This window comes from Vipera ursinii, assembly GCF_947247035.1.
Source record: "Vipera ursinii genome assembly, chromosome: 8".
In the NCBI taxonomy this organism is placed as follows: Eukaryota; Metazoa; Chordata; class Lepidosauria; order Squamata; family Viperidae; genus Vipera; species Vipera ursinii.
The window spans coordinates 1,203,839-1,308,577 of record NC_139519.1 but is presented as its reverse complement, the minus strand read 5'-3'; the positions used below and the strand labels follow the sequence as shown (position 1 = coordinate 1,308,577).

General features: G+C 44.5%; 3 protein-coding genes across 6 annotated transcripts; 1 reads left to right on the top strand and 2 right to left on the bottom strand.

The window, feature by feature from the left end:
• The first annotated feature begins 2,604 nt into the window (after positions 1 to 2,604).
• Positions 2,605 to 39,411, top strand: VAMP8 (vesicle associated membrane protein 8). The gene is made up of 3 exons (XM_083368137.1): positions 2,605 to 3,090; positions 36,951 to 37,118; positions 38,389 to 39,411. The coding sequence occupies exons 1-3, from the start codon at positions 3,088 to 3,090 to the stop codon at positions 38,530 to 38,532; spliced, it is 315 nt and encodes a 104-aa protein (XP_083224263.1). The 5' UTR covers positions 2,605 to 3,087; the 3' UTR covers positions 38,533 to 39,411.
• A 4,852-nt stretch (positions 39,412 to 44,263) lies between these two features.
• On the bottom strand, positions 44,264 to 73,364 carry LOC310643944 (PH and SEC7 domain-containing protein 4-like). 3 transcript variants are annotated; one of them, XM_083368646.1, is made up of 16 exons: positions 73,008 to 73,364; positions 67,982 to 69,087; positions 65,822 to 65,879; positions 65,258 to 65,687; positions 64,788 to 64,985; positions 64,096 to 64,176; positions 63,081 to 63,193; positions 56,169 to 56,227; positions 55,865 to 55,954; positions 52,501 to 52,544; positions 51,373 to 51,533; positions 51,027 to 51,097; positions 49,021 to 49,166; positions 46,793 to 46,937; positions 46,413 to 46,556; positions 44,264 to 45,935 (listed from the first exon to the last, which is right to left on the bottom strand). In XM_083368646.1, exons 2-16 carry the CDS (start codon positions 68,987 to 68,989, stop codon positions 45,687 to 45,689), a joined length of 2,997 nt encoding a protein of 998 aa, XP_083224772.1. In that variant the 5' UTR covers positions 68,990 to 69,087; positions 73,008 to 73,364; the 3' UTR covers positions 44,264 to 45,686. The 3 variants fall into 3 exon arrangements, with proteins under 3 accessions (XP_083224772.1, XP_083224770.1, XP_083224771.1); XM_083368644.1 differs by having other exon boundaries at positions 44,268 to 45,935; positions 65,258 to 65,693; positions 73,008 to 73,361; XM_083368645.1 differs by lacking the exon at positions 73,008 to 73,364 and adding an exon at positions 72,185 to 72,380 and having other exon boundaries at positions 44,268 to 45,935; positions 65,258 to 65,693.
• A 3,133-nt stretch (positions 73,365 to 76,497) lies between these two features.
• On the bottom strand, positions 76,498 to 85,110 carry LOC310643947 (interleukin-1 receptor antagonist protein-like). 2 transcript variants are annotated; one of them, XM_083368649.1, is made up of 5 exons: positions 84,906 to 85,110; positions 84,247 to 84,289; positions 83,168 to 83,256; positions 81,366 to 81,490; positions 76,498 to 78,990 (listed from the first exon to the last, which is right to left on the bottom strand). In XM_083368649.1, the coding sequence occupies exons 1-5, from the start codon at positions 84,943 to 84,945 to the stop codon at positions 78,778 to 78,780; spliced, it is 510 nt and encodes a 169-aa protein (XP_083224775.1). In that variant the 5' UTR covers positions 84,946 to 85,110; the 3' UTR covers positions 76,498 to 78,777. The 2 variants fall into 2 exon arrangements, with proteins under 2 accessions (XP_083224775.1, XP_083224774.1); XM_083368648.1 differs by lacking the exon at positions 84,906 to 85,110 and having other exon boundaries at positions 84,247 to 84,449.
• Positions 85,111 to 104,739: the final 19,629 nt, after the last annotated feature.

The window sequence follows — 104,739 nt, the reverse complement described above, 5'->3', positions numbered from 1 at the left end:
GCTTAAACTGAAGAAAGTAGGGAAAAGCACTAGGCCACTCAGGTATGAATTAAATCATATCCCTGTTGAATATACAGTAGAGGTGACAAATAGATTTAAGGAATTAGATCTCATAGACAGAGTGCCTGAAGAACTATGGACAGAGGTTGGCAACATTGTACAACAGGTAGCAACCAAAACCATCCCAAAGAAAAAGAAATGCAAGAAAGCAAAATGGCTGTCTGAGGAAGCTTTGCAAATAGCTGAGGGAAGGAGGGAAGCGAAAGGCAAGGGAGAAAAAGAAAGATACGTCCAATTGAATGCAGAATTCCAGAGAATAGTTAGAAGAGATAAGAATGCCTTCTTAAATGAACAGTGCAAAGAAATAGAAGAAAACAATAGAATAGGGAGGACCAGAGATCTTTTCAAGAAAATTGGAGAGATGAAGGGAAAGTTTAATGCAAAAATGGGCATGATAAAGGACCAAAATGGCAGGGACCTAACAGAGGCAGAAGAGATTAAGAAGAGGTGGCAAAATTACACAGAAGAATTATACAAGAATGAGCTTAACATCCCTGACAATCACAATCCTCGAGCCAGACAAATGTGAAGTGGGCCTTAGAAAAGCTGAGCAACAACAAAACTAGTGGAGGTGACAGTATTCCAGCTGAGCTATTCAAAATCTTAAAAGATGATGCAGTAAAAGTGCTACACTCAATTTGCCAGAAAATTTGGAAAACTCAACATTGGCCACAGGATTGGAAAAGATCAGTTTACATTCCAATTCCAAAGAAAGGCAGTGCCAAAGAATGTTCAAACTATCGCACCATTGCACTCATTTCTCATGCTAGTAAAGTTATGCTTAAAATCCTACAAGCTAGACTCCAGCAGTATGTGGATCGAGAACTACCAGAAGTACAGGCAGGATTTCGAAGAGGCAGAGGAACTAGAGATCAAACTGCCAACATACACTGGATCTTGGAAAAAGCTAGGGAGTTCCAGAAAAACATCTACTTCTGCTTCTTTGACTATGCTAAAGCCTTTGATTGTGTGGATCATAACAAACTGTGGCAAGTTCTTAAAGAGATGGGCATACAAGACCATCTTATTTGTCTCTTGAGAAACCTATATGTGGGCCAAGAAGCAACAGTGAGAACTGCACACGGAACCACTGATTGGTTCAAAATCGGGAAAGGAGTCCGGCAAGGCTGTATAGTGTCACTCTGCCTATTTAACTTATATGCAGAGCACATCATGAGAAAGGCAGGGCTAGATGAATCAAAAGTTGGAATTAAGATTGCCGGAAGAAATATCAACAACCTAAGATACGCAGATGATACCACTCTAATGGCAGAAAGTGAAGAACTAAAGAGCCTCTTGTTGCGGGTGAAGAAGGAGAGTGCAAAACCTGGGTTGAAACTTAACATTAAGAAAACCAAGATCATGGCATCCGGCCCTCTCAATTCCTGGCCAATAGATGGGGAAGAAATGGAGGTAGTGACAGATTTTATTTTCCTGGGCTCCAAGATCACTGCAGATGGGGACTGTAACCAAGAAATTAAAAGACGCTTGCTCCTTGGAAGAAAAGCCATGGCAAATCTAGACAGTATACTAAAAAGCAGAGACATCACCCTGTCAACAAAAGTGCGTATAGTCAAGGCTATGGTCTTCCCAGTTGCAATGTATGGCAGTGAAAGTTGGACCATAAAAAAGGCTGAGCACCAAAGAATTGAGGCCTTTGAACTATGGTGCTGGAGAAGACTCCTGCGAGTCCCTTGGACTGCCAGGCGATCAGACCGGTCAGTCCTAGAGGAGATCAACCCTGACTGCTCTTTAGAAGGCCAGATCCTGAAGCTAAAACTCAAATCCTTTGGCCACCTAATGAGAAGGAAGGACTCACTGGAGAAGAGCCTAATGCTGGGAAAGATAGAGGGCAAGAGAAGAAGGGGACGACAGAGAATGAGGTGACTGGATGGAGTCCCTGAAGCGGTAGGCGTGAGCTTAATTTGTTACAAATTTTTCTGGATGTGGTTGGAAAGAGGCTGTTTGGCGCAGGAAACCACTGCCACGAGGAACACAGTTCTAGGTCGGGTTTCGGAGCAGCTCCGGGTGGGGGCTCAGCACGGGGCATGGCAACTGCAAGGAGGGGAATCCCCACGGCATGTGGCTCCAAGCCGCAGGGACGGGGTGTGTGTGTGCAAAGGATGGACGGCGACGCCCTAGCAAGACACCGGCATCGCTCCCAGAGACAGCACCTTTGAGTTCTGGCACCTTTTTTTTTTTTTTTTAGAAAAAAAGCACTGATAACATGCTTAAACACTATTCAGATATCCAACACATGGAGGAAGGCTGGTGTGATAGCCATACTTAAACCAGGCAAGCACCATCAGAACTGAAAAGCCACCGTCCCCCATCCTTTTCCAGTCACTTTTTTCAAGCTATTTGAACCTTAAGACCATCTGCCTTAGGCAGAACCTTCGGGTACCGCACTGCTTGCTTCCCTCCATGTAGATGTAAGTCCATTTCAGATATCACACTTCAAAGTGGGCTGTCATCACTATGGCAACCACACTCAGCACTCTATGCCAAGTCAAATCAGGATGAACTACAGCATTAAACATTAATTTTTAAAAATCTGCAATTGTCCTGAGGTGAGGGCCCTGGCGCTGTGGCACAGACTTTGCTTGCTCCACCTTTCCTTCCCGGGAAGCCTGAGTGCGGGGACCCCCTCGCTGTCCAGGCGGCTTGGATCCCGCGGGATCCTTCCCGGGAGTCAGATAAGAATAGAACAGAGCTGGAAGGGACCTCGGGGGTCTTCTAGTCCAGCCCGCGAAGGGAGGCGTTTGCCGGAAGCCGGGGCGGAGGAGCGCAGCCGCTCCCGTTCGCTTCTGCTCGGCCCATTTGCGGCCTGGACTCGTCTCGGTCCATGGGACCCGGGCAGACGGGCCCTCTCTCGCCCGGGGAGGGCGGAACCGCGGTTGGATCCGCCCAAGGCTACCTGCAAGGAGGTGACGGGGCGGCCGGAGGAGGAAGTAGGACGTCCGGGGGCACCGCCGAGTATCGGGAAGTGGCCTACGACTCTCGAGGCTTGAACGGGACGCCACGACCATGGTAAGCCCCGTTCTCGGAGGGGCGGGGGGGAAGGGCGCTGCCCGGTCGGGCTGCCGGCGATCGCACCTGCCCCCGGGGTGAGGGTGGGGGGGCCGCGTCGCCATTAGGCCCGACGCGATGGGGGGGTCGCCGCCGGCTTGGGGGTGTCGGGGCCCGCTGACCGGGAGCGCGGAAGCCGGGCGCTTTCCAGCCGGGCGCTCCGGGGCGCACGGAAGGCCGCCTCGAGCCGGCCAGGGGCAGGGACGAGAAGGGCGGGGCGGGCCAGGTGGAGGCCTAGGTGGAGGAATCGGAGGGCTGCGTGCTTCGCGTCAGGATGGCTTCCGGAAAGAAGCTCCACCTAGGTTTGTGGGTGGGCCATCCCTGGAGTTTTTCAAAAATGGATTGGACGACCATTTGACTGGGGTGGTGTAAGAGATTCCTGCCTTGAGCACCTTAATTCACAAGTTGGACTAAAGGTCCAGGTCTCTTCCAGCCCAATGATTCTACGATCGTATGAATTGACCTCTTGGTCTGGTTTATAGTGGCATTGACCCCAGGATCTGTTTTATATAGAAGCAGTCATTCCATTAAATTTGGGAGAAATGCAGAACTGCTTTATCTTCCAGAGGATTTTTCTCCCCTCACTTGCTTAGCTCATATTCCATTCAGTAAGGGCTCCAGTGTAGACCCATTGTGATGGGGTTGTTCTGGTTCTGCCTGTATTGCTTGTCCTGCTGCTGGCTGCAGGGAGTTATTCTGTTGCTCCTGGGAGATTCCTGCCATACTTTTCATACCAGAAGACTGGTATCATTGCAGCTGCAACCTGGAGAAAACCTCTTTGTCTTCCATGTTCTGACCTTAGACACGGCATGACTGGTTCTGAAAAAGCTATCAGAGATACTCCATTTAATAACCACCTCAGTTTCAAGATGGGCTTCAGAACCTCTCCCCCCTCACAATTCTGGGCTACATTCAAAACAGGAATTTGAAATTAACTCTAGGCTAGAAGTCTGGATACAGAATTTATTGAGTATCTTGCATGACTTGGTTAAGAAAATAGAAGCAGCGCTCACTGTCTTAACTAGATCTTCATATTTCCAATAGATATTCCAGAATATGCCATTCAACCCCATATAAACTTGATGACCGTCAAGAGTTACAATACAGTTTAAAAGCTGAACCCCAAATTAGATCCTTCAGTCGATTTCTGGTTCCCCTCTCCCCCCCCAACAGGGTTACCAAGCTGCAATGTTGGGGACCACTGTGTTAAAGCACACTCGGTTTACAAATCTCACTTTCTAATCCCTTTCAGAAATCGCTCATTAACTACTGTTAATCTATTAGAGAACTTCAGAAAGACAGGTTTGAAAATCCTGAGTGAGTCTGCCTTCAATCCTGAATGAAAGAAAAGTTTAACAATAAGCTTAAACATTTAAAGAATCTAAAATAAACATCAAAAAGCTAAATAAAATGTTGATCCTAGAAAGCTCTAAACAGACTAAAAATCCAGATAAAGTTGGAATATTGAAACCTTTATAAAACTATTTTGAAATAAATTAAAAAGAAAAAACAACTTCGCATGGGAAATAGATTCTGGTTTTATATGTGTGTATGTATGCATGCATCTGTATGCATACATTAAGAAAACCAAGATCATGGCATCTGGCCCTCTCAATTCCTGGCAAATAGATGGGGAAGAAATGGAGGTAGTGACAGATTTTGTTTTCCTGGGCTCCAAGATCACTGCAGATGGGGACTGTAGCCAAGAAATTAAAAGACGCTTGCTCCTGGGAAGGAAAGCCATGGCAAATCTAGACAGCACACTAAAAAGCAGAGACATCACCCTGTCGACAAAAGTGCGTATAGTCAAGGCTATGGTCTTCCCAGTTGCAATGTATGGCAGTGAAAGTTGGACCATAAGAAAGGCTGAGCGCCAAAGAATTGAGGCCTTTGAACTGTGGTGCTGGAGAAGACTCCTGCGAGTCCCTTGGACTGCAAGGCGATCAAACCGGTCAGTCCTAGAGGAGATCAATCCTGACTGCTCTTTAGAAGGCCAGATCTTGAAGCTAAAACTCAAATACTTTGGCCACCTAATGAGAAAGAAGGATTCACTGGAGAAGAGCCTAATGCTGGGAAAGATCGAGGGCAATAGAAGAAGGGGACGACAGAGAATGAGGTGGCTGGATGGAGTCACTGAAGCAGTAGGCGTGAGCTTAAATGGACTCCAGAAGATAGTGGAAGACAGGAAGGCCTGGAGGAACGTTGCCCATAGGGTCGCGATGAGTCGGACACGACTTCGCAGCTAACAACAACATGCATGCATCTAATTATTTATATTAAATTTATATGCATTATTTACAAGCCATAAAAATACGGAATTTCATAATTTGAAAAACTGGACATCACAGGGAACTAAAGTTTTTAGATAGAGGAAAGATTTACAAGCCTATAAAAATGCAAAATGTTTTAACAGTGAAAATACAGAAGGAGAGTTTTGAAGAATGGAATCAGAAAACAGTAGCTACAATATCAATAACAATGTCTGCTTCTATGGCTAGGCTATGTCCATGAGATATTATTGAAGAAATTCCAGATATAGAACAAAGTTTAGTTAACAAATATCAAAAGTGGGTTTACAATTGATAGGCTAAGAGAATGGCTTAGAAAAGAAATCCAGTGATTCACTGAATCTGCAAAAGAAATTGCCTGGGGTTTTAAATTTTAAAAGGAAAATTCAAGAACCTTGAAGAACTTTATGTGATGGGACACAGAAGAAATGGAGAGAAATCAAATCCTGCAACAATATTTCAATGAACTAAAGATTACGATTGTTAGAGGTAAAAGAAAGGAATATAAAATTGGTTTATCTGATCAAGCTTAAAACAAGATATGTTACTTCTGAGTACCCTTTATGGATTTCTGCTGATACCAGGATTGAAAAGATGATGTTTTATGGATTTGTTTATAGATAAGAAATGGGATATGGGAATGAAGAGATAATTGTTGTAATGAAGATTGGAAGTCACTTCTTTGTTTATTTCTTCTCTCTTTATTATATTCTTACTTTTTTCTTTTTCTACCCTTTTCTTCTTTAAGTTTACTTTGTGTTATATTTTTCTATTTTAAGTAAAATTCTAATAAAAATTATGTATTAAAAAGAAACACAAAATGTTATTGTTTCTAACATGCTGAGCCTCTTCAGTTTAACACTGTCATCTATTGTGACCCAGGAAGCCACCCTTATCTGTCGCAGTGCCTTCCCTTTGGAATGAGACCCTCCTGGAATCCATCTCTCCCCCAGCCTGGAAGACCTGGCTTTGTCCCTCACTTTGCAAAAGTTTGGGAACCTGAAAGGAACTAAGGCAAAGACAGGAGAGCCAGATTGGGGCCTGGTCTGTGCAATGCAGGGGCATGACTGTCTATTGCAGCTGCGGCCACACCAGAGAGTAGGGCCCCTTCCCTACCCCACCTTCTCTGCCTACTTGATTTTAGGAAACTATGGGTCTCTGCATGAGATATTGTTCTGCTATGGTCTCTTTCTGGACAGGAGGCTGAACATGAAAGATTTTATGAAAAAAGATGAGAATTGTTGCATAAAGAAAGCTGTTTGTGGCGGTAGAGTAAGAACTGCTTCCAGTTATAATACAGGAAATAAGTCTAGTGTATCTATTTGAAATTGGGACAAAGGAAAGAGTAAGTTTGACAGTTGATTTCAGGTTTTTTTCATCTTGTTTTAAGGACCTGATTTTGAGAATTAGCTTGAAAACATCTGTGTGGAAATTTTGAACAGGTTCAGAAGCTGTATCATTACACTATGTTTAGGAATTGTAATATTTATTCAGCTCTTCCACAGTATTTTTCTGCCTCTTTGACAATGTCCATAATTCTCCATAGAATGATGTATGATAATACAAATTATTGTTGTGCTTTATTAAATATCTCTTATACTTTATTTATTTATTTATTTATTTTATTACATTTATATACCGCCCTTTCCCTGAGGACTCAGGGCGGTTGGTACACTGTACTTGGCACAGTGTGAACAGTGAATATTACTGCAGCACCAGTGGGATCTCATTAAACTGGTGAATGGTAAGCCAAGTGGTAGATACCATTTAAGAAAAGGTAGAGTGGTGCATATTGAAATAAAAAACCTGCACAGCTCTGAGAAAGGTAGATTCCACGCTAGGGATGATTGGGAACTGGAATGAAAATGAAAATAAACATGCTAATGTTACAATGCCACCTTTAGAACTGGAGGTAAGGAACAGGACAGAATAGAACAGAACAGAGCTGGAAGAGACCTTGGAGGTCTTCTAGTCCAGCCCCCTGGAAAGGCAAGCAAAATGATCAGGTCTCAAATATCTAAAGAAGCATCCTGTAGAAGATAGTTCAGAACTGTTGTAAGAGACAGGATGAGAAACACTAACTTTAATTCATGAAGTAAATGTTGGGCATCAGGAGAAAATCCTAATGATGAGAGCGTTCAAATAGAATAATCTGCCTTGAGATGGGATGGACTGTCCTCTGCTGGAGGTATTCAAATAGAGATGGGATGCCGTGTCAGGGATGCTGCGGTAGAAGATGCTTGCACTGAGCAAGGGACTTCCAAGCCCTCTTCCAATCCTTACCTTTTATGGTTCTTTGGTCTAGCGCTGCTGGCTGAGTTTTGGTCATGGATGCCTGAGGATGTGGCTGAGGTGTTCATTGCTTTGGGCTCTATTTGTATCGGTCTGGCTTATTACACCAAATAAAAGGGGAGATTCTAGCATTATTTCAAAGAGGCAGAAAGCAAGCCATTAAGATCAAGAGACTCAAATTGTACACCATTTGTCATTGTTTTTATTGTGGAAAAGATGTTTAGTAAATGCTTTCTGATCAGTATTCAAAGCAGGCAAAGGTATATTGGATCTAATGTGGACGCTGACCTTGTTCTTGTTGACTGCCTCTATTCACTACAATGTAATCCTTTATTTTGTTTATTGGGTCTGTATCCTGACCTGCTGGCTGAAATGTAACAACTTGTTTCCTGCTTTATTTCTCTCTCTGAACTCTATCTTTTAAACTGTCAGTTAAGAACAAAGGAGGAAATAAGGAATGTAAACTCAGTGCCTGGTTTATGTCTATGCTCTTGGAGGAAGGTGTGAAGAAGCCGCCGACCTCGCTGCGTGAGCTGGAGATGGGCTGATGTTATCTCCCCGGTTCCCACAACGGACTTAACACTTGGGGATTGGCCATCCCACATCAGGCAGTCAATCTATGGGGTGGGGTCTTGCTTGGGGATACTATAATCTACTGCACTGTGCGGGAAATTCAGCCTGTCTATTATGCCTGCTATCACCTACTTTTAATAAAAGTTCCTGTTTGGAAGAAATTGTTTCCAAGAGTTCTGCTTTCTTAAGATGTGGGTTTGAAGTGGGACCTGACAGCAGCAATGCTCAGTCACAATTGGCAGCCACGCACATGGGCCAGTGATGGTCGGTAACACATGTGGAATAATGATGGTCAATCTTAGGTAGTAAGAGGTTACAGGGGACGATAGTAGTCAGTCCCTGATGACAGCAACTTGTATATGATGATGGTAGCCAGTCCCTGGTAACAGCAGCTTGCATGGAACGATGCTGATCAGTCCCTGGTCACAGCAACTTACATGGATGATGGTAGTCAATCTCTTTCTGGAACTCGCAGGGATCTCCCTTCTCCCCTCTCCTCTCTCTGCCCTCACTCCATGTAATCTGTCCCCCTTTTACCTCCTTTTTACACTCCATGTAATCTGTCCCCTTTTTACCTCCTCCAGCTAATCCTACAGGAGCCTCTCTCTAACCTTTCCCTACTAAAAAGAAATACATTCAACCCAGTCAAACTCTTCCCTCGCCCTCCCTCTGGTTAACTTACTCCAACAAAGGAAAAGAAATACCCCCCCTCTCTCTCTCTCTCTCTCTCTCTGCCCCGTTTGCTCACAATGAAGCAAACAGAAAAAAGGACACAGAAAACTCCACTTTCTAACTCACCCTCTCTCTTCATGCGGCTTACTCTGAACAGGCAAACTCCTATCAAGTGCTCTCTATCTCTCTCTGCCCAGCTTGCTCACAATGAAGCAAAAGGAAAAAAGGAACACAGAAAACTCCACTTTCTCACTCACCCTCTCTCTTTACCCAACTTGCTCTGAACCAACAAACTCCAATCAGCCGCTCTTCCCTATTTTGAATGGTTTAGGTGCCATTCATTTCTTATCTGCCTGAATTTTATAAGCTTTCCTCACTTCATCTAAAGCTTTTCTAACCACAGACCAGGTGTTTTTCAGTTGTTTAATTCACTCTTTCAAAGAGGGGATGATAACTCAGGCATCAGGTTGAAACTTTGTCCTATTGCCCCTTGGAATGGTGGTGTAGCCGATACTGAATGCACTGCATTGTTGTAAGTGACTTCTGCGAAAGGCAACAGCTCAGTCCAGTTGTCTTGTTGGTAATTTATGAAGCATCTCAGGTATTATTCTAATACTGAGTTTGAACGTTCTGTTCCACCATTCGTTTGCAAATGATGACTAGATGACAGTTCTTGATTGGTATCAAGTACCAGAAAAGCTGTCCAGAACTCTGAGGTGAACCGGACCCCCTGTCTGATATAATGCGTTGTGGGGCCCCATGCAGCCAATATATATGTAATACAAATAATCTGGCTAAGGCTTTAGCAGTGGGAATCTTCTGGCATGGTATGAAGTGGACCTGTTTGGAGAATAGGTCTGTCTATCACAACCCAAATGATGGTGTTTCCTGCACTTTCTTGCAATTCTACTATAAAATCCATAGAGATCTCTCTCCAGGGTGCTGAAGGGCTGGCCACCACTTGTAATAATCCTGGCATTTTCCCTTGTCTCCACTTTGCTGCTGCGCAGATGGAGCGGCTTGCCACATAGCTTTCTTTTTTTTTAATTGAAAAGTTTTACAATACATTTTTTAAATAAAAAACCCTCCCTCCTCCCCCTCCCCTCTCCCCAACCCTCCCCTCCCCTCCCCCCTCCCCGACTTCCCAGAGCTGAATACAGGGTATAGACTTACAAATATAAGCTAAAATATGCTAACAACAAAAATAAAACATTAAATTCTATCACACTTTAACTCTCCATAGTCATAATTATATTACTAACAAATAACAAATAACTAATAATACATCATATAAAACCACTACTTATTCAAATGCTAAATGAAACTTTTTAGTCCCATATTTATTCTGAATATATTCAATCCATCTTCTCCATTCCACACTATATCTCTGTTGCGATTGTTCTTTCAAATATGCTGAAATCTTTGCCATTTCCGCCAAGTTAGAAACTTTCAAAGTCCACTCTTCTATAGTCGGCAGTTCCTCCTTCTTCCAATATTGCGCTACTAAGAGTCTTGCTACCGTGATTAGATTCAACATCAATTTAGTGTCTATAACAGTAAAGTCTGTAATAATACCCAACAAAAACAACTGCGGAGAAAACCTTATCTTTTTCTTAAATATCTTTTGCATATTCCAAGAAAATTTTAATCCAAAAAGCTTTGACTTTTTTACAAGTCCACCATATATGAAAATACGTTGCATCCTCACAACCACACCTCCAACATTTGGGCTGACAGTTTGGATACATACTTGCTAGTTTTTTAGGATCTAAATGCCACCTATAAAACATTTTATAAAAATTCTCTCTTAAATTTTGGGCCTGTGTAAATTTTACATTTCTAACCCAAATCTTTTCCCAAGTATCCATTGTTATAACCTCCTGAAAGTTCTGAGCCCACTTTATCATACAATCTTTAACAAGTTCCGTTTCTGAGTCAATTTCTATCAATGCATTATATATCCTTCTTATATGTGCTTGACCTTTTCTGATCCTCTTTCCATCTTGCCTGTAACTGCCCATACTGGAACCAAGTTTGTACAATCTTTTCTTCTTTTAAAATATTATATGGCTTTAATTGCCATACATTCCTTTCTATCCTTAAAATTTCCTTATATGTAGTCTCATCATGTTTAAATCCAACGTTTATATTTTCTATTGCATGTTTAGGTATTGTCCAAATTGATATCTTATAATTTAACTTATGTCTATATTTTTTCCATACTTGCAACAGAGCATACCTTAATATATGTATCTTAAACACATTATCCACCTTCTTATCATTCAATAAATATCCATGCCAACCAAATAACAAATCATAACCCTCAAGATTTAATAATCTCCCTTGTGTTAAATTAAACCAGTCACTTATCGATGATAAAGCAGCAGCCTCATAATATAATTTAAGATTAGGCATTTTAAGACCCCTTCTTTCACGCGTGTCTTGCATTATCTTAAATTTAACTAGTGGCTTTTTTCCTGCCCAAACAAATTTATTAATACCTTTTTGCCATTCCTCCAAATTTAAATCCTTTTTAAGTACAGGCATCATTTGAAACAAAAATAAAAATTTTGGCAAAACATTCATTTTCACTGCTGCAATTCTTCCCAATAAACATAATTGTAGTTTTTTCCAACTATCTAGCTCTTTTTCTGTTTTTACCCATAACAGTTCATAATTATTCTTGTATAACTTCACATTTGAAGCTGACAGATAAACCCCCCAATATTTAGTCTTTTTAACTATTTCAAATCCCGTTAACTCTTCTAAAACAACCTTTTGTTCTATAGTCATATTTTTAGATAATATTTTAGTTTTTTGTGTATTTATCTTAAATCCAGAAACTTTCCCATATAACATTATTATCTCTATCAACTCTACAACTGAGTAAGTCCGTTGACCTACTGTAATAACCAGGTCATCCGCAAACGCTCTCAGTCTATAATCCTGATCTCTTAATTTTATTTGAATCATGACTCGCATTTGCTATACTAGCACGGACTTGTTCGCCCTCAGGGGTGCCCCCCCTCCTGGGTGCGACCCACCTCTCTCTCCACTTCTCATCTTGATGAAAGGCCCGATTGTTGGGACCCCGAGAGATGGTTGGGCAGGGACAGGGGCTCCGGTACAAATTTAATAAGAGGCCCCTGGTCACTTTTTTAGTTAAATTTTTTGTGGGGCTAGGGAGGGGCGAGGGATCTTGTGGTTGGTTGGAAACGGGGGGGAATCTACCAACTGTTGTTCAGGCCAGATCAATCGATCACGTGGGGGGGAAGCTGGGGTTGGTTGCCTCCGGAGCTCTGGAGCGGGTCGTGGGATTACCTATTCCCACGCCGTTAGGGAATGGCAGCAGGTGCATGAACAGAGGGCCGTATCGACTTCTGGGAGTGCGTCTCTGCTATTTACAAGCGGTGAGGCGCTCCGACCCGCCGCTTTCGCCCTGAGGTTCCGGGAGCGAGGATGTGCAGCCACCTGAGCTCCGGCTGCTGTACTTGAATGCCAGGTCCATTGTTAATAAGGCTCCTCTCATCTGGGATCTGGTTGAGGGTGAGCATGCAGACCTGGCTTGCATCACGGAGACCTGGTTGGGCCCAGAGGGTGGTATCCCTCTGGTTGGTCTTTGCCCACCAGGTTTCCGGGTGCTGCACCGGGCCCGGGCTCAGGGTAGGGGTGGGGGAGTGGTGGTAGTTAGGGAGACCTTGTGTCCGCGGGAGGCCACCGTTCCCCAGATAGTTGGGTGTGAGTCCCTCCTCCTGAGATGTGGTCCTAGGGCACAGTTGGGCTTGCTGCTGGTGTACCTTTCACCTAGTCATGCAGCAGCAGCCCTGCCTGAGCTTCTCGATATCCTCTCGGGCCTGGTGATTGAGTTCCCCAAACTTATGGTTTTGGGTGACTTTAATCTACCATCCCTGGGAGGATCATCTGAGTTAGGTCGGGAGTTCATGGCTTCCATGACGCCATGGACCGACTCATGTGGCGGGCCACACCCTTGATTTGGTTTTTCTATCTGGACGGTGGTTAGATGATCTTGGTGGGGGTTCTCCAATTGTTTTGCCCCTGTCATGGACCGATCATCATCTCCTGCGACTGGTCTTCCGTTTTGCCACTCTCCACCGTGGGTGTGCTGGATGGTTCCGCCCCAGGCGCTTAATGTCCAGGTTTCAGGCAGTGCTGGGGTCCCCACCTGCCTCCTTTGCTCACAGCTCGGCTGATGCCTTAGTGGAAGCCTGGGAAAGGGCAGCCACGGAGGCAATTGACCGAGTTGTACCCTTGCGGCCCCTGACCCGGTGCAGATCCCAGCAGGCTCCATGGTTTTCAGCGGAGCTCCGGGAGATGAAGCGTTGGAGATGGGGCCTAGAGAGCTGTTGGAGATCCAGCCGGTCTGAATCCGACCGATTGCGACTAAGAACCTATATTAGTTCTTATCTCGCTGCGATGAGGGTGGCGAGGTCTAATCACTTCGCTACCCTCATCGCATCTGCAGATAACCGCCCGGCCGCCCTGTTTAGGGTGACCCGCTCCCTCCTTAATCAGGAGGTGAGGGAGGAACCCTTGCAGGGTTGTGCCGAGGAGTTTAGCCAACATATGTCAGACAAAATCGCTTGGATTCGGACCGGTTTGGACTCCGACTGGGCAGAGTCTGACGATAAGGACATGGGTGATCTTGTCAACATTATCTGGGAGGAGTTAGATCCTGTGACTCCGGAGGAAGTGGACAGGATTATGGGGAGGCTGAGCTCCACCACGTGTTTATTGGACCCGTGACCTTCCTGGCTGGTTTATGCAGCTCGGGAGGGGACACGAGGCTGGTTCCAGGCGGTTATATCTGCATCTTTGAGTGAGGGTAGTTTCCCCGCCATCTTGAAGGAGGCGGTGGTGAGACCTCTCCTCAAGAAGCCTGCCTTGGACCCAGCTGTGATAAACAACTTTCGTCCTGTGTCCAACCTTCGCTTTCTTGCGAAGGTTGTTGAGAGTGTGGTGGTGCATCAACTCCCTCTGGTTCTGGATGAAGTGGATTATCTAGACCCGTACCAATCGGGTTTCAGGCCCGGGTACAGCACAGAGGACGGCATTGGTCGCACTGGTGAATGATCTCTGGAGGGCTCGGGACAGGGGATATTCCTCTGTCCTAGTCCTATTAGACCTCTCAGCAGCTTTCGATACCATCGACCATGGTATCCTGCTGCGGCGTCTCAGGGGACTGGGAGTGGGAGGCACGGTTCTTCAGTGGTTCTCCTCTTATCTCCTGGGACCCTCACAGTTGGTGTTGGCAGGGGGGCAGAGGTCGACCTCGAGGTCTCTCGTTTGTGGAGTTCCTCAGGGGTAGGTCCTCTTGCCTCTCCTGTTCAACATCTATATGAAGCTGCTGGGTGAGATCATTCGTGGTTTTGGAGTTGGGTATCATCAGTATGCTGATGATACCCAGCTTTTTATTTCGACCCCAAACCACCCCAGTGATGCCCTCGACGTGATGTCCCATTGCCTGGAAGCGGTTCAGGTCTGGATGGGGAGGAACAGGCTTTGACTCAACCCTGACAAGACTGAGTGGCTGTGCGTTCCGGCATCCTGGGAAATTCAGAATATTCAATCTCTTTCTATGGGGGGTGAGTTATTACCCCCCATAGATAGTGCTCGCAACTTGGGAGTCCTCCTAGATTCACAGCTTTCTTTAGAAGATCATATATTAACTGTGACTAGGGGGGCCTTTGCCCAGGTTCTCCTGGTGCACCAGTTGCGGCCCTATCTAGACTGGGATGCCTTGTGTACGGTCACTCATGCACTCGTGACCTCTCAATTGGACTACTGCAACGCTCTCTACATGGGGCTGCCCTTGAGGACCACTCGGAGGCTCCAACTGGTGCAGAATGCAGCCACGAGAGTCGTGTTGGGAGTCTCCCGATATTCCCATATTACACCTTTGCTCCGTGAGCTGCATTGGCTTCCAGTTGTCTTCCGTGTGAGATTCAAGGTACTGGTAATGACCTTTAAAGCCCTACATGGCATGGGTCTGGAGTACCTTAGGGAGCACCTGCGGCCGGCATCAACTTCCCTCCGCCCAGTGCGCTCCTTCAGAGAGGGCCTCCTCAGGGTGCTACCGGTCAGAGAATGCCGTCTGGTGGCCCCCAGGGGGAGGTCCTTCTCTGTGGGTGCGCCGGATTTGTGGAACTGTTTACCGGTTGAGCTCCGGACAGCGCCCGACCTTCGCTCCTTCCGACGGGACCTTAAGACTTACTTGTTTGAACAAGCCGGCCTGGCCTGATGGGTTTTGGGGTTTTATTACTGTTTTTAATGTATTTTAATTTATTGTTTTAAGGTATTGGGCACTTTGTTTAATTTTTTCTTAATTTTTGTATTCTTGTATTAGTATTTATTGCCCTGTTCACTGCCCTGAGTCCTTTGGGAGAAGGGCGGTATACAAATAAAATTATTATTATTATTATTATTATTATTATTATCATTATTATTATTATTATTATTATTATTATTATTATTATCTCGTATTTTAATCAATAATATTTCCAATGTTAAAACAAACAGTAAGGGTGACAACGGACACCCCTGTCTTGTACCCTTTTCAATATTACATGTTTCTGTCAGACTACTATTGACTATTATACGAGCTGTTTGCTTCTGATATATTGCTCTAATAGGTTGTAAAAAAATTTCCCCAAACTCCATTTTGTCCAATACTTTCACCAAAAATTGCCAATCCAGTTGATCAAAAACTTTTTCAGCATCCAAAAAGATCAGCGCTGCAGAGACCTGATTATTTCTTTCCAAAAATTCCAATAAATCTACAATATGTCTCACATTATTCTTCATTTGTCTACCACTTATGAATCACTTGCTGTGATCACTATGAATCACTTCATTAATCTATTTGCTAAAATTTTTGCAAATATCTTACAATCAGTATTTAAAAGCGATATTGGTCTATAGTTTTTGGCTTGGGTAGCATCTTGATCTTCCTTCGGAATCAGCTAAATAAAAGCTGTTTTCCACGATGGAGGCACTTCTCCTCCCAATTGAATTGTCCTAAACAATTCTCTTAAAGGTTCCACCATTTCTGACTGTAAATTTTTATAGTAGACGGCAGTCAAACCGTCAGTTCCCGGTGCTTTATCCACCTTTAATTGCTTAATTGCTAAAAGAATTTCTTCATCATTTATCAATTGATTCATCTCTTCCCTTTGTTCTTCTGTAAGAACAGGAATGTTAGCTTCCTGCAAGTATCTATCTATATCTGTATCTTGAATCTTATCTCTAACATACAACTTAGAATAAAAATCAACAAAAGCCTTTTTAATAAGATTCTGCTGATACACCACTTTACCCTTGTACTCTATTCTATCTATATTACATGCCCTTTGTTTCTTCCTTAACAAGTAAGCTAACCACCTACCCTGTTTATTAGCGTTACAAAAAGTGTTATGTCTAGCATACCGTAAGTTAGTTGCCACTTGATCTGCCATCAACATATCAAACTGACCTCTTAGTAAAGTAATTACCTCTTTGATCTTCCCATCAGATGGATTCAAAATTAAAGCCTTTTCTTTTCTCTTAATTTCCTCCTCTAATTCTTTCCGCCTAAATTCCAATTTACGTCTATGTTTATTATTCAAATATATTAACACTCCTCTCATATAAGCTTTACTTGCATCCCAAACCATCTCAATAGGAGTACCTTTATGCATATTAATTTTAAAAAATTCTTTCATCCGTTTTTTATACTCTTCCACATTTTCCTGATATCTAAACAAATTTTCATTTAGTCTCCATTATCTTTTTCTATCTCCAACCATACTGGACTGTGATCAAATATAGTTCTTGGACATATCTTGATTTTCTTAATCCTAGAAAAAAAGTTATTAGTAATTAATACAAAATCAATCCTGGATAGAGATTGATGCCTATCAGAGAAAAAAGTAAAGTCTTTTTCTTGCAAGTTCCTTTCTCTCCAAACATCTCTCAATTCCAAGTCATCCTTCATCTCAAAAAATGATTTAGGCAGTCTAGCATGACTTGGCGTACTTCTAAAAAGGCCTCTTTTGTCCATTTGTACATCCAAAACGCCATTCCAGTCTCCCATAAGAATACAAGATTTGTAATCCCACTGAATAATCTTGCTGTGTAATAATTTATAAAATTCTCCTTGCTGTTAGTTAGGAGCATATAATCCAACCAGAAGTATTTTCTTGCCTTCTATTAATAGTTCAATTATAACATATCTTCCTTGTTTATCTGTTTCAATTAAACTAGCTGTTAAAGTATTCTTGACATAAATAACAACTCCATTTTTCTTGTCAGGAGCAGAAGCAATAAACTGTGTACCCAGCCTAAAGTTTATAAAATACTTTTGATCAGCTGCTCGAATATGCGTTTCCTGTAAGCAAATAACATCATTTTTAAATTGTTTTAGATATTGAAATACTTTCTTTCTTTTATGCGGAGAATTTAATCCATTAACATTCCAAGTTAGAAGATTTGTCGCCATCTTTTGCGACCTGAAGCTTTTGGAGCGCCTCTTCCAGAATCACCTGCGCTCTCTTCGGTTTCGCTCCTCCCACTGCTTCACTATAAGTAAGTTTTTGAGATGTAGTCATGGCTTTCTGTTGTTCTTGCTCTTGTCTCATTCATCTGGTTGCAGCCCGTGTCATTCTTTGATCTCTAACCTCTTCCATTGGTACTGGAATCTGATCCACTCCTGTAGTTTGCTGGGATTCTCCATCTTTCAGCTGAACAACTCCTTCAGCTCCTTGTGTACTCTCCCTTCGTGGCTGACGCTCTCCTTCGCCATTCCTCCTTTTAAATTCTGTGGATGGTGGGGAGCCTGCCTTCAAAATATTAGCATAAAAATCTCGTGCCTGTAAAACTGTGTTAAGATGATATCTTGTGCCTGCGTGCATCACCACCATGCCTACTGGGATCTCCCATCTAAACTGGATATCCCATTTCCTTAATTCTTCTGCCAAAAAAGCAAATTCTTTCCTTTTCCTTAAAATTCTTGGAGGAATCTCTTTCAGAATTAAAACTTCTTGCTCTGCAACTGTAAATTTTTTGTTGTAGAAGGCTTGAATAACCTCATTTCTAATTGCTCTCTTCGTAAAATAAACCACCACATCTCTAGGTAGCTTTCTTTGTCTTGCAATCCAAGAATTAACACAAAATATTTTATCTATATTCACCATAATATCTTCTGCAGAAAGCTCCAAAACCTGCTCAAGAGCCTGTGCCAATATTTCTTTCAAATTATCTAAGAATATATCTATGAGTGAAAGGGAAATGTTAATTAAACTAACAGGTTTTGAAATAGTAAAAAAGGTTAAGTATTTGGGAGTGTATATTGCAGCTTCAAATGCAAAATTATATAAGAATAATTATGAAACATTATGGTTGAAGATACAAAGGGATTTAAATAATTGGAAAAAATTACAATTATCTTTATTGGGAAGAATCGCAGTTGTTAAAATGAATGTTCTGCCGAAGTTTCTCTTTTTGTTTCAAATGATACCTATATTGAAAAAGGATGCCAACCTTGATGAATGGCAGAAGGGTATTAATAAATTTATTTGGGCGGGGAAAAAACTAAGAGTTAAATTTAAGATTTTACAAGATGCTAGGGAAAGAGGCGCCGAATTTGAAACTGTATTATGATGCTGTGGTCTTGACATGGGTTAGCGATTGGCTTAATTTAACTAATAAGAGAATACTTCACCTTGAGGGTTGGGATTTGGTATATGGATGGCATGCATATTTGCTTTATGATAAAAAGGTGGATATGGCTTTCAAATCTCATATTCTTAGAAGTGCCTTGTTGCGTGTCTGGAAAAAGTATTATTATAAGTTAAATTATAAAATACCGATTTGGAGAATTCCTGGACATGCGATAGAAGGTGTATCTATGGGAGTGAGTTTGGATATGTTTTCCTATAAGCAATTACTTAGATTGGAAGGGAATGATTGGCAACTTAAATCATTAGATGAGTTAAGACAAGAAAACATAAGTTACTCTTGGTTTCAATATACCCAATTGAAAGCTAGGTGGAAGTTGGATCAGAAGGTTGGCATCACAATTACAGATGAAAATTTAGTAAAACAAATTAGAGATTTAAATTGTGCACATATAAAGAGGATATATAACTTTTTTAATTGAATTGGACTCGGAAACGGAATTAGTTAAAGATTGTATGATAAAGTGGGCACAAAATATCCAGGAACCAATTCCGTTGGATACTTGGGAGGTAATTTGGGTTAGAAATGTTAAATTTACTCAGGCTCAAAATTTAAGAGAAAATTTTTATAAAATGTTTTATAGATGGCATCTGGATCCCAAAAAGTTGTCTAACATGTAATAGGGAAAGGTTTTTATGGTTAAGGAACCATTCGTCAGTTTCTAATGCTTGTCTAAACTCGATCCCTAATTCCCTGTTCAAAGGTGGGTTTTTCCTAAGGTTTTGCTTTGTGGTGGTCAGAGCTTCTACATGACTGCTTCCCAGCCTCAGTTTCTTTGCCTGAGCTCTTGTGGTTATAGGAGCCACTAATTGTTTTGGGAACATCAGGGATTTGATTATGTCGGACTTTATGCTATTGTATTGCGGCATCCACAACAAGGCATTGGCTAAAAAATTCTTGGCTCCAGGGATGTACTTAATTGTGATCAGTCCACATTTCCACATTCCCTTAAGGAAATGTCTCCACGTGAGCAGAGCCCACTGCATACACCTCCTTTTCCCACACTGCCCACCTCTGTTCCATTTCAGTGAGCTTTTTGGATGTGTTCATCACAACATCACCACTGTCTGCCTGAATGACAAATGGCTTCTCCGGGCCTGGGTATTTCAACACCTGCTCAGCTGAAAAAACTCTTTTTGATTTCTCAAACAGTGCTTGGCACTCAGTCCATTTCAATGGCTGACTGGGTTTCGGTTTTTCCACCCTTTTTGTTTTTAGTAGGTTTGTGATGGGGAGGGCAATTTGGGTGAAAGATGGAATAAACTGTCTAGAAATTTGTGAACCCAAAGAAGCTTTACAATTGCTTCCGTGTGCAAGGCGGCACCCACTCTAACACTGCCCGTACCTTCTCTGGGTCCATTTTTATCCCCTGGTGGGAAATCCAGTAACCCAATTAATCATTTTTTTTCCTTGTGGAACTCGCACTTTGATAGCTTGGCACAGAGGCATGCTGCACGTAGCTTGTTTAAAATTGCTCTGACCAAGAAGATGGATACAATCAATCCATCTTCTCCACTCCACAATATATCTCTGTTGCGACTGGTCTTTCAAATACGCTGAAATCTTTGCCATTTCCGCCAGGTTGGAAACTTTTAAAGTCCATTCTTCTATTGTCAGCAGTTCTTCCTTCTTCCAATATTGCCCTATTAAAAGTCTCGCTGCCGTAATTAAATTCAAGATCAACTTAGTGTCCACAACAGTAGTGTCCGTAATAATGCCCAGTAAAAACAGTTGCAGACAAAACTTTATCCTTTTCTTAAATATCTTTTGCATATTCCACCAAATTTTAATCCAAAAAGCTTTAACCTTTTTACAGGTCCACCATACATGAAAATACGTTGCATCTTCACCACCACACCTCCAACATTTGAGCTGGCAGTTCGGATACATACTTGCTAATTTTTTAGGATCTAAATGCCACCTATAAAACATCTTATAAAAATTCTCTCTTAAGTTTTGAGCTTGCGTAAATTTTACATTTCTCACCCAAATCTTTTCCCAGGTATCCATTGTAATGACCTTGAAAATTCTGAGCCCACTTTATCATACAGTCTTTAACAAGTTCAGTCTCTGAGTCAATTTCTATCAATGCAAGATATATCCTTTTAATATGTGCTTGGCCTTGATCTCTAATTTGCTTTACCAGATTTTCATCAGTCATTGAAAAACCAATTTTCTGGTCTTCTTTCCACCTGGCCTGTAATTGCCCATACTGAAACCAAGTTTGTACAATCTTTTCTTCTCTTAAAATATTATACGGCTTTAAATGCCATACATTCCTTTCCAAACTTAAAATTTCCTTGTATGTAGTCACATCATGTTTAAACCCAACACTTATATTTTCTATTGCGTGTTTCGGTATTGCCCATATAGGTATCTTATAATTTAACTTATGTCTATACTTTTTCCAAACTCGCAACAGAGCATGTCTTAAAATATGTACCTTGAACACATTATCCACCTTCTTATCATACAATAAATATGCATGCCAACCAAATAACAAATCATGACCTTCAAGATTTAATAATCTCACTTGTGTTAAATTAATCCAATCACTTATCGCTGACAAAGCAGCAGCTTCATAGTATAGTTTAAGATTAGGCATTTTAAGACCACCTCTCTCACGTGTATCCTGCATAATCTTAAATTTAACTCGTGGCCTTTTCCCTGCCCAGACAAATTTATTAATACCCTTTTGCCATTCCTCCAAATTTGAATCCTTTTTAAGAATAGGTATCACTTGAAATAAAAATAAAAATTTTGGCAAAACATTCATTTTCACTGCTGCAATTCTTCCCAATAAGGATAATTGTAGTTTTTTCCAACTATCCAATTCTTTTTGAACTTTTCCCCATAACTTTTCATAATTAATTTTATATAACTTTACATTTGAGGGTGACAAATATATCCCCAAATATTTAACCCTTTTAACAATTTCAAATCCTGTTAACTCTTCTAAAACAGCCTTTTGTGATACTGTCATATTCTTAGACAACATTTTAGTTTTTTGTATGTTAACCTTGAATCCAGAAACTTTCCCATATTGCATTATTATCTCCATCAGTTCTACAACTGAATCGTCAGGCTGAGTTACCGTAACAACCAGATTGTCTGCAAACGCCCTCAGTCTATAATCCTGATCTCTTATTTGAATTCCCCTAATTTTTTCTGAATCCCGTATTTTAATCAAAAATATCTCCAATGTTAATTGATCAAAGGCTTTTTCAGCATCCAAAAAGATCAACGCTGTAGGGATCTGATTGTTTCTTTCCAAAAATTCCAACAAATCAACTACATGCCTCACATTATTCTTCATTTGTCTGCCACTTATAAACCCAGTTTGGTCACCATGAATTACTTGTTGTAATACCCTCATTAATCTGTTAGCTAAAACCTTAGCCCTCAGTCTATAATCCTGATCTCTTATTTGAATTCCCCTAATTTTTTCCGAATCCCGTATTTTAATCAATAATATCTCCAATGTTAAAACAAATAATAAAGGTGAGAACGGGCACCCCTGCCTTGTACCCTTTTCAATGTTACATACTTCCGTCAAACTATTATTAACTATTATGCGGGCTGTTTGCTTTTGATATAATGCCCTAATTGGTTGTAAAAATTTATCCCCAAAGTTCATTTTATCTAATACTTTTAACAAAAATTGCCAATCCAATTGATCAAAGGCTTTTTCAGCATCCAAAAAGATCAACGCTGCAGGGATCTGATTGTTTCTTTCCAAAAATTCCAACAAATCAACTACATGCCTCACATTATTCTTCATTTGTCTACCACTTATAAACCCAGTTTGGTCACCATGAATTACTTGTTGTAATACCCTCATTAATCTGTTAGCTAAAACCTTAGCAAATATCTTGTAGTCCGTATTCAAAAGTGATATTGGCCTATATTTTTTTGCTTGGGTGACATCCTGGTCTTCCTTCGGAATCAAAGAAATAAAAGCAGTTTTCCAAGACGGGGGCACCCCTCCTCCCATTTGAATTGTCTGAAACAATTCCCTTAATGGCTTTACCATCTCTAACTGTAAATTTTTGTAATACACAGCAGTCAATCCATCCGTACCTGGCGCCTTACCCACTTTCAATTGTTTAATTGCTGAAAAAATTTCTTCCTCAGTTATCAATTGATTCATCTCTTCCTTTTGTTCTTGTGTAAGAACAGGAATATTAGCGTTCATCAAATATTCATCAATATCTGCCTCACTAATCTTATCTCTAGCATATAACTTAGAATAAAAATCAACAAAAGTTTTCTTAATAAGACTCTGCTGATACACTATCTTATCCTTATGTTCTATTCTATCTATATTAGAAGCCCTTTGCTTCTTCCTTAACAAATAAGCTAACCATCTACCTGGTTTATTAGCATTGCAAAAAGTATTATGTCTATGTCTAAGTTAGTTGCCACTTGATCAGCCATCAACTTGTCGAACTGTCCCCTTAATAAATTAATTACCTCTTTAATCTTCGCATCCGATGGGTTCAAAATTAAAGCCTTTTCTTTTTCCCTAATTTCATTCTCTAATTCCTTCCTCCTGAATTCCAGATTGCGTCTATATTTGTTATTCAGATATATTAATACACCTCTCATATAAGCTTTACTAGCATCCCAGACCATTTCAGTAGAAGTGCCTTTATACATATTAATTTAAAAAAAATCCTTCATCTGTTTTTTACATTCTTCCACATTTTCCTGATTTCTAAACAAATTCTCATTTAGACGCCAGGAACGCCTATCTCTATTATCATTTTCTATCTCTAACCAGACTGGACTATGATCAGACATAGTTCTTGGACAAATCTTAATCTTCTTAATCCTAGAAAAGAAATCATTAGTAATTAGGATAAAGTCAATCCTAGAAAAAGATTGATGTCTATCAGAAAAAAAAGTATAGTCCTTCTCTTGCAAATTTCTTTCTCTCCAAATATCTCGCAAATCCAAATCGTCCTTCATTTCAAAAAAAGATTTAGCCAGTTTAGCATGACTTGGAATACTTTAAAAAAAAAACCACTTGTCCATTTGTACATCCAAAACACTGTTCCAGTCCCCCATAAAAATAAAAGATTTATAATCCCACTGAGTAATCTTGCTGTGTAGTAAACTATAAGAGTCTGCTTGTTGTTGATTAGGAGCATATAATCCAACCAGAAGTGTTTTCTTGCCTTCTATTAACAGTTCAATTATAACATATCTTCCTTGTTTATCTGCTTCAATTAACTCCGCTGTCAAGGTATTCTTAACATAAACAACCACTCCATTTTTCTTATCCGTTGCAGAGGCAATAAATTGTGTACCCAGTCTTGAATTTAATAAGTACTTTTGATCCGTAACTCTAATATGTGTTTCTTGTAAACAAATAACATCATTCTTAAATTGTTTTAAATATTGAAAAACTTTCTTTCTCTTCTGTGGTGAGTTTAAGCCATTAACATTCCAGGTTAGAAACTTTGTCTCCATCCTTCGCAACCCGAAGCTTTTGGAGAACTTCTTCCAAAATCACCTGCACTCTCTTAGGTCGCGCTCCTCCCACAGCTTCACTATAAGTAAGTTTTGGAGGTGCCATCATGACTTTCTGCTGTTCTTGTACTTGCTCTCGTCTCATTCGTCTCGAAGCAGCACGCGTCATCCTCTGGTTTCTGGCCTCCTCCGATGATACTGAAATTTGATCCACTCCTGTAACTTTCTCATCTATCTGTGTTGTTCCTTCAGCACCTTGTAAATTCTCACTGCGTAGTTGAGGCTCTCCCTCTTCTTTGTAGATTCCAAAAGTGGTATGGGGACTGCTTTTTAAAACATTACTATAAAAATCACATGCCTGCAATACTGTAGTAAGACGATGTCTCATGCCTTCATGCATCACCACCATACCTCCCATCTGAACTTAATATCACGTTGTCTTAATTCTTATGCCAAAAAGGCAAATTCCTTCCTTCTCCTTAGGATTCTTGGAGGGATCTCTTTTAAAGTCAAAACTTCTTGCTCAGCAATTGCAAATTTAGTATTGTAAAAGGCTTGAATAACCTCATTTCTAATTGCTCTCTTTGTAAAATAAACCACCACATCTCTGGGTAATTTCCTTTGTCTTGCAATCCACGAATTAACACGGGAAATTTTGTCTATATCTTCCATAATTGCATCTGCTGGTCACCCCAACACACCTTCCAAAGCCTCGGAAACTATTTTCTTCAAATTTTCTTTAGAATCCTCTTTTAAGCCTCTAATTCTCACAGCAAACTCCATCTCATGGTACTGTACAAAGGTCAAGTCACTATCAATTTTATCCACCACATTTTCGGTCTCTGTCATTTTTGCATCTAATCTGATATTATTTTGGCTGAGATCTTCCACTCTCTCGTCCAAGCGCTCTATGCATATAGCCATGCCTTGAAATGCAAGTAAGATGTCTGCCCTTATTTCTGTTAAGTTCTCATCCATAAGCTCAACTAATTGTTGCGATTGCTTTTTCATAGCCTCTTGCAACACATCCTGCAAGTCTTTAACTGTAAAAGTTGGTACAGGTGCAGGTGCAGGTGCAGAGGGAGGGGGCATTAAAGCTTGTAACAAAGATTGCTGCACCAGAGAAGCCCCCGCGCTTCTGGGAACTTTAGAAGATTTGGCAGCCATTTTCACCCACTGTTGCCTGCTACGCACTTTCACTTTCAAACTCCACAAAGTCCATTGAGTTAAACATCATAAATTCACTTTCACCTGAATCTCCTGTATCGCTCTCCCTGCATCCAGGTTCTCTAGAGTTCTCTCTTGCTGGCAGGGACGGTTGCTGATGCCCTGCTCTGCTCCAAAAAGCCCGGAGCAGAGGCGCCCCGCAGTCCAGAGCAAACTCAGGCTTCGGGGGGGCTCAATCCTTCAGCCACCAGAACTTTAGCTCTGGCGGCCCCAGAGAGCTCTACCCCTACCTGAGCGCTCACCCCCTCCTCTTCTCCCGAGGAGCGGGCTTCCGAGCCATCAAAATGGCTGATCGGCACTGTTTTCGGCGGCTCTACAGAGCCGGCGGGGCTGACAGCCAGAATGGCTGCCTGCGGCAACGCCTTACCACCCAGAAGTCAAGAGCCCGTCTTTCTTCTCCCAGAATAGCACAGGGCTGGTTGTCTTCAGCCCTGCCAGCTGAATGAACCCCCGCACTAGATTTTTTTAAATGAATTTCTGCAGCTCCTTGAGCTCTCTAGGATTCATCGAATAGAGCTTGGGTTTGGGTAGTTTAGCTCCTGGCAGGATTTTGATGGCACAGTCAGTGGGCCAGTCGGGGGGACAGTTTGTCGGACCTTTCCTCACTGAATACTTTGGCCAGATCCCGGTATTCATTAAGTATGCTTTCTGATGGCCTGTTGCTTGCGACTGCCACCACCTCAGCCATTTCCCCCCTTCTTCTTTTTGGTACGCTGTCCTGTGTCACAGCTTTCCTTCCTCAGTTCTCCCGTTCTCCAATTTACTCTCAGATTCCAAGTTTTCAACATGTCATCCCCCAAATCAAGGGCCATTCCATGCCAGGGGCCACAATGAATGTTATAGTCTATGTGGTCCCCCATCATGAGTTCAATCAGCCAGGTGGCAAGGGTGGCTAAAATTCTTCCTGAGATGGAACTCATCTAATTGCCCAAAGGAAATGGGTTTTGTTAGCAAAGTGCTTCTTGCATTGTCCTCATCTTCTGGATCCCAAGCAGTCACATCTGGAGGGTCATCAACTACAGCCCATAGTCCTTCATTGCACAGCAGCAAGCAACACTTTGTCAACCATGTAACGTAGTTGGTCCCATCCAACCAACTTATCCAGGAGATGCCTGACAACTGTTCTTGTGCCATTTTTACACAAACTCAGCTATGATACTGTGTGTATCATATGATACTGTGTGTATACGTATCTGGGCCCATAACCAATGTTTGCAAAATGCTTCTTGAGTTATCAGGAACCTACACAGGCAAAAGCGTACTGAGAATAGTAAGAGTCACACAGTAACCACACAGATACACTGAGTTGTGATAAACAGAAAAATACTTTACTATTAGTTGTAAAAAACAAAAACACAATCCAAATAAACAGTCCAGGTCATACACAAATAACAACAGATAAGCAACAGCAACAGTCCAGGGAGTAACCAAAATACAATGTCTTCTTACTGGTCTGAAGGTCAAGTACACAGTTCCTATGGTTTAACACAGTAGTAAGCCAAAAAGGAAAAACAATGAGAGCAAAGAGAGAGAGAGAGAAGCCACGTTTCTAGCTCCCTCTTATGGCCGTTGGAAAAACTTACACACCCATTGGCCAATTAGCACCTTAAGGTTATATCATCATGGTTTATATATTTCCAACCCAACCAGGTAGGCTATAACCATATGCCTAGCATTCTCCCCTTGGGGTAGGATAATATATAACTTCTTATAATCATAGGCCAATCTTTTCACAACTAGCCTTGTGTTTAACAGCACTTTGGACCTTAGTGAAATGGTCTGCGATATTCATATCAGTTGAAAAATATTCTAGTTGTATTAGTTTGTCCTTGACACATTGTCTGACATTTAAGTAACGAAGATCTGTATGTTTGGATCTTGTTCTAATGGCAGCGTTAATTGCCATCTTTATTGCAGCTTGGTTGTCCTCATATACAATAAATGGATCCTTTACAGTTAATCTCATGTCCAACAATAACTGTTTGTACAGCAGCAATTCCGTACATAAAACCGATAAAGATGAAAATTTGGCTTCCATTGTAGACAGGCTTATGTGCTTCTGTCTGATGGATTTCCATCCAATTATAGAATCACCCAACATTATAGCCAACCCTGAAGTTGATTTTATCAGAGGCAAAACTTGCGTCTGCATAGGCTGTGAGAATTAACTCACGATTTGGCTCTAAATATAACGAGTAGTGAATAGACTGCTTCAAATATCTTAATACCCGTTTAGCTGCTTGCCAGTGTCTGACAGTCGGTTCATTATTGTATCTTGCTAATTGGTTGACATTGTAAGAAATGTCTGGTCTTGTCCAATTACTCAGATACATAAGACTACCTATTAAAGATTGGTATATAGTTTTATCAAAAACAGGACTTTCAATATTAATGTCCTTAAAATCCAGAGCCATCGGAGTCTTCGTTGGTTTAGAAAGCCCCGTGTTATATCTTTTTAACAACCGAGTTATTTTACTGGCTTGTGAAACCTTGAAACCTCTATTTGTCTTTACAATATCTAGCCCCAAATTGTGGCTTATTTCCCCTAGGTTTCTAATTGTAAATTTCTTTTGCAAACTTGAAATGATGTTTTCTGCTTCTTGCTCAGTTTTTGTTATTATTGCAATATCATCAGTAAACAGCAGAAGTAAAGACAATACTCCGTTATATTTTCTCCTAAACAAACATGGATCAGCATTACTGGCTACGAAACCTATCACATCCAACTCATTGACTATACACTTATTCCACTCAAAACCCAATTGTTTTAAGCCATAGAGGCTTTTCTTTAACTTCCAACAATCGTTTTCTATATCCTTGGTCACTCCTGGTGGTGTTCTTAAATAAATGGTGTGTTGTAATGGAGCATGTAGATATGCAGTTTCCACGTCTACATGATTTACTGTATATCGGTTTTTAGCCGCCCACACTAAAGCTGCTCTTAAAGTAGTTGCTCTCAGACTAGGTGCAAATACCTCATCATAGTCCTCGGTAGTTTGAGCAAAGCCTTGTGCTACTAATCGTGCCTTATGGGTAACAGTCCCATCTACACCCTTCTTTACCTTGTATGCAACCTATTGCATGCTCACCAGGTGGCAGTTTTGCTTTTTCATAGACCTTTAGATCCTGCAAAGACTTTAACTCCCTATCCATTGCAGCCTTCCATGCATTCTGTTCCTTTTCAGGATACATCCTAATTTCATCATAATTAGAAGGCTCTAAGTCAATTTGGCATATCACACTGGCCTCATAGTGATCAGGTGGACGTCTGTTGCGTATTGAACACCTAAGTTGTACAGGGCTTTGTATTGATGTCTCCTCTTCTTCCTCCTTTATCTCCCCTATCTTCATCTTTTACAGGTTCAGAAGATGTATTATCATTTCTAGTTATGTTATCAGAGGAGTTTTTAAATACAAGAGGATCAGTATTAACATTTGCTTGCTCTGGTCCAGGGGTAGGCAACCACGGCTCTTTTATGACTCATGGACTTCAACTCCCAGAATTCCTGAGCCAGCTGGCTCAGGAATTCTGGGAGTTGAAGTCCATGAGTCATAAAAGAGCCGAGGTTGCCTACCCCTGCTCTAGTCTATCCCAACCAATGTGCTCAAGGAATTTGGCACTTGTACTACAATGTATATTAGTGGTGCCTTGTTCCCAAAAACGATAAGATTTATGTTTGGATTCATATCCCACAAAGAACAATGGCCTTGCCCTATGCTGGCCTTTGCTCCTGAGTTGTGCAGGAATGTGAACCCATGCTGGGGTGCAAAACATGTGCAGGTAACCCAGGTCTGGTTCTCTGCCATGCCATAACGTGTATCGTATTTTACTGGTAGAAGAGTTCACCACATTGAGGACATGGTTTGCTCATTTTGCAGCCTCCCCCCATAGTCTATCTGTTAAGCCAGAATCTGTTAACATAGTCCTTATCATAGCTTGTAACGTTTGCCCACATCTCTCAACAAGTGCATTGTGTTGAGGCCTTTAAGGGGCTGAACGCTTGTGCTCAATGCCGGCTGATAGTAGCATATCTACAAAACGCTTGTTAGTGAATTCAGTGCCGTTATCAGTTATTATACACTGAACGTTTCGCTTTGTTTTTCTCTCTACAAACTTAAACCAGTTTGAAAAATGTTGGAACATGTCTGCCTTTGATTTAAGTAGGTAACAAAACCCATAATGAGAGTAATGGTCCATGATGCTTAGGACAAAATACGATCCCCCTAAACTAGGCTTCATGGGGCCGATAAGATCTGCAAATACAACTTCCAAAGGGACAGTGGTCTTGAAACCGTTTCACCTGTTTGCAGGAGTTACCTTGCTCTTTTTCTGATTACATGCATTGCAATTCAGGTACCTCTTACACGGCTTCAGTCTTATTCCTTTCACTAATTCAATAGTCCTACGTAGTACGGTAAAGTTCACATGCCCTAACCATCAATGAAGCAAATGTATGCACTCATCATGAGGCTTCTTGTTCTCACATATAGGGTTAGCATTAGTTGTATTAACCGGGTTGCTAGCGAGGACAAACAAACCATTTTTTAGGTTGGCAGTAACACAGGTTCCATTCTTCTCCGTTATACATTTCTGCTCCTTGAACGTCACCACAAACCCAGCCTTAACCAATGCCTTTACAGATAAAAGGTTAAATCGTAGTTTCGGCACATTCAGCATTGGTAAATGTTCGTCAATATATGGACAGTATGCATTACTTCACCAGAGGCCTTCATCCTCCAACCATTGGCCAGTGAAACATGTTGATTGCTGCATTTCATATGGACAAAACCCTCTTTGACTTTGGTGATACATTGAGAAGCCCCACTATCAACCACCCACAGATTGTTGTATATGGTTGTTGGTTCAGCAGAAACAGCCAAACCAATGTCCTTCTTTGTCTTCCTACTGCTATCCGCATTCTGTTTTCTACCCTTTCTACAGAACCTAGCTATATGCCCTTTAGCCCCACAAGAATAGCATTTCTTAACAGTATAAGCAGTAGTATATTGATGTTCCTCTTGTGGAGATGGCTGTCTCTGCTGGTCTCTGTCTTGCCTCCTTCTGGTCTCCTCCAGCAATCTTCCGGTTATCCCTGGCAGTGTCATCTCATCTTTGGACAGGACTTCCAAAGAAGATACGTATGCATCATAACTGTCGTCTAAGGAGGGCAGGATGATATAAACCTGATGCAGCTCTGAAAAAATCTTGCATAGTTGTCTTCATGAAGTTCAAATAGGCTAACATATCCCCATTCTTTTGAAGATGAGCCCTAAACAGTTTGTGTGTGAGGTATATGTGTGCGCCCACACTATCACGAACATAGATATGTCGCAAAGTGGCCCAACACCTAGCAGCAGACACCTCACCATGAATATGGCCAAGCTGCTGGTCATTCAGTGTTAGTCCAATTATGCATATTTCATTGTCACGGTTAAACTTGGCTATCTTCTGTGCATTGTCCTCATCTTCTGGATCCCAAGCAGTCACATCTGGAGGGTCACAACTACAGCCCATAGACCTTCCTTGCATAGCAGCAAGCAACACTTTGTCAACCATGTAACGTAGTTGGTCCCATCCAACCGACTTATCCAGGAGATGCCTGACAACTGTTCTTGTGCCATTTTTACACAAACTCAGCTATGATACTGTGTGTACTAATTCTCAGTACGTATCTGGGCCCATAACCAATGTTTGCAAAATGCTTCTTGAGTTATCAGGAACCTACACAGGCAAAAGCGTACTGAGAATAGTAAGAGTCACACAGTAACCACACAGATACACTGAGTTGTGATAAACAGAAAAATACTTTACTATTAGGTGTAAAAAAACAAAAACACAATCCAAATAAACAGTCCAGGTCATACACAAATAACAACAGATAAGCAACAGCAATAGTCCAGGGAGTATCCAAAATACAATGTCTTCTTACTGGTCTGAAGGTCAAGTACACAGTTCCTATGGTTTAACACAGTAGTAAGCCAAAAAGGAAAAACAATGAGAGCAAAGAGAGAGAGAGAGAAGCCACATTTCTAGCTCCCTCTTATGGCCGTTGGAAAAACTTACACACCCATTGGCCAATTAGCACCTTAAGGTTATAACATCATGGTTTATATATTTCCAACCCAACCAGGTAGGCTATAACCATATGCCTAACAGGTTTGTTCAGCCTCCTCACTGGAATCCCCAAATTCCCCACTAGGTTTGGACTGATTAGGCAGCAGGTGCAACCCAAGTCTATCAATGCTTTTAGGGCCACTTTCTCTTCCATCTCTGGGCTGAACATTTCTACGGGTCTGGTGAGGGGCACAATGGGTCTACTTACCAGCAGTTCGTCGTCCGAATTGCTGTCCAAGGTTTCTCCAGTGGAGATGGAGTTCCACCTCCCTATGGTTTGGAGGACTGGACCTCTGTGACTTCAGTGCCTCTTATGGCAGTCTCCCAGATTCACAGTGGTGGTTTTCCAAGTTTCTCCCTACGATGTGGTCTGCCCTCAGGATCGGTGCTTTCGAATGACACTTGGCTGCTTGATGGCCTTCTTTGCCACATCTGAAGCAGGTGGTCGAACGCAGGTTCACAGTCAGAGTCTTTTTCCCTTCTGAGGGGGAACGTCTCCATGTCCGGCCCATTCACTGTTGGCTGCGTGCTAGGTCAATTTCAGCCTCTTCCGCCATTATGTACCAGCAGTGGAGGCGTGCTGGATCCCCATAGGCAATGGAAGCCTGGTAGAGGTTGTCATTCAACCCATCCTTGAACAGGCTAATCAAGGTTTCCTCTGGCCAGTTGAGGCAGCCTGCTAGGTCTCTAAACTCCTACTGGCTGCATTGTGTGTGTTGTCTGCAAGTAAGAAGTCAAAGATAGCAATTAATTCTTACTGGCTGCGTGTGTTTACTGCAATCAAGTTTAAAGTTCAGTTAGAAAATGTGTTTTAATTCCTAAAATCTGCAATTTAAAGTCTGTAACATTTCTACAATCAAGTTTAAACAGTCAGGAAATGCAATCTGAATTCCTTCTCTCTGCATCCTACATGTGCATGTTGTTTACGAGCAAGGCAGAGGTAAAAAAAGGCTTCGGGATTGCATATCTGCAATAACATTCTGTGAACTCTTGTTTCAAAAGGCTAGTAAACATCTTATTGCCTCTCTGCCAGCTCTTGCCTGCAATTTAAAGTGACTTTAAATCCAAGTGAATTTCTGCTAAGATGTGCCTTGAATTGAAAGAAAGACTGTGTTGTAAGCTTGAGTTTGAATCTACTGTTGAAAAACAATTTGTTTCAGAACTAGCCTGCTAGTTAGCTGAGATCCTTTGCTTAAAAGCCATAAAGAACAAGGATGCAATTAATCGCCTTGGTAACCAGCTCTTCAGTGAAAGAGAACCCACCTTCGGAATGCAAGCTATGCAACAGCTTGTAAGCTTGGGTGTTATTAAACAGAGAGAGAGGCATTGATTGATAGCCAATGTTTTTTAGAGTTGAATTTTGCTCAAACAAAATTTTTGCCAGTTACAAATGAAATTTATGACTAGCCATACAAGCATCTTTACAGAGAATTTTGCTCAAACAAAAAAGTTTGCCAGTTAGCAAATTTTTTTTGCAATAAAGATTGCTGAGAAACAACAATAAGAGAGCCATTAAGCAATTAGTTGCCTAGTAACCAAACTCTTGGTTGCTGCTCAGTCAAAAGGGCCCCCACCCTTTGGAATGTGCCAGACAAAGGAGTCAGCTTGGATTTACACTAAGGCAGGCAGTGATCCCTGGTGGCCAAACTGAAAAGCTTAAACTGTCTGCAAATTTGAAACGCATGTGAAAGCTTGTATACAGAGAGAGACTGATTTGCACTTATAGCAAGCTATGCAAGCATTTTATTTGGATAAGCAAGTGATTTATCTTACTCTAGCTATAAACTAGGAACAAAGAGCAAATTAACCTTCGTCAGATACAGTTTTATAGCCTACGGTTGGTCCTCTTAATACAGACAGGAAGTCCCTTGAGAGTTCCAGACCGGCTCACGACTAGTGGTCATAAGAAGGAACATTTGCCTCACTTTGCATCCAAATTCAAGCTAGAGACAATAACAGACTTGCATCCAAACAGCAACCTCTAGTGGTCAAGTGCATCCCAGTGACTGCTCAGCAAGTAAAAGGCTTGTCCTCAGGCACGTGTAGAGTGCCCCCTAGTGGTCAAAGGGCAAACTTTCCTGAAGTCCCTAACCACGTAGAAGGTGTCCCTAGTGGCCAACAGGCAAACTTCCCCAAAATCTCTGACTGCACAGATGGTGCCCCCTGGTGGTCAAAGAGCAAAGTACAATGAATTTAGTCAAAAATATCTAGGAAATTTTCTGCATCTGTCTTAGCCATGGTGGAGTGTCTCATTGATCCAGAAGAGCTACTTCAACCAGACAACCCTGATTTGCACCAAGAAGTTCTAAGACCCAAGCGTATAATAAAACTAACCCAGATACTCAGAGAAAATTGTGAGGCAATTAAGGGTGAATTTTCTAGTAATCTGTCAGAGCTATAGGACAGAACCGCACACGCCATGACAATTTTGCTCAGTCTTGATGGTAATCCTGTTGTATTAAGAGAGACTATAGTTTGCCTATCTGCAGCTTATGAACATTACCAGCAGCTGTCTACAAAATACACAGGTTTTTTGAATGACTCTAATGTAGATGATTCCTCAGCAGAATTAACCAAAATTGAGGATCTGAACCTGCAAAGAGATCTCCTAGTGCAAGATGCAAAGAATAAGGCAAAAATCTGTATTGCAGACCTGCAGGAGACCAGATCCCATAGAACCACATCAACTAAAGTCACAGTACGCTCTGCTAGATCCTCTCGCTCCAGGGCTTCAACGATATATCACAAGCTACTAGAGGCCTGTGCGCTTGTAGAAGAAAAGAAGGTGCAAGCTTCCTTTGCCAGGAAGGAAGCTGAAATAGAAGCCCAGAGAAAAATGCGCCAAGCAGAGGAAGAAGCCCGCCAAGCAGAGGAAGAGACCCAAATGAAAATTCTGCAAATAAAAAAGGAACGAATGGCTGCTTTAGCAAAGCTGAAGTTCTACGAACCAACAGCAAAGAAAAACATCGATGTGGAGTGCTCCATCCCAACAGAAGTGAAGGATCCGATGGAACACACCAGTCAATATGTGTTAAAGTATAGTGTTTGCAACGATGCAGAGACATCTTCCACAATGCCTACAAACATCGCAGAGACCCCAGAACCGCAAGGGCCTGCAGTCCTTCAACACCGCAGCACAAGTGCATCTTCTGCACTTCCCACAAACATCATAGAGATCCCAGAACTGCAAGGGCCTACATCTCTTCATCAACACAACACAGGTGTGTCAGCTGTGCTCCCTCCAAACAGCACAGAAGCCTCGCGCCTGACAGAGCCTACATCTCTTCAACAACACAGCACAGGTGCATCAACTGTGCTTCCTACAGACAGCACAGAAATCCCAAGCCTGCAGAGGCCTGCACTTCTTCAACGCCCAGACACAGGTGCACCAACACCTCAAATTGCATCACCTCTTGTCAACGACAACGTAACTTCCAGCAATGATCAACGGTTGAATCAACAACCAGCACAAATTTTAGAGATTACACCACAGCTAAATGCTCCTGCAACATCATTCTATCCTGGTGTACCTGATCCTTATTCACCAGAGAACTCTCACACCCAAGAGGTTCCACAAGTTTCTTTGGCATCAAAGAGTGAGAGACCAGACCTTCCTGAGTACACCAAACACATGACTCGTCGAGAGCTCACCACCAATAGCCTCTCAAGGTTTGATGACTGTCCAGAAGACTTCAGATCCTGGAAAACAATCTTCAAAGCTGTTGTTGATGCTCTCAACCTTACCGCCAGAGAGGAACTCGACCTACTCTTTCCCTTTTCCCTATTCTCATATTTTTGCAGGTTTATAAATCATCATGCCTGGATGAACAATGATCCCAGCTTCCACCACCCTGAACCCAGTGTGGCTGCTCCATCATCATCATCAAGGTCCACCGGCAGACACACCTGGACAAGAAACGATCACAGTTTCAACAAGCCTCAATCCAGTGTGCCTACTGCATCATCATCATCAAGGTATGGTAACACAGCAGCTCAAGACTCACGTGGAGCTGCGTCTACAAGAAAGATGGACGTCTCACCTCCTGTACCATTCCCTCCTCTATGGAATGATTCAGGTGGTAGCAACTCACATCCTGTACCATCTCCTCCTAAATGGAGTGATTCAGGTGTTGGGGATGAATATGCTACAGGTGCTGTGCTTCATATGGCCATTTTGCTAAAAATTGTAAAGCCTTTGTCAAGTGCACAGAATGCAATAGCGACAAACACGATACAGCTACGCATCCTGATCCACTTCCAGGCAATCCACAGCAACCACCTGTATCCACCCTGCTTCAAATTATGGCGGGGAGCAACAAAGTCACGCTCCAGTCACCAACGTTTCACCTTTACCCTATCTTCAAGTTAGAGACCTTGTTCTGTTTAAGGACCAACTACCTCAAGAATCGAAGGGCACCAAAAACCTTCATCAGACCCATTACAGAATTCGTTCTGCTTTTACCTCTTGAAGACTGAACTCATTTTCCTTGTTGAAACCTGCCTTCAAGAAGAAAAGTGCCTTCAACCTGATCCAAGGCAATTGTTATTATTGCAATATATATGCATGTTCTTTTATATCTTTCAGGTCTTGAACACAACAAGCAAAACCTCAGCCTGAAATGGCAGATTTTATTGTTGCAATATGTATGCACGTTTATTTTTATATATCTCTCAGGTTTATGTTTATATGTATACATGTTTAATTTTTATATCTCTCAGAGTTTTATGTCTATACCTCAGGTTTATTACTTATATTTCTTAGGTGTTTTATGACAACAACAAACCACAAATGTGTATTTGCATTTGCATAACTACCGTTATGGGATTTATATGGTGGTATTATGAAATACCAGACGGGGAATGTGCTGCCACCACGTGGCTGTTTTGGGAAATTATAGTATGCTAATTGGGTCTACCAGCACCTTTCCCCTTTGTGATGTATTTCCTATCCTGCTCATGATGCTGTACTAGGATCCACCCCTTCTGGGTTGGACTTCCTCCTTCTCCTTGTTCCCTTCTGTTCCATCCTCCATTGTAACATCTGAACACAAGCCATGCGGACAGTAATCCTGTTACTGTCTTTTGACCTTAAAGTACCGTCCAGACTTCACCTGACCACACCTTCCCTGCTGTAACCTTCTTCTACATGCAAAATAAAGGTATTTCAGATGAACCAGGTGCTTTACGAGTTCACTGTCTGGAAAGAGCCATTAAATTATGACTAAATTCAGACCAGTGCAAGTGTCTTAACAAGGAATTAAATCACTAGCACAACGAGCTTTCGATCCAGAATAGGTACCTTTCTCTCTTTGCCTGAAACTTTGATAAAAGGCCATCTCGGTTATGGCATTCCAATATAGAGATAGCATGGGAAGGAGAAAGGAACGGAGTAGATAGGATCTTTCCCTTCCTTCTGCCTGCCAAAATCTTGTTCTTTTTCTCACCAGGAGGGAGGCAATGGAAGTGGCCCAGGGATGGCCAATGACCGGGTAAAGAACCTCCAGAATGAAGTTGAGGGTGTCAAGAACATCATGACACAGAATGTGGAGCGGATTCTAGCAAGGGGTGAGAACCTTGACCATCTGCGCAACAAGACGGAAGACCTGGAAGCAACGGTGGGCTTTCTTGTTGTGTGATAGGAATAAACATGCACCCAGGTTTCACTTCGAGGTCCAGGACAAGAGTGAGAGGGAACCATTAAACGTCTTCCCGAGTATAGGTCCAGCAGCCAGGAGTGAGAAAAGAACTAAAGACATTTCCATAAAGAGCAAAATGTTGATTATGTAACATAACCTTGTCTGTTTTGCTTTTTATACAATTGTTGACTCACAAAGTATCATGTATCAATAGGGAATGAGAGTGTTAAGACAAGCCAGATGAGGGAGGAAGGAAGTTACTTAAACCAAGTCAAAGGCAAGCCAGCATTCCTAGGCTTTGCTGTGCTGTTTGGGCTGCATTAGCTCATCTGGCTTGAGGGGAGGAGAAGCCATATGGATAGGAGAGGCATCCGTGATCAGCCTGGAACTGGTAAAGCCCTGAGGAGCCAGAAGAGCCCTTTGTCTTACTTGGGGCTAAAGTGCCTCTGGCATAAGCTATGTGGGGTTTGTGATAGAAGTTTGGCAATAAAAATAACCTAGAGGGAGAAGGGTGGGTTCTCCCTGCAGCTCAGATTAGCTCTGTGGAGAAATGAAAATTAGTTAATGAGCTGAAACCAAACATCTTTGTTCAATATGCAGAGAATCAGTTGACTGCCTCATCTCTGTGGCAACCTCTCAAGTACTGGAAAACAGCTATCGTATCTGTTTGTTAGGCTAAAGCTGGATGGAGTTCCCATTTGAACAAACTCACTATATTTGCACGCTATATTTAAGCTTCATTATTTAATTGAATCATTTTGTGGGTCCACATATTATATTGAAAAAGCCATATCTGCACAATATACTAAGACAGAGGTAATCAAGATTAGTATCTTGCATAAATGCAGGCAGTAGATCTTTAATTGACATGGTTGATTGTGTTGCATAAACAAAGACCCTGTTTTGCTTCTGAGATAATAAAAAATTGTTTTTAAAGATGGTAACAACTTCTTACAGCAGACTGATGTGCATGCTGAAGTCACCCTGCGTGCTCACCAAGAATGTAAAGGAGCACTTGCTTTGGTATTCTTTTTTCTCTGCACCTTCTAGTTTTATATTTTTTTTAGTTTGTATTTTTTTTACTCTGATAGTTGTAATTTTAATAAAATTGCAATTAAGAAAAAGTTTTGGTCAGTCAGAGTAGGCAATATATTTGCAACTGAAGCCTCCCCCCCACCCCCCACCCCCCGAGTTCAGGGAGGGAAGCTTCTCTTCACTCTTTGTAAGTTATGTGTATCTTTTTCTACAGTCAGAACACTTCAAGACAACCTCACAAAAGGTGGCCCGGAAGTACTGGTGGAAGAATATCAAGATGATTGCCATAATTTGTATCATTGCTCTCATCATCCTTATTCTCATCATCCTGCTTGCCACCGGCGTCATTCCGTCTTAAGTTTCTTTCCTACCACTGGACGTTTCCCAGTCATCATTCCCACATTTTTTTTAATTTTGCCCCCATCATCCCCTCCCTTAACAGCTGAAATTCGTAAGATCCTTTGCCAGATCAAGAGGCCCAGGTTGCCTCCCTGCAGGATCTGCCACTCTCCCCAATCTCCCTCCCATGTCAGGACCAAAAGCATCCCAGCTCCAGGAGTCGCACCCTGTCTTGGGTCTACGCAGGGTCCCTCAGCTGTACGTGTGAATGTAGCAAGATGAAGCAGAGACTGTTTCTGCTAGATGATCCCCACCCAGCAGAGCGCGCTAAAATTCTGATTCTGCCAGTGCCTCAGCTGCTTGCTTGGAGCAGAGCTCGACCTCCATGCCCGTTCTACACCTTGACCAAACATCTGGAATGGGCAGTGGAGATGCTGGGGAATGATCCCAACCTTATGTGCCACTCTGGGTATTCCTTCCCTTCCATGAAGCCTCATCCTCAGATCTCCTTGATTTGTGTGCCTTACATCATCCTGGATGGAGAAGAAGTGATTTACTGAAACTCACCTGGCAATATAAAGGAGAGATGTTTTTTGAAATACTGATTAAATGAAGGGTGCCCAGTTCAGGTTCTCTAAATTTTTATTTCTCTCGCTCGGGAAAGTTAGCTCCTCGAGATGCCAGTTCTGAGGTCCTGACTCCTCCAATTGGGACCCCTGAGAGGTGGCTCCTCTGATCAGCTTCATTCCCTTTAATCGGCATGTAGTTTTCTTTCCGCTACGGCCTTTCCAATCCAGTGCCTCTAATCTTTGAGAAATTTCTAGGAAATGTTTATTCACTTTTGCATTTGATTTACTAACTGCAATAAAAGTATTTATAAATCACTGGCTACTACACAGATATGTTTAGAAGAAACCTGCCTTGGTGACTCATTGGGTTCAGCTGCATTTCACACACACAATTGTAAATATTTTGCCACAGGCCACCTATTATTGAAAGTATCTAAGAATACTTAGCATCTAGATGGTGCCTCAGAATTTTCCACCTTAATAATCCACTTGCAAAGTAGGTTAGCAATTATCTGAAGGTAATAGCAATTATAAACACCTTTCTCTTAGACTATCACATGCCACAATCCTGCTAAATTGAGACAGTGTATCTTTGTTCTTTAATTGTGAAAACTTAAAAAGTATTGAAGGAGCATATTTTGGAAGCATGTTGCCTGGGATCCATAGTGCTCACTCTTCTGGTGGAGGTGCAGCATGGAAGCTGCATTGGAGGCATTTGTGGATGACACCAAGTTTGAGGAGAGCAACTTTCCTGGTGCTCGATCTTTCAGCCAGGGAAGCTTCCTCACTGCCTCTGTGAGACTGGAGTGAGGGACACAGGCCTTTAGCGGTTCACCTCCTTCCTCTGGCATGATTACAGTCAGTGCTGGAGGAGGAGACCTTCCCAAAAATTCCAAGGCTCTTTTTCCCTGCTTCTTTTTACATCTAAATGAAACCACTGGGGAAGGTAATCTCTCAACACGAGTCCCGCTATCAATATGCTGGTGATAACCTGTTCTAGATCTTGTCCCCAGGCCAAGCAGGTGATGCAGTGGAATTGCTGGAGGCCATCAGTGTCCAGATGGAGAAAAAAACTGAATCTCCCTCAAGATGGGTTGGCTGTGGATTTGTGCCCTAAACAATTCCAGGATAATTCTGTCTTTGACTCTAAACAAGGTTGTGTTCCCTCATTTGGCAATGGTAAACAATTTCAACTTCTTGATGGGCAGGTGACAGCTGTGGCCAGCAGGCCATTTGCACATTCTATCTTGTGTGCCAATTGCAACCCTGCTCACTTAGGAAGCCTTGCTCAGAGTCACTCACCCCTCAGTCACTGCCCCCCTGCACTGCTCTAATGCACTCTGTATGGGGCAGCCCTTTGAAAAGCATTCAGAAGCTGCAACTGGTACAAAATCTAGCAGCGCAGGCAATGATACGTGTATCTCAAACAGGCACCTGACAAGACTTCCTGCCCTGGGAAGAAATGCTTAATCCTTATCCAAGAATTATGACATTACTATAGATGTATACAGGTGAAACTCAAAAAATTAGAATATCGTGCAAAAGTTCATTTATTTCAGTAATGCAACTTAAAAGGGGAAACTAATAGACTCATTACATGCAAAGCAAGATAGTTCAAGCCGTGATTTGTCATAATTGTGATGATTATGGCGTACAGCTCATGAAAACCCCAAATCCACAATCTCAGAAAATTAGAATATTACATGAAATCAATAAAACAAGGAGTGTACATAGAACAATATCAGACCTCTGAAAAGTATAAGCATGCATATGTACTCAGTACTTGGTTTGGGCCCCTTTTGCAGCAATTACTGCCTCAATGCGGTGTGGCATGGAAGCTATCATCCTGTGGCACTGCTGAGGTGTTATGGAAGACCAGGATGCTTCAATAGCGGCCTTCAGCTCTTCTGCATTGTTCGGTCTCATGTCTCTCATCTTTCTCTTGGCAATGCCCCATAGATTCTCTATGGGGTTCAGGTCAGGCGAGTTTGCTGGCCAATCAAGCACAGTAATCCCACGGTCATTGAACCAGTTTTTGGTGCTTTTGGCAGTGTGGGCAGGTGCCAAGTCCTGCTGAAAAATGAAGTCAGCATCCCCATAAAGCTCGTCTGCAGAAGGAAGCATGAAGTGCTCCAAAATCTCCTGGTAGACGGCTGTGTTGACCCTGGACTTAATGAAGCACAGTGGACCAACACCAGCAGATGACACGGCTCCCCAAATCAACACAGACTGTGGAAACTTCACACTGGACTTCAAGCATCTTGCAGCGTGTGCCTCTCCATTCTTCCTCCAGACTCTGGGTCCTTGGTTTCCAAATGAGATGCAAAAGTTGCTCTCATCAGAAAAGAGGACTTTGGACCACTGAGCAACAGACCAGGTCTGTTTTTCTTTAGCCCAGGTAAGACGCTTCTGACGTTTGTTGTTCAGGAGAGGCTTGACAAGAGGAATATGACATTTGAAGCCCATGTCCAGGATCCGTCTGTGTGTGGTGGCTCTTGATGCACTGACTCCAGCCTCAGTCCACTCCTTGTGAAAGTCCCCAACACTTTTGAATGGCCTTTTCCTGACAATCCTCTCCAGGCTGCGCTCATCCCTGCTGCTTGTGCACCTTTTTCTTCCACTTTTCCCTTCCACATAACTTTCTATTAATGTGCTTTGATACAGCACTTTGGGAACATCCAGCTTCTTTTGCAATTACCTTTTGAGGCTTTCCCTCTTTATGCAGGGTGTCAATGATGGTTTTCTGCACAACTGTCAGGTCAGCAGTCTTCCCCATGATTGTGATTCCTACTGAACCAGACTGAGAGACCATTTAAAGGCTCAGGAACCCTTTGCAGGTGTTATGGCTTAATTAGCTGATTAGAGTGGGACACTTTGAGCCTAGAATATTGCACCTTTTCACAATATTCTAATTTTCTGAGATTGTGGATTTGGGATTTTCATGAGCTGTAAGCCATAATCATCACAATTATGACAAATCGCAGCTTGAACTATCTTGCTTTGCATATAATGAGTCTATCTCATATATTAGTTTCCCCTTTTAAGTTGCATTACTGAAATAAATGAACTTTTGCATGATATTCTAATTTTTCAAGTTTCACCTGTACTAGAGAGGACAGGAAGGCCTTGAGGAACGTTGTCCATAGGGTCGCGATGGGTCAGACACGACTTCAACAAGCAGAGGAAATAGATCCAATTTTTTGCTAATCAGTTAGCTAAGGGATGCAGGAAACATGCTACAGTAGTAATGGGGGCCTTTAACTACACTGACATCAACTGAGAGAAAAACTGCACCAAATAGGAAATCAAACAGGTTCCTGGTGAATCTGACTGACAACTTTGTCATTCAAGTTATAGGAGAAAACCTGAGGGTTATTATAGTGAATTAAATTAACACGATCAAACCCAACAGGTGTAAACCATGCCTGGCTTTGACTGCACCATCAAAGCCTGGTTTTTTTTTCACCATACCCTGGAGACACCCTTGATATGTGTGTGTGTGGTTGTATAACATCGTATGACCTGAAAAAGGGCTCTGCACGTATGCATTACCTGTAAAGGCTGAACTTTGTTCTTAGACAGAGGCAACCTGTGAATTGGGGGCCCCAAGAGGCGAAGGGCTGGGGGCATTCTGGCTGCCACTTTCTTCGGGGGGGGCACTAAGAAACCCTCAGTTGGGCAAAGGAAGCCCTGTGCCCACCTCAAAGATCAGGGCTGTGGTGGATTCATCAATAATTGACGATACTGTGCCCAACCTTTGTGAGATTAAAGTCACAGCCTGGCTGTGGGTCACTTGGAACTTTTAAGCCCCACTGGGAAATGTCCATGAAAGTTCTCAGTCTCCAGGCAGAGATGACAAAAACAAGAGATAAAAACATAGGAAGAACAGTTGCAGGAATTAGGTATGTCTGATTTCATGAAAAGAAGGACAGGGGGGACATGATAGCAGCGTTCCAATATCTGAGGGGCTGCCACAAAGAAGACTATTCTCCAAAGCACCTGAAGGCATCCAAGAGAGAAGCAAACTAGAACAATTTCCTGACAGTGAGAACAATTAACCAGTGGAAAGACCCTCCAGAAGTTGTGGGTGTTCCATCACTGGAGGCTTTCAAGGAGAGACTAGACAACCATCTGTATAGAATGGTATAAAGTCTCCTGCCTGAGCAGGGGGCTGGATTAGAAGACCTCCAAGTCCCTCCCAGCTCGATTCTCATTTTAATTCTTACTAACCAGGATGAAATGATAGAAGAGGTTGAAGTTGCAGGAACTTTGGGGAAGAGTGACCATGTTATACTGGAATTCAACAATGCAGACATAAGCAATAGAACAGACTGTAAGAGGGCTGATTTCAACAAATTTAGAGAGAGCTTTGGTAGAATTTCATGGATGAGCATTCTAAAGGGGAAAACTCAAGATGCTTGGGAAACTGAAAAATGAGATTATAAAAGCCCAATCCAGCACAATACTACAAAGAAAGAAAAATAAGAGAGCCCAAACGAAAGCAGCATGGTTGCATAAAGAACTCTGATAAACTGAGAGATTAATAAAGACAAGTATAAAAAATGGAAAGAGGGCCACATAACTAAATCAGAATATCAGCATATAGGCTGATTCTGCAAGGATAAAGTCAGGAAAGCTAAGGCTCAGAATGAACTAAGACTTGGAACAAATGCCAATAATAATAATAATAATAATAATAATAATAATAATAATAATAATAATAATAATAATAATAATAATAAATAAAAAAATAAATAAATAAAATAAATAAAGTTTCTTCCAACATATAAAAAAAGAAAAAATCATGGAAATGATTGGTCCGCTAATGGGAGAAGATGGAAAGGAGGTGATGGGTAGCAGAAAAAAAGCAGAACTGCTTAATTCATTCTTTGCATCAAAAAGGGGAAAAAAAACAGACCAACTTATTAAAAGCAGTACCCCAGAAGATAGAATAGGAACACAAGTCAAAATAGAACATATAGACTAATAGGGCTGGAATGGAGCTTGGAGGTCTTCTAGCCCAACCTCCTGCTTAAGGCAGAAGCCTGATGTCAAGGTTCCGTCTGGGCTTTTCAAGTGACTCTGAGGCATTGCTCACCTTAAAAGTCCTTTATTTAGCCTAATACACCAGCAAATGCTTGCTCAAAGGAAGCTGGAATCTGAAATCTCCGCCCCCTTGTACAATATATTAAACACAATTTTCCACCTTTCTAATTTTGTCATTAATCATATTCTCCAATTAATTTAAAGAATCAGCTTCCCTTCCGTTAGAAAACCGCCCCAAGGTCTCATCTTCTTTAATTTCATGGCCTTGAGCTACAATCCTCCTCCTCCCAGCCTTAACCCTGTCTCTTAAAGCAATACACAAGTTTAACATATGAAATGGCTGCTTCTTCATCTCTTGTCAAGCAAGAACAGCGTTAGCAGTGTTGACATCTTATATCATCCCAGTCAAATGGTTGTCCAATTTATTTTTGAAAACCTCCATGATGGAAAACCCACAACCCTGGGAAGCAAGCTATTCCATTGATCACTTGTTCTCACTGGCCAAAAGATTCTCATTTCTAGGCTGGATCCAATTTAATAAGCTTCCACCCATTACTTCTTGTCCTGCCCTCTGGTGCCTATTGACTTACTCAATTATGTCTTCCTAATTCTTCTCTTCAATAGGCTAAACATAGGCTCCCTCAATCATTTATCATACAATTTAACTTCCAGAGCCTTTATTGTTGTTGTTGCACTTCTTTGCACACTTTCTAGGGTCTCAACATCATTTTTATATTGTGGTAGCCAGAACTGAATGCAGTATTCTGAGTGTGGTCTCACCAATCTTGTATGAAGCGATCTTGATTCAATCCCTTTGTTGATGTAGCCCAGGAGTGCATTGGCTTATTTGGGCAGCTGAAGCGCATTTGCTGGCTCATACTTAAATGGTGGTTCATTAGGACATCTAGATCTCTCTCATAGCAACACAGACCAGTGTCTGCACTACATTGTGAGTAAAGGTTTTTTGGGGGAGGGGGTGGGAGCAGACCAGGGCAAGATGAGAGATGACAATTTCAGGGATCTTAAGAAGGTAGACAGGCCCAGACCTAACAGCTTGCTCCAAAGCTGTCCAGTTGCCTTTTTTCCTCTGTAGGTATCGTGTCTAAAGGGTTCCCAAAATCTCTATCCTGATGATGAGATGTGGGTGCAGCAAGAAAAGGAAGTGCCCAGATGCCACACCTCCCAACCGCACAGTCACTCCTCTAACAGAGCTCCCTCTGTTCAAAACACACATCCAGAAAAGACAGCTGGGTCCTCACCTCTTTGTTTTATTGCACACAGACCTCCATTTGCCCTGAGTAGCCACAGAGAGGATGTTGAAGGGGAGGCAAGTTGAGTCCCGCAGCAGAGCTGAACAGCATTTCCCAAAAGCATCTCCAGAGCTGGAACCTAGAGAAGGCCAGAAGGGCCTCCAGGCCACAATCTTGGGGATGAGTTTACTATGATGCAGACTTAACATGGCGCCCAGCCAAGGCAACTGCTAATCACTGCGGCTTGAGTGAACAGCTCTCTGCCAACCCTCCCCCTTCATTCAAGGACAACCCCAGAGAGGCGCTGCTCATAACAAGTTTTTGTTGCGCTTTGGGATGATTCTGCGAACGGTCCTGCGTTCAGAGATGTTCCGCTTCACTCTGGCCCCACCAACAGGAGGCCCATCCATGTTCAGGGATGGGCTGGAGTGGGACTTCTGCAAACTGGGGCAGTTCTCAACCACTGTTGTCAGCCGGGCTTCCCACTGGTCCAGATCATCTGTGCTGCAGCCAAGTTTCACCTCCAGGAGCTTCACGTATGTCTCATAGCGGCGTTTCTGCACAGGGCAAGAGGGGGTGAGAGCCAAGTAGCAGAATCTGGTTCCATGAGGGGAGGGGAGGAAATCGTGGGCAATCCTTCGCTAGAAATGCTGAACTAGACCATTTCCGGCAAAGCTCTCCTTGCCTTGGACCCATTCTTGGATACTATTTTGGGCACAGATTTTCCCCTTCCCCTTCTGCTTTCATATCCCACAAATAGGGACGCAGCCACATAAACAGAAAAATGGCCAGGGACAAGTAGTACTGCAGCGATATGGATCTGGCAACAACTTCCCCAGAAAAATGACGCAAGCAATTCTCAACAGTGCGGCGTGTTGGGGTGTGTGTGTTCCATTCAAACTCAATGAACCGTTACCTCCCACTGTAGGAAAGCAGTGCAAGGTGTCAGCAAAGATGGCCTTCCCCAAGAAAACAGAACAGAACAGCCCAGCCCAGTCACCTCCACTTCTCCCGGAAGAGCAAACTTTGCTCACCTCAAAGAGCAAGTACTCCTTTCTGAGCTGGTACTCCTCCAGATCCCTCCCACGGCCACGCTTCTCTGGAAGATTCCGTTGGAGCTCCAGCAGTTCGTGGGACGTCCTGTCCATACAGGCTTCATGGACCAGGTGCTGGTCTTCCTGCAGTGACACAAAAAGATTGCAGCCTTGCCTCAAGCCAGGTGCCCCAGTTCTCTCCCCCACCTAGATCGTCAAAGACATGGCTGCGCTGAGCTGTGCAACTGGAACTCCCGAGGACAGAGCCACACTTCCCCAAGGATCTGAGTTCGGGTCTGGCACCCCTTAGTGACTTCATCTAAACCACTCTGCAGAAGGACGTGGGATCTGACCATTCCATCCCCCAGTACTCAACTTACTATGGAATTCTTGCAGGGAGTAGTTGGCAAAATGGGTCTTATAAATTTCTTTTGGGAGCCTACTGCTGCGGGAAAGGGTGGGGCAGAGAACATGGCTGCCACAAGGTTGATGCGAGAAATCCATGAAATCATTTCTTCAGAAGTTCTAGAAAAGATAGAATTAAATTTTTGAATTTAGCCCAATTTTTGGGATTAACATAATAAACCCAGCCACAAATAGGTAAACCATCTCTCCAAAATGTTTAAAACTAGCCCAAATCAATATTTTGTATGAATGCATCTTCTGAATATATTCTGATTAAATACAGTGTTACATGAACACATCTCAACAATCAGAATCAATACATACTCCTATTTAGTTTGCCTGGGCTGCGCCCCGGCATCTCTCCTTTACATTTTTCTGTTATTTTGTTTCAAAATACCTTTGTTTCACATTTTTATTTTAGAGCCTTTTTAATTTTTTTACAATCTAGGTAAAGTAAAGGTAAAGGTTCCCCCGCACATGCGTGCTAGTCGTTTCCGACTCTAGGTGCTCATCTCCTTTTCAAAGCCAAAGAGCCAGCACTTGTCCAAGGACGCCTCCGTGGTCATGTGGCTGGCATGACTAGACGCCAAAGGCGCATGGAATGCTGTTACCTTCCCACCGTAGTGGTTCCTATTTTTCTACTTGCATTTTTACGTGCTTTCGAACTGCTAGGTTGGCAGAAGCTGGGACGAGTAACAGGCATTCACTCTGCTACGCAGCACTCAGGATTTGACCCGCCAAACTGCCAACCTTCTGATTGACAAGCTCAGCGTCCTAACCCACTGAGCCACTGTGTCCCTTTTACAATCTACATAACACAAAAAAATCTCTTCTCTGTAACCTTTAACTGGGCAAAACGGTGCATCATAAGGCAAAGGTAGCTAACTTACAGAATGATGGGATCTATAACTCCGGAGTAATTTTTTATTTATTTATTTTAATTCCATTTATATCCCGCCCTTCTCCAAAGACTCAGGGCGGCTTTACAAACTTAGCAGTAGCCTTCATTCTATGTATATGCCTGCTTATTAGGGCTTTCATACACCCCAAGCGGCATTATTACAAAGTCAGCTTATTGCCCCCAACAATCTGGGTCCTCATTTTACCTACCTCGGAAGGATGGAAGGCTAAGTCAACCTTGAGCCTGGTGGGATGCGAACCTGCACTAATTGCAGGCAGCTGGTGTTACTTAAGGAGGCATTAGCCCACTGCTCCACCAAGGCTCTGAAATTTGGGAGAGTTGTGGCTGCTTCAGCATTGCCAGATTGCTGCTGCTGCACTCCCATGATCCTCATGTTCAATGTTCCATGACCATTTTCCAACCATTTGGCAATTTGACCCTCCCTTCTCCAACTAGCAGCAGCCACTTGTCTTCAGGAAGGGAAGGGGGAAGAAAGAGGAGGAAAGAAAAGGGAGGGAGGGAGGGAGGAAGAAATGACGGAAGGAAGGAAGGAAGGGTTTCAAAGTTCACTTTCCAATAAGGAAATTCAGTGGGGAAGCTGACAGGAAACCAGAAGTTGCTTCCAATCCCACTGATTTATTTATCCATCTGTCATTGTTCAGATTCTGTTCAGGTGAAGAAATCTCTCTGAAGCGATGACATATGTTTCTGATTTACAATGTCCCTGACATTTTCCCACAAGTCAGTGGGAAAGCTTGGGGAGCTTCCAGGGTGAAAATTAATGGAGAACCTTGCGGAAAAGGTCACAAGTTACTCAGGTAAAATATCCCTAACCTGCACCTTTTCCATCTGTCCCTCTGCACTCGCACTGTGCCAGTCAGCCTTGACTCAGTTGGACACGGAGTGACTAAGTCGCTTTCCTAATTTTTCCCTCTCTCCCTGCCTCCCTCCACACAATGTGTCTCTGTGTGTGTACAGATAGATGAAAAATACAGATAGATGATAAATATAGATGATAATAGGTGGATAGATAGATATAGACTCCTCTTAGAGAAAGACTGCGATAGGTAAGATGGGTGACCTATAAAATTTATAAATAAATAAATAATAATACTTAAAATTTGGTGGTGGCGAAGAACCCAAGAGACATGCCCAGGGCCATACTAAGGAGACCCCTAAGAAGACAAGAAATCTAGAAAAGGTCTCTCATTTCTTATTTATAAATTATTTCCACTACTTTTCTGCAGTAGACATTTGGAATGATGGCAAGGGAGAGCTTCCTTAAGGCTTGTGGGAACTCACGGGGCTTGGAAGAGGAAGACGTGCCCATCTGCAGTCTGGAGCTGGAAGACATGTGGCCGCTTGGTGTATTTGCAGGCTTTTTCTGCCAGGGCATGAGGTATTCCAATGAATTCTTCTGAGCCTGACACCTCCAAATGCTGCTCATCCTGCATGGCAGCCAAAAACAAAACAAAACCCAGCATCCAGTCAGTCCTGGGAGGGACAGTTATATTAATGCGGCAAGAGGAGATGTCGGGGTGGTGGTGGAGGGGATGACATGCAGCCCCCCTCGACACCACCCACTCCCACGCTTGCCATTTCCCTCCAATTTACATCAATTGAGGCTAGTCCTGCCCTCTGCCTTCTCTATAACAGTCCTTTAGATCAATGTTTCTCAACCTTAGCAACTTTAAGACGTCTGGATTTCAACTCCCAGAAGTTCAGAAGTTGAAGTACAGACATCTTAAAGTTGCCAAGCTTGAGATACACTGTTTTAGATGATTTGGTCCTTCCATCATGCCTCCCCTTAAATATCTGTTCTAAACATATCCACTGTTTTCAACCAGTCATCTTAGAGCTTGGTTTTCTGCTTCTTCATCTTTCTACAAGAAAGACTGATCTGTCATTGTTCTTGAAAGGTAGGGACCAAATGTGATCTAATGCAGAATATAAAGGGAAAAGGGAAAATCTACTTCAAGTTCAGCTTGGCTCCTGGCGACTTCAGGTCCATATCGTTTTTCTGGCAACAAATGGAAATAGCCTGTCTTTGCCTTTTTCCAGAATGTCTTTTTTTCAATTGCTCCATCTAGCCTACCACCCTCTATCTTCTGATATTTTCCATCTCTCATGCACGCACTAATCCTCCTTAGCTTTCTGAGATCAGAAAGCTGTGCAACACAAAATAAAGCAGAAAACTACATCTTATGACTTAGATGCTACTTCTGTTAAAGGATGCAAATCAAAACGGCTAGCTTATATTCAATTAAATATCTATATCTATTTACAGGACTTACTGAACATTTACCAGGCTTAGTTCAGGTCAGAACCAACTTTCTCCCCTCCCGAAGAGCCTCAAGGACCCTGCGGTCATCCCCAGTCATTTGGTACCCATCCCGCTTTATGAGAACTCTCAACCAAGTACTCCTCGACTTACGACCACAATTGAGCCCAACATTTCTGTTGCTAAGTGAAACATTTGTTAAATGAATTTTGCCCCCATTTTACAACCTTTCTTGCCACAGTTGTTAAGTGAATCACTGCAGGTGTTAAGTTAGTAACACAGCTGTAAAAGTGAATCCGGCTTCCCCATTGACTTTGCTTGTCAGAAGGTCACAAAAGGGGATCATGTGACTTTGGCTCATAAGTATGAAACAGCTGCCAAGCATCTAAATTTTGATCCCATGATCATGGGGATACTGTAAAGGTCATAACTGTAAAAATAATCATGTCACATTTTTCACTGCCATTGTAAATTTGAACGGTCATTAAATGAACTGTTGTAAGTTGAGGACTACCTGTATACAGAAGCTTTAAGTAATATCCACTGTCTACACCCATTTATGTATCTTTAACTACTTGGAATTACAAGTCCCTCTTTTTATCCTTTGTTGTCTTGGAGAAGACTATCTTCCCGTTGCTTCAATTTTAACCAGCATTTCACCTTGTCTCTAAGCAGTGGGCCTGCTCTTCCTTCTGTTTCTCTCCAGCTCCCACTGTTTACTCTTGTACAGCCACAGAAACACTTCTCCAGCCTTAGCTTCCCCTGGATTTTGAAGCCTCTCTGAGGCTTTCCTCACATGCCAGAGAAGCTCTTCTGCTGTCTGTCTACAGCTCTTTTTAGACGTTCCCTGAGCCTCTTCACACAGAGCGCAGGCGTCTTCTGGGGTGGCTTTTGGCAGCCATGCCTTGAGGGAATTCCCCCAGGGGCTGCTTGTGAACCACTCCCCAGCACATACATTTGTGGCCTGATGTAGGACAGTCTGGAGCAGAAGGCTTGTCTGCCTGCCTGCCTGCCTGGTCCCTGTTACCTTGAGGAAGTACAGCACTGTCCCCTTCAGCACAGCATGGAAAGTCTTCCAGCCTCGCTTGCCCCAGGGAGCTGCAGGGAGGGAGGGAAGGGCGGTCAGTTGCTTTCCTCTCACCGGTTTGCCCTCCCCCTTCCTTCAGGTTGCAGCCAAGAGGGCTTGGCTGTTTGGATCTTGACCTTAGAGCGCCCTCGACCTGGTGCCAAGCAGCCAACGGGTGACCGCCTGCAGCTTCTGCGGGGGGTGGGGGTGGGAGTAGGTGGGCAAGAGAGCAAGGCCCAAAGCCATGAGAGATTTTGCCAGCCCCTCTTTCGCCTCTGCTAGTCCAGGGCCACAACTCGGCACTCACTTTTCTTGCCATCAGCCTCCGCGTGCACCTTTCGAGCAAGGAGGCCCTGCTGGTATATTTTTGCCCCGGGGTCCTGCCACACAGTCAGAAAAGGGTTGGTTTTCCTTTGGGTGTCTGCAGGACTCAGGGGTATCTTTGCATCCATTCTCTCTTCCTCATCCCTGTGGGGGGAAGGAAACAGAAATTTGGCACAGGCTGCACATAGGAAAAAAAACATGTGAAAGACTCCCTCGAGGAGCCTTTTCTGTCTGGGAACCAAACAGTGTGATTTTGGACGACTTAATTGTACTAAGGATCAAAAAAAAGAGGTTGGGAGAAAAATCTGTGTTCATGATGGAATGGAAGGAAATGCCGAGTCTTCACCTGCAGATGCCTTTCAAATTTACAGCCAGTCTGGCCTGGTGGTTAAGGTACCAGGCTAGGAAGCAGGCCACCGTGAGTTCTAGTTATGCCTTAGGCATGAAAGCCAGTTGGGTGTCTTTGGGCCAGTCCCTCTCACAGGTTGTTGTGGGGAAAATAGGAGAAGGAAGAAGATGTGTTGATTATGTTCACCACCTTGAGTTATTTGTAAAAATAGCAAAGGTGGGATAAAAATTAAATAAATAATAAAAATAAATTTAAGAAAGTATGAAAGACACCATTCGCAATTTGAAAAATCATGTTTTTCTGTCATGCCACTTGGGCTTTCCTCCTGCCCCCAGCTTTCAACATTCTGGGCAATCCTGAAATCTTAAAGCATCCTCTTCCCTGAGCAGGTAATGAACTTGGGAAATATTACTGGGCCTCCTCCTTTCCTGTGGCAGCACAGCACAATCCTGACGTAAATTTGAGGCACAATTTAGGCTTCCAGTAGGGGCAAACAAGCTCCTCTGCCCAAAGTTTAGTATTTGGAAACATTCCCTTCTCCTTGTCCTTCTTGACATCCACCCCTCCAGGCTTAATACTTAAAACAGTTACCCCAGAGTGACAGTTACCCACCCACACAGCTTATACAGAGCAACCCCACCCCATCTCCTTTATGAGGGAGACGGGTGGGGCTCCAGGGCTTTCATGCCTTCCCTCTTGGACCTCAGCCCTCCCTTCTCCTTCCTCAAAGCCCCACCCCCATGCTACCTTGCTTTTACTTACACAGCCCATTCCAGTTTCTCATGACGGATGGAGTTATACAATGCCTGGACAGATAGAAAAAAGCTGAGATGTAAGGTTTCTTCCCATGCTTCTAACCCCCACCCTTCAAACTAAGCTCTCCCTCCTGAACTGCCAATTTTGGGGTTCTGTTCTCAAAAGTACCGCCAATCCTTCCTCAGCTATTATCAGCTGTGAAGAAAAGCTGGGAGCCCAGAAGAGTCCGGGCACTGCATCTGGTTGGGGCCGGATCCAGCCGTTCAACTGACTTGGCTGATGTCTTCAGGGGCGTGAATTTAGGGAGAGCCTCTCCCCTTCCCTACGGCCAGACCCTTGATCTCACTAGTTCTTCATGCAGGACTAGTTGGGGGGTCAGCACTCTTCACATTGCCCTTCATGTGCCCCGTTTGTCCTCTGTTGGACAGTTGCAGAGGGCAAGTGCGGCTGTGTCCAAAAACCACAGCTGTCCTCACAGGCCACCTGCAGAAGGCACATGAAGTTAATTTTCCTATACGTAACAGCTGATGGGAGATTCTGCTGCCATTTTTAAGAAATAACCCTTCTGGTATCTTGTATTTTTTTATAAGCTGCCTTGTCAACAAAGGCAGTTGGGATATAGATTCTAACAAGGACTGAAACTTAGTGCCTGATTTTGGGGTGGGAGGGGGGAATGAGGAATAACTACCCCTTTTCCATGGCAACCCCTGCCCTAAGGAACACCTTTCCACCCTGAGGTTCAGCAGGCCTGGACCCTCCTAGGCCCCCTTAAAGCACTAAAGACCCAGCTTTCCCCCAAGTGCTGGGATAGGATGAGGGGACTGCCTGTTGGAAATTTCACTTGGCTGCTAAGGCTTTTGTTTGTTCATTCATTTTTTATGTTGATGGTTTTAATAGTTTTTATATATTTATGCTGTTTTAATTCTTGATTGGGAGCTACCTGGTGTTTGATATAAGATGGACAGCTATATAAATGTTTTATAAACAAACAAAGAAATGGTAGATTGTTAAAATTGTTTCACTGGCAGATTAAGAAAGTTGTTGAGACTCTAGACAGAGTTCAGAAAAAAGCAACAAGGATGATCAGGGGCTGGAGGCTAAAAGAAAAAATGAATGGCTGCAGGAATTGGGTATGATTAGTATAATGCCGTGGGTGGCAGGACAGTGGCATTCCAGTATTTGAGGGGCTGTCACAGAGAGGAGGGGGTCAACCTGTTCTCCAAAGAATCAATGAATGGAAACTAATCAAGGAGGGAAGCAACCTAGAACTAAGGAGAAATTTCCTGTCAGTGAGAACAGTGGAATGGCTTGCCTCTGTAAGTTGGGGGTGCTCCAATACTGGAGATTTTCAAGAGATGGACAGTTATTTGTCTGGAATGGTATAGGGCAGGGATCAGCAACCTGAAACAGTGAAAGAGCCACTCGGAACCAGTTCCCTCACAAAAGGAAAAACTGGGAGCCGCAAAAAATGTGTGCACATGTGCATACATGCGCGCATGCGCAAAACAGGGTTTGACTGAAGAGTGGAGCCAAGGCGAGATATGCACCTACCCTGCATATTTGATTGGTTGAACTTTTTTAGTCCCACTTTTTTTTTTGGACTGCACGTCAGAGGACTGGGAGCCGCAGGAGACGGCCGAAAGAGCCGTATGCGGCTCTGGAGCCGTGGGTTGCAGACTTGTGGTATAGGGTCTCCTGCTTGAGCAGGGGCTTGGACTATAGAAGACCTCCAAGGTCCCTTCCAACTCTGTTATTTTGTTATTCTGATTCACAGCACTAGAACAGCCAATAAATTGGATCAGAGAGCTGAACTACCATCTAACTGGCCTGCTTCCCCAGGTGTTTCCATGATAAGCCCAGAAAAAGGACGAAGCCACAACCTCTCCTGAAGTAGCCCTTGGCACGGCACTGCTGCCTCACAGGGAGCTGTCCAAACACACTCCTGTTCTGCTTGGCTGTGGTGTAGACAGCCACAATAGCAGTCTTGTGACATCTTCCTCAGGCTGGTGTGACATGTCCCAGCTGATGGCCATACTGTACCACTCTTTTCCTCAGGAAGAACATGGAATGGCTACATCCAAGCTGGACATACAAACCTGAACGTTGGCATTTGATTCTCTCCTTCCTCGGTGTCTGTAAATACAGTCTGTAATATGAACTCTGTAACCTCCAGGCAACAATAAGCTGAATTTGTCCCTGCCTTGTTCCGCTACAGGTGTGGAACATTCCCCACAAAAACAATTAGGACTATATGTATGTCTTCTGATACATTCAACCAGTTAGAGCCAGTTTGATCTAGTGGTTAAGACACCAGACTAGAAAGCAGGAGACCATGAATTCTAGTCTTGCCTTAGACATGAAAGTCAGCTGGGTAACTTTAGGCCAGTCACTCTCTCTTGGCCCAACCCACCTCACAGGGTTGTTGTTATGGGGAATGTAAGAGGAGGGAAGTGTGCTGGCTATGTTCACCACCTTGAGTTATTTGTAAAATAATAGACAGCATACAAATAAATAAATAGTAAAACCATGAGCACTTTTTCCTACCAACTGTGGGAACTGGCTGATTGTTCCCAGAGAATGGGAGCTGAGTACTAGTCCTTTCCTCTGGAGAGAGCATTTGATGAATAGTAATAGCAACAGCACTGAGACTTATATACTGCTTCATAGTGCTTTACAGCACTATCTGGGCAGTTTACAATCTCAGCATGTTGTCCCCAACAATTTTGGTCCTCATTTTACTGACCTTAGAAAGATGGAAGGCTGAGTCAACCTCGAGCTCTGTCTGGATCGAATGCCAGGCTGTGAGCAGTTTGCCTGCAATCCTGCATTCTAACCACTGAGCCCCCAGGGTCAGCACTGCATCAGGGGCGCTACTGCTACATGAGGTGGATTGCTGAATTAGAGCGCCAAGGCTTTCTCTCCATTGGCCATACTGGCTAGAAGTGAGGTTTGACACCTTCTGGGCTACAGGCATCCCTTTCATTGTCTGCATAGAACAGACATGTCAAACACAAGGCCCGGGGGCCAGATCCGGCCCGCGAAGTGGTTTCATGCGGCCCGCGAAGCCATCCTGGAAACAGTGAGGCAACATCCCCCACTGCCTTGGCCCTGGCCCAGAGACCCCCCTTCTGCCAGAGACCCTCAGATCTGTCCCACTCCTGCCCAGGCCCCCATAGGCACCCTTGATGCGAACGATGTAGAGCTGGCCATGCCCACCCAGTAGGCCATATGCACTCTAGCCACGCTCACCCAGTAGGCCACACCCACCCAGGCCACACCGACCCGGCCCCCTGAGGGCAACCGGAATGCTTTTGCGGCCCTCAATGAAATTGAGTTTGACACCCCTGGCATAGAAGGAAGCTACACATACCTTTAGCAGTTCTTTGGGGAAGTCCTTGCCATCATTTAAGCCTGTGAGATTCACAACAAAGTCCTGACAGCTCATGCTACGGCCAATATTCTGATTCCAGAAGCATGTTGATAAGAGAGACAAAGAGAACTGAAGATGTTGCGCTGTCCATATTGCACATCTAAACAAGAACTATCATATCAACCCTATTCTATGGGTACCACATATCCTTTCCCACAAATAGTTTTTCTTTGTTCATACACCATAAAAGGCTGAAGTGAGTGAAGGTGAGCCAAGATTCCTTCCTCTGAGAGAGTCTCCTTACCTGCCCATGCAAGTCGGTATTGAGGAGCATCATGGCACAGGTGAGTGTATGCACAGCATCTGCAGAAAAAAGGATGTTGAAGAGAGATGTGAGAGATTCCATAAGCTTCTCCCACAACTAATTTGAAATGTCAGCAAAACAAGGAATTTGACCCTTCATTAAAAAAGGCCAGAGAAAATGAACTGAATCTTAAGATTTGCCATCAACATTCAGTTGTTCTGTTCTCTACTAGATGAACTGGAAGTGGTGGTTTCCTTCTTTTCTCAAACGGACATTTTGTAGTATTCTTAAGTATCACATCTTGAGATGAAAATAGAATAGAATAGAGTTGAATATTCTTATTGACCAAGTGTGACTGGACACACAAGGAATTTGTCTCCAATGCATAAGCTCTCAGTATATATACAAGCAACAAAGTAATAAATCATCAATGATAAGATTCAGTCATAAGATACAACGAACAAGTGGTAGTCATAAGATACCAATAGTAGATACCAATAGAAAAGATGAGAGGGATAATAGTAATGCAGTCCTACTACATGATTAGATATCCTTAGGCATAAGACAGTGCTGTGGGAATTATGTGTTTAGCAGTGATGGCATAAAGAAAAAAATGTCTTTTCATTCCTGCAGTCTGCTTTTAGAAGACTTTATAATTTCTCCATGATGGTGGATACCAAGAATGCCACTGCTTTTATTCTTCTTCCACTTATTTTTAATCCAGGTAGTCTCTTCAGCACTACCAACTTTTTTCACTTTTATTTCTGAGTGGGACTGTACTTTTTTTTAACATACAATGTAAATTTCTATTTCCTGTTAAGGTTAAACATGTTCTATTCTTTTGCTCTTATTCAATCATAGCACGTATCTCACCTGTCACCATTATTCCTATAAAATCCTATTTTTACCACTAAAAATCACTAAAGCTCAGAGGATAGAATGTAAACAATTGGATCATAAGCTTTGATTCAGAACATAATAAAATGTAAAGTCTTTGTAGCAAATATGATTTAATAGGTATAATGGAAACTTTGTGGGACAGCTCCTATTATTGGAATGTAGCTATAGAAGGAGAAAATGTCTGTTTGAAAAAAAACAGAAAATGTTTGAAAAATGAGTTGGCATGTTTTGCAAAGAGCAAGAGCTGTCAGAGAAACATTAGCTGTGTTTATGACAAAGGGACTACTTTGGTAGACCTAAGGATTGCCATGGATACAGTGTGTTGACTTCAATGAAGCATCTGACCAGGTCTCTTGTATCCTTGTGGATAAAATGGACAATTATGGCCTAGATTACTCTGCAGTCCAGGGAACAAGCCGTCAATCAAACAACCAGCAGCACAAGGTTGTTCAGAAGTGGTTCTGTTTTGCTCTGAGCGGGGCGGCCTAGGGCTCTGTTGCCAGGTGCTGTTCAACAGCTGCAGAAATGATGTAGGGGATGAAAGGGATTTCACAAATTTAGAGATGACACCAACTAAGAGGGGAGAATCACAATTCAAAATAAATAATAAATAAAATAAATAATTTTATTTGTATACCGCCCTTCTCCCGAAGGACTCAGGGCGGTGAACAGGGCAAACATATAAAACTACAAAATACAAAAATTAAAAAGGAACTAAACAAGATGTGCAAGTTAACAATAGATTAAAATACATTTAAAAGAACAATAAAATCCAAACCCCATCCCCCATCAGGCCAGGCCGGCTTGTTCGAACAAATAAGTCTTCAGATCGCGCCGGAAGGAGCGAAGGTTGGGCGCCATCCGGAGCTCAACCAGCAAACGGTTCCACAATTCCGGCGCGCCCACAGAGAAGGACCTCCCCCTGGGGGCCACCAGACGACATACTCTGACCGGTGGCACCCTAAGGAGGCCCCCTCTGTGGGAACACACAGGGCGGAGGGAAGTTGACGCCGGCAGCAGGTGATCCCTAAGGTACTCCGGACCCATGCCATGTAGGGCCTTGAAAACCATTACCAGAATCTTGAATCTTACCCGGAAGACAACTGGTAACCAATGCAGCTCACGGAGCAGAGATGTAACATGGGAGTATCGGGAAACTCCCAATACAACTCTCGCGGCTGCATTCTGTACCAGTTGGAGCCTCCGAGTGGTCCTCAAGGGCAGCCCATGTAGAGAGCGTTGCAGTAGTCTAAACGAGAGGTCACGAGCGCATGAGTGACCGTACGTAGGGCATCCCAGTCTAGATAGGGCTGCAACTGGCGCACCAGGCGAACCTGGGCGAAGGCCCCCCTAGTCACAGCTACTATGTGATCTTCTAAAGAGAGCTGTGAGTCTAGGAGGACTCCCAAGTTGCGAGCCCTATCTACGGGGGGTAATAGCTCACCCCCCCCATAGAAAGAGATGGAATATTCTGAATATCTCGAGATGCCGATACGCACAGCCACTCAGTCTTGTCGGGGTTGAGTCGAAGCCTGTTCCTCCCCATCCAGACCCGAACCGCCTCCAGGCAACGGGACATCACGTCGAGGGCATCACTGGAGTGGTTTGGGGTCGAAATAAAAAGCTCCAAAACCACGAATGATCTCTCCCAGCGGTTTCATGTAGATGTTGAACAGGAGAGGTGAGAGGACCGACCCCTGAGGAACTCCACAAGCGAGAGGCCTCGAGGTCGACCTCTGCCCTCCTCCCAACACTGACTGCAAACGTCCCAGGAGATAGGAGGAGAACCACTGAAGAACCGTGCCTCCCACTCCCAATCCCCTGAGACGCCGCAGCAGGATACCATGGTCGATGGTATCGAAAGCCGCTGAGAGGTCTAATAGGACTAGGACAGAGGAATACCCCCTGTCCCGAGCCCTCCAGAGATCATTCACCAGAGCGACCAATGCCGTCTCTGTGCTGTACCCGGGCCTGAAACCCGATTGGTACGGGTCTAGATAATCCACTTCATCCAGAACCAGAGGGAGCTGATGCACCACCACACTCTCAACAACCTTCGCAAGAAAGCGAAGGTTGGAGACAGGACGAAAGTTGTTTAACACAGCTGGGTCCAAGGCAGGCTTCTTGAGGAGAGGTCTCACCACCGCCTCCTTCAAGACGGCGGGGAAACTACCCTCACTCAGAGATGCAGATATAACCGCCTGGAACCAGCCTCGTGTCCCCTCCCAGGCCGCATAAACCAGCCAGGAAGGGGACGGATCCAATAAACATGTGGTGGAGCTCAGCCTCCCCATAATCCTGCCCACTTCCTCTGGAGTCACAGGATCGAACTCATCCCAGATAACATCGACAAGACCACCCATGTCCCAATCGTCAGACTCTGCCCAGTCGGAGTCCAAACCGGTCCGAATCCAAGCGATTTTGTCTGACAGATGTTGACTAAATTCCTCGGCACGACCCTGCAAGGGTTCCTCCCTCACCTCCTGATTAAGGAGGGAGCGGGTCACCCTAAACAGGGCGGCCGGGCGATTATCTGCGGATGCGATAAGGGTAGCGAAGTGATTAGACCTCGCCACCCTTATCGCTGCGAGATAAGACCTAATACAGGTTCTTAGTCGCAATCGGTCAGATTCGGATCGGCTGGACCTCCAACAGCCCTCTAGGCCCCGTCTCCGACGCTTCATCTCCCGAAGCTCCGCGGAAAACCATGGAGCCTGCTGGGATCTGCACCGGGTCAGGGGCCGCAAGGGTACAACTCGGTCAAGTGCCTCCGTGGCTGCCCTTTCCCAGGCTTCCGCTAAGGCATCCGCCGAGCTGTGAGCGAAGGAGGCAGGTGGGGACCCCAGCGCTGCCTGGAACCTCTCAGGGTCCATTAAGCGCCTGGGGCGGAACCATCTAGTTGGCTCAACACACCCACGGCAGGGAGTGGCAAAACGGAAGACCAGCCGCAGGAGATGATGATCGGTCCATGACAGGGGCATAACAATTGGGGAGCCCCCACCAAGATCATCTAACCACCGTCCAGATAGAAAAACCAAATCCAGGGTGTGGCCTCCCACATGAGTCGGTCCATGAATTACTTGCGTCAGGTCCATGGCCGTCATGGAAGCCATGAACTCCCGAGCTAACTCAGATGATAACCTAGAAAAGTTTGAGTGCATAGGATGTTTAATTGTAAAAAGTGCAAATCTTGAATCTGGACAGGAAAAAAGCAAATGTATAGGGATATGTTCAGGGCAACTGTCTTAATGGCCATGCATTTGAGTAGGATCATAGGCAAATGTGTGCTTTGCACCAACATAGAGAATAACTGTTCTATTATACTATTTTATAATAATACTACTAACTGTTCTATCATACTATTTTATACTAGTGCATCTAGGCACTGTACTTTAAAAAGGAAGCAGAGATGCTAAAATGGGCTCAGAAGACAGCTATCAGGCTGATAAAGAGATCTGGAAACTGAGCCTTGTGAGGAATTTTTAAAACAGACCTTTAATTTACAGAAGAGAAAGGAGCATATGATAGCAATCTGCAACCTTTTTTTTCTTGGAACCAAAAACATAGCAAGGAACACAGCAAGATTGAAATTGAAAGAAACAAGATTCAGAGTGAATAAGAGGAAAGATTTACTAGTAACAGCTGTTGTCAGTGGAACAGGGCTACCTGTCAGGCATAGATTGGTGGACTTCCATGCTAAGCATATACTTGAAGTATACAACTACAAGGTCCCTTTCAATCCATACAGTCTATGATTCTAGAATGATCACACTCTGCAGGCTTTCATTTATTCTATGCTGTCAAGTGGATGTTGACTTGTAGCAACCACATAGATAAGTTTTTCTCCAGAAGAAACTCGCCCTAATTTGGTGCTTCATGTCTTCCAACAGTGTTCCCATCACCACTGTAACTGAGTCCACCCCCCTTGCTGCTAGTCAACCTCTTCTTCCCCTTCCTTCCCCCTTTCCCAGCATTAAGCTTTCCCCAGAGGTTTAGGACTTTGCATAATATGTCCAAAATGGGATAACTTAAGCCTGATCATTTGTGCCTCAGGAAGGAACTCTGAGTTGATATGGATTCGGGCACCATCTCTATTTGTCTTCTTACAAGGCTCCGTTTTAAATGCCCTGCTCTCTTCAACTATCTTCTCACTTGTTGCAATTCTTCAAGATTATTATTAGCCTGTATTTATTATTTATTTATTATTTATTAATTTAATTTATATACCGCCCTTCTCCCGAAGGACTCAGGGCGGTGAACAAGGCAATACATAAAAACTAGATACAAAAATTAAAAATTATTAAAAAGTAATTAAACAATGCCCATAATAAATTAATACAGATTAAAAATTGAAGTCCATTTATAAAAATCCCACCCCGTCCCATCAGGCCAGGCCAGCTTGTTTAAAGAGATGGGTTTTAAGATCGCGCCGGAAGGAGTGAAGATTGGGCGCCATCCGGAGCTCGACCGGAAGATGGTTCCATAAATCCGGTGTATTTGCATGTATGGTTGTTCTTAAGCAGTAACAAAAGATGTAACAAGTATTGCAAGTCTCAAGTGCAGACTCTAGTCTGTTTATTTTCACTTTTCCTTCTTAAGATAGCATCAGTGCATAGATTTATATTTCCTCTTTTTATGAGCTTTTCACTAGACTAGCCAGTACAATCTAGGGGAATTTTTCAAAGATTCCCCTGGAACCCCCCCACAAGCCACAGTCTAGATAGCTTTTTCCTGTCTGCTGTCCCTACAGTAGAACATTGTGCTTATTATCTTCCTTCTGCACAGTGTCAGAGCACATAGCACAAAGCAGTCAATAAATGAGCAGAGCCCCCTCCCGTCCAGCTCCCCCCAAAATCCCCACTGTCTCATTGCCTGTGGAGAGCAAGTTCCTGGCTCGTGTCGTAGGATAGCCTCCAAACAGGAATTGTAGTCAAATGCTTGGAGCCACCAGACAAAAAAGTCTCTCATAAAATGGGTTAAATGCCCACCTCTGTGACAGGATGGGCTAGGAAGAACTCAAAGAACTAAAAGGGATAAACTCCCCTAGTAGTTTCTATTTTAAAACAGGGTTCTGGCAGTGCTAACCCATGATGAAAAAGCTGCTGAAGATAAGCAAATATATAAGCACATTGGAAATGGTCACAATGTCCTTTCTCCCTCTTCCTTCCCCTACCTATTCCAATTTCCACTCCATCAAAAAAGATATCAAGACACGAGTGGATTCTCTTTTTGCCCAGAAAATGATAGTGGAAAAAACAAAATTAAGGATGTTTTTAAATCCAAAAATAATTAATTAAATATTTATTAATGGGCATAAAAACATTTTTCAAAGAAAAAAAATAGAGTAATGCAAAATATGAACTGATGGCACATTCCTTTAAATCGCTGTGTGGAAAAATCGTCCCTATCCACTGGATTCCTCTGCCCAGTGGACCATCCAGCCTCCCCCAAGAACATTATATATGCGACTAATAACGTCCCTGGTTTTAAGGGAAGGAAATAAAAGTGGGTGTAAATGGACCACAAGAAAAATGCTTTGAATAAACTCAAAGCAATGAAAAATAGGACTTCCAGGTAGGAGGAAGAAATGGGAAAAAGCGTTCAAGAGAAATTTCAGTTGCCAAAGAGGTAAAACTGTAAGCCCCAAGAGAAGACACTAATCTGGCTACCCCAAATTCCAGGAGATGGAAATCATTTGCCGAAAAGGAGTATTTGTTGGTTGCCTGAAACCATACAACTACAGATGGTAAAAGAAGCCCAGAAAACCTACAACATGCTCAAAGGGAAATAAAGAGAACTGGTCTGCCAGCTGCCCAAGGAAAATGACAATAATATAATGACAGATAAGTTATCCAGTTCCTGTTTTGAGCCTGGGTTCTCTGATTCAGTTGGAAAACAATGATCCCACCCCCATCCCGATTTTGGGGCTAAAATAAAAGCAAGGTAAGCACAAGAGCACTTGCTGCCCAAACCAAAGCTTATGCACTGCAAGGCTTGGACTGACAGTCTCACCTGGACTAAGAGAGGCCTCAGGATTGCAGCAGTGGTAGCGCCGAGAGAAATGCATCAGGATCCGCTCCCGCTCCTGAGTCTCCCCAGTGAGCAGAAAGGACTTCAAGAAAGACCTGCCAAAAGAAAGGTCTGTGAAGCACAGAAGAGCAGGGAAGGTGCCTGGAATGCTTCTTTTCCCCAGGATTAGCAAACAGCAGCAGCAGCAGCAGGAGGCCTGGGAAAGAAGCATCCTCAGGGCTTCCAATGTCACCCATTTGGCATGGGGACAATACAAGGAGGCTGAGGCAGCTGAAGGCACTTCTACCTTCACAATGGAACTTCTCAGCCAGCTCCCTTTAGTATGCCAAGGACTGAGGTGACTTGAGACACAGCCGCCTCTGCTCAAAGCTTTCAAGGATTTTCCTTGCATCCAGGTCCCTTCCCACAGCTGAAGGAAGGTCTCCAAATCAAGCAGGCCTTGACTAGTAGCAGAGCTGCAGGAAGAGGCCACTTGATCTTTTCTTCCCATATCATCTTATTTTCCTCTTCCCATTTTTCATTGTTACTCCCCACATAGTCCAGCCATTCCCCAAGTTAGCTCTTGGCCTCCTGGATTTATTTATTTATTTTATTAGATTTATATACCGCCCTTTTCGGAAGGACTCAGGGCGGTTTACAGGGCATTTTAAAATCACATCAATATAAAATACAAAGTTAAAAGAGAATTAAAAGATTAAATTATCCCTGAAAATAAAACCCCAGTTAAAATTCTCAGCCTGGGCCAGAGAGCTCAAAGAGCCAAGTCTTCAGGTCCCGGTGGAATGAACGCAGGTCAGGGGCAGTCCTGAGCTCCACGGGCAGCTGGTTCCAGAGGGCAGGCGCACCCACAGAAAAGGCCCTCCCCCTGGGTGTTATGTTAGGAGGGAAGGGCACCCTCCCTCCTAATCAGGAAGGGCAGGAAATTTGGCCATGAACTATGAAGTTTCACTTCCCTTCTTGAAAATGGAAAGGCAGCCCAAGGCAAGGAGTACATTACCTTAGGGCTTGATCCAGAGTTTGCGCAGAGAAGTGGAAGAAGGAAAGGTAGGCCTCAGCTACCATCTGGCTGAAGGTATTGCTGTGGACAAATGTACAGGAACAGCTCAGAAAACCCCAAGCCCTCTGAGAGAACCTCTCATTCTCCTCCTAGGGGTTCTTCACACTTGCCTGGCTCCTAAAGCCCACCTCCTGGGCTCCAGGTCCTATGGCCATGCAAAAGTCCAAGCAAAAAGAGAGAAAGTGCTACTGCCATCCCCATCAGCCCCTTTGGCCCTTGCTTTTACTGTTTCTTCCTAATATTTCCCTCAGCTGGACTCCTGCTGACCAAAGCGTCTCTCCTTTGTATTTGCTTCAGGACCACAAGATTCTGCTGCTTGGGCTGCCTCAGAGGATGGCAGTGTTTACTTTGCACCTGCTCAAAATGCCCTCCATACTTGGCTATCAGTCAGCAGAGGGCCCTGTTTTCTAGAACACTGGCCTGGAAATGCGTTAGCTTCTTTGTTCGGGTGATGAAAGAACTTAAAACTCAGCATGGTGTGTGTGTGTGTGTGTGTGTGTGTGTGTGTGCGCGCGCGTGTGTGTGTACGCACGTGTGCGCGCGCACATACTGTGCAAGTAATTAAAGTGACAAACATTCAAATCCCCAAACGGAAGGAGGTGTGTAACTGAAGACTTTCAAGGCCATCTTACTTCTTCTGGAGAAAAGCAGCCACCTGAGATTTCTTGAACCCGTCCAGATGGTAGAGGCGAGCTGCCAGCCTGTGTGCTGCGGCCAGGTCTCCAGAGGTGCTGTTTGCAAGGAGCAGGGTGCCATTCGGTTCTGCTGTGACCTTGGCAGGCAGAATCTCCCCGGTTCTGCTGAACTCCCCTCCAAGTTCTTCACGACAGCTGCAGAGAGTGGAGAGACAGACAAAAAGACTTGGACTCTTGTCACAGCTCAAGAGAATAAATGCTGACACAAATGTAGCCATCCTGAGGCAACAAGGCAAGCAAACTCTCTTGTGGCTGCAGGACAAAAGCCACAATCATTTCAAAGCAGCCTCCAGATACTTGCTGGGTTGCCTCTTGGCTCAAGCCCACCTCAGCAGGAGGATGCTGTGTGTAGTGAGCAGACCAGAAAGGCCAATGGTCCCAAGAGATGTAAAACAAAGCATCCTTACTATAACATTGGCTCTTCCTCTCTGTCTTTTGACCTCCCATCGCTTGGCATAGCTGGCAACTCCACCATCTTGAGTCTTTCTACTGAGCTCACCAGCTTCCGCTCTATACCACAAAGTGGGATGGAGTGCACATCTGCTCCGGTGACGTCTTTCTGTAGAGAGGAAGTTCTTTCGGGCTCCTCTAACCATGTGCAGGAAGATGAAGGGTGGCCACGGAATGATCCTTGTAGCTCAAACCTCTCTTGCTGCAGATTCTCTTCTGCAGCAGGACCTGAGAGGACCTGGAAGCTGGAGGGAACACAGCAACTCTTCCCTGGAGATACAGGCTTAGGAGGGGGACTGCTCTCCGTGGTCTCTTGCAGCAAAGCAGACATCAAAGTGCTGGAGGCAGAAAACAACAGGCCTTCTGCTGGCAAATACGCAGGCAGGTCTGCATCTGGACCAGAGGGACAAGGCAGTTACAAGGCAGTTTCCTTTCCTTGCAAGATCACAGTGCAGCTTAGAAAGCTCTGTGATGGGCAGTGCATTCCCTGATGCTCTTAAAAAGATCACTGCAAGACTTACCTGGAGTAATGATTTCCAGAACATCTCCTTTGAATGGATCCAGAACACAGCCCTCAGCCTGGAAGATAAATTTTGGTAGTCACAAAAGGCTGAGGCAGCTGACAACATGAAAAGCTGCTGACCCCTCTGCGCCCTGCCTTCAGGAGTGGATTTTCAAGCATTTCCCAAGCTGTGGAAAGAACAATCGCTGTACATCAACAGTAGGGGACAGAAACAAAACCAGCGCGGCCTGGTGCAAATGGATTTGTAGATTGTTCGGATGCTGTTTTGTTGAAGGCAAGGACCTGGTTTTGTGGAAAGTTTATCTATGCCATTTACCAGGTAAATGGTATATTCAAGCAGCTACTTCTAGTTTGCTGTCTCCAGGTCTCAAGATTTCCAAGACAAGGGATAAAATAACTGGTGGTTAATATAAGGATACCCCAAACATTGACCTACATCTGCATGCAGCATTAGCAGCTAAGCAAAACAAGAGGGTTGTCAGAACCCATTCCTATTTCATTTCTATCCCTTCTGACCCAAATCAAACCTCAACTTTCCCTGGGTTCTGCCATACTCCCAAAGGGGAGGGGGGATGTGCCTCAGTGGGTTTATTGCCTCTGCTTCCTCTATCACTACAATGTAACCTTTTGATTTCCTTTATTGCCTGTCCTCTATCTGCTACAATGTAACATTTTGCTTTCCTGCTTATCTCTCTCTCTCTGAACTTTCTCTCCCTAAACTGTCAGCTCGAACAAGGGAGGGAACAAGGAATGTAACCTCCGTGCCTGGTTTATTTCTACGCTCTCAGAGGAAGGTGTGAAGCCGCTGACCATCCTGGTGTGAACTGAAGACAGGCCACTGTTATCTCCCCTTTTCCCATGATGGACCTAACACCTGGGGATCGGTTGTCCCACACTGGCCAGATGGACTATGGGATGGGGTCTTGCTTGGGGATACCTTAACCTATTGCTCTGCATGGGAAATCTCAGATCCTGTCTATTATCCTGCTATCAACTACTCTTAATAAAAGTTCCTGTTGGAAGAAATCGCTTCCAAGAGTTCTGCTTAAGATGTGGGGTTGAAGTGGGTCCTGACAAGGGTTTTGGTTTGGACAAGAAAGTCTCTTGCAGGTCCAGTGATGTCATCCTGGCCCTGAAAGAGGTGCTGGGCAGCTGGTGGAATGCATTCTTTTGTTGGAGAGGACTGGACCTAAATAGGAATTAAAACTCCAACTAAGTTTATGTAAAGCAAACACGGTAGATGTATGCTCATGAGTCTATTACAGAACAGAACAGAAGCTGGGAGGGTGTTTCTTGTCCTGCCTTCAGGTGCTTTGGAGAATAGCTTGACTCCCTCTTCTTTGGGGCAGCCCCTGAGATATTGGAACACTGCTATCATATCACCCCTAGTTCTTTTCTTCATTAATCTAGACATACCCAATTCCACCAACCATTCCTTATGTTTTAGCCTCCAGTCCCCTAATCATCTTTGTCGCTCTTCTCTGTACTCTTTCTAGTCTCAACATCTTTTTTACATTGTGGTGACCAAAACTGGATGCAGTATTCCAAGTGTGGCTTTACCAAGGCATTGTAAAGTGGTATTAATATTTCACATGATCTTGATTGTATCCCTCTGTTAATGCAGCCTAGCACTGTGTTGACTTTTGTGGAAGCTGCAGCACATTACTGACTCATATTTAAGTAACTGTCAGTTACTACTATTGAGCAAGTTACAACCTGTATTATACCCGTGCATTTTTCTTGCCTAAATGTAGAATCTTACTTTTTCACCATTGAATTTCATTTTGTTAGATAGCACCCAATATTCAAGTCTATCAAAATCCTTCTGTATCTTAAGCCTATGTTCTGGAGTGTTGGCTATTCCTGCCAGCTTGGTGTCATCTGCAAATTTGATGAGTTCCCCATCTATCCCCTCATCCAAATCATTGATGAAGATGTTGAAGAGTACTGGGCCCAGAACAGAACCCTGGGGCACTCCACCACACACTTCCCTCCATGTAGATGCAGTTCCATTGAGGACCACACACTGAGTATGGCCGGTCAGCTGTACATAGAAGCATATGCACTGAGAGCTTCTGTACTAGAGACAAATTCCTTGTGTACTGAATCACTCTTGACCAAATCAAGTTCAGTTCAGTTCAGTTCAAGCCCCTCTTACCTTTGAATTCTCTTCCAAAGAGCATGTGGTTTCAAGATCTCTTTCTGTGATTATCAATGGAGACAAGGAACGATAATGGGGCACATAACTTGGAAAAGAACAGGTGGATGTGTCCTCATTAGCATCTGGATCACATACAGAAAAATAATTCCTGGCCACAGGGCTTATTGCCACAATGGCCTGGGAAAACAAGTCACCATTATGGTTCCCAGAGTCCACATCACTTTTAAGATTTTTCTTGTAATTCTCAGTGTAACTTTCCCTTTCTGATTGTGTCCATGGAACTTGTCCTTCAAAAGTTCTGGTTAATTGAGGACTTTCCTGAAAGAGTGGGTTATTGAAAAATAAATATTCAACCTCCTCCTCATCTTCCTCGTCACTTTCTTCCTCCTCCTGTCTCTCTAAATTCTCTTCTGGCTCCTCCCCACTATCACTTTCAAGGAGTAAATGTTCATTGACGGTAGTAGCTGTGTCCAGGGACATGACTGTCACCGGTATGTTTTTAGAACTCACACTGTGAGTCTGCAGAGATTCTTTCTGCTTATCTAACTCCTCTTGAAGATCTAAGACACACATCTGAGCTTGTAGAATACCAGCCCAAAAAACAGATTGGGTAGCATCACTATTACATTTATCCTGAGTTTTCAAATTTTTTATCAGCTCAAGAGGCTGTCCAAATGTCTCAAAGTCCAAGCTTTCTGAAACAGGGTGGTCCAGTTCAGGGTGCAATACTTCAAAATTATTCTGCATTAACACTGGAATGGAATTTTCAGAGGGTGTTTCAGTTCTGCAGTGAACACCCTCCAACCTATCCTGTACAAGACACAAAGAAGGAGGGGTAATAGCATTTTCAGCCTGGCAAGTTTCAGAAAATGCAAGCAGATCCCAAGTCTGTTTTAAGCACCCTCCAGGGTCAGAGTTCGCTTCTGTTGTTCTGTCTTCAGAGGCCATATCCATCAGGTCTGAGGTACTGGAGCATTCAGGGCATTCCATTCTAGCATCTACCATGAAAACTTGCACAGAAGCAACTACGGTTCCAGTCTGATTTTCAATGGGCTAAGAAACTGGGCATTTTAAAAGTAATCTCCATGGTTCTCTTGTTTGGCCTGCAAAAGAGAAAGTAGAAATATATGTTCTGGTTATAACACTTGCTCCAAATGAATAGTTTCACAGTCGGCGTCTTACATTCTATAATGAGAAGCAATATAAAATATTTTAAATATATAAATAATTAAACAGATCAATTACAAAAGAAGCCAAAAGATGCCAAATATTAGCTGCTGGAAACACAGTTCTTCATGCCAGTATAAACTCCTGCAGATGCCATCAAAGGAGTTGCTAGTCCTCAGTGTTTTGCACATCAAGATTTAGGATATTATAACAAATATAATACATATTGATATATATGAATCTATGAACTAAGAATTGAAGCCTTTGAACTATGGTGCTGGAGAAGACTCCTGCGAATCCCTTGGACTGCAAGGCGATCAAACCGGTCAGTCCTAGAGGAGATCAACCCTGACTGCTCTTTAGAAGGCCAGATCCTGAAGTGGAAACTCAAATACTTTGGCCACCTAATGAGAAGGAAGGACTCACTGGAGAAGAGCCTAATGCTGGGAAAGGTTGAAGGCAAGAGAAGAAGGGGACGACAGAGAATGAGGTGGCTGGACGGAGTCACTGAAGCAGTGGGCATGAGCCTAAATGGACTCCAGAAGATGGTAGAAGAGAGGAAAGCCTGGAGGAACGTTGTCCATGGGGTCGCGATGGGTCGGACATGACTTCACAACTAACAACAATGAACTAAGAAAGGGAAAGGGAAAAGAAGGGAAACAAGTGGCTATTAAAGAGCCATGGAGTGTATTTTTTGAACTAGGGCAAGCCAAACAAGAAAAAACAGATTGTTCACTCTTCTGTATATTCAAATTGAACTGCTGTCTTTTTCAGCTACTGCAAAAAACAGTAGTAAAGCAAAATTGTTATGCACATTTATCAATCCCAAAGATGATTTTTCAGAAGGCAACTGGACTTTCTTTTTATTTGAAGATGTTTCCATTCTCATCTAAGAAGCTTCTTCAGCTATGTCTTCAAAGAGAAATAAGAAAGTCCAGTTGCCTCATGAAAAAGCTTCTTTGGGACAACTATGACGTGGATGACTGAGAATCTCCAGATATTTATTTTTTGAATTTATATAATCGTCCATCTGACAAGATGTGACCTTGCCCCACAACAGACAAAGCAATAGAGATGGGAAATGAACAGAACTTTAACAATATTCAGAATATGCCTTAAAATATAGTCAGCCACGTTATTTAAAATGTATTTATTTTATTTATTTACTTCCATCTTCTGCATATCACTGGCTTTACTTGAACTCTCAGAATATAGTGGTTTTGCAAAAGAAGCCTGTAAAATTTTCCCTAATTGTAGGACAAATTTTAAACAATGATACAGCAGCATCTTCCTCCTTTAGTTCTCCCAATCGCTGTTGGACAAAGAGGGGACACCTCCCCTCACAGACCAACTTCAGTCATTGAAAGAGTGCAACCCACCTAAGCTTTGGCTGGGGCCTTCTGAGACAAGCAGGGAGGGGACTTTTCCTCTGTTGTCAGACAGAAACTCTGCCCAGCAGTGAAGGAGACACAAAGAAAGGCTGCCCCATGTTCTAGATGACAATGTCACCACAAACAGAAAGACACAAGCCCTGGTTTGGTTGGAATCCATAGGAGCTGGTTGTTCCTCATCAGGCAGTGCTTACGAGAGAGATCACCAACCTCCAGCTCATCAGTGTGACCCACCAGGCCTGTGGGGCTTAGGAAAAAGCCCTTCATTATCACTATTAAACTGCTCCCTTGGCAGTTTTGCCAGTACGCCTCTTCTCCCAGTAAGGATGGTACCCAGGAACTCCCAGCCATTGCCAATTTGGCATCCACACACCTTCCCTGTGTTGGAATCCCCTCAGGTCATCCAAACCTGCAACACAGAGAGAGACTCAATTTGGCCTCTGGGGAGGAGTGACATCCAGTCTGGCTGTCATAGGGATTCCCTGCTGACCAAGAGAAACTACGGCTGCCTCAGAGCCAAGTTAAGGCTGTTCTTATAGCACAGCATAATGGAGGAGGGTCCAAACTCTATGCAAAATCTTATGATGCAGTATCTCTACTACCTCAGCCTTGACAGCATCAGCTCTTCATCTACCGGTAGCTATTCTTACTTTTTGCAAGGAGTGAATGTTGAGGATAATTACAAATTTTAAGAAAGATTGTTTTTTAATTAAGTGCTTCAGTGGATGAAATTATTATAGGGTAAACAGGTTCAAAAGAAAATCAACTGGTTTTGAGCAACCTGGGGCAAAGAGTCAATGGGAAGTGTGAGGGGTGATAGAACTAGGAAATTGTTCTTCCGGAGTTTGCATTCTACTCATTCTAACTGGGCAGGCATAACAGCTAATTTATTTTACCACAGACTGCAACATTCCAGCAAATCTCCCAAATGATTTTAATCCTTCCCTTAAAACAGCCGCCCAGGCCCGAGATTTGAATGGCCTCTAGTCCAGCTTCCTCGGGAGCGGCAAGGAAGAAATCCCCGGAGAAGCGTCCGCAGCGCCGCCGCCTCCGGGAGGGAACGCATGTCGTGAGCGGAAGGGCCGGCCCGGGGCTTGCGAAGGCCGCCCTTCGGGTCATTTAGCTTCCCCAAACCCACTTCTGCCTACTCCTTTGGGCGCGCGATTTCCCCGGGGAAGCCCGGGGATCGGGTGCCTTTCAAAAGAGCCGCTTCCGTCTCAGGGGCTGCGAAGTGGTGGACCTGCTTCCTTCTCTCTTTAGGAGCCACGTCCAGGCCCGCCCTTCACTTTTCCCCAAGAAAACGCGGACGGGCCCCTTCCTCCCCACCGCCCGAGGGGCCCGCAGCCTCCCCGGCCGGGGCCATGGCTTCGCGAGCGCCGGAGCCCAGGCAGAGCCCAGGGCCCGGGAGCGCTGCCCGGTCGGGATAGGAGCGCGGAGGCTCTGCCGGCCAGCCCGGCCCTCGGCGCCCCTGGGAGGCGCTGGCTCCGCAGGCTCCGGGAAGCCGCTTCCGCGAGGCCGGCCCAGCGGAGGCGCGGCTCTTCCCTCCGGAGGGGTCGCTGGGCGCTTCCGCCGGGGGGGAAGGGGCGGGCGGAGCCGCTCCGCCTCGGGAAAGCCCACCCGGGCGGCCCCGGCCCCCACTTACCTCCGCGGGCCCTGCTTCGCCGCGACCGGCCGGCCGGCAGCATTTCCGGCCTGCGCGCCGCCCGAGCACAAGGCCCGCCTCGCCCAGGAAGCCGGGCCCGCAGCCGCGCTCCTCTGCCCCGAGCCCGGCCGGGCCCCGCGACGCCTCCCGGGCCGGGCCCCCCGCCGGGAAGCCGACTGGTGACCGCGGGGGACCCCGCGATCCCCGCCGGGGCCGGTGACGGCTCCTCCCCCGGCTCCCCCTGGCGTTGCGAAGGGGCCCCGGCCTGAGGCGGCTCCGGGAGGGCCCTGGAAGGTCACGACTCTGGCTGCCGGCTCGGAGTTTGGGCCGGGCTCAGTTCAGCGTTTCCCCTCCCGGTGCTCGCCCTGCCTCGGAGCAGGCACAACATTGGGGAGCCTCCCGAGAGATGCCAGGGTCAGGGGCCCCCGCCGCTCCCCCCACAGCCCCAGGGGAGCCGAGCTGATTGCCAAACCCCAGAGGGGGGGTACCAAACCCCGGGGGGTAGGTTTTCCATTGGAGGTGCAGGGCGGAGGAGGGGGGAATGGGGGCTCCCTGACTTGCAGTGCTGGGAGAGAGTGACCGTTGCCCCCCCCCCCCTGTTAGGAGTGCTACACAGGCAGCATTGGGACCCAACTTCATTGTTGGGCTGGGCACACTCTTCCATCTCAGCTTTGCTTTCGCTGGGGCTCCTGTCCTTGGCTTTCAGCTGTCTACGCTCCAGAGTTGGTCCTCTGAGAAAGGACTGCGGAGGCATCTGGCTGGGCTTCCAGAGCCCCAACCCTTCCAGAGGCTTTTTTTCCACGCTCCTCCTTATTGTACTTACCTCCTGTCAGACCTTTCATCCTTTCATCTTGCCGAGGCCTGAACAACGATCCCTAGGGAATCAGTGCTGCTTCCCAAGAGCCCCTGGTGAGAATGGGACAGATCCTGCTTGGTCTTTTGCTATTTTTACATGATTTTGCAAGACAACCTGACTCAAGGCCACTAACTCTGTGACACCGACCTCTCTTTGAAAAGCATTCAAACAAAGGAGTAGAGAAGGTTTTCTGTCTTGCAAAATGCTGTGCAATTGAAGAAGTGTTGCTTTGCCTCCTGCACATGCTACAGTGCTGCTGTCTCAACCGGAACTTACAGCTCTTGTGAGAGCAGCAAACCGCACAGGCCGCGGCTACTGCCTCTCCGAGCTACTTTTAAACGAAGGCCACCAAGCAGAGAGAAGCAGGAAGCCCAAGCAGAACTAGTCTCAGACTGCAAGGTAGGGGAAGTAGGATGAGGACCAGGTCCCCTCATTTACAGCAATTTCCGTCCACTAATACAAGAAAAACTAAGTCAGTGCGTATTTGGAAGAGCTGCTTCAAAATACATTGAATCGTAGCACCTCCTTAAAGTGTGAAGCTAAAAGAAAAGCAATTTTAAAGTGAGCAGCTGCACTCATTGTTGCATGCTTTAAAGTATCACTTCCAAATCTTTTCCAAAGTGCATCTAACTTTTACTGAGCAAGCAGTGAACAAAGTCTAAAATGATTCAGTAAAAATTGACATAAAAATGATTTTTCTATTCCTCTCTGAACAGAACAGAACAAAACAGAACAACAGAGTTGGAAGGTTTTCTTGTCCAAACCTTACTCAAGTAAGGACCCTATATCATTTCAGACAAATGGCTGCCCAGTCTCTTAATATTGTTTTTAGATGACTTCTGGCAGGAACAGATGGTGGCAGTGTATCAATCCTTACTCTTCTTGACCTCTCAGTGGTATTTGATACCACTGCTGATGGTATCCTTCTGACTTGGTTGCAGGATAGGCAACATGGTGCTGTCCTGGTTTTCCAGCCATGGTCCCTACTATGTGGGGTGCCTCGGAGTTTGGTTGCCTCCTCTCCTATTTTATATCTACATGAAGCCCTAGGTGAGCTGATCTGACAGTTTGGAATGAGGTTCTATCAATATGTGCAGATCTACATGCCTGCTGGTTGAAGCCATAGATCTCCTGTCCCCATGTCAGGAGAATATAGGGGCCTGAATAGGGCACAAGGAGAGGAGAGGAGAGGAGAGGAGAGGCAAACAAATACTTACTAACAGAGAAGAAATGATGAGGGGTTTGAAGTTGTGGAAACTTTAGGAAAGAGTGACCCTGTCATATTGGAATTCAATATATTGCAGACACAAGCAATAGAACATAATCAAGCCAGTGACTTTAAAAGAGCTGATTTCAACAAAGTCAAGAGAGTTTGGGAAGGACTCCATGGTTGAAAATCTTAAAGGAGAAAACTACTCAAGAAGCTTGGGAAACTAAATATGGTTATAAATGCCCAGTCCAGCACAACACCACTGAAAAAGAAAATTAAGAAGTATAAAAGTATAAAAAAATGAAATGAAAAAAATGAAAAGAGGGAGACATAACTAAGGCAGAATGCCAGCATATAGCCCAAAGATAAGGTCAGGAAAACTAAGGCTCAGAATTTATTTTATTATTTTTATTTTAATTCCATTTATATCCCGCCCTTCTCCGAAGACTGAAGACTGAGGGCGGCTTACAAGCTTAGCAGTAGCCTTCATTCTATGTATATGCCTGCTTATTAGGGCTTTCACACACACCCCAAGTGGCATTATTACAAAGTCAGCTTAATTGCCAACAATCTGGGTCCTCATTTTACCTACCTCGGAATGGTGGAAGGCTGAGTCAACCTTGAGCCTGGTGGGATGCGAATCTGCACTAATTGCAGGCAGCAAATGAATGAACTAAGACTTGCAGCAAATATCAATAATAATAATAAAAGTTTCTTTTAATATATAAAAACAAGAAAAAAATCAAGGAAACAATTGGTCCACTAATAGGAGAAGAAGGGAAGGAAGTGACGGGCAGTAGGGGGAAAGCAGAGCTGCTTAACTCTTTCTTTGCATCTGTCTACACACAAAAATAAAAAATAGCCCAACGTACCAAAAACAGTACTGTTGGGTCAGGTACAGCTCGGTATATACATGCCAGAGAAAGGTGATGGTCTAACCCTTCTCTGAAAATATGAATTATAGATTGCTCAGACCATCTCTCTACCCGACTTGCCATCTTTCGAAACTCCCGCACATACTCCAGGGCAGGCCGGCCAGCTTGCTTTATCTTGTGGATTTCTTCTTCCACTTTTAGGGCAATGGATGGGTCCTCAAATCTTTCCCTCAGCCCTAGGAGGAAAAGGTGGGGGTCCTCCAATTCAGGGGCCTGCTCGTTATATATATTGTTCAACCATTCAGATGCTTCTCCCTCTAGGCTGGACGCAGTCACATTGACCATTGTACCCAGGTCCGGGTAAGAGTGACCCCAGCGATTCAAGTGAGAGCGAACTTGGTTGAGGAAAAAAAACAGTTTCTCTGGGTCCCCATCGAAGGTTGCTCTGAAGGGTGGGCTCATCATTGGTTGCTGGGGGCCCCATTGTTGCTGGCCCCACCCTGATTGTTGGTTAACTGGTTGCAGGGGCCCTCACTGCTGTTGTGTTTCCAGTTGCTGCTGGCCCTACTCTGGTTGCTGATTTAATGGCTGCCAGGGCCCCCACTGCTGCTGCCCCCACTGGTCCTGCTGTACGTTCAGGGGTTACACGTTTGGGTCCTGCTGCTGCCACCCTTGCTGTTGTCCTCCCACCAGCTCCTAATCTCCAGGCTTCTGCACCACCCCCAGCTGTTGCAAGGCTTCTATTAGCTGGGGCAAGCTCAGAGGTTGTTGGCTTTTCACTTGTGGGGGCTTCCCAACCTCCCATTGCTGCAGAGGCCTCAGGCTGGGGTCCTCTGCCTCTATGAGTCTGGAGAGCTTGGAAGGGGACTCCTGGGGCTGGCAGGCAGTCTGATCTGCAGACAGGATTTTCCACTCACCCAGATTCTCAGTGGCTGATGATCTGGCATCTCTCCCCCATTCTGCTTTTGGGGCCTCTTGTAGCAGTTGGCTTCCGTAGTCTCCACTGGAGTGGTTCCAGCCTGACGACCAGACAAGCTCAATTATTTGCTGAGGTTTGGAGATCGGCCCAAATTCATCTTCCCACAGAAAACTTATTTCCTCTTCAGAAGTTTCGCCAGTAGCCAGGCTTTCCCTTTCCAACCTGAGGATTCTTCCCTGAATCTTTGCCAGCTTCTCTCTTACTGGAGATAGCCACGGGGGTTCAGGACCCCGCTTTGGAAGAAAGTAGATTCTGGCATGATGTTGTGGTTCCGATAAATGAGACAATTCAAACAAATTGCAGGCATATTATTTATCTAAAAGGTCTTAGTAATGAAACGAAAGATCAGCACTCATGGAGGGATGCCAGAATCTGAAATCTCCTCCCCCCAAACCCTTCATAACACACACACAATCCCCGCCCTTATCTACACATCATAAATCACATTATCCAATTAGTTTTACATATGAAGTTACACTTCCCCTTCTGTGCAGGGCTTAATCTTATCTTCTCAAGATAGCTGTTGAAGTTTCCCTCTCTTCAAGATTCAAAGCGAAGCAGTTTAAACAAAAGGCTGTCTCCTATACTGTAAGTGCAAAAACATGTCAATGTTAGCAGCATTGACAGCATGTGCGAAACCATTCCCTCCCCTGCAGCTGCCACCATTGCCATTCTGTGGAGCCAGAAAAGTTGGGGACTGCTGGTTTAGTTTATTGTCATTCAAACTATAGACTGGATAATTTTAAATTATGAAAAAGGAAAAAAAAACACCAGTGTGGAATATTCTGAGAAGTGTTACCTGTTATATTTTAAAGGCAGGAAAACACAGTTGATATAAAACGTATTTATTTCAAATACTTTTTTCTCCTTTTGAAGGAAAACATTTGCAACCAATGTTTTCCAATGTCCAAAGACAAGCGTTTGAGGATACAATTAATTTTGTCACCTAGCTCTAAAAGAATGGAGTCAAAAATACTAGAATGTTAGTGTGAAGCTGATTAGAAAAAGATACCTATATGATTTGGGAAATTAATCAGAAAAAATCAGGAAGAATAGATTTATTGGAAATATGTTTATTTTCTTGCTAAAACATACTTGCAAATACTCAAACAAGGAAGATGCTAGGCGGTGGCTGAAAATGTCCCTTCAAAGCATTAGGGGAGGTCACAAGCATCAGAGGTCAAGAAAACAGAACAGATCCTATTGTCCAGCTGCATCATGCCACAGTCCTCTATTTTTTATGGACAAAACAGAAATCAGGAGGAATATGCTGGTTGGGCCTTCTGAAAAACTGCATGAATGAGGAAGGAGGGCTGCATGGAAAAACTACAAGCTTTGTTTGGAAGCACCCCCTGCCAAAAATAATCCCAAAGCCTGAATTATGTAGAACAATGGAAATATAAATGCATTTGGGCAATCCAACTGGCTTGATCTTTTGCTCCCCAGTTTTAATTACACCTATATACCACTGGTACATGGCTGTAGGTTTTCCTAGGAAATTGTCATTTTCTGAATCTTCTTAGCCACTGTCAAGGGACTAGAGGGAGGGATTGGGGGAGAAAGAGAGCTGCAATGGCATAATTAGGATTGGTGCCACTGTGAACACCTTCAATCCTTTTCCTCCCCTCCCCCCGCCCTTTCTATCCACCTTGCTACATCTATAACTTATATGGTACTAGTTCCAGAGAACTATAGTATTAGAAAACTAAAACTTGAAATCAGTTAATATATCAATCTGAGCTGCTAATTTCTGGGGTAGCATGATCAATAAGCCAAGGAATTCCTGTAAATTGCTGACTAGAGAGAGGCCACTTAGGAATAATCCAGTTCCTTTCCTCCCCCTCCACCACAATCAAAAGACTAAGGAACACCAACACTAGCAGGACAGATGGGAGCGAAGCTGTGCAGCAGTTGCAATATCTGTTAAACACGCCCTCACAAATAGTACTCTTGGTCCCCTGCAGAGAGTCCATCTCTACCTTAGGTCTGTTCTGATGCAGTCTCTGAAGCTCACTCATCACTGCTCATCTATCCAAGTTTTGGTGAGGCATGCCAGTCTCTCATCCCAGTTCGAATCATGGATGAAGACAGATTTATCATAGGCAGAGCTGGCATTTAAGAGTATCAGCAGAGATGGAGGTACACCTGGATCTTAAGACAAGGTGATGAGTTAGAAAAGGATTCCTTTGCTGCATCCCTCTGCTATCACAGCCTTGACTCTCCCCTCTTCCTCCCCGCCACCCCCCCTCCCAATTCGACAGGATGAGGATATGTCACAGGCTGCAGCAGACTTCTGAATAACATGTTGGGGATTCACATTCCAAAACTATGTGGAGCTAAGACAAAATAATTTTTTTATTTAATGCATATTTTGAAATAATCAGAATTAAATGTAGTCAATAGTTACTTTAAATGTATTTAAATTTCTGGCATATTTTGCACTCGTAGCTTTTGAGATCTGCAGCTAACTTTGTGGCTGCTAGCTGCAAAACCTGCATGTCTGAATCCACAAAGTGAGCTGTGAATATCAGCTAACTGTAGAAACACTGCATCTCTTTCCTGCTGCTTTGTTCTGAAAAGCCCCCCTGCAAGAAATGCTTAGAGAAAGGGTAGCTGTGAGACTCTGCACTTCAGGAGTGGGCTTTGTCCTGTGAAGGGAGGTGTGGAGGCCAGCTAAGATTCAGGCTGAAAATAAAAGTCCACCAGATGAGAAGATCCTGGATTCTTTATCAGCCCAAGGGGTTCGTTGTCTTTGGAAGAAGTGCAGAGGAACCAGCCTGGGTTGGCAGCTGACTCAAAACGCCATATTCCATCTTTATTAGACATGAAGAAGGTGAAGCGTGTGGAGGCTTCTTTATCTTTGCCCAGGTCTGTGATGTTGATGTTCTGAGGAGAAGAAAGAGGTTTTCAGGGAAGGGAACAGCCTCACAGAGAGGGGGATTCTTGGAGGCCTCTGTGTTGAGAAGGGGCCAGGAAGCTCTCCTCCTGCAGCCTGCTCAGCTGAAAAGTCGCCACGAAGGGGGCTTCCGATAGCAAAGACAAGGGACGCTACTGATGGTGAAGGAACCCTAAGCTACCATACGTGTTTACCTGAGGAGAGCATAACATGGATTCTTCTGAATGAGAGGGATTACAGGGTAACCAGGATCACAGTTGTGGAGCCGAGAGCATAACCATTTCCACACAATTTCCCATTGCTTTCTTGAAGCTCAGTCCTTGAGAAACTACTAAAGTCCTCAGGAGAAACTTGACTAGAAACTGAAGAAAAAAATGATGATGCGTGCTTTTATGTGTGTGGAAATACTGCTTTTTTAATATAATAATTACTTAAGTTTTATGAATACCATTTAATTTATGGAGGAACTTACATAATAGTGATTGACCAGGTATTTAAATGAGGGGCATGATTAGTTTCGTGCATAAAATTTATGTGCTTTCTAATCTTAGTTTTCTGAAAAACAACTGTTTTCCCCAAAATGAAAGAATTGCAAATTGACAATTATCATGCCTCTGGAGATTCCAGTTATGAATGAAGGACCTAAAAAGTGGCACAGCGGGACAACCTTGCCCCACCAGCGGGAACTGCTGAGCAGGAGCTGCAGTGAGTCAAAATGAGTGACGTCAGGCTCAAACTCCTGTAGAGGCAGAGCAGGGAGGTGGTTCTTAAGAAAAGGGGGCCTTTGAGGTGGGAAATCCCGCCAGGGAGTCTGGGTCCTCTTAAGCCCCACCCGTTGCAGCAGAAGTCTTAGCCCAGGGCACCCCAACCTTTCTGACTTTGTGGACTGGCAGGGGGGGGGAGAGGAAATGATGCTGTGCACACATGCAGTGTGTGGTGGGCACTTGCACGTGAGGCTCCATTTGTGCAAGTGATGGGTGGGCAAATGGAGCTTCTTGTGTGCGCAAGTGCCTGCCGCTTGCACAAATGCAGCTGTGCATGCTCGCCTGCCACTTGTGCGGCCTGGTTCCAAACAGGCCCAAGCCCAGTGCAGGACACAGTCTGGGGACCCCTGTCTTGGGTCCACAGCCTCCTCCCTCCCACCAGCCATCTGACACCTCCATTGAGTCTCCTCTGTGGGTTTCTGTCTGTATGAATGTATGAGAGAAATGAACAAAATAAAAAAAAGAGTGTCTCTATCTCCCCGAGTCCATCTTGAAGAAAAGTGGTGCCATCTGTTTCACTTTGAAAGTAGCTGCAAATTAGGAGAAGAAAAGGAGAAGCTCCCTCCCCCCACAAAAAAATGGGATGGGTTGAGGGTACAAACTGGCCTGCACTGCTCCTTTACACATGCCATGGGTCATGCAATGCTCTGATCCACAACCTGGTTACCTGGCTGTAATCTTTGCTAGGAGAGGCTTCCATACAAACACATCACTTGTCTAAACCAGGGCTTTTCAACCTTTTCACCCATTGTACCACTTTTAGGATATGGCAACATCCGAGTACCACCAGTCGCCTAGCAAGGTGTCAAAAACTTGATGACCAAAAAAAGGGGAAAAAAGTCATGAAGTACAGGTAGTCCTCGACTTACAACAGTTTGCTTAGTGACTGTTTGAAGTTACAATGGCACTGAAGAAAGTGCCCCCCAAGCCACAACCGAGCAAGACACCTGCCTGCTTGCCCAGCGGCGCTCTTCCTCCTGTCTGAGGTTTTCATTGTTGTGAACATTTTTGTTGAGGATTGGCAGCAGGGGTGGTGTGTGTGTGTGTGTGTTTAGTTTTTGTTCCCCCTATCTGCTGGGTGGTTGCAGCAGGTTTTGGTCACTTCACATGACCCTGGGACACTGTGACCATCATAAATATGAATCAGTTGCCAAGCATCTGAATGTAAATCACAAGGCCCTGGAGATGCTCTAACATTCCAGCTGATCGGCGCTTCTTCTGGGCGCAGCAGAAGCGCCAGTTTCAGTGCCCAGCCTGGCGCTGATCCTGGCGCTTCCGCTGAGCCCTGACAGCCCTGCAGCTCCAGCCTTCTCTCGCTCAGGCTTGTGCGGTGCTGCCACCAGTTCAGCTCATTCCCCTCCCCCACTACCACTTTTCTAGGATGGTCATGTACCACCTGCCAGGTGCCAATGTACCACAGGTGGTACCCATACCACTGGTTGAAAAGCCCTGGTCTAAATGATGTTGCAATATCTGTCCCTCCCCTCCCCCCACGTGTGTACACACAGAGAGGTCTGTTGTCCAATCACTGTGTGTAGGAAGTACCAAGTAGTAGCTCAGATAAAGGTGGTCTCGGGCAAGGTCAGACCATTGCTTCTCACCTCCAACTGCAGCTCAGGCGGGGACCCAGGAGAGCAGGCCAGGCAGCTCTTTCCACCCTGAATGCTCAGGATGATGGGGAAGTTCTCTTGGCCAAAGGCCCGGTTATGGACCCAAAAAATCTTTTCTGGAAGGGAGAAAAAGAAAGCAGGAGAGACTGGACAGCCTGAAAAAAAATCCAGCTTTGTTTGTGTATTTCCTTCATCCACTGAGCGTTTTATTTTATGGATTGATTTAGTTAAGTGCTTCATCCCTCCAGACAGAAATTTCCTTCCCTCATCAGTTTATTTTTTGAACAATCTTGCAAGATGAATTATGTTTGGGAGCCATTCAGGAATCCCCGTGGCTGAACTTCTCTGTTCCCATGAAAAATGCCATGAATATCTCAGTCTCAATCCCATGAAAAAACTGTGCTCACGTTCTCCAGAGCAATAGAAGACGATTGGGGAGGAACTGAGGAACTGATATGAAATGTCTGAATGACATTCTTCATTCGATGCTATTTATTTGAAAGGAATAGAAGCCACCTTGAAAAGAAGTTGCCCACAGCCACTGCAAAATGAGATGGGGTGCTCCCCACAACTGCCCCTGGACTGCAGCTCTTTCCTCCCCAGGATTGCTTAAGAGTCTTGCAATGTACTTTAATGTGATTAAAGTACTGAAACAGTGTTGCCAAACCCTGCATATACTGTAGTTCCATGCATACCTAACTAAATCAAGGTAGTTATTTCTTTCTCATCCTTTCTATTTTCCCAAGATTCAAATGCTTTTTTCTGCAATGGATGGCATTCTCCTTCCCCTTCTCTGAGTCAAACCAACATTTTTTCACAAGTGGGGAGGAAACCTGGAGGAACTTTTTTATAAATAAGATCTGGAATAAAGAATCCACACTAGGGGTCTAGCCACAGCAAAGTTGGGGAAATGGGGTGACAGCTGTTGGGGGTGAAAAAGAAATGAGACACTGTAAAAGCCAAAATGAAAATGAAAGTGCTCCCCCCTTCCCATCAGCTGGGGTAGCAAGGAAGCCAGGCGGAAGAAAACTAGCATCTCAGCCATTGAAAAGTATAACTTCTACCATCGTTTTCTTTTTGAAAAAAATTCTAACATCTCACAATAAATAACCTATTTGTGTTTGTCTATTTGAATCAAGCAGATACAGTGAGAATAGAATAGAATAGAATAGAATAGAATAGAATAGAATAGAATAGAATAGAATAGAATAGAATAGAATAATAGAATAGAATAGAATAGAATAGAAGTTGGAAGGGACCTTGGAGGTCTTCTAGTCCAGCCCCCTGCTCAAGCAGGAGAACCTATATCAAACTGGTGGATGTCCAGTCTTTTCTTAAAAAACTCCAGTGATGGAGCGCCCAGGATTTCTGGGGGTAAGCTGTTCCACTGGTTGATTGTCCTCACTGTCTGGACGTTTCTTCTTAATTCCAGGTTGCTTCTCTCTTTGATCAGTTTCCAACCATTGTTTCTCATCTTTCCCTCTGATGCTTTGGTGAACAACCTGGCTCCCTCTGCCTTGTGGCAGCCCCTCAGATACTGGAACACTGCTATCATGTCTCCCCTATTTCTTCTTTTCCTTAGACTAGCCAGACCCAAAAGAAAAAGAGCAAGCTACAAATGTGTGCAAACCATCCCACCTCACCATAAAAAACCTCTAAGTTGCCAGGGAACTCCTCCAGCCTCTTAAGGGCTTGAACACCCAAGGGTGGTTTTAGGAGGAAAGCCTGCAAAGAATCTAGGGTGCAGAGGTGATTTCTTATCCCTCCTCAATGCAGTTTAAGGAAAAACTCACCTTCCAGTGCAGAGTTGGGGGCTTGCAAGTATCCAGCTATTAGTTCATTGTTCTGAAGGTAGAGGGATTTCTGGTTTACATCCCACAGTCTAAAATGTCAAGATTTGTGTTTTAAAAGAAAAGTCCTACTGTTTTCTCTCTTCAGCAATAAATCTGTATGTTGGTTCTTGTGGGGAAAATAGGAGGAGGAAGGTGTACCAGGTATATTTGCTATCTTGAATCATTTATAAAAATAACAAAGGTGGGATAAAAATAAATAAAAAATATTATACAGCAGGTAGGCCCAAATGCTTCTTGTTGATTTAAGAGCTGTCTGATTTTTTACAGTATGAGCTGTTGTTCATCCACTCTCAACTCCTGCCTTTGCCTATTCGCTCAAATCTCCTTTGGGCAGGAAAACTAAAGCAAAGTCCTCATATTCATAATGGGAAAAAAGCCATACTGAACTCTACCTTTATATGCCACTCACTCCATTTGTAGTTTTTGGTAGCTTACAAAACCTAAAATCAATACAATTCTAAACTATTAAATAAACACCAGAAAAACACTGGTCCAAAAAGCAGACCTATGCCTTAAGTCCCTTCTCTAAAGCTTCCCTTCCAGTGGCAAATCCTTTTATAACACAGGCTTCACCATGGTGCTACCAATTGGTGCTATAGTAAATGTATTCATAGTGGGACCTACAATTTGAGTCTCACAAACAATCTCAAAATGGTGGGGCAGAATATTCTGGTAATGTCATGACAGCTTAGAGGAGGAACATCAGTTCATCTCTCCTTCTAAAGGAAGCAAGATTTTTGGCCAGAAGAAAGTTGTTTCCATCCATTCAGAGATTCTTTAGGTCAGAGTCCGTCTTTGTCTCAAGAGGATGGGGGCACCCGGTTTTTAGTGAAATGAGCAAACAGGTGCTTAGTGGGACTCAGTCCCCTTCTCTGTGGGGCTTCAGGTCCCTTCCTAGAGGGAGGAGAATGGGGAGAGGCCTCTCTGAGGCTGGTGAGCTCTAAGATGTGGAAGGCTCTCCGTGGCCTCCCTCTTTGCCCCTTGCCCAAGTGGCTCCCCCAGGAGCACAGGACACTTACCGTGACTTGAAGATGGCTCCCTGAGCCCAGGCCTCCTTCCTGGCTGCACACAGAACAGAAAGCAGGAAAAGGACAGCTTTATTTGTTGAAAACCAGCCAGACTCCATTGTGTCCAACAAATTGATCATCTCTGCTGGCTTAGCCCGGCTGACTTTTTTTATACAGTCCATGACAACCACATAACTGGAATGTACGTTATTGCCAGACATGATAGTTCTGTAACAAAACCTGCTTAATTTCCAACAGCTTTTGTGCGTGTTGCAATTCATGTTGCAACTTTGGTTGCTGAAATTAAACTTCCCCAAAGTAATAGAACGGGTTCCCATTGCTATACACAAACGGGAACTGAAACCACAGCACATAAATGAAAGTATAGATTCAACTTGAAGTTGTATTCATAACAAAGAATATAGATATTAAAAAACTGTATTCAAAATAAACTAAGATGGGAGGTGCAGCCAGGAACTCTTATTACCAAATAATACAGAGTTCTCAAATAGTCTCTCCTTTAAAAAGTCATTAACTTTTCTTTTCATCCTTTTATTACAAAGATTTTCCCTTTCCAAAAAGTAAATGTTATCAGAACACAGCAAGCATCTTGTCTGACTGCATGGCCTACACAAGCCACGAATTATCACCTTCCAAGGGCACCACCATACCTGGCTGAGCCAGCTGCTCCTCTCCTTGTGAGTTGCCCATGGCTTCCCCTTATTTCAGCTTCAGCTGGAACCTCTGAAGGGTTTCACCCAACAAGCTATGGAACAGCCGGAACTATCTGAAAAGGCGTGACCAAATCTCCATGATTTGGGTTTTAAAATGTAGATCTTGACTGCTCTTTTATAAGGATGGCTCTCTTAAATTTGGTGCAAATTTTAAATACTTTGTTATAATAGATTGTTCTTATTTCATTGGCTATTTTTGTTGAACATTAGCTTTTGATTCAATTCCAATAACAGGATTACTTTATATGTAGTGATTTAATGTTGTTTTGAAAATTCTTGTTCAATTTTACAATAAATGTTTCTTTCTAGTTCTTTTTTCATTTGTTCTTCATGGTTGTTTTATTAAGTATCTATTGAAATTAAATTAAAAAATTTAAAAGTGTAGTCTAGTCTGAGAATATTCTTTTGTCATGGTTCCGATAGATGAAACCCATCAAAAGAGCTTCAAGGCAAGAATTCTTCCTTAAAGAACATTTTATTCAGGAAACAAAGTATCAGCACTAGATGTTGAACCCAAAACTAGTTTCCCTTCCCCCCCCTGAATACAAAGTAACAAATTCCAATTCCCTCCCCCACCCCCAAGCAGTCATAAATCACGTTCTCCAATTATCCTGAAACAAGGGCTTTCTCCCCAGTTCCTCAGCCCACCAAAACATCATCAATTCATCCTTGGGTTCCCACAAAGCAGCGTTTATTATTATTATCAGCTGAGCTCAGCATTCATCCCAACCCCCCCTTCTGCACCTGACCTCTAAATAGAAGGAAAAGCAGGTTAAAAGCAAAAAGAGAAAATGGCTGCAATTTTCATCAGTTGTCAGAGCGGGAACATCCAATGTTTACAGTGTTGACATCCGCCCCCCCCATACAAAAACAATATGTCGATGCTGCTAACATCGAATGTTATTGCTTGACAAGAGATGAAGAAGCAGCCATTTCATATGTTAAACTTGTGTATTGCTTTAAGAGATAGGGTTAAGGCTGGGAGGAGGGAGGAGGAGGATTGTAGCTCAAGGCCATGAAATTAAAGAAGATGAGACCTTGGCAGGTTTTCTAATGGAAGGGAAACGGATTCTTCAAATTAATTGGAGAATATGATTAATGACAAAATTAGAAAGGTGGAGAATTGTATTTTAATATATTGTGCAAGGGGCGGAGATTTCAGATTCCAGCTTCCTTCGAGCAAGCATTTGCCGGTGTATTAGGCTAATAAAGGACTTTTAAGGTAAACAATGCCTCAGAGTCACTTGAAAAGCCCATACATAGGAACCTTGACATCATTATTCCTGCAATTCAAACAAAATCATAAGCTAGGGGTTGCCTCTTGGTTTATTTGGGTGTTTATCATAGAATTTATTAATGAGCCTGTCAGCTTTTACATCACTAAATTTACCCATGGCTTCAGATAATCGATATCCTTTCCACTGCACTAAGTACTGTAACTTTCCCTTGAAAAGTAATAATAATAATAATAATAATAATAATAATAATAATAATAATAATAATAATAATAATAATAAGAAGAAGAAGAAGAAGAAGAAGAAGAAGAAGAAGAAGAAGAAGAAGAAGAAGAAGAAGAAGAAGTTGGAAGGGACCTTGGAGGTCATCTAGTCCAACTCCCTGCTCACGCAGGAAATCCTATACCATTTCAGACAAATGGCTGGCCAGTCTCTTCTTAAAAACTTCCAGTGTTGGAGCATTCACCACTTCTGGAGGCAGGTTGTTCCACTGGTTAGTTGTTCTAACTGTCAGGAAGTTTCTCCTTAGTTCTAGGTTGCTTCTCTCCTTGACTAGTTTCCATCACCCAGATACTTTGGTCCCAACTAGGCAACTCGTAGATATTTTGTGGATACATAAACTTTTTCCCCAACCTGGAATGACCTTTGGGGAGCCCTCTTTTTATCCGCTTGTTTTTTATATGTCTTGGAAGCCTTTTTCAGAGCGATTTTCATTTTGTTCCAAACCTCCTCCCACCCCTTCACCCATTGGTCAAGCATTTGGGAAGAAGAGGGTCCCTGAGGATATTCAGGTATTGGGTTGAATTCTTTTCCTGTGGCAATTTTAAAAGGAATAAAACCGGTGCTGCTGTGAACAGAGTTATTGTAAGCCACCTCTGCAAAAGGGAGGAGGTCAGTCTAGTTCCACGTAGCATCTGAGTTTTTGCCCTAGCATTTATTTATTATTTATTAATTTGGTTTATATACCGCCCTATACCCGAAGGACTCAGGGCGGTTTACAGGGCAGTATATAAAAACAATACAATATAAAATTAAAATAATATAAAATTAAATATAGCCCCAAAAAGTCAAAATCATAATTTAGAATCATTAAAACCCCTCAGTCCAGGCCAGATAGCTCAAAGAGCCAGGTTTTTAGGTCCCGACAAAACGAACGAAGGTCGGGGGCAGTCCGGAGTTCCGTTGGCAGTTGATTCCATAGGGCAGGCGCACCCACAGAGAACATTCTCCCCCTGGGGATCACCCGCCGGCAATCCTTGACCGGCGGTACCCTGAGGAGGCCCTCCTTGTGGGAGCGCACAGAACGATGGGAAATTGACACTGGCAGCAGGTGCTCCCTCAGATAATCCGGGCCCATGCCATTTAGGGCTTTATAGGTCATCGCCAGCACCTTGAATCTCACTCGGAGGGCAACTGGAAGCCAATGCAGCTCGCGAAGAAGAGGTGTTACACAGGAGTATTGGGAGACTCCCATCACAACTCATGCGGCTGCATTCTGCACCAGCTGAAGCCTCCGAGTGGTCCTCAAGGGCTCCATGTAGAGAGCATTGCAGTAGTCTAGCCGGGAGGTCACGAGCACATGGGTGACTGTGCATTGGGCATCTTGGTCCAGATAGGGCTGCAACTGGCGCACCAGGCGAACCTGGGCAAAAGCCCCCCTGGCCACGGCTCCTATATGATCTTCCAAACTGAGCCGTGAATCCAGGAGGACGCCCAAGTTGCAAGCCCTACCAACAGGGGGTAACACGTCACCCCCCATAGTTAATTATGGAAAAGGTTGGTTAGTCCGAGATGCCGGTATGGCTACTCAGTCTTGGCAGGATTGAGACGAAGCCTGTTTCTCCCCATCCAAACCTGGACCGCCTCCAGGCAACGGGACATCACATCGAGGGCATCACTGGGTTGGTTTGGGGCAGAAAGAAAAAGCCCTGAAACCATGAATGAGCTCACCCAGCGGCTTCATATAGATGTTGAACAAGAGGGGAGAGAGGACCGACCCCTGAGGAACTCCACAAACGAGAGACCTCGGGGCGGACCTCTGCCCTCCCGTCAACACTCACTGCAAGCAGCCCAGGAGGTAGGAGGAGAACGACTGTAAAACAGTGCCCCCCACTCCCAACCCCCTGAGATGCCACAGTAGGATACCCTGGTCGATGGTATCAAAAGCCGCTGAGAGGTCTAATAGGACTAGGACAGAGGAACATCCCCTGTCTCGAGCCCACCAGAGATCATTCACCAGTGCGACCAATACCGTCAGTTTCCTCCAGGAACAGAGGGAGCTGATGCGCCACCACGCTCTCAACAACCTTCGCAAGAAAGCGAAGGTTGGAGACCGGACGATAGTTGTTCAAAATAGCCAGGTCCAGGGCAGGCTTCTTGAGGAGGGGCCTCACCACTGCCTCCTTCAAGGCGGCAGGGAAGGTGCCCCCCATCAAAGAAGCAGTTATTACTGCCTGGAACCAGCCTTGTGTCTCCTCCCGGGCTGCATATACCAGCCAGGAGGGGCACGGGTCCCATGAACACGTGGTGGAACTCAGTCTCCTCATGATCCTGTCCACCTCATCTGGGGTCACAGGATCGAATTCACTCCAGGTAACATTCTCAAGACCGCTCGATTCCTCCCCGCCAGTCTGCCCAGTCAGAATCCAAACCGGCCAGAATCTGAGCGATTTTGTCCGCCAGATGATAGCTAAACTCCTCGCTCCGTCCCAGCAAGGGCTCCTCCCTTATCTCCTGATTAAGGAGGGAGTGAGTCACCCTAAATAGGGTGGCCGGCTGATTATCTGCGGACGCGATGAGGGCAGTGAAGTAATTAGACTTCTCTGTCCTCATCGCCGCGAGATAAGACCTCGTAAAGGTTCTTAACCACAATCAGTCAGATTCAGACCGGCTGGATCTCCAACAGCTCTCTAGACCCCGTCTCTGGCACTTCATCTCCTGGAGCTCCACAGAAAACCATGGAGCCCACCGGTATCTGCGCCGGGTCAGGGGTCGCAAGGGTACAACACGGTCAAGCGCCTCGGTGGCAGCCCTTTCCCAGGCATCCACCAAGGCGTCGGCCGGGCTGTGAGTAAGGGGGATAGGTATAGACCCAAGCACTATCTGGAACTGTTCCAGATCCATTAGGCGCCTGGGGCAGAACCACCTGGTCGGTTCCGCAGCCCAGCAGAGGGGGGTGGCATAGCAGAAGACCAACCACAGGAGGTGATGATTGGACCATGACAGGGGGAGAATAGTTGGCGAGCCCCCTCCCAGATCATCAAACCACTGCCCAGATAAGAAAACTAGGTTGAGAGTGTGTCCCCCCCATGAGTCGGACCCTGAATTACTTGGGTCAGGTCCATGGCCATCATGGAGGCCAAGAACCCCCGGGCAAACTCAGACAACCCTCCCAGAGAAGGCAGGTTAAAGTTGCCCAGAACTATAAGTCTGGGAAACTCAACCATCAACCCTGAGAGGGCGTTGAGAAGCTCGGGTAGGGCCATTGCCACACAGCTGGGCACCAGGTATGTTAGCAACAAGCCCAACTGAGCCCCAGGGCCAAACCTCAGGAGGAGGTACTCACTCCCGCCTATCTCTATGACAGTGGTCTCCCGCGGACATAAGGTCTCCCATATAACTACCGCCACCCCACCGCCCCTGCCCTGAGCCCACGGCCAATGTAACACACAGAAACCTGGAGGGCAAAGCTCAGTCAGAGGGACACCTCCCTCTGAGCCCAACCAGGTTTCTGTAATGCATGCCAGGTCTGTGCGTTCCTCCTCGATCAAATTGCGGACAAGGGGAGCCTTGTTCACTACGGATCTGGCATTAAAGTACACCAGCCTGAGCTCAGGGGCCTGATCCCCCTCACCCTCAGATAAATGGGTACCAACCGGAGGGTTGGAGCACACCACCGCTTGAAGACAGCCGGGGCGCAAACCCAGGTGTTGATATGGCCCTCCGTGTAACCGCCTGCTGCCGTTCCCAATCATCATGGGGATTTGAAACCTCATCCCATTGCCAAGAAAACCAGAAGACCCCAACCCCAACCCCATCTCACCGGGAACCATCTCAGGCCCAGACTGACAACCGGTTGATGGGGGACACCCCAATTCCCTCCCATTGAGTTCACTTTTTCAGCTGCCCCATTTGTAGATGGGTGAAAAGCCGCCAACAGTCCTTGCGACAGGCCAATTAACTTGAGGAAACCCCTCCAAAACCTGGCCATAAATTGCACCCCTCTGTCTGAGATTATCCATTTTGGCGCATCGTGCAGTCTGTAAATGTGCTTAAGAAACATTTTAGTCAGTTTCTAGGCTGACGGGAGTCCTTTGCAGGCAATGAAATGAGCCTGCTTCGAAAAAAGATCAATTACAGTCTAAATCACCATATTTCCTCTACTTTCAGTTAATTCAACTATAAAATCCATAGCAATTTCTTCCCATGGCTGGAAAGGGTCCACAACTGGTTGCAATAGTCCAGGGGGCTTTCCCGGAATTCTCTTCATGGTGGCACACACAGCACAGTTTTTGATGTAGTTCTCTATGTCCTGTTTCAAACCTGGCCACCAAAATTGTCGATGAACCAGATGCAGTGTTTTCAGCCAAAGTGCCCAGCTTGTTACACATCATGACTGTGCTTGAGAGCGTTGAGGCTTCCCCACTTTGTAAGCCAATCCGTCCCTGCATGTCAAGGAGGTTTGATTGTCTTTGAACCACCAATCATTGAGGAGTTCTTGTTTAATTTTCTCGTCCCAGGGTCATCTGGGTGTGGGACTCTTCGTGGCATTAGCTGAGATGCAGCTTGCAGAGTAGATATGATCGCTTCATTGAACTCTTCACACTGGCATTTGTACTAAGGGAATCTGGATAGAGCGTCAGCTAAAAAATTTAACCACTTTAACAACTGTGGGAAAAAAGGTCGTAAAATGGGGCAAAACTCACTTAACAATGGTCTCACTTAGCAACAGAAATTTTGGGCTCAATTGTGGTCATATAGACTACCTATATTGGCAAAATAACTTCAGTTTTACACAGAAAAAAACCCAGATGCATAAAAGTAGGTCATGTTTGGACTATCTCATGGGTTGTTCAACCATCACAGAAGTCTCTATACTGGGATCTACTCTTCAAATCTATGCAAGTTACCTCTTGCAGGATCCGGGCCGGGCTGGCCGGGTGCCTCTGCTCACCCACTGTCGCCAGCGCTCGGCCCAGGAGTCTGCGCGCCAGAGCAGCCCAGCAGAGGAGTCGGAGCGGCTCCACTGCTGGGGACGTGCCTCGGCCGGGGCGTCGCAGCATCCGGGTCGGGCTGGCTGGGCACTTCCACTCGCCCACTTTCTCACCCTTGGCAGCGCCTGGCCCAGGAGCCCGCACACCAGAGGAGCCAGCAGAGGAGCCAGAGTGGCTCTGCTGTTGGGGGCGTGCCTCAGCTGGGGCGTCGCAGGATCCGGGCCAGGCACCTCCGCTCACCCATGACACGCCTACCAGGGGCTCCTGCTGGTCCACACTCCAGCAGGCAGAGCTTAGCGTCATGCCGTGTCCCGTCTATGCCCAGCGCTGCTGCGGGTCACACTCAGGATAAGGAATGGTACCATGGAGTGGCCGCCGGGTCAACTCCAGCCTGACCTGCCACCGCAGGCCAAGCTGCCGGGCCGACTGCTGGTCTTCTTCCAGTACCTGCACATGCAGCTGGCCGGCGGCACGCCCTGGGGCTTCACCCGCAGGGCAGGCTGGAGCACGTCAAGCCCCTCTTCATCTCCAAGGTGAGTCTGTGGTGCAGTCTCCCCAGGGAGCGCAGGCTGCACGGCTCCGTGCGCTGGGAAGTCAGGAGCCAGCTGCAGCTGTTTCTCTGGCTGCCTCGAGTCCGCTTTCCTGCCCGGGCGCCTCTCCCCCTCGCCGGCTGGGGGTTGCTTGCCCTCCCCCACCTTGCTGCCTCCTGCTCGGGCACAACTTCCCTGAGTTTCTGGGCTAGGCGACGCTCCGCAGCTCTGAGGAGACCCCAGCGCTCTGCGGCGAGTGAGAAGGGGTGGTGGAGCAGGGCAAGGGGAGACCTGCCAGGCAGGGAAGAGGCAGGCCTGGGGAACCCAGAGACTGTCCGCCCCCACCCGCACAGAAAGTAGAAAAAGGTCCCACTCACCTTTCCAGTCTCTTCCTCCACTGACTCCACGTGCAGTCCAAAGAAGCAAAGAAGTTTGTGGGCAGTCCCACAAACCAAAGAAGTTCAATCAATCAATTCAAACTTCAAGAGGTTTTTTTTGTGTGAGCAGTTTGAATTGATTGATTTTTTTTAGTCCCACTTTTTTTTTGGAACTGGGAGGAGGCTGCCTGGGAGCCGCAGGAGACAGCTCTAGCCAATGAGCTGTTGAGGGGCTAATGAGCTGCAAATGTTGCTGGGCTCCACCAGCCCACGTGCACTTGCCTCCTACTGAGCAAGTGCTCAGCCGGGCCAGTGCCAAGGTGGTGGGGGCCGGACCTTTGTAATTTCCAGAAGAGGTGTGCAGGCTGGATTCAATCATTTGGCGGGCCGTTTCTGGCCCGCGGGCCTTGTGTTTGACATGTCTGCAATAGATGAAACCATTTAAAAGAACTTCAAGGAAAAAATTTCTTCCTTAAAGATACATTTTATTAGGAAACAAAATATCAGCATTTACGTAGGTGAACCCAAGACTAAAAATCCCCTTGCACTGGTTACAAAGTTACTATTGCAATTCCCTCCCCAGATTGCTGTCATAAATTACATTCACCAATTGTTGCAAAACACGGGCTCTCCTCACAGCTTTCCAGCCCGCCAAATTGTTATCAGCACTGACCTTGATTCTCAAACCAGGGGGGCCTTTGCACAGGTTTGCCTGGTGTGCCAGTTGCGCCCGTTTTTGGGCAGAAATGCCCTATGCACGGACACCCATGCCCTTGTCACTTCTTGCCTGGATTACTGCAATGCTCTCTACATGGGGCTCCCCTTGAGGTGCACCCAGAGGCTTCAACTGGTGCAAAATGCGGCCGTGCGGGTGCTTATGGGACTATCTCGTTACTCCCATGTTACACCACTCCTGCGCAAGCTGCATTGGCTTCCAGTTGCCCTCCGGGTGCGATTCAAGGTGCTGGTAATTACCTTTAAAGCCCTACATGGCTTAGGCCCAGGCTACTTGCAAGACCACCTGCTGCCATTGTCAACCTCCCATCGCCCGGTTCGCTCCCACAGAGTCGGCCTCCTCAGGGTGCCGTTGGCCAGGCAATGTCGGCTGGCGACCTCCAGGGGGAGAGCCTTCTCTGTGGGCCCACTGACCCTCTGGAATGAACTGCCTCCAGAGCTGCGACGGCCCCTGACCTTCGATCCTTCCGCCGTGACCTGAAGACATGGTTGTTCCAACAAGCGGGCCTGGACTGATCATGGCTTTTAAATTTGGTTTTTATCGGTTTAAATTGTCCTTTATTTCCTTATTTATTGTTTAATTTTTTTTAATCTTTGTATTCTATGTTTTTTAATTTTTTATTGTTGTGAGCCGCCCTGAGTCCTTAGGGAGAAGGGTGGCATATAAATTTAATAAATAATAATAACAATAACAATAATAATAAACATATGAATTGTTTTGGCTAACTGAGAACTACACATCCCCCACCCCTCCTCCTCCATCTAAAATCTCTAAACTAAAAGGTGGCAACGAAGACAAACTGAAAATGGCTTCAGTTCAGTTTGTGACAGTGTTGACACCCCTCTTCTTTGTGGCAGCCTCTCAAATATGGAATACTGTTATCATGTCACCCTATTTCTTCTTTTCTTTAGCCAAACCCAAGTCCTGCAGCCGTCCTTCATATCTTTTAGTCTTTTCCCAAGGTCTCAACATCTTTATTGTAGTATGGTGACCAAAATTGGTTGCAGGTTTCCAGGGGTGGTTTCACTAGGATTTTATAAAGCAGTACTAATACTTCATGTGATCTTGATTCCATGCCTTTGTTTATGCAACCCAGGATTGTATTAGCTTTTTTGGCTGCTGCTGCACATTGCTGGCTCATAATCAAGTGATCATCCACTAGGACTCCAAGGTCCCTCTCACAGTTACTGTTTTTGAGCCAGATCTCACCTAATCTGTACTTATATCTTTGATTTTTCCTGCCTAAATGTAAAATTTTGCTTTTATCCACATTAAACTCATTTTGTTGTATAGGGACCCATTGTTGCAGTTTGTCAAGATCTTTTTGAATCCTGAGCTTGTCTTCTGGGGTGTTGGCTATTCCTGCCAGTTTAGTCTCATCTGCAAATTTGATGGGTTCTCCTTCAATTCCCTCATCTAAGTCTTAGACAAGACCAGCCACTTGTCAGGCAGATGAGGCTGCCATAGCTTTCCTGCTTAGTTTCACAACTGAAAGTATTCCATCCAATCAGAGGCTTCACCATGACTACTACCATTTCCACCACACCATGAAGGCATCCTAGGTGACCCCAGCCTTGCAATGGCCCCTAGAAGCTCCAGGCAAACAGGAGAGCCCACGGGAAAGTAGAACTGCTTAATTCTTTCTTTGCATCTGTCTATACAAAAGGAAAAAACCCAGTCCAATCTATCAAAAGCAGTTGTAATGGTTCCGATAGATGAGACCAGTAAAAATAAGAACTCTGAGACATTTGCTTTCCTCAAAGAACATATTTAATGGCTACATAGTATTGGCATGAACAAACGTGAAACCAAGACTGAAAGTTCCCCCCCCCAAGGTTACAGTGTAACAAGTTGAACTTCCCACTTCTTTAATATGTCATAAATCACAATCCCCAATTAAATACTTTGGTGGGGTTTCTAACGGAAGCTCCAGCCCACCAAAACTCATGTAGCTTGACCTTGGTTCTCACAGGAAAGTTATTGTTATGACTAAACTAGAAGAATACATCTCCCCTTTCCCATTGCTGTGGCAACCAAAAACGAAGTGAAGATGGCTGCAGACAGAATAGTTTGAAGGTTAACAGTCGGATCCCCTAAAGAAGAGAGAAATCCTGTAGGTAGAAGAGAAGTTAGAGTCAGGAATCATCCCTAGGCTTATTCGGATGTTTATCATAAAATTTATGTATAAATCTATCACCTTTTACATCAGTACTTGTAACCCAGGTGGCCTCTGATAGTGGGTAACCTTTTCACTGCACCAGATATTGTAACTTTCCCTTGTATAACTTTGAATCAAGGATTCATTTTATTTCATAATGAGTTTCTCCCTCCATGACATGGGGACCAGGTGCCTGCTTTGGAGGGGGTCACAATGAAGACTCTCTAAGCCAAAAATGTACTCCATGACCCCATGGGAGCAAGAACAAAAGTTCATAAACAAAAATCTGGAGAGGGGATTTATCCAACCGGCGAAATCACGGGCCCTGTATTATTTCATGAAAAGAAAGATGGGTCTCTTCATCTCTGCATAGATTACAGATCTCTCAACGCAGTGAGAGTAACCTCTACTGCCTTCTTTTGATGAAAGACATGCAAGCACACTTATTGAAAGGAAAAATCTTTTTGAAACTGGACATAAGGGAGGCATATTATAGGATCAGGATTAAAGAAGGGGATGAATGGAAAACAGCATTCAACTGCCCCTTATGGTGTTACCAATTCAAGGTTTTTACCTTTTGGACTTCAAGGAGCCCCTGCAGTGTACATGCAGTTAATAAACGATGTGCTCTGGGAGTACCTATATAAACAAGTGCTTGTGTAAGGACCCACTTCAATCTATATCTTAAGAAAACAGAACTCTTGGAAATGGTTTCTTCCAACAGGAATTTTTATTAAGAGAAATTGACTGAAGGCATGCTAGACAGGATCTGCGTATCCCCCTGCCCACTATTCAATGTTTTAAAGTATTCCCAAGTAGCCGCCCACCCACAGCTCTTCCGGCAATTCAAACCGGCAGATTTCTAGGTGTTAACTTTAGGAAAAATAACATCAGTCTGGCTCTGTTGGCACGATCATTCAATCCTCTTATTGCCCAGATTCCAAGTGTTGCATCTTTCTCCCTCCCCTTTTCCCTCACTGTCAGTAAAGAGAAGAGCTTCAGAGATGCATGGGATGAAAGGCAGATGGCTACATTGTTATGGTTAGCAGACCCGAAGTGAATCAACAAAAGGTTTCTTTGTATTGTATACAGGAAGTGGAAGTAGTAAAACCCCCATGCATACCCCTTCCCCTTTTTTAGTATGACAGAATCCAGGAGATAGTAAGGATTGTTTTTTAAATCAGAGAAGACAGATAGAAATGAAATCTAACTGGATTCTGACATCTTGTTTACCTGAACGATATCTTGATATTCACCAAAACGAAAGAGGAGCATGTAAAGTTAGTCAGAGCAGTACTGAAAAAACCGCGGGTAGCCCACTTGTATGCCAAATTATCCAAGTGTAAATTTCATAAAGAAAAAATTGACTACCAGGGGTATCGCATCTCACCAAGCAGCATACAGATGGATCCTGAGAAGGTCTGGGCTGTCCTAGAGTGGGCCCCACCCCACCCCACCCCAGGAAACAATTGCAAAGTTTTCTTGGATTTGCTAATTTTCACCACCAATTCATTCCCCCCTTCACACAAATTACATTGCCCATTACTAACTTGCTAAAGACGAAAGGGGAGGGGAAACCAAAGTCCAGTCAACCTTTAAAATGGACGATAGAGTGTCAAACTGCATTTGAAAGATTGAAAAGACTGTTTTCCGTGGAACCAGTCTTAAGACACCCTGATACTAATAAGCTGTTCATGATCAAAGCTGATGTTAGTGATGTGGCCACGGGGACAGTGCTAATGCAGAAGAACGAGGATGGGAAACTGCAGCCCTGCACATATACATCAAGGAAACTTACAGAGACACAGCAAAGCTGGGCAGTTTGGGAGAAGGAGGCTTATGCCATCCGATGGACTCTCCTAACCTGGCATTTTTTGGAAGGGAACAAAATCCCCTTCCAGGTATGGACCGTCCACAAGAACCTTGAAGCCCTAACAATACCCCAAAATCTGACACCTAAACAGGCAAGGTGGTCTCAGCATTTCCACCGGTTTAACTTCACCCTAAAACATTTGCTAGGAGGAAAGAACTTCCTTGCAAATGCACTGTCTAGATTGCCACAATACAACAGCAACAAGGCAGAAATAACAGACCCGCTCATGCCATCAAAACAGCTAGCAGAGCAAGCCACCACCTGAGTACAAGCTAAAATCCAGAAGCCTCTAACAAGCCAAGCTGGGATTGAATTCAAAAGAGAGACTGACAAATGGTTCCTAAGCCACAAGAACCTGTGCACAATAACTGATGGACTACCATGGGTAGGAGGGTAACTATACATCCCCAAAAGCCAGAGACTGATTTTTATGCAGCTTTGTCATGACTCAAAATCAGCTGGACATTTCAGGTTTGTAAAAACTCTACACCTAGTTAAACAGCAGTTTTGGTGGCCATTGATAAAAATGTACATTGAAAGCTATGTGACTAGTTGCCCAATATGTGCTGCAGCTAAGAGGAGACAGGGGAGGACCCCAGGCTTGTTGTAAACAGTAGCAACCCATCAGCACCTTGGAAAGAAATTTCTATGGACTTTATTGTGGAGTTACCAGAAAGTGGGGGAAACACCGTCATTTGGGTTGTGACAGATTTATTTTCTAAGCAAGTGCATTTTATCCCATGTCCAAAAATCCCCAATGCAGAGACACTAGCAAAATTATACGTTCAGCATATTTATCGGCTTCATGGGGCTCCACAACAAATCATATCAGATAGGGAAATGCAATTCATGTCAGAGTTTTGGAAAGCATTCCTAGGACAATTGGGGACCACTCAGGGGCTGTCATCTAGTCATCATATACAAATGAATGGTGGGACTGAATGTTCAAACTCAGTACTGGGACAGTACTTAAGATGCTTCATTAATTACCAGCAAGACAACTGGACCAAACTACTCTTGTTTGCAGAGGTTGCTTATAACAACACAGTACATTCCAGCACAGGCTACACTCCTTTCCAAATTGCAAAGGGACAGAGTTTCAACCCAATGCCTGAATTACCCTCTACCAAACCAACCATCCCTTCCCTGAAGTAATGGGTTGCACAATTACAAAACACCTGGCCGGTTGTAAGAAGGGCTTCAGACAAAGCTAGGGAAGCTTATAACTTCCAGGCAGATAAAAAATGAAGTGAACCCGAAACGTTTCAAGTGAGGGAGAAAGTGTATCTGTCCATAAAATACCTAAAATCCCTGCAGCCCTCAAAGAAGCTAGGGCCAAAATTTGTGGGACCTTTCCCCATTAAAAGAATAATCCTGTTGCAGTAGAATTGGAGCTCCCAAAGACGCTTTCACTGCAGTCTTCTAAAATGTGAGCTGCAATCACCCTTAAGACCAGCTGCAGCTCTTCCCCCTCCTCCAATCATGGTAGAAGTTGAACATTTTGAAATCAAGGAGATTCTAAATTCTAGGAAACATCATGGTTCCACCCAACACCTGGTAGCATGGAAACACTGCCTCCTTCCCAGAATGAATGGGTTCAGAAACGTCAAGTTAGAGCCCCTAGATTGCTTAGTATGTTTCATGCTACATATTCAGATAAAGCAGACTAATATTTGTCTCTATCTCTCTTTATCTTTCTACAGGTGGATCTTTCTTTTTTTAAGGGGGGGGTGGCATGTCAGAACCCATTTCCTCTTGGGGTTGTTGGTCCTGTCCTTTTCTGATTTCTCTCTGTGGGTTCTGTCATTCTCCTGAGGGGAAGGCCCTTTGGGATACCTTATTTCTCCTTTTGCTTAGCTACAATGTATCCTCTCTGTCTTTTCTGTCTGCTTGCTCTTTGAACTGTTTTCCCTTGATTCAACCTGGGATGAGAAAGTAATGTGCCTCTGGCCATCTGGCCTATCTCTTGCTGTGGAAGAGAAAGGTGCGAAGATCCAACAACATCTTCACAGGCATGGGAACAGACTCTATTATCAGCCCTATTCCCACAGCAAACTTAACATCTGGGGATTGGCACTATTGGGGTGGGGTTTGCTTGAGTAGCATCTGAATGGGAAACCCTCAGATCCTGCCTTCCATGCCTGCTATCAGCTTCTTCTAATAAAAGTCCTTTTGGAAGGAAAGTGTTCCAAGAGTCCTGCTTTCTTGAGATGAGGTTTTGAAGCAGGTCCTTACGCACAGTCCATATTACTGTATTTCCTCTATGTTCAGGTAATTCCACAATAAAATTCATGGCAATCTTTTCCCAGGGTTGGGAAGGATCTGCTAGTAGCTGCAATAATCCAGGGGGCTTACCTGGACGTTTTTTCATTATTGCACAAGTTGCCCAGCTTTTTAACATCTTTCTTTAGCCCCAGCCACCAAAACTGCCATCATATTAAATGTAAAGTCTTTAGGTATCCAAAGTGGCCTGCTTGTTTGCTTATAGCAACTGCGTTGAAGGGCCTGAACTCTAAGGGTTTCAGATAGATAAAGTGTTGACTCCTTCCAAGCCAACCCGTCCCAGTATGGTTTTACTTGCCAGGAACCAGGAATCGTTTTTTTAATTCCTCTTTTAGCCTCTTCATTAATGGGCTGTTTCAGTTGACTTCACTTGTGATGGGCCCCCTGTAGTTACTTAGATTGACTTTGGTTGCAGAATGATGGAGTTTACCATCTCCACTCGACAGCTTTTTTACTGGGGCAGTCTGGACAGGATGTCAGCTAGGAATTTTTTCCTCCCGGGATGTATTTTAATGTGAAGTTGAAATGGTTAAAATACTGTGCCCACCAAACTTGTTTAGGAGATAACTTACAGGGGTTTTCAGTGCTTCTTGTGATCAGTCCATACTTCAAAAGCCAAAACGCTCCCTTCAAGGAAATGACGCGATGCGAGCAGAGCCCATCTCACCGTGAAAGCTTCTTTCTCCCAGACTGCCATCTTCGTTCAATGTCTGTTAACTTTTTGGAAGTTTGGCGCAGGGCTGCAAATCCCCATTCTTGTTCTTTTGCAAAAGAACAGCCCCTATAGCCACATTGCTGACATCAGCTTGAATGATGAATTGTTTTTCAGGATTGGGATGTTTGAGAATGGGTTCTGCTGCAAACAGTCTCTTTAAGTTCTCAAAAGCAGTCTGGCATTCTACGGACCATGGTAAGGGCTGACAGGGTCACGGCTTCCCCCCATTTTCCCCCTTTTTTAACAGTTCAGTAATTGGCAAATCAATCTCAGCAAAGGAGGGGATGAATTGCCGGTAGAAGTTTGTGAATCCCAAAAAACTCTGGAGTTGCTTACGGGTACAAGGGGGCTGACATTCTAATACAGCTTTCATTTTAGCCGGATCCATCTCAATAGCTTCACTGGAAATCCTATATCCTAGGTAATCCAGGCATGTCTGATGGAACTCACATTTTGAGAGCTTAACATAAAGTTTAGTGCTCAGCAGTTTCCTGAGCATTTCACATACTAATATGACACATTCCGCCATGGTCTCTGTGTAGATGAGGATGTCAAGGTAAACTAAAACCTCCTTAATTAATCAACCACCTTGATTAATCAATTGCATGAACACAGCAGGAGCCCCCTGCAGACCAAAAGGCGTAACATTGAACTGGAAACTCCCCAAGGGGCTGTTAACAGCCATTTTCTACTCATCTCCTTCCTTGATTCTTACTTGGTAATACTGTATGCCTCTCTTAGGTGTAACTTGGTAAAAACTTTTCTTTTTGCCAAATGGGCTAACATGTCCTTCATCAAGGGGAGGGGGTACATACTCTCCATACTGACACAGTTTAACCTTTTATAGTCGACGCACAATCTCATCAACCCATCTTTTTTTTCTTTAAACAGCACTGGGGCAGCTACTCGGGATTTTTCCGGCTGGATGAATTCTCTGGCTAAGTTCTTATCGATGTATGTTCTTAGTTCTTTCAGTTATTGAGGGGTCACCAAATACATTTTTGGCTTAGGTAATTTGGCTGCCAGTAAAATCTCAATGGCACAGTCAGTGGTTCGGGGGGGGGTAGGATATCAGATTCCACCTTGCTAAATGCTTCTGCTACGTCTGTATATTCACTTGGGATGGTTGGTTCTCCTGGCAAAGAACTCACAGTGGATTTCGAGGTCTCCAGGGGTTGCCCTTAGCTCTCAACTGGGTTACTGATTGGGGTGGGAGGTGAAGGTCCCATTGCTAATCGTAAAGTCCTGACTCCGTTCTCCCACCAGAACGGAGCACCATTTGTCAAGCCGAGTCAACTGCTTCTGTCATTTTTGGGTTCACCATAAAATGGATTAGCTCCCAATGCTCCCCTATCTTTAGGCGCACTAGTTCAGATAAGTGGGTGGCCAGGCTCCTCCTATGAGAGATCCATCCGCCTGCTTGAACCTCATGGGTAGAGGCAGTAATTTTGCCCTAATGTACAGTTTTAGTACAGTAGGGAGATTGATCAAACATTGGGTACATCCCGAATCAACTAAAATGTTCAAATCCATTTAAGCCCCTGATTTTGGCACCAGTAGTTTGGCCGAAAGGGCAAAATGAGTGATAGAATGACTCACCATCAGGTTTGTCTTCCCTGGCGTCATTGCTGTCATATGGATCGGGTGCGGACAGGCATTCCGCCAGTTCCTCTTGTTTCTCCTGGGGAGAAGTGACTTGTACGACTTGCCCCTGGCTGACTCAATTTGAGTTTTCTCACACAGGCCAAAGTGTCTTTGGCTTCGTGGGAGCTGTGGTCGCACTTTTTGGTAGAGGGAAAGGAACCGGGCAGTCTACAGCTCGATGCCCAAGTTACCGACACCTGAAGCACTTGATTTGAGATCCAGTAGAAGCTCTAATGGATCCACTCGCTGTGGCAGGTGGTAGGCATTGCGACGGTGGGCATTGGTCAGAGTCCTGAAACAGCAGACTTGTGGTAATGGGTCAGTTTGATGTCCAAATTCATAGCCAAAGAGTACCAATCATGGAGTTGATCAGGATTCCCCCTGCAGATGCATGTCTGAAACAGACTGTGATCCAAGCCTGCTTTGAAGTAGTGGATCCATGACTGTTCAGGCCACTGTCTGATCCATCCTGCCACTCTTCAAAACTCTCTTATGTACTCTCTTGCAGGCTGACCCCTCTGCTTCACATCATGGATGTCCTTCTCAGCTTGTACAACCTGGGATTCAGCTTCAAATCTGGCTCTCAGCCCATGTGTGAATTGATCGAAATTCCATAGCTGTGGTGCCTGCTCCTCATGTAAGGGATCCATCCACTCCATGGCCTCCCCTTCCAAATCTGGGGCTATGGAATCAATCATTTCAGCTTTGTCTAAATAAGTCTGGTTGTAACGATTTACATGAGACCACACCTGGTTCAGGAAAATAGACATTTTCTCAGAGTCTCAATTGAAAGTGGGTTTGAGGGGAGGTGGATCTGCAGGACGGCAATCCCAGAGAGCCTGCAGTAAGCCAGGCAACTGGGGTTGTGGTTGCTGAAATCCCGCTCTATGGAAGACCATTGGTGGTGCGCCTGGACTGGCAGGACGCCGATGGCGGTGATCTGGACTGGCTGGGTGCCACCAGCATTCGGGACTGGTGTGCTACCAATAGTGGTCAGGGCTAGCAGAACGACGGCACCAGTCTGGGCTAGTGGGGTGTCGGCATTGATCAGAGCTGGTAGAACACTGGTAATAATTGGGACTAACCTGTCGTTGAGGTCAGTTCGGATTGACATGGTGTTGGTAATGGTCAGGGCTCCACCAGTGCACTGGGCTTGATGTTAGGTCAGGCTTCGGCAGTGGGGAGGCAGCCTGTTCCACCACTATGGGACTGGGACTTCGCTGGGGTGGCAGATGCTCACGGGACCACCTGTCTTCTTGCCCACTTGAGATCACTTGGCATATGGCCTGTCTTCCTTCACCCGTGTCCAGCCTGTCAAATTTATCCCTCAGACATTCCACAGAGTACCTGTGGATTGCAGTTAGATATTTCCACTCTTCGGACTCGTCCCAAGTGGCCGGTCATTTTGCTTTCATCGGTACAGGTGATTGGAAACCCTGCAATGAGATCAATGGGAACTTGACCCCTGCAGCTTTCAGCGTGTTCTTAAGCAATAGGGCAACATCTTATTGCCAGGTCCCCCCGAGGAAGATCGCTTCATCCCTCTGAGTCAGCTTCTCCAATGGGATATCATGGGCTTTTGGTCTCGCTCCGGCTGCCAGGACCACACCCTTCACCAAAGTAGCAACCTGCATCCCATCTGCTGCCACCGTTTCGAGGCTTGAGATTGATCCCCCTTTCTTTTCCATCTCTGCATCTTCCCTCTTTGTCGTCCTCCCGAGATTTGGATAGGCGCCTGGGGCTCAGAATCCATGGGTTAGTGAATTTTGGAGTCTTGGTTTAATGTCATGGTTCTGACAGATGAGACCAGTAGAAATAAAAAGTCTTGAGGCATATGCATTCCTCAAAGAACACATTCAATGGCTACATAGTATTGGCACGAACAAAAGTGAAACCAAGACTGAAAGTTCCCCCCAGGAAGCTCCAGCCTGCCAAAACTCATGTAGCTTGACCTTCATTCCCACAGGTAAGTTATGGCTATGACTGAACTAGAAGAATACATCTCCCCCCTCTCATTGCTGTGGCAACCAAAAACAAAGTGAAGATGGCTGCAGACAGAATCGTTTGAAAGTTGACAGCAGTACTATAAAAGACATATTAAGAATACAAGTCAAAATAGGCTAGAAAATACCTATTCATTCTAGATGAGTTCAAATCCCCAGAACCAGATGGGTTACATGCCAGAGTTCTGAAGGAACTGGCAGATGTGATCTCAGAACCATTGAACCATATCTTTGAAATATCCTGGAGCACTATGGAACTACCAGAGGACTGGAAATTGTGGTTCCCAATTTCAAAAAGGGGAAAAATTCAGGAAATTAGAGAGTAATCCTCCTGACATCAATACCTGGAAAGAACCTGGAAAAGATCATCAAGTGATGGACCTAGAACACCCAGCAATAAGCAAAGCTAATATTAGAAACCAACATGGTTTGTTAAAAAAAGATCATGCCAGAGAAATCTTATTGCATTCTTTGATAAAGTGATTAAATTAGTGGAGCAGTGAAATGCTGTGAACATATCCACTTCAACTGCAGTAAGGCATTTGCAAATGTATACAGCTTACTTTTTGTAAGAATTACATCTACGTGAAGGGAAGCATGCAGTGAGATACCCCAAGGTTCTGTCTTAGGCCAGTACTCTCCAACATCTTCATCAACAATTTAGATGACGGAATAGAAGGGGAACTCATCAAATTTGTAGATGACACCATGCAGGTGTTGGTAGCCATCACTTTAAAAGAAGAGCTCAAGAGCCAGAAGAACCTTGACAGACTTGAACACTTGATCTTATTCAACAAAATGAAATCCAACAGTGAGAAATGTTGTCCAAAAATTGGTTCAGCCTGGCATAGAAGCCAATCAGAGGCAGACACAAGAGATGAACTTTTGCAAAACTTTTATTGAAGCACTTCAGCAAAAGGGTCCCAGTCCAATTTGGGGGCTGACACCCTGAATAACAGCATAGCATGATCTTTTATACAGTTGGTTTCCAGAAATGACAAATT

What these genes read in the sequence shown, in the direction of transcription:
- VAMP8 (XM_083368137.1), top strand. An exon ending in CGGAAGACCTGGAAGCAACG is followed by an intron (nt 37,119 to 38,388) that starts GTGGGCTTTCTT and finishes CTTTTTCTACAG; the next exon opens with TCAGAACACTTCAAGACAAC.
- LOC310643944 (XM_083368644.1), bottom strand. Translation starts at nt 68,989, where the DNA reads ATGGTAGATGCTAGAATGGAATGCCCTGAATGCTCCAGTACCTCAGAC. An exon ending in GTCTTCCTCTTCCAAGCCCC is followed by an intron (nt 46,938 to 49,020) that starts GTGAGTTCCCAC and finishes TATCTTTTCTAG; the next exon opens with AACTTCTGAAGAAATGATTT. An exon ending in AGGAGTACTTGCTCTTTGAG is followed by an intron (nt 45,936 to 46,412) that starts GTGAGCAAAGTT and finishes TGCCCTGTGCAG; the next exon opens with AAACGCCGCTATGAGACATA.
- LOC310643947 (XM_083368648.1), bottom strand. Translation starts at nt 84,416, where the DNA reads ATGGACTGTATAAAAAAAGTCAGCCGGGCTAAGCCAGCAGAGATGATC. An exon ending in GGAGCCATCTTCAAGTCACG is followed by an intron (nt 83,257 to 84,246) that starts GTAAGTGTCCTG and finishes TTGACATTTTAG; the next exon opens with ACTGTGGGATGTAAACCAGA. An exon ending in CCCCAACTCTGCACTGGAAG is followed by an intron (nt 81,491 to 83,167) that starts GTGAGTTTTTCC and finishes TCTCCCTTCCAG; the next exon opens with AAAAGATTTTTTGGGTCCAT.